This window comes from Dendropsophus ebraccatus, chromosome 9 (genome assembly GCF_027789765.1).
Source record: "Dendropsophus ebraccatus isolate aDenEbr1 chromosome 9, aDenEbr1.pat, whole genome shotgun sequence".
Taxonomy (NCBI): Eukaryota; Metazoa; Chordata; class Amphibia; order Anura; family Hylidae; genus Dendropsophus; species Dendropsophus ebraccatus.
In genome coordinates, this window is record NC_091462.1 from 94,854,385 (window position 1) to 94,976,169 (window position 121,785).

At 44.5% G+C, this 121,785-nt stretch overlaps 3 protein-coding genes across 11 annotated transcripts; 1 reads left to right on the forward strand and 2 right to left on the reverse strand.

Annotated features, from left to right (window-relative positions):
• Positions 1–7,202: 7,202 nt before the first annotated feature.
• On the reverse strand, positions 7,203–18,398 carry LOC138800393 (paired mesoderm homeobox protein 2A-like). Its single transcript, XM_069982038.1, has 4 exons — positions 18,114–18,398; positions 17,023–17,229; positions 11,760–11,917; positions 7,203–8,693 (listed from the first exon to the last, which is right to left on the reverse strand). The coding sequence occupies exons 2-4, from the start codon at positions 17,219–17,221 to the stop codon at positions 8,325–8,327; spliced, it is 726 nt and encodes a 241-aa protein (XP_069838139.1). The 5' UTR covers positions 17,222–17,229; positions 18,114–18,398; the 3' UTR covers positions 7,203–8,324.
• A 19,430-nt stretch (positions 18,399–37,828) lies between these two features.
• INTS1 (integrator complex subunit 1) lies at positions 37,829–84,574 on the reverse strand. 5 transcript variants are annotated; one of them, XM_069983914.1, is made up of 49 exons: positions 84,552–84,574; positions 78,461–78,534; positions 77,486–77,553; positions 76,598–76,888; positions 76,019–76,215; positions 75,348–75,485; positions 74,539–74,698; positions 74,326–74,431; positions 73,861–74,047; positions 72,319–72,464; positions 71,695–71,836; positions 71,433–71,609; positions 70,143–70,251; positions 69,904–70,024; positions 68,578–68,655; positions 67,887–68,044; positions 67,611–67,707; positions 65,868–65,959; positions 65,694–65,754; positions 64,973–65,170; positions 64,747–64,876; positions 62,805–62,984; positions 61,290–61,439; positions 61,001–61,180; positions 60,773–60,877; positions 60,513–60,680; positions 59,497–59,608; positions 59,259–59,417; positions 58,743–58,889; positions 58,497–58,595; positions 58,016–58,140; positions 56,823–57,077; positions 56,446–56,605; positions 55,628–55,768; positions 55,084–55,264; positions 54,743–54,866; positions 54,373–54,503; positions 52,726–52,813; positions 52,415–52,641; positions 52,052–52,175; positions 49,574–49,701; positions 47,713–47,905; positions 47,499–47,626; positions 45,275–45,387; positions 43,812–43,925; positions 42,301–42,371; positions 40,237–40,328; positions 38,910–39,019; positions 37,829–38,042 (listed from the first exon to the last, which is right to left on the reverse strand). In XM_069983914.1, the coding sequence occupies exons 3-49, from the start codon at positions 77,541–77,543 to the stop codon at positions 37,927–37,929; spliced, it is 6,567 nt and encodes a 2,188-aa protein (XP_069840015.1). In that variant the 5' UTR covers positions 77,544–77,553; positions 78,461–78,534; positions 84,552–84,574; the 3' UTR covers positions 37,829–37,926. The 5 variants fall into 5 exon arrangements, with proteins under 5 accessions (XP_069840015.1, XP_069840013.1, XP_069840011.1 ...); XM_069983912.1 differs by lacking the exon at positions 84,552–84,574 and adding an exon at positions 81,462–81,548; XM_069983910.1 differs by lacking the exon at positions 84,552–84,574 and adding an exon at positions 81,453–81,542.
• A 3,233-nt stretch (positions 84,575–87,807) lies between these two features.
• Positions 87,808–120,571, forward strand: MAFK (MAF bZIP transcription factor K). 5 transcript variants are annotated; one of them, XR_011364592.1, is made up of 6 exons: positions 87,808–87,976; positions 110,336–110,415; positions 113,298–113,590; positions 117,043–117,164; positions 117,485–117,558; positions 117,705–120,571. XR_011364592.1 is itself a non-coding variant. In XM_069983918.1 (5 exons), exons 2-5 carry the CDS (start codon positions 110,380–110,382, stop codon positions 117,493–117,495), a joined length of 462 nt encoding a protein of 153 aa, XP_069840019.1. In that variant the 5' UTR covers positions 87,808–87,976; positions 110,336–110,379; the 3' UTR covers positions 117,496–120,571. The 5 variants fall into 5 exon arrangements, 3 of the variants coding, with proteins under 3 accessions (XP_069840019.1, XP_069840017.1, XP_069840018.1); XM_069983918.1 differs by having other exon boundaries at positions 117,485–120,571; XR_011364591.1 differs by having other exon boundaries at positions 87,810–87,976; positions 117,043–117,558.
• The last annotated feature ends 1,214 nt before the right edge of the window (positions 120,572–121,785 follow it).

Here is a 121,785-nt window from a genome sequence, read left to right on the forward strand (position 1 = left end):
ACACCATCACGTTTCTTAATGTCATTGACCTAGCCAGACCTTTTACCGGAAAGGAACAACTAAGCCAAGGAGGGGTTTCCAGTCAAGAAACCAACTTCCAACAAGCCCCAGTCAATGTTGTGAAAAACATGATGGTGTCTCTGTAGTGTTTTGGTTGATCTTCCTTAGGTCAACCATCATTCCTTTGAATGCACTTACAAGACTTTTCTCCCACTAGCCAGAATCCTACTCCACACTGATGAGGGACAAATAACCAGAAACAGCTGTCTGTGGATTGATACCTTGCTTGGATATTTTCCTAGTCCTGTCATTTTTGACTGTGGCTTGTTGGAAAGTGGTTTCCTTGACTGGAGACCCCCCTTGGCGCGGTTGTTTCTTCCCTGTAGAAGGTCTGGCTAGGTCACTGACATTGAGAAACACATGATAAAGTCTCTACAGTATTTTTGCACTACTGTAAGTCCTGCACTGGGAGCCACACTTAGGACCCAGGAAAGGGAACTGCTATCAGTGAAGCCCAGTGCTGCCATCTAGTGACCAGCTGGCACATTTTTTAAATAACTGCATATTTGCAGTGAGGATAAATCTACAGCTATCCCACCTCATGTATGGAACTGGCCTTACAGAAGAAAAAAAGCCTGTAACCACAAAATATACACAGCACAACCCAGAGATGACAAGCCTTTAATAAAGCATCTCCTGTCACTTGAGGAATCGGCAGGATGTAGAGAGGTTATACATGGACAAGGAGGGAAACCACAACATTTATCATATATTAAGCCTGGAAAACAATATGCAGTGTCATTTTTTAGTTTTTTTGGAGGATGAGGAGGTGGAATCTGGTATTTTAATAATCTATATACAACCAGGGTAAAAATGTTTAGTCTGACCGTAAGGAAACAGTCTTTCTTATGACCATATAACTGTTTATCAATTAAACAGATGGTGAGTGAGTCAGCCTGGAAGTCTGTAGTCACCTCAGGCCCAGATGTAATGAGGTTGGATATATGATCCTCGGCCGGTGACAGTCACCAGGCACATTTCAACACTGTTATATTGTTCTCTGTGCCCCATAGACATGATACCATCTTGGCTTGAACCAGGAGTGAAATGGTCAAATAGCTGATAAACATCCACAAAAAAGCTAAAGGCTATATGTTATTTATTTTACAGGAAAGAAACATTTTCATCAGGATGATACTAAATTTCTTTGCTGCATAGAGGAAGCCCACAATGACAGTATGCGGCCACAGTTTGAGGTTCTGCACTAAGGAGGACTGATGAATGTTAATGTGTGTCAAGGAATTTCTTATCACATCTCTGTCTTCCACACTGTAGTTAGGGTCCTTTGTGCCCCCACAATGGTAGTCAAGTTCCCATTTTGTGATCCCATTGTAAATAGCCCCCCCCCATTTGTCCCCCACACTGTAACTAGACCAACTTTTGTACCCCTACAATGTAGTTAGGCCCTCTATATGCCTTCCCACAATGTATTTAGCCCCATTGTGCCCCTACATTGCAGTTAGGCCAATCTATGTTCCCCCCATTGTAATAAAATCTCCTATTTTCCCAAAAGCTATAGTTACAGTTATTATCCCCCCTTATGCTCCTTTGCTCCCCCATACTGTTATTATCTCCCCTTGTGCCCTCACATGGTAGGCTTGCCCCCCATGTGCCCCTGCACTGTAGTTAAGCTAATGAAAAAAACTCATCCTTGTTCCCATACTGGGCAGCAGGTCTTCTCCCATTGCAAACAGAGGTATAGCTAGGATTCATGGGACCACATAGCAAAAAAACTTTATCGGGGGCCCCTCCCCTACTGTGGCTAAAAAATAAAACTTTTGCGGCCAGAGGCAGAATCCTGCCTGCAGCCACAAAAGTGACTGGCAGGACAGAGAGCCAATGGCTGCTTGCTTTGTCAGTCCACTGTATTTAACTATGAGGACCCCTTAGGCCCCTTATAGTTGAATACATGGGAGGAGGAGCAGACTACCCTCTACTTAACCCCTTATGTACTGCAGTGTGTAAGTGACCCAATGTTCTCTTACATGCTGCAACACACAAAAAAAAAAGAGTTAAAAAGGAAGACAAGGAGATCTCTGCTTCACTGCTTGTGCACTGATAACCCCTGACCTCTGCAGGAGCTATGGAGAACAGTTTCAGGGGTTATCAGAGTAGTGATGCAGAGATCTCCTTGTCATGTGCTTATTAACCCTTGTTTTGTGAACACTTTGTTACTTACACACTGCAGTACATAAGGGGTGAAGCAGAAGAACACAGGACGGCTCTTATCTTCCCTGTGCATCCCTGGCCCCCCCTCCCCCATGGGCCCCATAGCAGCTGCCTACCCTGCTTCTATGGTAGCTACGCCACTGATTGCAAGAGTGATGTAGCAGCATCAGAATGCAGAAGTCTTCAGCTGTTCCAATCACTTGTAGGCCGCAGTCCTTAAGTATCCTGTAGCCTACAAGAGAACATGATAGGCCATAGAGCAGGCGGTTCTTTGCCCCTTTATAGTTTTAAACTGTCAGCTTTCTCATTGATCTTGATAGCAAGAACAGCACAGTCGGCAGAGCTATACTTGCTGTCAAAAATACTGGAACTGGCAGAACCCATTAAAGTCAAAGAGATCTATGGGGATATACTGGTATAGCTGTCACAACTCCATTATAAACAGAAACCATGACCCTACAATAAACAGGTTAGATTAGGATTTTTGGGGCTGGGGTTTCTGGCACAATGACCCTTTAGAAATACCTGGCGTATAATGATGCACAACTTCTTTTCCACCAGAGGGCAAAAATTATTGGGCATGCTGATGCGTATAGGAAAGCTGATGCGGCGCATGCCCTAGAGATCAGCCGCGGCCCGCTCCAGCATCTCCTTTTAATGAAGGTGTCATGTAAGGCCTGTCATTGTTTTTGGCTATTAACAGATTTGGTTTTGTGTTGTGGAAGCTATTTGCATGTTCCCCGTTTCTTTCTCCCACATGCATAATGAATGGGATACAAAGACACAGATTAACAAGGGTGATGTCAGAAGGCGGCTCTACTGGGACTTATGATCAGCAATAAGAAACATTGTTACCATGACTGCAAGCAGTGACCTGTGACCCCGCTGACAGCGCCAGGCACAAAGGAAACAAAATGATCTCCTTGTACGGGGACCACGGCGTTGCTTTATAGGAGATCTCGTATATACGATGGCGGTGTGTTTTATATCCCACATTTACAGGAGATACTTCCTGCCAGGCTTGGAGGCGCACTCCAAAAATTACATAAACATTTACGGTTGTAGAATTGCTCTGCAAGTGAAAACTATTGTCCTGTTATTTCCATTCTGGGCTCCCCGGTGGGTTCTTTAATAGGCTTGCTGGCTTGTCTGATCTGCATTGAAAAACGTCTTCCCAGAATCACAGTTTTATTCACACAGTTTTGTTTTTTTTTCTTGTTAATTCAAGTTTTTCAAGTTCTCGCATTCTATATAGAAAATTCTATCTACTTTTATCTAGATACATAGATATATTTTAATAAATTCAGATACTACTCCATATAGATGGCGCAGCGGTGTGTATGGCAGCACAATGAATTCCTTCAGGAATATATTACAGACTGTAAGGCTGCCTTCCGTTAGATAATAGGTAAAGCTTCTAGAGGGCAAACACTTAACGGAGAAGTCCGGCCAGGGGCAACATTTTTCTTTCACCTTCTTTAGACCTGTGTCCTACAAGAGGCAGGTCTCCAAGTGTAGACAAACCTTATGACATCATCATGTGTCCCTCCACAGTTTCACTGTCCACCTGTAGCCTGTACTGCTGAGAGTGACATGGGACCATGGATAGGTGAGTATTTTTTATTTTATTTTTTATTTTTTGCATAAGGTTTAGGCACTCTACCTATAGACCTTGACCTTCTATAGCAGTGTGTCCTACAAGAGGCAGATCTTTACTGCAGTCAGTGTACTCACAGACGGCTTAGGTTACAAACTGGAACAGGCCTGTAGCCTGTACTGCCTGGGAGTGACATGGGACCATGGATAGGTGAGTATTATCTTTTTTTTTTTTTTTTGCATAGAGTTTAGACACTCATTTGCTTATGTTTATGTAGTTATATGGTTATGTCACTATTATGTGGCAGCACAGCAGGTACAGTATTAGGGGTAGCAGCATGATGACACTGTTAGGGCACCAGGTTGGAGAGTTGTGTAGAGAAGGTAGGGTGGGTATTGGAACAGTCAGATAACTATGATATCTGGAAGGAAAAGGTCTTTATGGTGGTTTTAGTCTTGGGGAGGGGTTTGGTACATATATCTCAGGGTTTGCCCCTGATACTACATTTCTCTTTTCAGCTGGATAAACTTAAAGGTACAATACAGATCTATAGTAATACCACTGTGTACATGGGGCTAGCTTTAAAAAAGTAATAAATTAAGGGGAAATGCTTTGTTGAAAAATGACCTATTTAAATATATTATAGGAACGTCAGGTGATTTCCATATACATATATATATATATATATATATATATATATATATATATATTCTTATTTTACTATATATATATAACTAAATAATTCTGCAGTATTCACTCTGGCCACTAGGCCTAAAACTAATCTGATGCCTCCTGTTCTGTATGAATTACTGTTCAGCAGTGTCCACCTTATCATCACAGGCACCAGTGCAGTAAAAGGCTACGATAGGTAACAAAGGCACACAGCCTATCGTGTCTATGTTCATTGGGCTTGCGGTAAAATGCGTCTGTAAATGCTGTTATGTGGACATAATAATGTCCACAAAAAAAAAGCAAAACATTACTATTAGAAAGGTGAGCTGTAATCTGTGCAGGGACCTGGTAACAAGTGTCAAATTTCTCTGCAGTGCCTCCACAGGCGAAAATAAGTATTACACGATTCCCATCTAAACCAAATTTTAATACACAATCATGCTAGGTCCTCCAACCAGAGAGAAGCCCATTTTAGATGTTTTCCAGGGTATTAGGTGAAGGTCCTATACAGGAGACCATAAACCCCCTCTCTAAGTATGTAGCCCAGGATGGATACAGTCATCTTCTCGGCTTCCAGTTCTTAGTGCTGTCATGGTGTAGCACCATCAGGAAAAGTACTCAATGTAATGTTGATTTTTTTTTCTTTTTTTTTTTGCAGGGACACTAGGTCAATGGTTAAAAAACATAAAAATTCCTAAAAGTATTCAAGCAGTGTATATACCAGCAGTGTATATACCAGTCATATACATTTATGGTATTTAATGAGGCGATCTCCATAGGAAAGTGAAATAAAATTAATTAGGACACGTAATGGATTGTAACACATGTCAGATGTATAGAGAAGTGTTTTCACGCCCAATCTTTACATGTATGCGGGTGACACCTGTATAATCCGCACTGCTTTGGATGGGTGTCATTTGCAAACATATAATGACTATGGTATTTATGGGGGGGGGGGGGGGCATGGTGGTTTTCAAGATTCCTGATCGTTTTGTTTTCTGGATAATAAGTCATGGACGGAAGGGCCTGGCATTGGCTGCCCCCCCTTCCCGCCCCCCTCCTTATTCGGAATACATGTAAGATCGGAGTGAGAACCTGTATATGGGGCACAGTAGAGAAAGCTGGCAAAAAGGGAGTTTTCTGAAATCTATGGCCAGCTTTATTCTAATGCCCAGGAACCAAACTCATAGTCCTCCAGCTGTTGCAAAATTACAATTCCCATCATGCCTGGACAGCCAAAGCTTTGGCTGATGGGAATTGTAGTTTTGCAACAGCTGGAGAAGACACCACTAAGGAAACTAACTTCTTACATGTTCACTGGTAATATCACGTGCTGGGTATTCACACAAAGCATTAGCAGAATAAAATAAATCTACAAACCCTTTCTCCATACCAGCTTACCTGCTTGTTGATGGTTTCCACTTAGCAATTTTGTTTGTCTTGGTGGTAGAAACAACAAAGTGTGCAAGGAAGAGGCATTACACAGACGCTGGAGTTTACAGATTTGCTGACTATATATCTTGTGTTACTTGTTACATTTTAATATATTTATTTTCATCACAGTTTAAAAAAAAAAATTAGCATCAGACACCTATGCATTAACTGGGATGGAAACGATGCGCAGGATTAGAGGGATTGAATTTGTTTATCCATAAGGCATTGGCTCCACCTGGTGGACTAAGTGTGTACTGCAGTCACAGAGGAGGTACTGTTTACTGTAATGACTTTATTTGTCATGACTTGTACTGCTTCAGGGGTCAGGGAACCTGTTTTTTTTTTTTTTAATTGTTAGGGACCCCCAGTTATCAGACAGCCCACAATAGGAGTTACAGTAATGTGTCAAATTCATTTATTTGGCCATTGTACCACAGACACGATAATCCACGATAATCCCCATACACAATTGCGGAGAATGGCGTAGGTAGTAAAATAACAAGAAAACACTTGTAAGCATTGTAACGTTACGTCTGTAATATACATGGGGATGGCAGCAATAAGGTATACCGACATATACCACAGTGCTCTCTGTTTTACAGTAAGTATATGGTTTAAAGGGATTGTAGCTGCATCCCCCTCCTGTGTGTCTGGTTTACATTAGATGCATTTTGTAGGAACTGAGGTAGCTTTGGAATAATTGCAGTGACCTGCAGGTAGGGAAAGGGGGGAAACAGCTGGTAGGGAAAAAATATACAAGAAAAAAAAAACATATATTAGAGCCGAATCTTTATACTGATCAATCAAATCATGGCTCACTAGAAGGTTTGCATAGAAATATAAGGATCCAATTTATTTCTTTTGTAATGAAAACTATAATGAAATTGTTTATATTACAAGTAAGGCCTCGTGGGATCAACTGGTTTCAGAAAGTTATATAGATTTGTAATTTAATTCTAATTAAAAATCTCAAGTCTTTCAGTACTTATCAGCTGCTGAATATCCTACAGGAAGTGGTGTATTCTTTCGTCTCTCTGCTGCCACCTCTGTCCATGTCAGGAACTGTCCAGAACAGGAGAGGTTTTCTATGAAGATTTGCTATTGCTTCGGACAGTTCCTGACATGGACAGAGGTGGCAGCAGAGAGCAGTAAGTCAGACTGGAAAGAAAACACCACTTCCTGTAGGACATACAGCATCTGATAAGTACTGGAAGACTTGAGCTTTTTAAATAGAAGTAACACATCTATATAAATTTTTGACACCAGTTGATTTGAATGAAAAAGATTTTCGCCAGAGTACCCCTTTAATTTATTTGCAACTTGTAATGATTTCAGGTCATTTCTTTATAGCGTACCTATCATTCATGAATGTGTCAGAAGTCATCTATTTTACTACTTTTTCCAATCATGTATTGAAGGTCGATGAAGAACATTTCATTGACCATCATCTGACTTGTCAGGCCATGTGTTGGAGGTTCCTCAGGCCATGTGTTGGAGGTTCCTCAGGCCATGTGTTGGAGGTTCCTCAGGCCATGTGTTGGAGGTTCCTCAGGCCATGTGTTGGAGGTTCCTCAGGCCATGTGTTGGAGGTTTTTCAGGCCATGTGTTGGTGGTTCCTCAGGCCATGTTTTTCTCATGCCATGTGTTGGAGGTTTCTCATGCCATGTGTTGGTGGTTCCTCAGGCCATGTGTTGGAGGTTCCTCAGGCCATGTGTTGGAGGTTCCTCAGGCCATGTGTTGGAGGTTCCTCAGGCCATGTTTTGGAGGTTTTTCAGGCGATTTGTTGGTGGTTCCTCAGGCCATGTTTTTCTCATGCCATGTGTTGGTGGTTCCTCAGGCCATGTGTTGGAGGTTCCTCAGACCATGTGTTGGAGGTTTTTCAGGCGATTTGTTGGTGGTTCCTCAGGCCATGTTTTTCTCATGCCATGTGTTGGTGGTTCCTCAGGCCATGTGTTGGTGGTTCCTCAGGCCATGTGTTGGAGGTTCCTCAGGCCATGTGTTGGTGGTTCCTCAGGCCATGTGTTGGTGGTTCCTCAGGCCATGTGTTGGAGGTTCCTCAGACCATGTGTTGGAGGTTCCTCAGGCCATGTGTTGGAGGTTCCTCAGGCCATGTGTTGGAGGTTCCTCGGGCCATGTGTTGGAGGTTCCTCGGGCCATGTGTTGGAGGTTCCTCGGGCCATGTGTTGGTGGTTCCTCAGGCCATGTGTTGGTGGTTCCTCAGGCCATGTGTTGGAGGTTCCTCAGGCCATGTGTTGGTGGTTTGTTGGATGGTGACCAGAACATATTGTGGGCACCTCAGTAACATGGGTTTAGTTTATAGAAGGCACAGATGATGATAGTTCATATTTGGTGCAACCAAACAAGTCCTGATCTCCCACTATCAGTAGAAATGTTAGGACGATTCCACTTCTTTCTGCTCCTGAGCTGCGACTTTTATCCCTACATTTCGATTTACTGTGAAATTTTTAGGTCCCTTAAGTGTTGCTACCAAGCCATGTATCCCCGCCTCATGATCCCGGGCCTTTGTACGTAGTGTAGCGATACTTTGAGTTGCTTTGTCTTCTACTTGGCCTGAATCTTCTTTCATGTGGTTGGAGGGGTCCAGTACTTTGTTGTTAGTACATCTGGTGTCCTCTGATGGCTTCTCCTCTACTCTGTTCTCGCTCTTACAGTCTGATATGCTCTTCTCCTCTAATAGGATCTGATAACTCTGCATCTTTATTTGCCTTCTCATCTTCGCTCGCCTGTTCTGGAACCAAACCTGGAGAAGGAAACAAAGAATTGTGTCACCTATGGAATCTACAATGGAAATAATAGAGTATATTTCTAGCAGTAGGATCCTGTAGATGTTGTCTAAGCTACATCTCTAGTTGAAGATTAAAGGGGTTCTCTGCTTTGGGCAATCACATTTCCTTGATATGTTGATAACAGGGTGTGCTGGGACTGGCCACAGTATATTGTGGGGGAACCCTACAAGAAATGATCAGAGTTCATGTAGCACCATCAGAGGAATATGAAGCATTTCACATTTTCTGTTGATATCAATGAGGTGTCCATGCATTGTACAGACATAATAGGTCCTCCACAGAAAGAGAAAATCTTAGTCAAAGTTTATGAGTACCTCCCAGCAGCCATGTTTGTTTTACTCATTGTCCTGTCTTGGAGATAGGGCAGGGAGAGAGAGGATGGCAGTACTATCTGTGCCTAAATCATATACAGGGAAAGATAGAGAGACAGCCCTATCTGTTAAACTGGCCATATGTATGGGGAGAAACAAGGAGGCAGTACTATCTGTGCCATTTTTATATTCAGGGAGAGAGAAGGAGGCAGTACTATCTGTGCCATTTTCATGTACAGGGAGAGAGAAGGAGGCAGTATTGTCTGTGTCATTATCATTTATTATGCGAGATAAGGAGACAGTACTATCCGAACCTACATTATTCACAGGGAAAAATAGACCGGCAGTACTATCAATATCTACAGAGAGATGGATGCAGTACTATATGTACCTTTATTATATAGAGAGACAGATATGGAGGCAGTATTATGTGTGCCTACATCATTACCAGCTACAGACAGAGAGGAGAGGCAGTACTATCTGTAAAACACGACATGGAGAGAAAGGAATGGCTGCACATCCCATCTATGGCTGATACTAATGCCGCTAGGCCTATTTTAAAAGTCAACACCAGGGTGTCTGTATATAATTTGATCAAACCATAATAGCCCTGTGTACCACGTGCAGGTCCCCTGGTTCACACGGGTCCCTACGCTAACTCCACACCGTGTCGGTCAGTGACCGCCAACCCTACAAACCGTGCACATGCAGAGAAAGGAGGCCATGGAATGGACCTGCAACCCCAATGTCACAGGACCAAACCCAAAATGCCCTACAAGAACCCGACCAGCACCACCGGCGGGGAAGGCTGCCCCCAAACAACACAAGTATGAATATGGTATTACACTCACCACCTCTGCTGCAGACAGAATGGGAAAAACATAAGGTACTGACATGTGAGCACAGGCATATCCTGCTAATTTGCAGGAGCAGCAGTGGTGAGTGTAATACCTTATTCATACTCGTGTTGTTTGGGGGCAGCCTTCCCTGCCGTTGGTGGTGGCCGGGTTCTGGTGGGGCATTTTGGGTTTGTTCCTGTGACATCGGGGTTGCAGGGCCATTCCATGGCCTCCTTTCCCTGCATGTGCACGCTTTGCAGGGTTGGCGGTCACTGACCGACACGGTGTGGAGTTAGCGTAGGGACCCGTGTGAACCAGGGGACCTGCACGTGGTACACGGGGCTATTATGGTTTAATCAAATTATATACAGGCACCCTGGTGTTGAATTTTAAAATAGGCCTAGCGGCATTAGTATCAGCCATGGGATCAGATGGGATGTGCAGCTGTTCCTTTCTCTCCATGTCGTGTTTTACAGTTCTCTCTTTTCTTAACAGCTCGCACTCCTTTATAAGACCCACATGACCAAAATTAGCAGGATATGCCTGTGCTCACAAGTCAGTACCTTATGTCTTCCCCATTTTGTGTGAGCAGCATTGGTGAGTGTAATACCTTATTCATACTCGTGTTGTTTGGGGGCAGCCTTCCCTGCCGGTGGTGATGACCGGTTTCTGGTGGGGCATTTTGGGTTTGGTCCTATGACATTGGGGTTGTGAGGCCATTCCATGGCCCCCCTTCCCTGCATGTGCACGCTTTGCAGGGTTGGCGGTCACTGACCGGCACAGTGTGGAGTTAGCGTAGGAACCCGTGTGAACCAGGGGACCTGCACGTGGTACACGGGGCTATTATGGTTTAATCAAATTATATACAGACACTCTGGTGTTGAATTTTAAAATAGGCCTAGCGGCATTAGTATCAGCCATAGATGGGATGTGCAGCCATTCCTTTCTCTCCATGTCGTGCAGTACTATCTGTACCTACCCTACATACAGGAAGAGACAGGGAGTCAATATTACATCCTCCTCCATGTTAATGTTCAACGTTGGAATAGTGCACAAATCTCCATAGTTAAAATTTTAAGTTGAAGGGGTATTCCCATCTCACTAACATAGGGGTTTTGGGGCCCTATTACACGGAGTGATTATCGCTAAGTGTAATAGAGAAAACGATCAGCCAATGGCAAAGATCATCGGCTGATTGTTGTTTTAGGTTTGGACGTAAAATCGTCCTACGTGTAATAGCAATGTGTGGCCAACGGCTGATGATTGCCCAAACACCTGACACCTTCCCTCTCCCCACTCCTAGTCTTCTCTCCTGTGCTCCCCAGCTTCCCGATGTCGGCGGCTACAGTGTCTGAGCCGCCTATCAGCTGACAGGCCATTCAGCCAATCACAAGCCACAACGGTAAGGTATCAGGTGTTTGGGCAAGGGCTAAATGGACATCGCTAACAATTATTGGGCTGTCTAATAAGTCCAGTAAATGTTTACTAAAATGATTGGCCCGTAGTTGGCCCGTACAATAGTACTCTTAGACTCCCAATGCGAAATGATTACACTTACTAAATAGCTTTCATTTATTAAAATGCTCAATTTTTTAAATATTATTTCTGCCCATTCCTCTTAATTTTCTGCCCATTGCCTAGAGTTATAGCTACCGCTGTAAAAGAAAAAAAAAAAAAAAATATATATATATATATATATATATATACTATTTTATAAGATAATAGTATGACAAATCAGTGAAAGAAAGGGGTAGATGGAAATACCCCTTTAAGTAATGAAAAATTATAATAATCCAATGCAGGTAACTGCGGAAATCCAAGTAGGTGATCTTGAGTATTAAAGGTGGGGGCTGCTGTGCCCACCATATACCTGCACTCTGGTCTCCAACAGGTCCAGCTTTAGCGCCAGCGCCTCCCTCATGAAGATGTCCGGATAATGGTTGGTCTGGAACACCTTTTCCAGTTCTTCCAGTTGCCAGCTACTATAATTAGCTCGTGATCTACGCTGCTTCATCCGATGGCTCCTGTCTAATGAAAGGAAATAGGAAGACGATTGAAGAGGAGGAATCTCACACAATCAACATCAATAGTGTCTATGGGTCATGGCCCTACAGTGTGGGCACTGCTGGTGCGCTCTGCCATTTCTACAATAGGGCCATTTTGCCTATGGCTAGGATAAGACTTAGATGGATAAGGAGAAAGGCAGGGGTAGGAAGACTGACAAAGATGTGCATGCCAAATGCCTGCTGTCTAACGTGGAACAGAAAATCATCTGTATACTCATATAAGAAACAATTATTCTTATTGTTAATGACTATGCAAAATCTATTCAGAGTTTACAGAAGGAGTTTAAAGGAGAAGTCAGAGGGAAATGAAAAAAAATAAATTAAAAAAAAATGTATACTTACCCGTCACTGTGTCTGCGTAGTGGCGCATCACTGTCTCTCTGACCACAGCCAGAACTCATTTGCTTCCTGCTACATCATGACTTGGGTGATGGATGGGTGATGAAATCCATCAGCCGGGACATGACACTGCAGGAACTGAAATAGGCTAGCGGGGGGCCGAGGAGAGGTGATGCAGGGGCACAGGAAAGGGTAAGTATATATTCTTTACTAGCTATCCCCCACCCCCTGCATGCACAGGATTTTTGTTTTTTTTTTTACAGAATTCTCTCGTTAATAAAGGGATACAATGCCAGGACAAACAGTACCAGAACAAAGCTTATCACATCAATACAGTACCAGAACCAAGCTTACAATATAAATTGCACAGTGTGAAGGTGATATCACTTTTTTTCAATGTTAGGCTACAGCTCCCAGTATACCCTAAGAAATAGGTAATGAATGCTGGGAGTTTTTGTTTTAAAAAAGATAATGACAGCGCCAATCATCTTGTTGTCATTTATAGATGCATGCAGCAGCTCAGCCAATTATGAAGAAAAACATGATTTTATAATCTTGTAAACAGCCATCAAGTAAGAGACTGGTATCATATTAGCTCTGAGCATTATATAGACCTGACTAGAGATGAGCGCAGCTGGAGCATGCTAGAATCTGATCATTCACCATTTGAATACTGGTGGCTAGAAAAGTTGAATGCAGCCCTAGGGAGTCCAGGAAAACATGGATACAGCCATAAGCCGTTGGCTGTATCCATGTTTTTCCAGATTCCCTAGCGTTGCATCCAACTTCTCCAGCCACTGGTAATCAAATGCCAAACGATTGGGCTCGAGTATGCTCCAGTTGCCCTCATCTCTAGACCTGACAGATTCCCTTTAAACAGGGGCACCTATAGCATACCTATAATGTATGAAACTGGAAGGTTGTAGCTTTGCCCCCAGAATGACGACACATTATAACCTGGAGCTACACACTCCACCATATGATCCTCTATTCCATGCCATATTACCTATCCAATAAATGTTTTTCTCAAGAACGACTTAACCCTTTATGATGAATGTCATCTCTTTTGGCGTATTTGAAAATAATCCCTCCTCTGCCTTATAATACCTTTTAAACATTCATAGGGCATGAGCCATTCCCTCCATACACCCTCCTAGCCTATACTGCACCAATATAACACTCATTGTAGCATTAAACTATCTCAGCAATTAATATTTAATGCCAATAATCTTGTCTGTGCGGAGCCTGGTAGGAAAAAGTCACACGCAGATTGAAAAACTTGATTTATAGGAGATTTCCTCGGAATATATTTAGGCAGTGGAGTAAGCCTGAATGGTAAAACGTACAGTATATCAATATGGTTAGTGTGCCCGGAGGGAAAGTGCTATAACAGGTCGCAGCGCTAAGGGTTTATATGACAATCCATAGTATATAGACGGCAATCACTCGCAGGATCGGGGTCTGCACTCCAGGGTCTTATTTATTAAAACTTGTGCAGACAAAAAAAAAGCTGGAGTAACCATCATACCTGATGTGCCCCCAGTGGTCTTTGTTGACAGGTTTTACATTTTTCCTTCTTCCATAACTTTATTTAGCCACTGACACAACCATATGAAGGTTTGTTTTTTGTGGGACAAGGTGGACATTGTCAGCCTTTAAATTACAATAAAATGTATTCGAAAACCAAAATGGATTATGACGTGAAGGGGAAAAACAAAAATTCCACAATTTTAGGCTATGTTCACACTACGTAAAATTACGGTCGTATTTACGACCGCAAAAATACGAACGTAAGTTTGAGGTTCACTGATATGAATGTAATGCAATGGAACTACGGCCGGGAAGTGCCAACTACGTACGAACTTACGGTCGGATTTTATACGGCCCCGTGAAAAATGAACAAGGCCATTATTTGCGGCCGCAAATGCTGCACCTACGGCCGTGAGTTTTAATGCGGACGTGAACGTACATCTGATATCTGCCAAAGTAAACTTGATTTTGATATAAAATATATTCTGAGTGGTTTCTCGGGCTGGGCGCTATATTTAAAGTAAACCTGTATCAGCCCGCTTGAAATCATGCTAGGAATCCACATTAAGCAACGTCCATATGTTCACGGCTAGCACTTACGGTCGGAAGTGCGATCAGACATACGACCGTATGTGCGAACGCAAATCCTCAGCCGTAAAAAATTACGACCGTAAGTTTACGTAGTCTGAACATAGCCTTAGCGTGTTTCTTTATACAGATTGTACTGCGGTAAAGGTGAAATGTTAAAGCGGACCTTTCAGCAGCTTTTGGCTGACTAAAGTGAAGGCAGTGTACAATATGGGTTCTAATCCTGAATCATGAGATATAACTCTTATTTCAATCTGCTGCTCCAGCACTGAGATATGAACTTTAGAATTTTATACATATTATGGTAGGATATAAAGTCCACTGGGTGTTCCCTTGGGCTGCAAAAGCCCAGCAATGTTCAGCCTGTGGGCATTTACATTCAGGCATTGGTGTGTTAGAGGAGAAGGGGCAGTGTAGTGTCCCACAGCAGGCGTGCCTCCTCTACTCTATTGTATGGCCCACTCTGGACTGAAGTCTGTATTTTACTACTCAACCACTTGGTGTCTCACTATTCTTGTCTTGTGCACAGCTAAAGGTGATAAAAGGGGTTAACTTGTCATGTCTTGTTGTGTTTATAGTACATTTGTTCGGTTGGGTACCTCACACCACACAGCCTATTACACACTCTTATGCCTTCTTTTCTAGTAATTTCCCCACCAATGGGAGGTTAGTTCCAGCTTCTACTACTTTTGGGTAACCTTGTCTATGCCAGGGATAGTATATCTTAACCAAAGTCAGGATGATATGTCACCTAAACAAAGGCATTTGTCTGCAGCGGAGCAAAGTGCAAGTTAAGCCGACGCACTCTATTGTTTTATGCTCAGCCTATTTGGGAAACCTCGAGGTGCTAGCTTCGTTGGTCATGCAATCCTGGGACACGTACTACCAGACCTGGCACTTGGTGAGCTCTACTAGCAGGAGGCAGTATAAGTCGTCAAAGCCATGAGTATGAGCTTCTTCTAGCAAGTCACACTTATTCAGTTCTGTTACCCCTGGGCGGCCCCTTAGCCTTCCTATAGAAAGCCAGACATATTCCTAAGCCAAGTACCTTCTATCACTACTACACGCCTATACCTCAAGAACCCTTGTTAACTCTTCTGTGTTGTCCATCTGGAGAAAGGACTGTTCTGCTCTGTATTATACCTTATACCTTTATTGCCAAACCAAACTGTATTACACTGAAGATTCCATCAGTAATGTGTTCCTGGTTAAGTGCTGGTAAGTGCTGGTAAGGGCCACCATGGCAAGGGCCTAGTTGGTACACCAAAACCTAGCAACCCCAGGCTACGGCAATGTGCAGCAGCACAACTTTAACATTATTTAGTGGGTCAATACAATTAAAGAAATACCAAATGTATATAGTTTTTGTCATGTTTTACTACTTTTAACTCCCAAACAACCAACAAGAACCTTCATATGATTTGCGGGGAACTAATCAGGTTTTAGAGAGGTCCTTACCCATCTAACCACCTAGATGCTACGGCCATTCTTGGGTTGCTGTACCTGCTGCATAACAGGTGGGCACAGCCTGCACCATATCTATACACTACAAATCTGCTATATATGAATGGCAGATGTTGTTTAAAAGGGTTAAAGGGTTATTCCACTCAAAAATAACTTTTGATATGTGGCTGCCCATGGTGAAACAAACAATTAATTCCATACTTGTTATTATCTAATCAGTCTCCTTCCCCCAGTTCTCAGCTGCTGCTTTCTGCTGAAGACACAAACATATATGTGTGAGCCTCTCTCTTGGTCTCCCCCTCCTCCCCCCTCCCTTCTGAGACAGATGATGTAAACAAGTGCCTGGCAGGCTGTATCTGGAATGTTGTAGCTTCTTTGTAATGCTGGAAGGGTTATTCTGAGGTCAAGTTGCTAATGAACTGAATGTGATTGTCCCTCCTTGCATTAAAAAGAAGATACAATGTTGCAGATACAGCCTGCCACAGACTTGTTTACATCGGCTGTCTCAGAAGGGAGGGGGCGACAGAGAGAAAAGCTCACACACAGATTTTTGGGTTTACTGCAAACAGCAGCAGCTCCAAACTGGAGGAAGGAGACTGAATAGATAATAAGTATGGAATGAATTGTTAGTCTCACCATGGGCAGCAACATATCAAAAGTTATCACCAAAACAGTAGTGTACAGTATATGCGGGCACTCTGGTCACTCCAATGCAAACACGGGCTTAGCACTGAGAACAGATAGTTCATCATATCATAGGAGGTGCTCTGCTATAGTCAAATACGATAAGTCCAAAGATAGATGTCATTAGCGGCACTCACCATCCTGACCAAAAGACGCTCCATTCCACAAGGCAGGCCACAGACAACAGACAGAGCAATCAATTGACTGAGCCCGCTGAAGCACGGTTGGCGTGAAACGATCGTGGCTTTTTTCACTGGATTGCAGTCTGTTGTCTGTGGCCTGCCTAGTGGAATGGAGCGCCTTTTGGTCAGGTTGGTGAGTGCCGCTACTGACATCTATCTTTGGACATATCAAAAGTTATCTTTGAGTGAAATACTCCTTTAAAAGAACAAAGTGATGTTTAGAGGGTAGACAGCATTTTACGGCTGCTTATTTAGTTTTTTTTTTTGTCTATGTACCTACCTGGGAAATGACAAGGCCTAGTCTGATGAGAAAACAGCAAGGCATCCTTATGTGTTCCAGAATGGCTGCAGGGCTGAAACAGTTGAAATCCAAAAATAGGAGATGGGAGGAAGATGCTGGAAAACCTGTTGGGCAAGACATGACTGTAGATGTGGGCTGCCAGTGGGTGAGGAGGAATTTGGTGGCCGGGACCAAACATGTTAGAGCCTAGAGAGAAGAAAGAAAGGATGGCGGGTGTGAATAGATATATATGAATAGATATATGCAGAAACATGAAAAAAGGATTTGATGTCAAGTTTCCAGATATTGTAGAAGGAGAAGGATGGGTCGGTGGTGCTCATGGTGGAGAAACCAGCAATATGTTGAAAAAATCCCAGCACTCACCAATAATTTTTTTTTTTTTCATTTATTCAGTGCAGATGCATCAGTACTTACAATCAGTCCACGTTTCGTCCAGGTATGGCCGTAACACATTGTAACTATTGATGCATCTGCACTGAATAAATGAAAGAAAATTATTGGTGAGTGCCGGGGATTTTCTCTACATGTTTCCACATGTTGTGATACTATAATAAACCTGGATCTGTCAATGGCAGTATAAGCCTTTTCTGCAGCACATAGACCTTGAGAATGCAACCAGTCTAAGGCACAGTGTCACTGAGGCTTCGGGCAGGAGATCTGGGAGGTGTGCGCCTTTTAATAAATCTGGATTTTATTTAATACCGGCGTGTGAGTGCCAGTCTTACTAAAATCACCCAACATTGTTTTAATATGGGTTCCCATGGGCGTGTATTCTATAAAGCATACAGGGGCAACCTGTGGTCCTCCAGCTGTTGCAAAACTACAATTCCCATCATGCCTGGACAGCCAAAGGCTGTCCAGGCATGATGGGAATTGTAGTTTTGCAACAGCTGGAGGACCACAGGTTGCCCTTCCTATGCTATACGCAATAAAGTCTGATCTATAGCTCTCCACAGATAGGCATGCAGCCTTATGATATCTCACCCAGACGTACATAAACAATTATAAGTTAGCCATAATACAATGTTTTGGTCCAGATCAGACCAGTTCAATATGAAAGTTTCACTCACCTTGCTTGCAGTCCTGCAGATCTCCCACCACTTGGCTCAGGATTTCTTCCCGTCAGTCTGCAGTCTGTATCCTCCACAGGTTGTGTGACTCTATGGCTGAGAATTCCCTCCTCATCCTCCCATTCAGTATGAAACCACTTGTAGTCCAGGAGCCAGGATGTCACCGGTCGCCCACCTGATGCAGGTGTGAACTCCAGCAGCAGCAGCTTAATACCTGGACTATTCCTTCCAAGAAACCGTTTCTCCTCAATCATTCGCTGGCAAGCAAGGAGCTATTTCTCAAAAACTTCAAAGAGACTCTTCAGTCAATTAGAGGGAAGTGTGATTGAGAAGCCAGATTAAATTACTAAGTAAATATTCATCCCTAATGCATCTACAGCACTGACCCAGAAACAAGCTGTCACTGGGTAAATGTGCTGGCGGGATGGAACTAGAACGCTAGGTATACTGATAGATATACTACACCGGGCGGAAAGGCTGTGGATCTAGGTGCAGATTTGTAACATATATATATATATATATATATATATATATCTACCTCACTCCTGCTATCACTGCCTTTTTCCTGGAGCCAGTCCCATCATATTGCGCTTCTTCTGTTTGGGTAAGCACATGCACTGATTTATCCCACCATCATGTTAAAGGAGTATTCCGCTCAAACATAACTTTTGATATGTAGCTGCCCATGGTGAGACTAATAATTTATTTCATACTTGTTATTATCTATTCAGTCTCCTTCCCCCAGTTCTGAGCTGCTGCTTTCTGCTGAACACACAAAAATCTGTGTGTGAGATTTTCTCTTCATCTCCCTTCCAAAACAGCAGATGTAAACAAGTCCCTGGCAGGCTTTATCTGCAACTTTGTAGTAACTCTAAAATGCTTGAAGCATAAGAGCCCTATTACACAGAGCGATAATCTGCCAAAGCAGACCTTTTCAGCAGACTATTGCTCCGTGTAATAAAGACATTGATAAGCTGATGAAACGATTATCTGCTGTCCGTTGTTGTTTACTCCAGCCTAAAAATTATTGCCTACCTATTGCGCATCACTACGTGTAATTGCAATGCGCAACCAACGGCTGGCAGAAGGGAGAAGGACACTGGGAGCGTGGAGAGCTTTATTATTTTACACTATGGCAAGGGCTGCACAGACATCGCTAACAATATATATATAAGCTTCCACAACGGAGTGCACTCTGTAAGGGTTAAGTTTGGGTGCTAGCGGCTGGAGACCGAATCCACGTCTCCCCACTAGATAAACCAAGAAATCCGCAGCACAACCTTCTTGTGAAAAAACTTCCAAGTGTTTTATTCCATATCAAGCAGAAAATATATGCAACGTTTCAATCTCATCTCGAGAAAGATCTCGCGATGAGGTTGAAACGTTGCATGTATTTTCTGCTTGATATGGAATAAAACACTTGGAAGTTTTTTCACAAGAAGGTTGTGCTGCGGATTTCTTGGTACATATATATATATATATATATATATATATACACACATATATATACACACACACACACACAGGTCTTACTACACGATTTTCAAGCTGAGTAACAGGCTTAGTAAGTGAGTACTGATCTAGCAGATCTGCACTCGTGTACATTAGGGATCGAGCGGTAAAATACAGCCCTTAATCACAGTGAATTCATCAGCAACTTGAATTCAGATTAATCCTCCCAGCATTACAAAGAAGCTACAAAGTTGCAGATAGGGACTTGTTTACATCAGCCCTCTCGAAAGGGAGGGGAGAGACAGAGAGAAAAGCTCACACAGATTTTTGTGTCTTCAGCAGAAAGCAGCAGCTCAAAATTGGGGGAAGGAGACTGAATACATAATAACAAGTATGGAAGGAATTGTTAGTCTGACCATGGGCAGCAACATAAGAAAAGTTATGTTTGAGCGGAAAAGCCCTTTAATATTGACATATAATGTGTTACACCTTGAGGAACATGGAGGAGCATGACACAGGATTTTGGCTACTAGTTGGATCTCATTGAATCCTGGTCTAGGCTGGAGCTACGTGACATCAGACATTACATAATGCACATATCACATTAGAACAAATGTGCGAGCAACTGAGCCTGCCGTGAACTCCAGTGTGTGTGTATTCCTTAACACCCGTCATCAGTCTACATCAGCCCTCAGTACATAGTGACCATATAAAAGAGATGGGGGGCGGAGGAGCGAGGTACTACTACTACTAACTTCTCTCACCACTTCACAATTTATTTTGACAGACAAAGCTGTTACGGGATTAGATAAACAACATAGCGTATAAACCCAAGCCAGGTCTCCTTATATTGGAAGGATGATTGGAGACTAGAGATGAGTGAATTGAATCTGGCAAATTAAGATTCCCTGCGAACCGTGCTGTCAAATCGCTTCATTAGGTTAAGCAAATTACCTCCGATTCGTTAAGGAAATTTGCAAAAAAACAAAATGGCAGCCGCACATGCTGTCTGGGGCGTCACTGGGCGGGAGAAAGGGATTAACCATAATCCCTGGCACCCGTCCAATCAGCTGCAGGCCCCTCTGTGATGTCAGCTCCTCGATATAGGGACAGAGAGGGGAGGACTGGCGGAATGAGTGACTGGATGATTGACATTTTTTTTTTTTCTTGCGATTTTAACAAATTCTGGAATAGTCCCAGTATTGTAGCTGATATAGTTTTGGCTGTTTTAATGAAATTGGTTAAGATTCGCAAATTGAAAATTCGCAAAGCTTGCTAAACAAATTTCCGGCTGCTTCGCTCATCTCTATTGGAGACATTTAGGCTATGTTCACACATAGGGGGAGATTTATGAAAGGGTGTAAATATACACCTGGTGTAAACTGCCCACAGCAGCCAATCACAGCTCCTCTTATATTCTACCAGAGCTGAAAGCTGAGCTGTGATTGGTTGCTGTGGGCAGTTTACACCAGGTGTATATTTACACCCTTTCATAAATCTCCCCCATAGCGTTTAATTTACATTCAGCTCAAAAGATGCGATCAACAACACACAATTTTTCAATCGTTGCCTGCATTCATATGAAACGATTCTTGTTTAAATTCGAACGGTATAAGGATTTTCCGCACCAATAGTCGCCCCGTCTAAAAGGGCCCTTAGCCTGTATCGAACCCCTACCGTACTTCAGCTGAATTAGCTCTCCTATTTGAGGTTCTTACCACCGCATCCTCCATCTCAGCTTCTTAATGGTGCGTTCACACCTACAGGATCTGCAGCTGATTTTCTGCAGCAGATTTCATTTAAATAACTGAACACAGCATCAAATCTGCTGCAGACCTGCTGCAGATCCTGTAGGTGTGAACGCACCCTAAGGGTGCGTTCACACTTACAGGATCTGCAGCAGATCCGCAGCAGATTTGATGGTGCAGATTTGATGCTGTGTTCAGTTATTTAAATGAAATCTGCTGCGGATCCGCAGAAAATCCGCAGAAAATCAGTGTGAATGTGAATGTACCCTAAAGGGGTATTCCACTCAAACATAACTTTTGATTTGTTACTGCTCCTTCCATACTTGTTATTATCTATTCAGTCTCCTTCCCCCAGTTCTCAGCTGCTGCTTTCTGCCGAAAACACAAAATACTGTGTGTGAGCTTTTCTCTCTGTCTCTCCCTTCTGAGACGGCTCATGTAAACAAGTCCCTAACTGGCTTTAACTGCAACATTGTAGCTTCTTTGTAATGCTGGGAGGGTTATTCTGAGGTCAAGTTGCTGATGAACTTACTCTGATCAACCCTCCCAGCATTACAAAGAAGCAACAATGTTGCAAATAAAGCCAGTAAGGGACTTGTTTACATCAGCTGTCTCAGAGGGAGCGGGGAGGAGGGGGAGACAAAGAGAGAGGCTCACATAACAATTTTTTTGTTTCCAGCAGAAAGCTGCAGCTAAGAACTGGGGGAAGGAGACTGAATAGAATTGTTAGTCTCACCATGAGCAGCAACTTATGAAAAGTTGTATTTGAGTCTCAAACTGAATGACATAGGGAGATTGGTTTAAAATAGTCACAACTAAACTTGTTTGACAGCGTCATTCCTCGTTGTACTATACACCAGGGGTCTTCAACTTGTGGCTTCAACTTATACAAAACTGTTACAAAAGTCCCAGCACACTGGCAGGCCTGGGAGTTGTAGTTTTTATCACCTGGGAGAGCTAAAGGTTGCAGATGATATGTATAAGGAGAACAAGTAAAGGGTATTCCAAGGTAAAGAATAAGGAAAAGGATAGGACCCTCTGCCAAGTGTAAGCTATCCTCAGCAGCTGCATAGACAATGAATGGAGTCAATACTAACAAATACTCGGCCACATTCTAGAGATGGTCTCATAGATACCTTATTTTAACTTAGAATCAAAAAGTTTCCAAAACAGCGCCTCTGTTATCTATAGGCTGTGTCTGGTATTGCACTTCTCATATTTACTTAAATAAGGCTAAACTGTAATAATGGACATAAACTTGGACATGGGTGGCACCATTTAAAGGGGAAAAAAAAGTTTTTCATACTGGATATCTAGCCCTACTAATCTGCAATCCCCTGAGCATAAAGCAATGCAGTTATTCTTTAGGAGTAGATAAATGAATGACTATGTAGAGAATTGTGCTAACACAGGAGAAAAAGGTAGCTGCCTGCGCCAGGATTACCTCCGGAGGAGCTTTGAAGCCAGATCACTTTCTCAAAGAAGAGAAAATTCCTTCTCTCTAGAACCCAGCGGAAAGCATGACAACCCAAATCACTTACAAATAGCAGGTAATTGAATTAGCCGCACTCACCTGCGTGCATTAGATACATCAGCAGCTGTCTAGCGGAGGAATTCACCCAGAACCGCACTGCCCTGCAGCCCCACACATTCATCACACAGCCACCGCTGCGGATTATTGATGGCGGGATAGAAAGTACTGATAGACAGATATTAGCTATTACATTGGCTCATGTGCAAATTCACTCACCTCCAAAAGGAAGAAAACTGAACAGCTATATAGGTGGGAGACTCCTGGAGGAGACTTTGGTTAGGAAAAATATATCATCTAACTATCTATCTATCTATCTAGATCAGGGGTGTCAAACTCAATTACACAGTGGGCCAAAATTAAAAAATCGGAGAAAGTCGCGGGTCAACCTTAATATTTAATGAAGAGTGCATGCAGCGTTTCTGGCACTGTCAGAGCAGCGTGCGGCCTTCCCGGCACTGTCTATCCTAAAGTAAATGTCCCCACATGGTTGTTACCCATTATACCCCTCAATGAGTAGGTAATCCCATAATTGTGCCCCATGTAGAAGCCCCCTCCCATAGTGCCCCACATACAAGCCAGGCCTACTATTAGAGCCCCACATAGTAGCCAGCCCTTATAATAGTGTCTTGTATAGTAGCCTCCCCTTTCAATAGTGCTCAATATAGTAGTGAGCCCTCTAAATAGTCTCTTATATAGTAGCCAGCCCTCCAAATAGTCTCTTATTTAGTAGCCAGCCCTCAAAATAGTGTCTTATATAGTAGCCAGCCCTCCAAATAGTCTCTTATATAGTAGCCAGCCCTCCCCAATAGTCTCTTATATAGAAGTCAGTCCCTAAAATAGTCTCTTATACAATACCACCCTTCCCTCATAGTTTTATATAATAGCCAGCTCTCTCCAATAGTTTTAGAAAGTAGCCAGATCTCCCAATAGTCTCTTATGTAGAAGCCAACCCTCCCCAATAGTGTCTTATATAGAAGCCAGTCCTCCAAATGGTCTCTTATATAGTAGTCAGTGTCCCAATAGTCTTTTATACAGAAGCCAGTCCCTAAAATAGTCTCTTATATAGTAGCCAGCCCTCCCTTATAGTTTTACATAATAGCCAGCTCTCTCCAATAGTCTTATAAAGAAGCCAGCTCTCCCCAACAGTCTCTTATGTAAAAGCCAGCTCTCCAAATAGTCTTTTTTATAGTAGCCAGTCTGAGCAGCTGTCCGTACCACCCATATTATAATTAGCTGCAACGTCAGTCGGGCCAGATTTAATACAGCAATGAAAAAGCTCAGCAGGCCAAAAATAATGGCACTGTGGGCCAGATTTGGCCCGCGGGCCAGAGTTTGACATGACTGATCTAGATGATAGATAGATAGAGTCCCAGCACAGGGTGCTGTCTATGGCACCCGAGTTACTCCCTCAGGTTCACACAAGTGGGAAATGGTGTGTTGTTGTTTTCCCCACTAGGTGTCACTACTGTCTTTATTCTGTACTATGCACAGCTGAAGGTGTAGAAAGGTTAACTGTTTTGTGTCACATGTTATGTATTGGCCAGTCACAGGTGCTTTTGCTGTCCTATCCTGTCTTCTCTCTCTCATACACGCTCAGCTCCACCACTCACAGGAGGGTTAACATTAGTTAGTTCTTGGTGGAAGTTAGTAAGTGGCTAAAGGTCCAAGTGAGTGGATGTGTGAGGATCAGCTCAGCTACAAAGTTCTCCTTATGAACCCTAAAACAACTATGCAGTGCTAAGCTCTACAAAGGGGAGAGAAGCCAAATAGGGAACACCTTGCCCATGCCAGAAACCTCTCTAAAATGTCCAGTTACCTGAAGCAATAGGAACTGACTCCAGTGGGACAAAGCTACAGTACGTCTACGTATCCCACTGCTCAGTGCAGGACGACTGGGCAATCTTGGGAGTCTGCTTCATCCAGATAACAGATGACTGAGGCTTGTATTACCCTAGAATGGGTAGCCCGCAACTAGGGGGCATAAGGCAGTTGAAGACTAGAACAGTCATCCGTGAGTATGAGAAGTTAACATTCTGTATGTTAATGTGTTTTCCCTAAGTCCCATCAGCGGCACAAATGGGGTTTATTGCCCCTGTGTACTGGGCAGGACAAAAAGGAATCTTTAATAGACCAATCAAAAGAGAAGAAGAGACTCCTCCCCTCCAGGAGTATAAATGAAGCCTTACCCCGGTACTCACTCAGTTTTATTATAAAGACAACTATAATACATAACCATACACTAATATTTCCAATGGGAGGGAAGATTGTGCCGCTGATGGGACTTAGGGAAAACACATTAACATACAGAATGTTAACTTCCCTGACATCCCACAGCGGCACAAATGGGGATTTAGCTAGTACTAACCCCAGCAGGGAGAGGAACCTGCATAGCAGCCTGTATGACGGAAGACGAAAAGACTGGAGAAGATAAGGAACTGATCCTATAATACTTGAAGGTGGTCTTGGGAGAAGACCAAGATGCTGATAGGCAAATCTGATTAAGCGGAATTAGAGCTTTTTCTGCCCAAGAGGAGGCCACTGATCGAGTGGAATGTGCCTTGGCGAATTCCGGAGGTTCACAGCCAGAGAGGGAATAACACATATTAATACACTCTGTGATCCACCTTGAAAGTGTGGGTTTTGAAACCTTCTTTCCCTTATTGTTCCCCATAAAGGAGATGAATAGATTCTCTGTTTCTCTGAATTCTTCTGTGCGCTGTAGATACACCTTCAGACATCTTACTATATCCAATTTTCCCAATATTTGGTCCTCCGCAATGGCCTCTTGGGACAGAATAGGAATAGAAATCAGTTGGTTTAGGTTTGAAAAGGTAGGTACCTTTGGAGCGAAGGTAGGTAAGTATCGGAAGAGCACCCTATCCGGAAGAAATGTTGTATAAGGCTCAGCTGAAGATAGGGCCTGTAATTCTCCAATCCTTTTAGCTGAGGTGATGGCTAACAGAAAAACCGTCTTTAAGGTTAGTAATTTGAGGGGAATCTCCGCAATAGGCTCGAAGGGCTGGTCAGCCAGTACCTTTAAGACTAAAGATAAATCCCATTGACACACCGGTCTGGAGATTCTTGGGCGCAGACGAGATACCGCCCTAATGAAACTCTTCACCTCAGGAATCAGCAAGAGTCTTCTCTGTAGGAAAACCGACATAGCAGCCAACTGAACTTTAAGGGTACTTGGAGAGAGGCCCTTATCAAATCCATCCTGTAAAAACTCAAGTATATCCGGCGTAGAAGGATCAGAGTGGTCTTTCTGTCTAGAAGAGCACCAAGTCTGGAAAACTTTTCTGACTCTAGAGTAAGACCTGTTGGTAGCATCACTTCTCGTATGAGACAGTGTTTCCAACACTCTATTGGAAAACCCTTTGCCGCTTAGTAGGGTCCTTTCAATCTCCAAGCTGTGAGGTGGAGAGCCCCTAGATCCTGACACAAGTGAGTGCCCTGAGACACCAGGTTGTGTACCAATGGTAGTTTCCAATAGTCTCCCTTGCTCATTGATATGAGTTGGGCAAACCAGGATCTCTTTGGCCAAAAGGGTATGACCACTATCACTGAGGCCTGATCCTGTCTGATCTTTTTCAGTACTCTGGAGATCATGGCCGTGGGCGGAAAAACATAGGCTAGGTTGAAGTTCCACTCTATTGACATCGCATCTGTGAACTCTGGGCGATCTGCTTGGTATAGAGAGCAAAATCTTGGAACCTTCGCATTCTTTCTTGTCGCCATTAAGTCTATCTCTGGTCGTCCCCATCTTTCGACTATCTGATTGAAGATGGTCCTGCTCAAGGACCACTCTCCTGGGATCGTCATCTGCCTGCTCAGACGATCTGCTAAGACATTGTGAGTTCCTCTGATGTGAATCGCCATGAGGCGAGGTATGTTTTTCTCCGCCCAATTCAAGATCCTTCCTACCTCTGTTAGAAGAGGTTTCGATCGAGTGCCGCCCTGCTTGTTGATATAAAAGACTGACGCCATGTTGTCCGTCTTCACTTTCACCGCCATACCTTGAAGGTGAGGAGAGAAGTGTCGCAGGGCTTTGTAAATGGCTTTCAGCTCTCTTTCGTTTGAAGAGAGGGTTCTTTCTAAGGGTGACCAGGTGCCTTGAATGTTTAGGTCTCCTAGGTGCGCTCCCCAGCCTGAGCCTGAAGCGTCCGTCGTCAGAATCTCCCAAATAGGTTCTTCTAGGCTGCATCCATCTTTTACTCGAGACCACCAGTGGAGCGAGGTTCTTGCTTCCGAGGATAATCTTATCTTCTTTTCTAAGCCTGACGGTCTCCTGTTCCATGCCTGAAGAACTTCTGACTGAAGAGTTCTCATATGCCACAAGGCCCAAGGGACTGCTTCCGCTGAGGAGGAAAGGAGACCTAGAAACCACATCAGAGTTCTGAGGGTAACTCATGAGGGAGTCAGATCTGACTTCTCCCAATTGACTATCCATCCTAAAGAGGATAGGAGATCTAACGTTCTTAAAACATTGTGATTCAGACGTTCGGCTGAATCTGCAAGGAGAAGCCAATCGTCTAGGTAGGGCTGGGCGATTAATCGAATTAATTCGATTAATCGTCCAGAACGTTGAAATCGATTAGATTTTTTGTGAAAATCGTAAATTCGATTTTCACAAAAAATCATTTCGGGCTGCGGTGCCGGGGAGGAGCTGAGAGAAGGGGGGTTGCGGTGCAGGCCGGCGGGAGAGCCGTAGAGGGACGGTGTGGGTGAGCGGGGAGAAGATGCTGGAGAGGGGCGGTGCAGTGCCGGCGGCCTCCAGCCACTGACAGCGCCGCCGCTGACCTGCCCCCGCCCCTTCCACTGAGCGTCCCACTCCCCTCCCGGCCAGACATGGAGGTCCCGGGTCTGTGGAGGAGGAGGCCGCAGGGACTACAGTAGGTGGTGATCGCGGCGCTGCTCGTCCTGGAGCTATACAGCGGGATTGGGGGGCTCGGTGCAGACCCCCGTTCCCGCTGTATAGCTCCGTGACCCGCAGCTATGCGATCACCACCTACTGTAGTCCCTGCGGCCTCCTCCTCCACAGACCCGGGACCTCCATATCTGGCCGGGAGGGGAGCGTGTGTGTGGAGGTGAGAGGAGGAGGAGATGTATGTGCCCTCCTGCTCCAATCACCTCCAGCTGCACCAGTCACCCCCCAGTCCCCTCAGTGTCCCCCCAATCCCCTTATTGTTCCCTCAGTGTCCCCCCCCAGTCCCCTTCAGTGTCCCCCCCCAGTCCCCTTCAGTGTCCCCCCAGTCCCCTCAGTGTCCCCCCCAGTCCCCTCATTGTTCCTTCAGTGTCCCCCCCCAGTCCCCTTCAGTGTCCCCTCAGTGTCCCCCCAATCCCCTCATTGTTCCCTCAGTGTCCCCCCCCAGTCCCCTTCAGTGTCCCCCCCAGTCCCCTTCAGTGTCCCCCCAGTCCCCTTCAGTGTCCCCCCCAGTCCCCTTCAGTGTCCCCCCCCAGTGTCCTTCAGTGTCCCCCCCCAGTGTCCTTCAGTGTCCCCCCCGTCCCCTCATTGTTCCCTCAGTGTCCCCCCCGTCCCCTTCAGTGTGTCCCCCCGTCCCCTCATTGTTCCCTCAGTGTCCCCCCCCAATCCCCTCAGTGTTCCCTCAGTGTCCCCCGTGTCCCCCCAGTCCCCTCAGTGTCCCCCCAGTCCCCTCAGTGTCCCCCCAGTCCCCTCAGTGTCCCCCAGTCCCCTCAGTGTCCCCCAGTCCCCTCAGTGTCCCCCCAGTCCCCTTTAGTGTCCCCCATTGTCCCTCCAGTCCCCTTTAGTGTCACCCCAGTCCCCTTTAGTGTCACCCCAGTCCCCTTTAGTGTCCCCCAGTGTCCCTCCAGTCCCCCAGTGTCACCCCAGTCCCCTTTAGTGTCACCCCAGTCCCCTTTAGTGTCACCCCAGTCCCCTTTAGTGTCACCCCAGTCCCCTTTAGTGTCCCCCAGTGTCCCCCAGTCCCCTTTAGTGTCCCCCATTGTCCCTCCAGTCCCCTTTAGTGTCCCCCATTGTCCCTCCAGTCCCCTTTAGTGTCCCCCATTGTCCCTCCAGTCCCCTTTAGTGTCCCCCATTGTCCCTCCAGTCCCCTTTAGTGTCACCCCAGTCCCCTTTAGTGTCACCCCAGTCCCCTTTAGTGTCCCCCCAGTCCCCTTTAGTGTCCCCCCAGTCCCCTTTAGTGTCCCCCATTGTCCCTCCAGTCCCCTTTAGTGTCACCCCAGTCCCCTTTAGTGTCACCCCAGTCCCCTTTAGTGTCCCCCAGTGTCACCCCAGTCCCCTTCAGTTTTACCCCAGTCACCCCTCATCTATACCTGTACTACTACACCCCTTATCCACTATACCTCCACTCCTACACCCCCTATCCACTATACCTCCACTCCTACACCCCCTATCCACTATACCTCCACTACTACACCCTACGTAGATGGAGGCACAAACATGATTTCCTATACTATATGGGGCCTCTGTTACACTGGAAATCAATACAGTTGTTGTCTAAAATATTAAAATAGTATCTGATGCTGCAGGGAGAAAATGTTCTGTTTATTTGGCAAAAAAGGAAAAAAATCGAGATTTAAATCGAGAATCGTCAAAAAATTTTAAAAAAATCGAGATTTTATTTTTTGCCCATATCGCCCAGCCCTACGTCTAGGTATGGGATGACAGAGATCCCTTGTAACCTGAGAGGAGCAACGACAGCAGCTACTACCTTCGTAAAAACAAAGGGGGCAGATGTAATCCCGAAGGGAAGTACCCTAAACTGAAAATTATGCAACCGACCTTTGATGTACACGGCTATCCTCAGGAACTTTCTGTGGTTCTCGAATATGGGAATGTGGAAATATGCGTCCCTGAGATCCAGCGACGCCATGTAGTCTCCTTTGTTCAGAAGTGACTTTACAGATTTTATCGTCTCCATCCTGAACTTGTTCTTTGTCATAAATTGATTCAAATATCTCAGATCTATAATCAATCTCCATTTCCCTGAGGGTTTTGGGACCAGAAATACTGGGGAATAAACTCCCGATCTTCTTTCCGCAATCGGGACCTCTTCCAAGGCTCTGATCTTGAGTAACTGTAGGATAGAATCTTCTAGAACGATCTGTCTCTGCGGAGAAAGACGGGAGGATACAAGAAAGCGTTCTGGAGGCAGGGGGTGAAGTGGTAACACATAGCCTCTTTTTATTATGTTTATCACCCAAACATCTGACACAACTTTCTCCCAGGCTGGAAGAAACTGTGCAATTCGGCCCCCTACCTCTAATGTAGCGTCAGAATTCTTTCTTTCTATTCGGTGACTTGGCTCCCTTGTTCTGACCTCCTTTCCTGTAATTACCGTAACCTCTGCCTTTACCTCTGTAGCGATACTGTCTGTTCCTGGGGGGGGGGGGGAACGAGCTTGTCTCCTCCGAAAGGAACTCCGAGCACTAGGTAAGGATTTACCCTTCTTGTCTGATAGCTCCTCCATGAGTGTGTCCAGTTCTGCTCCAAAAAGCTTACCTGGAGTATATTCTAAATTACATACATTATATTTAGACTGGTTGTCACTCGCCCAAGGACGTAACCACAAGGCTCTGCGAGATGCTGAAGACAAAGCCATGGCTCTAGCTCCCAACCTTACATGATGGGATGCAGAATCATACAAATAATCTACAGCCAATGAAAGATTTTTAAAAGAATCTAGAATAGAATCTCTACTGATACCAGAATCAATATCATTCTGAATTTTAGACACCCACTTCTTTAGAGTTTTTGAGACCTCATGATTAGAAACAGCAATAGCTCTTTGACCTGCAGCAGTGTTCTAGGCTTTTTTGAGCGTGGCTTCAATCCTACGGTCCATAGGGTCTTTTAGACTCGAGCCATCCTCAGAGGGTACCATAATATTTCTATTTAACTTAGAAATGGCTCTATCAACCTTTGGGGGATTGGTCCAAGTTTTGGACTGCTGCTCGTTCAGAGGAAATAAGGCCCAAAATCTCTTACTAATAGGGGGAGCCTTATCTAACCTATCCCATTCAGACTGAATTAAGTCCGACACAAATTCATCAACACAAAAACCTTTAGGCCCCTTAGAGGAGCCTGGCATATCAGCATAATCATCAGGATTATCAGTTTGAACAGCCTTTAAAAGTCTAGAAATCTTGTCAGGATTAAATATAAATTTATCCTCCTTTTCATCCACATCTTTGCGGGAGGGATAGGAATGAACCTCATCCAAAATGGTATAATCTTCACCAAATGCAGACGGAGAGGAAGTATAACCTCTTCTGGATCTCTTTTTAGGAATCATGGCAGCCATATCCTCCTTAATAGTCTAATATCTACTTAAATTTTCCAACCTTATTCCAGAAGTCTTACTGCACGAGATCCTTGACCCAGACAACCACATCATGGATATTAGGCTCATTCTTGATAATTGAGCAGGAAGGTGACTATTGCTGCAAACACGCGGAAGATATCCAGAGCAGCCAACTGACATACAGCCAGGTTACCTGCAATTGAAATGGCGTTCCAGGCGCTGTATAAGCCCGAGCGGGGGCCTACATCCGGCCGGAGCTTGATGACGCAGATCGCGTCCTCTCCGGCGAACCGCGCATGCACTAGTCACCAGAAACGACGCGATACGCGTCACTTCCGGTGCGGTGTAGCGCAATGGAACGCAAAAGTGCGTTCCACAGCGCCGGCCGCAAATCTAAGGATAGAAACAAGGAAAAAAACGGGGGGAGGGGAGAACAGACAGTCCTGCCCTACACCAGGACAAAAAGTACCGGGATAAGGCTTCATTTATACTCCTGGAGGGGATGAGTCTCTTCCTCTCTTTTGATTAGTCTATTAAAGATTCCTTTTTGTCCTGCCCAGTACACAGGGGCAATAAACCCCATTTGTGCCGCTGTGGGACGTCAGGGAATTCTCTTTCACATCTTCTGTTACTTCACCTGTTGCGGCAGCGCACACTTACTACATTGGGCAGGGCCCCTCTGGCAACTCCTCTTCTCTCCCTCTACTGCAAAGCACCGGTTCTACCTCAACTGTCAGCACCTAAGTTTTCCATAAAGATTTGTACTGTTCCACTGCACTGTCATCACGTGTACTGTTTGCACCAAGTTATTCTCCAGTAAAGAATTCTATTTTTGCCAAACACATTGGACTCTGGTTTACTCTTTAAGCACCTGCACCTACACAACTCTGTATACTTGGGCTATGCTCTCGCTCTGTGCTGTGGCGGTGCCAAGAGCCCGGGGTGGGTCTAACTCCAGGGTTATGCCCAAGTGACCCTAAACTTCCCTGAGATGCCAGCTACTGGGCCACCACAGATAGATGATAGATAGGTGATTGATATAGATAGATAGAGATATGTAGTGACCCACTACGGGCCCATAAAACTTATTGCACCTGAGTAAGGTAACTCCCTCGGGTTCACACAAGTAGGATGAGGTGTCCACTACAGTTAGTATTTTTCCCACTAGGTGTCACTATTGTGTTTGTATGTAGCTTATTCTATGCACAGCTGAAGTATGCACAGGGCTAACTATTGTATGTCACATGTTGCCTTTTGTCCACTCACAGATTCAGGTGCTTTCCCTCCTTTCCTCAGCCTGTCCTCTCCTTTCTTTCTCTCTGCACACACAGAGCCCACCAATCACAGGCAGGCTAGACAGACCCCGGTGGGAGAGAGAGGGAGCACAGCAGACAGGTCTTTGGCCAGGTTCTTTGACAGGGAAACAACTAGACAAGCCAGTTTTTTTCCTATGAGCACCAGAATCGCTATGCAGTGCTAGAACTGTACAGGGGGAGAGAAGCCAAACAGGAATCACCTTTTTCATGCCCAGGAACCTCTCTACAAAGTGCCAAGAGGGATTTGATAGATGTTCATGTAATCCTTACTAATGTGGTTTATATTTTAGAACTTTCTATTAAAAAATGAGAAGGTAATAGAATTAAAGGGGTGGTCCAGAATTAGAAAAACAGACCTGATTTCTTCCAAAAACAGCACCACACCTGACGTCAGCATGTGTGGTTTACAACTTGGTTCCATTCACTTTAATGATACAGAGCTGCAATACCACACACAACCTGGGGACGGATGTGGTGCTCTTTTTAGAAGAAATTTGGTCAGTTTCTTTCTTATTGTCTATAAATACTCAGCTGACCCAGAGAATTATGGTCTTCAAGGAGTAGTGTGGAAATTGAGGTCTAGAGTCTCAAGTAGAGTTAGGGCCCTATTCCACGGGCCGAGCAACGATGTAAACGAAAGCCGATCTGCTAGATCGGCACTCGTTTACTGGGCCTATTCCATGGCCCCGATGATCGTGAAACAAGGGCTGCAAGGACATTGTTACCGATGCCCTTGCTTCATACATTACCTGTCCGGGCTCAGGTCTTCTTCTCCCGGTCCCACGTGGCAGCATCGGCTTCGGAGCGGGGCTGTCTGAACTGGCAGACCGCTCAGCCAATCACTGGCCGCGGCATCTCCGGCCAGTGTTTGGCTGAGCGGTCTGTAAGTTCAGACAGCCCCGCTCCGAAGCCGATGCTGCCGCGTGGGACTGGGAGAAGAAGACCTGCGCCCAAACAGGTAATGTATGGTTCTGCTGAAATTGTCGGTCGCCGCCGCGCACCGCTATTCAACCATAGCGTTGCGTGGGTGGCGAACAATGATTTTAGGTCTGAACCTTAATGAACGATCAGCCGATGACACGATCATCGGCTGATCGTTCTCTCTGTTCCACCGAGCGAAAATCGTCCGAATCGGGCCGATTCGACCGATTATCGCTCCTGTGGAATGGGGCCCTTAGTTGTCAAGGCTTGAGGGATGAATGGAACTAAGCTTTGGTCACCACATGGAGTGACTACAGACCTTAGCTTCTTCTCACTAGTATGAGGTTATAATGATTAAATGCATTTTTATCATGAGAAAGCAGTTTGAACCTCTCCTCCCGTCTTCATTGTTCTCTATGGAGAGGGGAGGGGTAGAGGGAGATGAGGCACCAAAACAGGACAACACAGAGTTAATTTACAGCTACATGTAAATTAGTCAGCACTGACCTCTCTGACCTCTGAATAGAGGCTTTTACATAGCTCCCGCTATGTAATCCTGTGTTCTCTGCTCTCTGCTGCTGACTAATATCCCTCCTTCCCTCTCCCCTCTCCATAGAACAGACAGGGCACGTCTGATGCAACAAGACATGCTTTCCTGATAATGAGCAGTGAATGAGAGATGAGAGAGGAGGGAGGAGGAAGGGGGGGCCTGGGAAAAGTCTTTTTTTGAATGCAGATAATGGCATATTTGCCTAGTAAATCCAATTACAAAGCTTTTTTTAATCGCCTGTACTATTGATTTGAAAAATAAATAAATAAATACAACAGTGACACTTTAAGGGAGGCAGCATTCCATTGAGTGAAACAAAGAATATCTGCATGCAAAAATACTCTGCCGCTTTTGGAATTACCATAATGGGGAGTTTGCATTCTAAGTGCCTAGAAGAGCACCAGCTGTGAATACGGCCCTAGGTACTGACCACCATTTTATCACCGGGAGGCAACTAGTGTGTTTCCTTCATCATCTCAAGGACTTCAATGCGTCTATGTTTTCCAGGACTCCCTAGGTCATCCAACTTCTTCACCCATCGGAAATCAAAAATCCCAACGTTGGACCTTGAGCATGCAGGAGTAACGCTCACCTCTAGCCATAAAGGTCTATAGAGAGGAAAATCCTTATAACTAAAGCCATCCTTTGCGTCTGCACCCCCATTTAATCCAGAAAGCCCATTCAGTGGTTTGGCTTCAGCTGGCCACATCCCCAGTGGCCATTTTACCTTCTGCACATTTTATAAATTTTGGGCAAAACATAAGAAAAGCCAAACCCCAACCAGACAAAGAACATTGGCTGCCATTGTTCTATAGAGGAGGAATCACCAGGGTATTCCCATGGTATCATAACCTGCAACTGTATCTCATCTCCTGCCAGGTGGAGGGCTTAGTTCTGGGTCGCTGGCAGAGGGTAGGAAGCGAGAACTAAAACTTCTCTTCATGGTAAAAAGCCACAAACTAACAAAATACTCCCTGTCTGGAAGAAAGCATTCACCTCTCAGACTTCAAAGCCACACATATTGGTTCACATGCGAGGAGTTCTAGGGGGGGGGGGAGACGGCTGAAGGTAAGAGGAGCGCGGCAACAAAAACACCTTTACACAACGCTGCAGAATTGTTGATTAAACACACAAGGAAACTTCAAAGCTGCGATCACATTACACCCACTCTCCAGGATAGATCAGGAGGAATTGTCTCATCTCGACAATTAGGGAATATAGATGACACAGCATAGGGCAAAAGTAGAGAGACGAACCTAACCAGCAGCAAAGCCATTTATTGGACACATGTAATACCACATCTCTCCTATAGTGGCCACTGCAAGGGAAAGGAGCAGCTGATGGCAACTTCCCAAACAGATGGTTACGTCAGGGGTCTCAGACGCATGAATCAGCACATGGCCAATTCTTCTCTCATATTTTCGATGCTATAACCCATTTTTTAACCAACCTCGCATTCAGCTATCTTGGACGGTCCCATAGAGCAGTGCTTCTCAAACTGTGTGGCGTCCCCTAGTTGTTGGTGAGGCCCAGCTGAACATTATTAATTTATTTTGTACTTGTTTTATTAGTATATAGAGCTTGGGAGACGGGTGAAATGGTAGCCCTAGTATAATTTTCAGTAGCGATGAGCGAACCTGGAGCTTGCTCAAGTCGATCCGAACCCGAACGTTCGGCATTTGATTAGCGGTGGCTGCTGAAGTTGGATAAAGCCCTAAGGCTATGTGGAAAACATGGATATAGTCATTGGCTGTATCCATGTTTTCCAGACAACCTTAGAGCTTTATCCAAGTTCAGCAGCCCCAGCTAATCAAATACCGAATGTTCGGGTTCGGATCGACTCGAACCCGGTTCGCTGATCTCTATTTTTCAGCTTTTAAATTGACTTTCACCACAGATCGTGAGGCCCAGGCATTGCGTTGGTCTGTTGGGTGAGGCTCCAGTAGAAAATGTTTGAGAACTACTGCCATAGAGAATAAGTGGAGAAGCAGTGCACATAGGAATCACATTTGAGCTTACTGGGGCAGAAAATTTGCTAGTACTGAATTTCTCCACCGATACCAGCTAATCTAAATCCAGTGAGGATTAACTATATTCAAGAGATCCTTCTAAACATTGAAGACTGAAAAATGAAGAGAATCCCTGTAAGGACACATCAGGCTTCATTGTTATAGCTGGGGCTTCTTTAGAAAGAATTGACGGCCTGTAACGCCCTTCACACCAGGGCTACAGTGACACAAATTTTGTTCCACCAAAGACCTTTCTGCCTATAAGATCCACCAAAGGTCCGTCTGCCTATAAGATATGCCAGCTGTGAGACTGCGACATCTAATGTGTATAAACAGAAACCAAACAAGAGAAAATCTAGAGCATAGGAGAAATGGGTGCACACCAGACATATGGACATGAAATATCCATAAATGTAATATTGGGGAGAGCAATACAATACTATAATAAAATTTTTTGCCAGACTTCCCCTTTAAGTTTCATGTCTCAGGCAAACTCACCAGTTTAGAGGGACCATCTAATGTGTCTGGATACTCCAGGAAGAACTTCACAGAAATGAGTTATCATGGCTTCTCTAACCCAAGAAAAGGTGGAGGCTATGCTGGAGAGGCAGTGGAACAACCATTTTTTCCAACTGAACTTCAAGGTTTTTTTGGTGTAACGTAAACAGCACAGACAAAGTGGCTCAAATCCTGTGCAAGTCCAATGTGTGTATCACAAGCATCAGCTCCGAGATAAACTAGACAAAACATTTTTCACTCCAGATATTGACTGATGGATCCATCAGGCAAATCAATACAATTTCATCAAAAATGCAGCTCGACCAATGCATCCTATGAGTGAAAGAGTCATTTGCTCCTAATTTATAGAGAGAAGGAACAGCAACCTGTGAACCTACCTGCTTTACATCCTCACTAGAACAATATCCGGAGAGGAGACAGATTCCTTCGGACCTGCACAAGTCTTCTTTTGTAGGGAGTTTCTCCCATTTACAGATTTGCCCCTAGAAGAATTTGGTGGAATAACCCTCTGAACAAAACGTATGTTTGCTTGGAAATGTTTCCTTTAAGTCTGCATAAGACTTCATAGGCTTTATACCTTCATATTCTCAGCTGGTGAGATTGGACTACTGTCAATTGGAAAACGTGTGGGTCTTAGGTGACACCATTCCAGCAGCTGAGGGTCACCATGTTCTATGCATGTTTGTTATATAGCAGAAAGTGTGTCCTACCATAAGGATTAATCCACCCGACTTATACAATGCACATTTTGAAAGCTAGCAGAGCTCATAGACTTTGGAAAGCAATGCTCCCCTCCTGCTTTTGTAAATGTAAGAAACCTACAGTGTCAACTGGAAATTATTAGGCGTAAAATCATTATAGTCCTGTTCGGGTGACGGGAAATAAAGCAGGGTCAATATCTCGGCTATTCTAACCTGTTTTATATGGAATCTCAATATAATATCTCAATCAGTGTGTAGGACGAGGTCATCCTCTTTAATCAAAGATCAACCTAAATGCTAGCTGGCTAAATTCCCCGACCTGATAAGTCCTTCATTGCCCATCTTTGTGCGAACACCTTCAGGCGAGTGGCCTTTCCATTCTGAACTTCAATTTCCACCACTTTCCCCTTTTCGAGGAACTTCATTGTGCTAAACATTTCTAGTCCCCTTTTTTATAATCTATAAGACTGGGTTCCCGGGATGCAGCCTAACAATGGCATTGTTGGGAAGTGTGTTTCTTTGGTGCCAGCTGGCACCAAAAAAACCAAACAACACCAAAGGGCTGGCACCAAAGAAACACACTTCCCAACAATGCAATGCAACTGAGACAGGGCTTTCATACTGTTGTCCTCTTTGTGGGTCATGACTGGTTGTATCACTACTATATAAAACGCCAATAGTTTCTATTGATCCACTTTTAATATAAAAAAAAAATATTCCATATTAATACGCTGCTATCACTGTTCTCATCCACTTTCAAAAAGTCCTAGTTGTATTTTTACACCATGGCCTCCATGTGAAGGAGCTTCAATGCTTCGGAAATCTGTGGGCTGGTGTCCATCTGTCCGTACATTCCCACCAGGAAGGCTCTGTGCAGCAGTATGGCCGCATGCTCTGTGGAGACACAATTATTCATGTATACACATCAGGTTACTACTATTTTCTACCAAATATAAATGGGTGTTTATTAACACTTATAACTATCAGAAAAGCTGAAGTGCTGGGTAATAATCTACTCTAGCATGGCTCTTCCCATACAGTTGGGTTCCTGACCAAATGACTGTGCATAGAGCTAAAGCCGGCTCCATTCACTTTAACAGAACTGTTTTAAAGCTCCCTGCACAGCGGGTGGCTGGGAAATAACAATGAAGGAGCCACGGTGGTAGCCCCTTCATTCTCAGCATTGGTGGGGATCCCAGAGATCAAACCCCCACTGATAGAGTGATGGAATATCCTAGCAATATGACTTAGGACCCTATTACAAGGAGCGATAATCGGCCGAATCGGGCCAATTATTGCTCAGTGTTATCATTGCTTTAGGCTCAAACCTAAAATCATTGGCCACTGACTGCGCATCACTACGATTCTGCAAACAGTATACATTACCTATCCAAGCTCCAGGGCTCCTCCTGTGGTCTGCATCTTCCCAGGTCCCACGTGCTGCAGCTGGCGGTCCAGGCTAGTGATTGGCTGCGTGGTTTGTCAGCTCAGACAGGCCACTCTGAAGCTGCAGTGTGCAGGACCGGGGAGGAAGCAAAGCGCAGGAGCCCTGGAGCGTGGATAGGTAATGTATACTCTTTACCGATGTCCTTGCAGCCCTTGCTTAAAAAGGTCTGTGCAGTCGTTGTCAAACGATTATTGGGCAGTGTAATAGGCCCAGTAAACAAGCGACGATCTAACAGATCGGTGCTTGTTTGCAGTATTGATCGGGATGCCATCGTCCCGTGTCATAGGACCCTTATCCCTGTAAGCAGAACTCACCCTGGCAGAGCAATGTGTATTCAGGAAGATTCCTCAGCGCTGTCTGGACTACTTCAAAATCTCGGCTTCCCAGGCAATACATGAAGGTAGGCAGGAAGTCTACAGCAATACTGCATGCACAAAAGAGAGTCATATTAGTTAGAATATAGACACATAGACCTAATGCAATGGAGTGAACACTAACCTAGTGGTTACCAGTGCATACGCTCCATGTACAGCACAGATATTAAGGGACCACATGACCAGGACAAAGTAACTGATGGGGACACAGACACCATGAGACAGTACTCACACTGTTTCCTCCAGAAACATGAAGACGTCGGAGAAAAATCTGTACTAAGGCCTAACCCTATATGTAATGCAGCCCTGTATATCATGTGTAGGATCTATGTACATTATTAAAGTAATGCCACGCTAAGAGAAAGCATATATTAAAGGTTCTGTAGTGCAAGATGCATCCTAGGGGTGATTGTGGGGAGATGGTTGCTTCAGGCATCGTCTTAGATATGGTACATACACCTTAGGGGGAGTGTACTAATAGTGAGGATACGGTATGTGATCTGTTCTATTCCTTCTGATAACAAACCACTTGCCAAAAGCCCTGCTGAGAAGTAGAAGTGTCTATATCCTAAGGCTTAGCTTATTCTCTGCAGGAGAAGTACTGTATATACTGGTAAAAGTAGCTAACACTTTTATTTTATGTGGTTAGTGTCGCCTCCTACCCATTGTGCCCTGTGTCTCCTAATAACAAGAAAAAAAAAGTTGTATTCTTGCTCAAACAATTTGTCAACTAGATAAGTGCTGAATAATAGATCAGTAGGGGTCCTTTGCTACTTTACCAAGGAGCGGCAGTCAAGCATATGAGCTGCTGTTCCATACAATTCTATAGGGTTAGGAACACAGCTGAGTGAGAGCCCTCCGACCCCATTGATCAGCCGAACAACCCTTTGCTGCACTTTGGTGCTCGGCCTGGCTGAAAAGCTTAAAATGCAGGAATTAACATGCTCCTACGTGTGATTCTTTTTGCATGTTACCTGTAGCCGGGAGGGCTTAATATTGTCACACGTGTCAAGACATACACTGCATAGGGTTATCTATGGGACTAGATTCTAATGCATGCTACATTTTTTAGAGACTGCAGCATTTGTTATCAACATAACTTGTGTTTCCGATAGTAAAGCTTCTGTTTTAGCCCTTTGGGGATTAACATGCCGACCACAAATGTGACTGCAGCTGAAGGCTCCTGTACACCCCAGAGCTAAATAAAAAGAGTAAGAGCAAAACAGCAAGCAAAAGCCACCTCCAAACAGAAAGCTGCGACTCTCACCTGGGATTACACTGAATGGCACGTAAAGCCAGGGTGAAGGCCTGATTGCGACACGATTCCTCCGCGGAGCTCATAAGCCTCTGAAAATCACTCTGCAAAAAGGAGAAAGAAAAGGCATGCGACTCTCGCTAGATCCTCAATAAAGAAAGCGCACTGGAAACGGCATTGATTCTCCCCCATACGGAGTTGAGAAGATCACAGACGAGCCGACCCATGTGCTGCTGCCTTGTTACACTGTATTGGCATAGAACAAGATGGCAGCATTCCCTGCTGTGTGAATATGAAGAAACAGCCCCACCAGGAATACTGGAAGGTTTAGGAAATGACATGCTGCTCACTTCACAGGTCAGCACCATTGTATTCCTGTTACCGACACAAAGGCTTCTGCTCACCGACTGCAGATGGTAAATCAATGACATGTACTCCATCTGGACTTCACTTAAAAACAATTTACTGCTTTAACTGTTAAGGAAACATGAAGGGGGCCACCGCTTATAAATACAAGTCTCCTGCCTTTGTATTTAGCCTACAGAGAAAAAGTAGAATCATACATGCCAGCCATTCTAATGAGTGAGGAACCATGGTCTGCCACCCATAGACAGGGATCAGCCCGATCTATGATATCCATGTGACCTAACTGGGTATATGAATGGATGTCCTCATGAGATAACCCATTTAGAGGAGTTGTACTGTTATAGAGAACCGATCACCTCCCTGGAGGGAGAGTGAGTTGAATGCAGTACCTTAGGTTCCTATTCCACGGGCCGATGGGGGCCGATCAATAATGTAAACGAGCGCCGATCAGCTAGATCTGTGCTCGTTCACAGGGCCTATTCCACGGCCCAATAATCGTTTAGCGAGGGCTGCAGAGACATCGTTACCGATGTCCTTGCAGCCCTTGTTTAAACACCATACATTACCTAAATATGTTGCAGGGCTCCTCCTGCGCTCCTTCTTCCTCCTGGTCCTGCACGGAGCAGCAGCTTCGGTGCGGCCTGTCTGAGCTGACAGACTGCTCCGCCAATCACTGGCTGCAGCGGTCCTGGCCATTGGTTGAGTGGTCTGTCTGCGAAGACAGGCCGCACCGAAGCTGCTGCGCGTGGGACTGGGAGGAAGAAGAAGCGCAGAAGGAGCCCTGCAACATGCTTAGGTAAGCTTGGTGCTTGTGAAATCGTCGGTCGCCTGCCGCGCATCGCTATTCCAGGCAGTGATGTGCGGTGTGTGCGCAATGATTTTAGGTTTGAACCTAAATAAACCATCAACCGATGACACAATCATCAGCTGATCGTTGTCTCTATTCCACGGAGGCCCCTTACAGCTGCGGGACACAGCTTTCTGACACAGTGCCCGGCAGTCAAATCTTCATCTTTAATCATCCATCACGGCACCCGGTAAGTAGGCATCAGTGGCAGGTAGTCACGCTGTCTCCACCCTCGTCCTAGCCACTCACTTGATTGGCAGCCTGAGCACTGGCCTTTGCATTAGGTTCTCAGTGCTCAAGCTGTCAATCAAGGATGAGGGGCTGGGAAAGCAGTGGGCGCTGGGCAGAGGCAGTGTGACTACATGCTGCTACGGCTCCGACCCTCATACCTAGTTACCAAGTGATAGTACAGACTATTTAAGAAAATTTTGAATTTGCCGTCACGCCAGAGACTGCCAGGCACAGTGTCTCTATAAGACAGCTTCCTTTATACAACTTACTGTGGCATCTGACGGCAATAACGAAAAGAGGGTATCCTTTGTATTATTTTCCCCCACCATCTTCTGTGTAGTACTGTCAGCTCAAAACCTCTGACAGACTCCCAATAATCTGGTTGGGCTGGTTATGTTTTTAGCAGTCATAAGACATTTGTTGGGACTGCTTTGCTGCAAGGGTATGGTAATACAGCATGCAATAAGGGTAATCTACGTTATTTCATATAAAACTGCATTCACCTCACATGCAGATAACATTGGATATAGTCTTTAATACTGAAAGGATGCGTCGTGTCAGATAAATAGGCGGAAAGAGCTAAATTATAGTGTAAAGCTGCACATCTATCTAGAGAGCCTGGACATACTCACAGCAAAGAAGGAGAGGATTTCAGGCCTACGCATGGACATTTCATCTATGTCGCTCAGGACCTGCAGGATGTCTGGAAGAAAAAGGAAACAAAGTCCAAAAGACATCAAGTTAAATCCATCACAAGCCCACGCCGGGGAGAAGCTGGGTCAGCAGGACACAATCGGAGGCTGGGACAGAACACAGTCTTTCAATCAAGCAATTCATTTTGCAGAAAGAATGAAGTGTGATGACAGATCGGCATGGATCCTGGGAGAAGGGGCCCAGCTGCCAGCTCTGCACGCCTCTCGCTGCCTCGGGCAATGCTTTGGCTTTTAGAAACTAATCAGATTGCAGGCGGACTCGGCCGTGGACATAGAATTACCAGCAGTGGAACCGAGGTGCATTAAATAAATAAGGGAAGAAATCAAAACTCAATGGATCTAAGATGTGTTTTATCTGCCGCTTGTGGGATTTCTTTAATTATATTTGGCTCTTTCTAAACTTCCCTCTAATAAATTCAGACCGCGGCGTTCTTCCAAAGGTTCTGGAATATCAGCAGTGTTTCTAGCCTGCGGGTGACAAGACGCAGCAACGTATTACCGAATACATCTTCAAGCCAATCTGTGTCCATGTGAAGTATAAAAGGCAACAAGTGCCGGATGTACGGGCTAGATCAATCTCCGGGCCGCTAAATCTTATGGTACAGGTTCACCTCTAGCACCACAGAAGCTCTAATACATGGAGGAGGTGTAAAGGAAAGGCTTATGCTCCAAAAGGAAAAAAAATCCTGTAGAGTAGCAACAAAATCTTAAAGGAGAAATCCGGGGCCGGCCTTTTTTAATTTTTCAAAAGAGCCAGGAAGCAGGTGGCTAAACATAACGTGCACCTACCTTCCCAGCTCCAGCACAGGGGTCCACTGTCATCCGCTCCAGTTCCCGGTCCCCCAGCCGCATCATGGTCTGAGCCGCAACCCGGGTTATGACATATCAGGCCCGCTCTACCAGTCAGCGGCTGAGGTGGGGTCCCAGAGAAACTGGAGCAGAAGACAGTAGACCCCCGCACTGGAGCCGGGGAGGTAGGTGCATGTTGTTGTGTTCAGCCACCCCTTTCCTGGCTCTTTTGAAAGAAAAAAAAAAGGCCAACCCTGGACTTCTGCTTTAAGCTTATCATAATGGTGATTTTGGTGGTACTGCCCAATGACCATGTGTATGGGGGCCTACAGGTAGATGTTAGAGTTTACAGGGGTTATAGGTTAAAATCTGGGTGCTTCAATATTGGATCATTGAAGGTCCAAATCCCGACACTAACGATGATCAGCTGTTTGAAGGGGTCACAGCGTTGGTACGATCGCAAGCACGGGCCAATGTGAACACTGAAGAGATTTTAGAGCTCACATAAGCACCACAACCCCTGGCATCTGACCCCCTAGTATGTCCCAATAATATTGGAATGGCACATTTCCTCTTTTTAATAAAGCAATATGATTCACCATCTTCTTTAACACTGTTAAAAATCAAAAACAAATGCTTACCCTCTACTGTGTGGCTCCGCGAGATTCTTTTGAGGTACGGAGCCATTTCGGCAGCTGTTAAAGGCGTGAACATGGACACACTGACTAGGGGAAGGGAACCGGCAGCAGGTTCATCTGAGCCAAAGCAAAGGACAGAAATATCAGCTTATAACCTGCAATAATTTTACTTTAAGTCAGGCTGTCATACTAAGCCACATGAAACGAAACCTCTGAAGGAGTTGCCTCCATTTTATATAGGGATCTACAAGTAGACAGGGTATTCCCCCTTTAATCCATTGTACATATCAATGCTGCAGTATGTGCAGAGCCCACAAGAATCATATACAGCAATACATTATAGTAAAAAAAAAACACCAATATGTCATTGATTGAGGTTCCCTTGTAATTGGGCTGTCCCAAATCCTTAAAGGGAATGTGTCATCAAAAAATTACCTAAATATTTAATATTTACGTTTTTATGTTAAAGGGGAATTCCCATCACCTAAACTTTTGTTAGGTGATTGGAAATGCAAAAGACAGCAATTTTCCAAATACGCCGCATTAACTAAATTACTTTCTTTTGGCCCTTCTGTCTTGCTGTTGTGTTAAGACGGCAGTTGCCTAGGATCCTGACCGTTATGATATTGGTGGCCAGGCATGTGATGGGACCCGTAGTCAGGGACTGGTAAGTCTCCCTCTCACATGTCTTCAGGGCTTAGATTGTCCCTAAAGGCATGTGTAATGTCACAGGGAGACACAACAGAGCCGACCTCATTCAGCTCAGCACTGCTGCGTCGCATCCTTGCTGCATCCTCCCACCCCCCAACCTGTGAGTGAGTGCGGGACCCAAGTCGGAAATGGGATCTTTACAGCATTACTGTGAAAGGTGACACCATTAAGTAGATAGCACCGGTATAAGACAATAGCAGCTACCTGTTAAATTACCTCTTCAAAGGTCACAAAGTACGCTCAGTAATGTTTCACATTCATCTCAAGGGGTCAGGGCCTGTTGATTGTCATCTATGTCCATGAGTATTGCTGTAAAGCAGTGTTTCTTAACTCCAGTCCTCAAGACCCACCAACAGGTCATGTTTTGCGGATATCCCATACAACGAACAGCTGTGGCAGCAACTGGTGCGCTGACTAATTAATTATATTACTTGTGAAATCCTCAAAACATGACCTGTTGGCGGGTCTTGAGGACTGGAGTTAAAAAACACTGCTGTAAAGCAAGTCACTAAAAGCTGTTAAAAACAGCTCATGGAAGACGGCAACCCCCATAACAATGTACAAAAAGGGAAATTACACAGGCCCTTTGAGGACAGCCCCAAAGGTGTCAAGTGACTTTTGTGTCAATTAGATATGCCATCACTTTATGACCGACAAGAGTCTGATCTCTGACACCCCCCACTGATATACACTGCCGTTATGCTGTATGGCAGACATCTGAGTGAATAGTGAAGCATGAAAGTTACTGTACATACCTTCTTTCTCTTCATCCGCACTCTTCTCCAAAGTCCCACCTCTACTGGGCAAGCTCAGACCAGCCAGGAGAGACTTGAGGGTAGTAAGGTCATTGTTCTCCGATGACAAACCACTGTAATGAAATATACGGAGAGCTCAGAAATAGTGCAAAGCTGACATACCTGTCTCTAACAACTCTGTCAGCAGTCACTTTGGAGAAGGAAGCGGGAGACAACAGAAATCATGAAATATAATACATTTTGGCTGTTCTCGCTTCCTCAGGGGGGCTGTTTCCACCTATTTGGGATGGTTACCTTTATCTTGCTTAACAGCTGCTTTTGGGGTTTGGGATACACACCAAGGGCCCTATTCCACGGGACGATTAACGTTCAGATTATCGTTAAATCGTTCGAATCTAAACGATAATCGTTCGGTTGAATAGCAGTAAATGACTAACGACCGAACGAGAAATCGTTGATCGTTTAATAAGACCTGGACCTATTTTTATCGTTACTCGTTCGCAAATCGTTCGCATTGAATAAGACGTCGTTCGGTCGTTCACAGTAGTGAAGAATGCAATAGCGAAGACAAGACGACCGCAAGAGCGATCATAAGTAACGATTATCGTTCCATGTAAATGGGTGAACGATTTCTGGTCTTTTGCAATAGCGGTCGTTTGGATCGTTTATCGTTAACGATTATGTCAACAATAATCGTCCCGTGGAATAGGGCCCTGAGGGTATGTTCACACTGCTTCTCTATGGGAGTGCGTGCGCTCCTCCGCTGTCTGCTCAAAGAAGTGACATGTCATTTCTCTGAGCAGAGAGTGGCGCCAGCAGACGGGCTATGGGACACTGAGGTGTAAGGCAATGATCCCCAACCTTTGGCTCTCCAGCTGTTGCAAAACTACATCACCTACTTAAATAAAGCACCAGGATTGCAATGAAGACACTGCCTTAGGGCTCAGCCACACTAGCGTTTTTCTTTGTTTCTAATGGATCCGTCCCTGTTAATTAAACGGATGAGCATAAACTGATGAGCAGACTGATGCAAACGGATTGCAAAATGTTCATCTTTTTTTAATGGTCCGTTTGTATTTTGCCTTAAAAAAACTGACTTTTGTACATCAGTTTGCATCCGTTTGCATAAGTCAGCATCCGTTTTTCTATCCGTTTATTTTTCTTCTTTGGTTTCTTGCTGCTTCTGCGCATGCTCAGTGCAAAAACGGATGAAAAAAAAGGATGTGAACGGAAATACCTTCCGTTTTAGATCCGTCCTCATTGACTACAATGTAAAAAAAAACGGAAGTGCTTTCCGTTCGTGATCCGTTTTTTTAAGCGGAAAGAAAAATATTCCAGCTATTAAAGTAAAACATATTCAAACTTCCCTTACAAGGAAGAAAAAAATTGTCACTATAGCACCTGGGAAATTTCTGACGCATTTCAGACACTACCTGTATCCCAAGATGATGATGTTACTGAGTCCTTACTTGCAGTCAACACATTTCAGATCCTATCCTACAACCTATCCACAGGATGCATGTGTTTCAGGCGCTGCATGCATCTTTACTGACTACGGGCACAAGTAGCGCCTTGTCAATAAAGTTTTGATGCGTTTAAATGATGCTTGAAATTTTAAATTTATTTCTATTAAATCTTCAGTCTTACAGTACTTATCAGCTGCTGTATGTCCTGCAAAAAGTTGTGTATTCTTTCCAGTCTGGAGAGCAGGAGAGGTTTTCTATGAGGATTTGCTATTGCTCTGGACAGTTTCTAACATGGACAGAGGTGGCAGCAGAGAGCACTGTGTCAGACTGGAGAGCACACACCACTTCCCGCAGGACATACACCAGCTGATAAGTACTGGAAGACAGGAGATTTTTTTAACAGATATAAATGACAAATCTCTGGCATTTTCTGTCACCAGTTGATTTGAATCAGCTGCCAGATTTTGTTGTTCCGTAACCTGTGGTTCTCCAACCATGCCCTGACAGCCAGGAGGTTTTGCAGCAGCAGGGGGGGCAGCAGCCCAAGGATTGATAAGTGGAGGATAATGTTTTGTACTTGTAGCCCTAAACAGAAACATAAAGTACACTATATCTGAATAAAATAAATCCACATTCACTGTATGCTTCAAGGATCCAGTGACATTGCAGAATATCTGACAGAACCAGTACACAATCTGACAGAAATAGGATGTGATGTTAATATATACAGAGAGAACACCAGGGGGAGAATCACTTACTGAAGGGGATCGGCGTGCTTCTGCAGGAATGACACAGCTGCCTGGGCGTCACATGTGATGTACTTGTGGATGAACTGTACAAACTTACTGATAAAGCCGCCCAGCTGGCGCGAGTACTTCCTATAATTCTGAATACAAGATGGAATAGCATCTTATTAGCTGATGACTTCCTTTACAGTGACAGGACAGCACACCTATATACTGTGTCACATACCTGTAAAAGTTTGATGAAGGAGAGAAGACAGTCCCATAAGGCTTCTTGATATTCACTGTGAAAAACTTGGGGCTGAAGAAGCTCCAGAATACCCAGGATGTGAGTAAAGAAGGGGAGATGGTTCTGCTGACGAAACTCATGGAAGTTGAGGTGCACGCGGCCATGTAGCAGAACTGCAATCATGGGCAAATGTCTAAAAAGGACAAAGGTCATCAGACTCGTATACAAGTAGGCCTTTCTACGACACATACTGACAAGTAATGGGGGTTATTCAGGGAGCAGCAAAGGTCCTACTTGTTCTGCTCCCCTGTTCTTCACTTCTTTTCTCTGGATGTCTCAGAGAGGGGTCCGGGTGCATGTCAGGAACATGTCATTGTGTGCAGGCATTGATTTACCAGCATGCAATGCTCCTGACATGCAACCGCCTCCCTATGATCTCAGAAAGAATACTTCCGAGATGGCCTAAGAAATGAAGTGAAGCGCCTTGGAGCAGAACAGGAAGGACCTTTTCTGCTTCCCAGTTAACCCCTTTAACATTAAGAATAAAACAACTTTGGGAGTTATTTTCCATCCTATAAGGTGATAGCAAAGCCCCTAGAATATGCCATCACTCTATGATACCTTAGAGTCCAGACTATGGGACCTTACCAATGCAGAGAATATAGGGTTGTAGTGTGTATCCATGCAGAGTGGCACTCCCAGCCAGCTGTTGGGAACCACAGCTTGACTCTTCTATTAATGCACAGTGGGTGGCCGGAGCATTACTCCGCAGGGATCCAGCACTGCTCTGCTATCCACAGCGTACCTCAACAGTCACTGATCAGTGGGGCCCTGACACCTGCACAGTTAATGAAGCTGGAAGCTATTTGTCTACAGTCACTGTGTAGAGATAGTGACCTCTAACTGCATCACAGGTGCCATTCACTTAAATGGGAGCTGAGCTGCAGTTACAGGTCATTGCTACACAATGAAGGGAGTCAAGGCCCATTCACTGTGTAGAGCGGGCACCAAACAACTGATCGGTGGGGGTACCTGCACCCTGCTGATCTGTGACTGATGAGCCGTCATGCAGAAAAAAAATTGAAAATTTAAAAATATTAGAAGCATAAGAACATGTTTCAGTACCTATCAAGGTGATAAATTCCCTTTATGCACCCTTATGCCTCCTGAAATAATTCCAAGGGTAGCTTCACACGTACCGGATCCGCAGCGGGTTTCACGGTGCGAGTTTGCAGCTAAATCTGCTGTGGATCCTGGTAGTGTGAAGTTGAATGGGTCACATACCCACAGCAGAATTTTCATTCCGCTGCCAGTATGTGACCCGGCCCCTTTAACCCCCCGCATCCTGCAGCCCCCGGGCTCCGCGCCGCAGCTGTGTGTGAGGCTCCGGCTTCCTACCAGCCAATCAGTGCTGCCGTATACTGATTGGGACCAATGGGAGCCGGGAGTCACACACATGATCGCGGTGCCGAGCAGGTAATGTATGCTTCGGGCCGGGTCACATACTGACAGCTGAAGGAAAATTCTGCTGTGGGTATGTGACCCATTCAACTTCACACTACCAGGATCCACAGTGGATTTCGCTGCAAACTCGCACTATGAAACCTGCTGCGGATCCGGTACGTGTGAAGCTACCCCAAAGCAGGATGCACCAAATTTTCCATATATTGTGCCCCACTTTGAAACATTTGGCACATTTCCTGCCTCTCCCATCTACTTCCATGCTGTCTTACTTCAACACTGTATTAATAAATCTTCCCCCAATGTGGTGTTTATGTATTTTTACTTGTCTTCAAGTAATCCTGCATGATGCAGAAAGAAGGAAATGAATGGTCACGGTTAAGCTCGGAAGTCTGTGTACCTTAGCAGCAGGATGGGATGTGCAACAGCAAGCTTACGGCAAGCCATATTGGCATCTGACATTCGACTCTCCTTGCAGTCGCTGGTGTTGGCCAGAAGGGTAATGAAGCGGTGTATAAGGCCGTCCATCTGACAGGAACAGGGATGGAAGAGCAAGAGCGTTAATCAGCTATAACCTCTCAGATCAGCAGAAAAGCACAGAGAACGTGAACAGTACACACTCCGAGGGGAGAACGCAAGAGAACAGTCCGTGGATTATCTGTTCACCTGTACAACAGCGAGGTCAAAGGATCCAAATGTAAGTGTTTTATGTTTGGCAGAGATTCACTAGGAAATGACGCTGGCCTGTCTGCCCTTATGATATGGGAATTATGCAAGCCTTCAGGATTAACACCAATGCTGCATGTAGGTTTCCTGATGAAATTCATATATCTGCCATACATCGTGGATAAATGACAGTTCATTATGCCTTATGTTACAGCTATGGATGTGCGTGTGCTTCTATAATAACATGCTGAACAAACAGTATTTGTTTACCGGTGGCTGAAGAAGTTGGATGCAGCCCTAGGGAGCCCTGAAAAACATGGATATAGCCGAAGGCCATAGGCTCTACCCATATTTTCTAGGACTCCCAAGGGCTGCATCCAACTTCTGTAACTGGTAATCAAATGCCAGCCAACATGCTGGCGGTTCGCTCATCTCTAGTAATTAACCTATCACCTGCGAGCAGCACCTCCTATTGGGAGCCAATTGGAAGGTTTTCTGCCCCATTGTAGTACAGTGGTCCCTCAACTTACGATGGCCACAAGATCCAATATTATCAACATACAATGTTCCTTTTTCGACCAACGTAACTTGAGACCTGACGTAACATATAATATACAATGCTACAGTCAGTCAGGATCTGCGGCAAATGTAAAAAAAAAAAAAAAAAAAAACTAGATGATCGACCAATGAAAATGGCCATTTTACTGGTAAAATCCCAGTATTACTGAAGTGGATGCAGTGACTGGGTATCCCCTCCCTACAGTACAGTGTGATACTACATGTCCTGCACTGCTGCTTTACCTGCGCCAGGATGAGTTGCTCCTGTGGGCACCAGGTGAGGGCGGCTTTATTTTATTTTTGGGATGACATTTCGGGGGTTCAGAACCAATTACCAGTTTTCCATAGAGTTTTGGTCTCAACATACAATGGTTCCAACATACAATGGTCGACCCAGAACCAATAATTTTGGTCAAGCTGCTTCTATAGCTCTACTCTGCCCACTTCAGGAGGCTAAAGCAGGTAGTATAAGTATATATATATATATACTGGCATTTTCATAGACTTGCATTATAATTCCATATATCACTTGCTTTAGCTTCCCAAAGTGCACAGAGCAGAGATGAACGACGGGCACAGTGTGGGCAGCCAAGCTCTTTTGCCCCGTCATTCTAGTGATCGTTGTATCAGCATCCAGATCACCGCTGATGCAAACATCGGACAGATCACTTTGACATATCAGAATTTTGTTGAAATTATACGTCCTTTTGAAGGGGTTTCTCTGATTTTTTTTTAAATAATTGTCGCTGCAGCACTGCATGTAACTACTGAGGTCAATGATTAGCTATAGCATTACATGAGCAATGAATCTGATGCCATTGCAGCAGAAGAGGCAGGGAACACTGGAGCAACAGTGATGGAATTATGGATGAGTGTTTTCCTTTGTTACGCAGAAAAATCCCTTTAAGGGTCTGTCCACACGTACAGACTTGCAGCGTAAATCTCGCTGCGAGTCTGTCAGGTCCTGGCAGGTCCCTATCACTAAATAGCGGTCTGAATGACCACTGCGTGTATGTAATGTAATTCTGCTGGCCCCTAAACTCCTTCGGCTCCCGCCCTGCTGTGTCTGTATATACATTACCTGTCTTCGCTGCACGGGGTCCCGCTGTCCTGCTCTCCCGCCCAGCCAATCAGTGGCTGCGGCTGGGCAACACACTGATTGGCCGGGCGGGAGAGCAGGACGCCAGGACCCCAGGCAGCGAGGACAGGTAATGTATATACAGACACAGCGGGGCGGGAGCCGAAGGGGTTAAGGGGCCGGCAGAATTATATACATGCAGCGGTCGTTCAGACCGCTGCGAGTATGTAGTGAAAGGGACCTGCCAGACTCGCTGCGAGATTTACGCTGCGAGTCTGTACGTGTGGACAGACCCTAATCTGGGATTGGACATCTGGGTGAGAAATAAAGTACTTAATGGAGCTGTGCTGCATTTGGCTAGTAGAGGTGCTCTGCAGGAGAAGTGCCTCAGTCCATCTCTAAAGATCAGTGGGGGTCCCAAAGATCAGGTCTGTGCTGATCATAACTAGAGATGAGCGCAGCTCAAGCATGCTCGACTCCTTTTATTACCGGTGGGTGAACAAGTTGGATGCAGCCCTAGGGAGTCCGGAAAAAAATTCCTCACCTGTCCAATGTAATAGGAACACGTTCCCTTACCTTACAGGTACTGCTGTCGGCGGTGCCCTCACTGGTCAGTAAGATCTCCGGCACTGGAGTTATCATCTCTGGCAGCTGCAGATAAAGCTGCAGAAGAAAGTCCCGGCAATGCTTCCCTAAAGAACTGCAGAGATAAACACTGCATTAGAGGATTTATACTGACCTTTAAGATCACGCTTGTAATAACAGAGAATCTATTGAGAGGATCAGGTAACAAATGTGTCTGCTTAACTCTACAATCCAAAGAAAATCTTACAGGGCTTTGGTGAAGTAGACCGATAAGACTCTGAGAAGGAGGACGGGCATGGCGATAATGCTCAGGTTTACAGAGGGTGATGCACCATAAAGGCTTCAGCTCCTCACCTGTTTCCCCACCGTTTTATACAGTTTGCTAAATGCTCCATAACCCTTCTGATGCTCTCCTGGTTCCCATGACAACAGTTAATAAGCAGCGGCAGACGAGACTGGATCAGCGGGCAGGAGGTTTCCTCGGATCCCTGGTTCTTGGTTTCCGACTCTGTTATAATAAGGTCCACAAGGCAAATAAGCTCAGACGCCTTCAGCTGCAACACATACTCCTCACGGCCCTTCTGTAAGAAGAAAACAAGAAAGAAAGTGAAGAAAAAAGAAACACACACAACATAGCACTTGCAGAAAGTTTTGCGATGTTATACCTGTGGGGTACGCTGGTCTCTACCTTGCCAGATACGTGGAATATGAACACAAGCCCATAAGAAGTCGAGAGACGCTGATGGGTCAAACCTGAGAATACAGAATCAACAATTTAGAACCGTAGACCTTTGTAATGGTAAAGGGGTCTTAAAGGGGAAATCCTGTTAGGGAAAACTTTTTATATATCGTTGCAAGTATATAGAAAATAATAAAGAGCCTCTGCTTACCTTGCCAGGCTCCCCCAGTGTCCTCCTATGGGTTTCCGGGTCCCACGCTGAATGCTTCGCTTCTGAGACAAACTTGTTTTGGCAGTGACAGCCCGCTCAGCCAATCACAGGCCATGAAGCTGTCCCATCTCAATCAGTGATTGGCTGAGCGGACTGTCACTTCTGAGACAAGTCAGTCTTGGAAGTAAAGGCTGGAGCATTCAGCAGAGGACCCAGAGACTTAAAGGAAAACACTAGAGGAGGGTGGCAAGGTAAGCATAGCTCCTTTATTATTCTCTATATACTTGCAGCAATACATTCAAAGTTTTCCGTAACTGTATAACTTCTTTAAGAAGCACTGCCTTTTTACAATAAAGAGCTCATGGTGACATTAATTCCATCTAAATAAGTATTTCCATTTTACTAAGTTAAAGGGGTAGTGCGACACTAAACAATTATTTCACTAAATAACACAAATTACAAAGTTATACAACTTTGTAATGTATGTTATGTTAGTGAATGGCACCCTTCACCGTGTTTCCCCCCACCCACGCTAGACCCTGAAGTGTACTGCTCTATACTTACCCGATTCGTGTCGACCCCGGCAGCCATCTTGGAGACAATGATGTCATCTTCGGGAGGCCGGCCGAACCGCTCCGACCGTCCCCCCTCTGCCGTGTCATCAGCTGCTCAGCCATGATTGGCTGAGCATAACTGTGCTAAGCTAATCGCGGCTGAGCAGCTGATGACGCCACAGAGGCGGAATGAAAGAGGGCTGGTGCGGACTGGCCGGCCTCCCAAAGGCGACGTCATTGTCCCCGAGATGGCGGCCGGGGTCGGCACGAATCGGGTGAGTATAGAGCACTACATTTCTAGGTCTAGCGTGGGGGGGGGGGGGGAACACGGAGAAGGAGGCCATTCACTAACATAACATACATTACAAAGTTGTATAACTTTGTAATGTGTGTTATTTAGTGAATAATTGTTTAGCGCCGCACTACCCCTTTAACATGATGATCAATTGGGCTCCTACTGCTAGGACCCCTCCCACTGATCTCCAGAACATGGACATGTCGCTAGAATGAAAGGTGTGCACCATGCCTAAGTGCCCACTGCTCTATTCATTCCCTATAGGACAAGTCAGCCAGGCAATGACATTAGAAATGTCTACAGAGAGTGAATGGAATGGTGGTAATGCGCTATTCAATCCGATGACAAGTATGTCCCCATTCTTAGGCTTGGCAGAGGCCCCTAGTGATCACTCCCCCCACTAACCTGCAGGTTATTTCCTATCCTGTGGATATGGGATCACTTAGTGAGATGGGAATTCACCTTTAAGCACTTTTAAATAAGATTAAATATTCTAACAAAACACATAACATGAAGCTTCATTTATAAGAGAGATACCAGCAAAGATCCATACATAAGCAGATGAACTCTTACCTCTGTTCTCGGTGTTTGCTCAGCAGGATGCTAATGCACTGGTGTAACGTGCTCCAGTTGGACTGATGGGTGAGAAGAGCCAGGAGGTAGGGTCTGAAGGTAGGAGACTGTGACCCTGAAGGGGACTTTACCTGGAAGGCACCATATAGATGATGAAACTGACAGTATAACACCACTATACATCTGTAACAAATGCACAGGGCTATATGACACTTTGCCTTACAATCTGGTCTGAAGTTAAAGAGATTTAGGGGCATTTTTCATTATATTAAGTTACAGTAAAAAAAAAAAAAAAAAGTAGCAAAAAGCCCACAGTAAATTTCCCCCACTGCTGTCTAATTTACTGATGATGGTGACTGTGAAGACATGCCTTGTTCCATGAAAATAAGAGGCGCTGCTGCAGGTCAGGACAACTGCTGATAACTTCAGGATCAAGAAGATCCAGCCAGTCAATGAGAAGACCAGACGAGGGTTTGGCTCGAGAAGCTTCAGCGCTGAAAAACAGAAGAAAAGAGCATTCAGCTACCTCAATAATGCCAACGATATATTTCTCCTAATATGTTATAAAACAGCCCTATGAATCATGTAAACCCCCATAGAGCCCAATAAAGTTAGTTCCAATAACACCAATGTGTTTGGCCTTTAAGGTTCATTATGGGGTTAAAAAGGCAGAAGAAGCATAACATTGAGAAACAATGAAGGAGGACCTACCTGCAGCTTTCACCCCCCTTCTTCCCCGGTGTATCTTCCTGGTCTTGCAGTAGTAAGGAGCTCACCACAGCGACAGGGCCTGTGGCGGTAAACCGGGATGTGGTTTCTATAGTTACTGACAGCAGGACGGTCAGAAACTCTTCCAAATAGGGAGATTTTGCTTCTATCAGTCCTTGGAGAACTAAGAAACGAGATAAAATGTGATGATAGAAAAAAGAAATATTATCTCTGGAGACAATCCCATTCCCGAACAATGAAATCATCACTTGTGCAGAGTAGATTATGTGCCTCATGTAAAAGACTGGCTAAGGGGGGAAAAGAACTTTAAAGGGATAGATACAGGTGGTGTATTGCCAGAATATTTCATGAACACTTTTAAAGGGGGAACTAACTACAGAACAGAGGCAACAGAGTGAGGAAAGTGCAGCTATCTGCTCTGCTTGTCGATCTTCACTGCCCTATGCTGGTATCCAGGCGCTCAGAATACATTACCCAGTGGCACATAACACAACCTTTCATACCGGGGAGATAAGATAGGTCTCACCTTTGCCGATCAGTTCAGGTTCCACATTGCATTTATCCCCAGATTTCAGTGTAGTGATGATCGCGCATAGCGTGGAATTGATCACATCTGGTTCCCGGCAAAATGCCAACGCTTCTGCCAAATGCAAAAATCCACCGCGCACTGCCAGAGATCAACAAATAGACTTATGTAAAGAATAGTTCTGAAAGTAGGTCACACTATTATGGTGAATCAGGTCTAGGTGCAAATACAATGTAATGCATATAAAAGTCACTACAGACAATACATCCTAAGTGTTATCGCATGGCGAGAACCCCTATATAGGATATAGAGGTCCGTCATTGTGATCTTTGACTACAGTATAGCTCCAGTGTCTGCAGGGGGGCTGCGGTAGTTATACCTCCTTTCTCCTCATTAGTTAGGACCGCTGTTCTCTCCCTCTGCCTCCTCAGATTAAAGGGTATGTGCAGAAGCAGAGGGCCGGTCAAGCCATTTCTCCCCAGCGCTAACCTCCTGTCTTTTGACATCTCAGAACAATACCTTCTTAAACAGAAGGAGGCAGCAGTAAGTTCACCTTATCAATTCAGGCGAACCTATGCCCACATGTGACCTCCAATATCCGTGGCAACATCTTTCAGCTATTGGTTAAAGCGTGCGGATATGGTTTATTTACAGGCTTGGCAAGAGGCCGGTGCATCCCTATAGCCGATCTCTATTACAGCAATGACAGAATGATTATAAAGAGCACAAAGAGATCATGTCTAATAAGAAATGAATACAATGACTTCATGCAGTGTCCAAATAATGGAATGGTCATAAAGTAGAACAAAGTGTCGTACCATCACTAATCCGGTGCTTTGATGAATACTGGGTAGCAAAAGACTTGAGCTGGGCTTTGAGGGGCCCGTCCTCCACACCAGGACTGTCCAGCCATTGTAACATCTGCATTAGCACTTTAAAGAATAGCGAAGAGAAGGCAGTGTCTTGTGGCACACAACGCTGGAAGAAGAATTGTAAAAACTCAGCCATGTTTCATATGACCTATTTAATAACACACTATTTTAGACATCAGTATCCAGACAATCACTCATCACACATTTTACTACTTTTGGTCCCTTTTCCTCACCGTACACATGGATAGCATCAGTCTGAGGCTTCAGTTGAGCTATGTAGAATACAGTCACACTGCATATGGTGGAGGCAAATATTGGCTCACCTGATACTGATAAAGTTGCCTCATAAGAGGAGAAGAGATGAAATGATTTCTGTGCATGGCCAAGACCAGGGCACCGCTGTGAGGGGAGCTGAGCAGGGCAGCCACAGCCTGCAGTAAGCGGACAGCAATGCCGGTCACCTGTGTGTTTCCCTGCCGAATACGAGCCAGCTCCTGACCCAGTGCCTGCTGTAGGGCAAGGGATATGGGTCTGGGATTGGAGTTTTGCCATCTGGGGTCTGGATTAAGAGGGAAAAGCTGAAAGGAGACAAAGAGAATTAGGCACATCCTGCTGATCACGTATTGTGTGGAAAAAACAAGATAATAAAGAGTAATATTTAAGAAAATAATAATTCCATGCACCGATCGCTGGCTTATATACTGAAGAACAACCATTACGAACCCACCCAAAAAACAATATTTCTAGGGCAGAATATACCAGTCATACAGCATCTGCTCCAAAAGAGGGGACAAACTTTATAAAAAAAATCAGGTACTCATTTAAGACTATTAATGAAACCAGATAAGCAACCTGTTCTAATGAGGGATATCTCATTAGAAACACAACAGACCACTCCTGCTTGTAGTGCAGGGCCCCACATGCTGACCTCCTCCACTGCCTATGGGCATGCTCTTTCATAGAGGGTTTTTGGGAAATGATTGCTACCTTTGTTACATAACATGGTTAAAATTTCTCTCCCTCATCCTGCTATGTGTGAGAGACAAAATTAAGCAATGTTTTCGCAATACAACCTAGACCTGGTACCTGGAACAAAACACATCAGTGATAGGGACAAATTTGATTTTGACTGACGCTAAACCTTGTCATTGCCAAAAGCCCCTCATACCTCTCCCCCCCCCCCCCCCCCCCCCCCCCCCCCACAACCTCTGGATGTCACCCCTCTCTCCTTCTTCAGCCCAGAACCCAGCCCAGAGTCCCCCTCAACCAACCAATGTTTACGCTCGAGCAAGCACTGATCTGACAGGTCTGCGCTCGCTTGCTCCTAAATATCAGGCCATGTAATACAGCCCTAAATGTCTAGATATTCCTGAGCCATCAGCTGACAACTGGAAAGACATTACAGATTACTTCCTCTCTTCAGTCTTCACACCAAACAGCATCTGGGGTTGTGCCCTCTTTAACCAGAAAACAATGTCCAAAGTACAAGACATGTAAGCAGTTCCATATCAATTACCTGCAGAAACATTCCAGCTAAGTCATCTTCTGGTCCCAGTACTGGGATCTGGGTCAGACCTCTGGGACGCACCTGTCCCTGTGGTGCTTCTGTGCTGGGTTTCCGTTTTACTACATCAGCACTGTCTGAAGAATCAAGGAGATAAAAGGTGACAAGGTAAACACACCTATTAGACTAATTGTTAACATATTATATAGACTTAAAACTTATATAGACTTATAGAGCACCTGTCAGCTATCCTGACACATCTCAGTGCATACTCTACATTGTAACGCTCCTCTGCTATTCTTCCTGGAAATGTATAAACCGACACGGCCACTGTGCGGCCTGTGCTAACAGAATAACATTGTATACGGATGCAACCTGCTGTTTATCTATTTCCAAGAGGGATAACACAGGAACAGCACAATGCAAAGTTACTACACATTGATCTACATAGTTGTTTTATTAAAGGAGACGTGGCAGGAGAAGTGATTTTTACCTCTTCTTGGTGGTATTGAAGCAGTCAGCAGACTGTGAAAGGTTTGGCCCCCAGTGGCACCTCTCTCATGCTGAACCTCCACCAGATGAGCCATGTAATCTAGAAAAAAAAAATAGAAAAAAGGGGGGGAACAGATATTTTTTTTCCTGAATTTTTGAATTTCATACAACATAGATATCTCTTCTGTCAAAATGCAAAGAACATTTGCTTGGAATAATACCAAGCTGTGCAGACAGCAGTACTCACTCTTATCCATGATGTTTTGCTCCAGTGCCTGAGGTTCATGGGACACGGCTTGGTCCAGATATTGCAGGAGTTTGCTCATACTGGATACTGGAATGCCAAAAGACTGGACGAAAAGTAACAGCTGCTGCGGCTCCAAATCTTGTAAAGCTACAAGCATACATAAAAAAAGTATAAAAGAACTGACATTTGATGTTACCATTCACCTTGCCAATGGAGTATAAAGTCTTCATGTGTCCTTATAGAGAACCAAGCAGCACAATTGTGCCAATATGGTTCCCTGCAGCACAGTATAGAGCTTCTGTGCAGCTCGCAGAGCACACCAGCCGCGGCGGCAGCAGTAAGCTTCATAGAGGTGAAAAAGAAGAGTCCAGGAGAGGGGCGGCAACTAGTCAGCTGAGTGGCGAGCTGCCTATGACTAGGCACGGCTCTCTACCTGTCAGCACGCAGTGCGAGGATGATAGCACTCATCTCTAGTAATAGTTTATAAACTACACTGTAACTTTGCTGTTTACCTACCAGCATCAACAAGACGAGGAACCTCTGAGCGAATCATCCTGAGTTTTAGCCAGTCAGGAAGCAATAACGCCTCTTCTGAGGTGTCTACTAAGAACGCTGTGGGGAGAGGCTTCTTCTCAGGAAACCAAATGTCCAGCAGCAGATAGAAGTCACTAGAGCCTATCACAGAAAGCAAGGTGAATATTCATGTAAGGTGAACCTAAGGTTTTACAAGAAACTGAATTGACTTAAATCTTACCACGAGGAGGTCCCAGGGTCAGCAGAATGACCATGGCGTGCACAACCAGAATATGCATTGTAGCCGTTTCCCCAGTGATCCAACGTAGGAAAACCTGATCCTGTGATTCAGACTGAACAAAACACACAGAAAATATATATGCAATTTATATAATAAAATAACCTTGAGAATTTAAGGTGTGATCCCACCAATCCTCTCAGTATGCAAAGTATGCAAAATCATTAACCAGATTAGGCCAGGATTTTGAATCACAATGAAAATCAAAGTTAAAAAAAAAAAGTGGGTTTGGTAGTATGTATGACCCCCCACCCCCCAATATGCATGTATGCACTCCATACAACAGCTGGGCAGTTCCCTGATCAGACAACGGATGTGGACAAGAGACCAATGAGCTTCTGAAATGTCTATCAAAACACTTAGCAGCACTAAATGTACTAAAACATAATGTACCAGGGGTTTTTAATCACACTCAGAGCTAGAACATAAAGACAAGCTTCCCCCGGACCATTGCTAACTAGCCGCCATGGTGGATAATGTAGCAAGCAGCAAAACATTTACCAACACATATCCGTGACAAGTGCTCAGTGTGAACCTCTGAATGTCAACCGAGTTGTGAGCAAAGGTCCCACTAGAGGGCGCCAGGTTCTCATGCTGCTTATATGGATAGCTAAATAGAGGCACGTACATAGCAGACCTGGGTATCTTCATACAGCCCCCGGGTGAGCACTCATTGCCAGTGAGCCCATGGGCTGGAAGATGCCCCAAAACTACTACATGGCGTGGTCTCAATTGGACAGTGGCATTTTAAAGATTATGCTAGCAAGATCTGATGTTTGTCTGTTCTCAATACTTAGAGCAGGAGCTCGGCCGTAATGCAACAGCTGAGTTCCCGTTAAACCTGGTCAGAATAAGACCCCTTAAGGACCACCAGGAAAAAAAAAGCATACTGGTGGTCAACAAGGTGTATAATAATTTTTTTTTTTTTTTAAAAGCACAATAAATAGAACTATACACACCCAGCTATAGACCTCATCTCCTTCCTTGGTTTTTCGCATGCGTTTGACATAGCGTGAGAATATGGAAAGGAGGGCGGACAGGACAGCATTGGACTCCGAGCAGTAAGACAGTCTGGAGAACAGGTGACCCATTATTGTGGAGCGTTCCACTGTCAGGCGAGCCACGTCCTGCATGAGAGGGAGAACAAACACAATAGATTCCACAACTCTGACTTCCTTACTCATAGGCGAATCAACCAGTAAAGACCATTGTCCCTCACCAGTGCAAGTTCATTGTGTTGTCCTTGGTCTTCAACTGGTGCATGCTGGGACAGGTACACTAGATAGGCACTTATGGTTCTTAAGTCAGTCTCCATATGAATAGCCTGAGAAGAACAAAACAAAATGAGTGAAACTTCACAACAGGAAAAAAAGATCATAGAGCCAACACAGGAACTATGCCCATTGTTATTTTTAATGTACGGTGCCCTTAACATATGTGTAAGTACCTGCTGTAACGCCACAGCGGTGGTTCCCTTAACACTGTCAAATAGCGGGAGTTTGGGCAAGTCCTTAAGCAGCCACTGATATCCAGGAATCAGCTCAGAGTCCGAAGAATCATCATCCATTGACTGATCCTTCTCATCTCCATCCTGCAGACCTCTCGATGTTAGCACCATGGACAGACCCTGGAAAACCATGAAAAACCATCAGAATCTGGGCCGTTCTTGTCAATAGCTTAACTTTTAAAATTCTGGATTGTCAAACATAAATCCCACAACAGAATCTTGATGGTACCTTCATAGCAAGGACCCTGGAGGAGACCTGAGGGGAGCTGAGCCGTCGCAGGAAATAATCGAGAACTTCACATGTTGTCTGCTCATCAGCTTTTGGTCCTAGAAGCAAATCCTGAAGACGGCTGAGAAGCTGCCTCTGTTTCTGCTGTCTCTGAAATAAGAAAAACATACAAAAAGATTGTAAATGAAAATACCATGGCTTTCATGCAGAACTGGTCAGACCATACTATAGTATAAGCATATGGAAACCACAATTTTCTGTGTTAAAAGGGAAACAAACACGGGTTAGACTTCCAGAGGGCAGGAAATGCTGAGGAATAGGGGAGCTTTCAGCACACTGTTTGCATTACTACAGCCCTTGGTGCACCGATCTGCCCCTTCTCATAAATATTGAGGCGTCACTCCAGAGTGCAGAATGAATATTCATGAAGAGGAGTGGGACAGCGGGCGGATCGCTGCAACAAAGACTCTAGTCCAGGCATGTCCAAACTTTTTTCGAAGAGTGCCAAATTTGATGAAGTGAACATGTGCGAGGGCCGACCATTTTACATGCTACATGCCATATGCTTTATAACACAGGCAGATAATAGCAAGCTGGATACCTGGGGGGCCGTAAAAGTTCGGAACGCGGGCCGCAAATGGCCCTCCGGACGGACTTTGGACATGCCTGCTCTAGTCCTATGCAATGAACCACCTAATTAATAAAGTTATAAAAGGTAGGATTTCAAGAAAAGAGGTGGTAAAGAAACGAAAAACTACCTTCTAGCTCACCATCTCCTGCTCAATGGAAATGTTTTTCTATCCTGCTGTTAGTTTCCCTTTAATTTCCTTAGATTAAAAAGGAGATATCTCCTATCCAGAGAATAGAGAATAAGGGCCCTATTACACAAAACGAATATATCAGCCATACTTGGCAGTCCCGATAATCGTTTGGTGTACTACAGCCTGTGAAAAAAAGACCATGATCAGCTGACATGCACAATGTCAGCTGATCATGGTCTTAAAATGGGTTGAATAATCACGATTATGATAGCAACATTGTACTGCACATCCCTCCGTTTAATAGGAGCAGTGGCAGCAGACCAACCGATGTCTGTGTGTGTAATGGCACAGACAGCGAGTGGGGAATGAGGAGGAAGCAAGTGCTGACAGGTTGGTGCTGACCTCCTCTACATCGCTACGTGTAATACCTAATACCTGTAGCCCTAAGTGTCAGATCTCTCGCACAAAATAATGAATGGTTCCCCTTCAATTGTTAATTTATTCCTACTTTACCAGGAAGAATAATGAAATACATTGCTCTTAAAAAATGAGGAATTCAAATTGTTTCACTGGAACATGCACATCAGGAACAAAGGATAAGAGGAGGGACTGCAGGAAGGATTCCCTTCCAACACAACAAGATTTCCAGTACGCCTTAAATATTTACACCAGTTACTTCTACAACACTGTATATAAATAACACACACAAAAAAACCTGTGGAAAAACTACTGTGTGTACAGTGCCACAGCCAACCTGGTGTTTCTTAGCTCTCTGTTCTTTGCTCTCATTCTCCTCATCGTCTTCCCCTGTTCCAGACTCATCGGCAGCATCATGTAGGAGGAACTCACAGAGGCATTGTACAGGAAGGACATCCAAGGATCCTTCACTAGACTGCACCAGATCCGCCAACCAGGGCATAGACTGGGACGATGCCTGAAATCAGAAGCAACTTATGATTGTTAGAACAGATCCACAACCCGAACAATACAACACATAATACTAATTGTATGGTAAAGCTGGTTGCATACACAACATTTGTGTTGCCAGACTGTGACAATGAATCCACGGACAATCTAATATTTATAGCAGTGGTTCTTATCCTGTTGTAAGACTACAGCTGGAAGGCTCCAGGTTAGGAAACACACGACCGTCCCATCAGTGAAAACGGGGGCGGGTGTATTTCTAACTGAATGATTGCTTGTTTCCCTACACAAGGATTAGAGGTGGGCAGTCACTTATCTCCACGATCCACAGAAATAGCATGACTGGTGTTATCCAGCGCTACAAAAACATGGCCACTTCTGCCCCACTCTTGTCTTCAGACTGGGTGGGGTTTGAAATTCAGTTCCATTAAAGAAAATGGAGCTCAATTGCAAACCCCACCCAGTCTGAAGACAAGAGTGGGGCAAAAGTGGCCATGTTAAAACGGAACATTTCTGTCTTGGCCTGAGACCCAGGTAAAATACGACCTGCCCTCAGACCAACTTAGAAATTACACCCGGATACGAAAATTCATTCTAAATCGCGTTTCCTCTATTGCATCCGCCGAAAAACCTGGACAATTCCATAGCCTTAGTATTTCCCTACCTGCACCCTTACCCCTATCACACATCTACCACCTCCTCTGCTCGGTTTCCATTAATAAGTCTTCTCCTCCTTTTCTGAAGAAATGGTCGTCTGTCCTGACCTCAGACGATTTAGAAACTAAACTGCTTAAAGGGATTCTTTCCGTCCGTGCAGCCACTCCCAATGTAAAGTATAGAGAACTTCATTTCCGACTCCTCCATAAAGCGATATACGCCTTTGACCGTTCCTTTACCTACTCTCTGGAACATTATCTCAAAAAATGTCCCAAATGTGATGAGCCGCAGGCAGAGCTCTTCCATTGTTTGTGGCTTTGTGACTCAGTGCAATCCTATTGGCTCCTAGTAAAATCCTTTATACGTGACGTGTGGTCGCTTACGGTTCCTTTAGATCCAATAACTTATATATTTCATGGTGACACTGGACCTGTGGCTGATCCCACGTCGCACCATCCTATCCCCCCTGGGGTACATCTTACCCTATTACTAGCCCTTCAATGTTTATTACACCATTGGCTACAGCCTAGCCTACCGACTATTTCGGAACTGACCTCTATTCTAAAGGAAACCTTGCATTGGGAGATGCTGGACACTGTACGCAATAAGGAGGCCTTTACAGCTTCCTTCTTTAAGAAATGGAAACCATTCCTAAACCACGGCTTCTCACAGGCTGAAAGACGTCCCATCATGTCTCACTTTACCTCAACCACCTGGTATTATAAGATGTCGGCTGCCGGCACCCTAGATCCATTCTTGTAGGATTTGCTCTGTATTTGTACACTATATTCTTGTGATAAATAGCACCATATATCTACTATCTACATTCTATGTATAAGTGGAGTAAGATTTAGTTATTGTTATCGGCCATGTTTTATTGGATATGTATATTCGTGAATTTGTACGGCTACTAATACTTTTCTTCAGTACCAATATTATATTATGTGAAAACTCAATAAAATATTTAAACTAAAAAAAAAAAAAAAAGTGGCCATGTTTTTGTAGCACTGGATAACCCCTTTAACTGAATATGACCAGGTTTGGTCATCTAGCACTTTTACTTCTATAGTCAGGCACCATCTCACACTAAAAACTGAACTGAAAGTCCAACAAACCTGTCTTTGAATGATATTTAAAAGGAAGTCAGGATTGCGGCTACGACAAAGGAGGTGACCGAGACGTAATGACTGGTTCAAGGATTTCACTTGCTCTATGGCGTTAGGGGGTGGGCGACGAGGGGGTCCTCTGAAAAAAGGATGGGGGAAAAAATAATGTAGTAGAGACCAAGAAGAAAAAACAAGGCAAGGTACACTGGGAGAAAATTCTGTAAAATCAACGTACTGTGGATCCAAGCTGGTTAGCTGTGAAAGGAGCAGGCTGTTACTCTCGGTTATAGTTTGCTTGGTGGAAGCCGCAGCTAAGTGGCTCTCGAAGGCTAGAATCTCCTGCTTTTCCCTTTGAGAAATCTGCAGTTCTCGGTTGATGATCTCCGTCCTTGTCTCTTCATCGGTGACGGTGCACGGTGGGAAAGAGTAATTGCTGCAAAAACACAACCAAATATACATATGGAATAGACCATACACAGAAGACAAAGGAATAATCATATACTATGGTCATCACATTGTGCACAGGTGGCCAAGTAAGGACGTGAGACTTTCAAAATGTAACCTTACCTAGGAAAATACAAGACTCCTATTAACTATTCAAAACCAAAAATTAGAGATGGAGTCTAGTTGGGGTAAAACTGCAGGTGAACATCATGTGGGTGACACTGTAGTCTCAGTAATACTATCTATAGGTTAGGAAAACTAAGTCAGATTGGAAGGGGGACAACTCCCAGCAGCTCCACCAATCACCTGACTGAAGCGGGCCGATTGGTGGAGCTGCTCCAAAGAGCACTGTAGTCCCTTCCTTGTTTACATGGCACATCTGGTAGTGACCATACCTAGGATTGATTTAGTGTTATCATTTCCCAGTGTGCCCCAAAATGCCCTGTAACCACCTCAAAGACCACACAACAAATGCACTACATCAGTACCGTCTCATACCATCCCATACCTACTTTGTCATAACCATCTCCATAAGCATCTTTAATGTTGGATATTCATCCCAAGCGGCCAAGCCTACAGTAAATCAGTTAAAAAAGAAAAATAAATTATTCATCAAGAATGACTAAATAGTCAAATGTATATAAAATAAATAAATATAGAGAGAGAACGTTAGTTCTTGTACTTACCAATATTTTCAGGGTTAAAGGCTGCTACAACAAGAAGTAGAGGCCAGGCCTTCCAGTATAGTGTAGAAATGGCTAAATTAGGCGGCTGATACCTAGAATTGGCAGAATTATTTAAAGAACAAAATTACTACTTGATAGTAATCACTATTGTTCTGTATAAGCGACAACTAAAATAAAATCTACTCAAATCACTTTAAAGGAGCAATCTTTCCAACAAATAGTAATATTTTTTGGGCAGGGGAAGGGACATTGATAACATACCCTTAGTAGCGGGACACAATCTGCCACTGTCAAACTGTTTGAAGGGTAAGCACTGTGTCCCCCCCAGGTAGAGGTCTGTAACTCTTATGGTCTGGTATTACAGCCGAATCCTAATCACTTCAATGGGACAAAGATGAAGTCAGCTGTAATACAGGAACAGCCTAACTGGTTGGATCCCCATGATCTACTATCGATGGTCAATCCTAAACAGGCCATCAGTGTTAAACATTTAAATAAAGATTTAAATATTTGCACATGTTAAACATTTGAAACAAAAAACTCATGTCCTCAGATTGGGTGTGGGTTTTGCAGCTCAGTTCCATTGAAGTGAATTAAGCTGAACTGTAATACTAAACACAACCTGAGGACTGGGGTGGAGCTGTTTTATCAAGAAAGTATCTGTGTATTTTCTAATCGTGATGAACCCTTTTAATAAATCTGGTGCATTCCTAGACTGTCTTATCTAAGGGACGTATTAGATGGCCCAAGGCGCAGTCTAAGTGAGCGCCCATCTGTTATGGTCCTTTTACATGGAGCGATAATTCGCCCAATTTTTTAAGTTTTTATGATGATCAGCGTTTAGACAAAGAGATAAATTGTTAGAAAAATTGTGATTGCAATTGTTTCTAAGATTGCTTAAGCCCATCTCACACATGGGTTGAATCTTTGAAAGACTGTTTACACAAAGCGATCAGAGAATTTTTAGTGAACGACCAACAACGATTTGTCATTGAGAAAATGTTGAAAGACCACAATGAACGATTTCCCGCTCGTCTTTCGATCGTTCGCTGTGTTTACACGAGGCGATTATTGCTCAAATGCGATCATTATTGCGAAAATTTTAACGATAATCGTTCCGTGTAGGTGCACCATTAGATCGATGCTTGCTTACAAAACCTGTTAGGAGTCTTGCCCATACCCATCTGCTAGACTGGAGCTTGCTTACAGAGTCTATAAGACAGACGCCACTGCTTTATAAGGGTACTCTGTAAACAGAAAATAATAAAAGTGCTATGATCAGTGTCTCTATGTCCCCCGCCCACCACAGCTGCTGCCAACACTTCCATATCTGTGACTGCAGTGACAGCCCTCTGGTCACAGTGCTGTCCCGTCTCGGTCAGTGAATGGCTGAGCGGGCTGTCACAGTAGAGACGAGTTCGGAAGAGTCTGTGGTGGCTGTGGTTAGCAGGGGACGCAGAGACAAAGCAGGGGGAGACCGGGGGAGCACGGGAAGGTGAGCGCTACTTATTTTCTACATACCAGAGCACCCTTTTAAGTCAGCCATCATCATCGCCTACCAGCCGCGCTTCGATGTGTATAATAGGTGATTATTATCACCGCGGCTGGTGGGCGATATCTGTCTGATTCTGCCTGAATCAGCTTATAGACGCTCCAATATGAAGTGAAAATAAAAAAAGAAATACACACATACAAAAGCTGTACAAATAAGCCAGACTGTAAAATTAAAAAAAAAAATAATACCCTGGAGGAAGCTGAATGTTTTCTGGGTGGTGGTAGGTACACAGGTTTAATACAGCATCAAGAAGCTGAATCCTTTCTATTCTGAGGACTTCCAAGTCTACAAAGAAAAAAAAAAATACTTGTCATGTTTTGTTAATGGATAAGACGAGTACTTGCATAAATCAATGAACAAAAACAATGCAAATCCCAGTGTTACTGATCAAGACAATTGTAATATACAAGAGGCTTCACTAGCATTGTATCCCCCATTACTTCTCAATAATATAGACTGCGTACCGTTGGCCTGCACGGCTGCTGCCCTCTTCACCAGGTGATCAGCAAGCTCCATGGCATCAGCAGGACCAAGAGGGAGCTCACGGGACAGACCAATAACCAAGATACGCATCAAGGTGTCTTCTAAAAGTGGTACTTCAGAGCAGAGGCGAAGGAAGAAGCTTAATAGGACAATACAAGGTAAAAAGGCAAGCGGGTGAGTAAAGCAATAAAGAAAACACAAAGATTTTTTGCACAGTTTTTTTTTTTTCAAGGTGAAAAAAGTAAAGTTTGAGTATTTATCAATTGATAGAATATTTCTAGAAGCCTATAGGCCAATTATATTTGTAACATAAAAAAAATGAGCCTGTAGTATTGCTGAGTCTGTCCTATAGAGTACAGACGCAATAGGGAGATTAAGCAATATCACAGCAGGACACGAGAAATTACCAAAATCTCATAGTGGCATAATATATTTAGTGAAAGTATCTACGCATTATCAATGTTTCTTTCCTTATGTCACCACATAGCACATACGCTAATACCAATCAACTAAAAGGAGCACAATCTAAAGTTAGGGATGTGTCTGCACAAACATTTACAGTATATTATGCAACGACCAGTCCCGTCCTGGTAATACATCAATGCCTGAGCCAAGAAGACCGCAGCTTTACTGGACTGTCTTTAATCTAGAATGCAATACGCCATGACATACTTGCGGTCACTTTCTGGTGGCCAGTTGTCCCACTTGTAGTACGTTTCTGGCTGTTCAGTGAAGAGAACTTTGTGTAAGCTGCACAAAAAGTGGGAAAAATACAATAAAGTCATTCAAGTGGTGAGGATGGGGCAGCAGATCACCCGATATCAACTCTTCAAATATTGTTGGTCCAAGTGAAATAAGTTAAAAACACACTCAGAAATAGCCAGAACTAAAATGGTAGAAATAAATGGCCACTGGCACTTTAAAAAAAACTTTTGGCATGTCCTAGAGGAGGGATGAGGAACTTTCAGTGCTCCAGCTGTTGCAAAACTATCATTCCCATCATGCCTGGAAAACTAAAGCTTCGGCAGTCCAGGCATGATGGAAACTGTAGTTTTGGAACAGCTGGAGAGCGGAAGGTTTCCCACCCCTGTTCTAAAGCGTTTATACCCCCACCAATCATTACAATGAGCCAGGAGAAAACTCGGTTTACCGATATATTCCTCAGCTCTATTCCACCTAGCTGCAGGAGACAGTCTCCATTGTAAGCCTATAGACTGCAGAGAGATGGAGATCGCAACAATGTTTAACTGGTGGGGCTCTGAACTCTGACACCCCAGCTGAGTATCCCAATGATAGCGATGTACCTACCCCTTCCTTTTTTCATACGCACAGCAGCAGGTTCATACGAGATGCTGTGCCTTGTATCATATAGCTTGTCCCATGAATAGTCTCAGAGGTCATACCTCCACTAAGCCAACACTGATAGCCTATCCTAAGGATGAACAGTCACAAAGATAACAATATTCCTACAACAATGGTGAACCTCATCTTTAGCCCATGTAAGGTTTGTCTTTATAACATGAGCTAATGGTGGTAGGTGTCACTCCCACAGAACACCGGTGGACCAGGGGACCAAGATTTCAATCACTGCGCTAGGATTTATTTCTCCTGTGGTGGCGCTGTAGGACAGCTAAACGTTAGAGATGAGCGAACCTCAAGCATGCGCAGGTTCATGCAAACCCGAATGTTTGGCATTTTAATACTGGTGGCTGAAGAAGTTGGATGCAGCCCTAGGGAGTCTGGGAAAACATGGAAAGAGCCATAGGGCTACAACCAACTTCTTATGCCTCTGGTAATCAAATGCCAAGCGTTCCCGAGCATACTTGAGGTTGCTCATCTCTACTAAACACGTGTCCCCATGATCAATTACAATCAATTACTGGGACTCCCAGCACCTAAATACCTCCTAATATATTTATAGTCAGAAAACCCTTCTAAAAAAAAAAAAATCTTTAGAGTGGACAGCGCCTTGAAATCACAGTATGATAAAGACAATACCAGTGCACGTAGTCTTTAGGAGAGAGCTTGCTGATGGACGGCACCACCGTGTGAAGCCACCACACTGCATCCCGCTGAATTGCCGCAATCTGGTTCTGGAACGATCGCAGCCCCTCCAAACCTATTAATAAAGGAAATCACTAAACAAATGAGAATATACAGAACAAAAGGATGAACACTATGCGAGATTAGAAGACATTGGCTCTAGACTTAATACACTAATGTATTTGGGGATTTACTCTTTTTCTCTCCTTTGTCCCATGCAATGCCGGCTTCTTTGACCTGAACAGTAATCCCCAGCATCATGGACACAGCAAGCAGATCAGTTATATGGATCACAAAGCGTTCCTTTAAAAAGAAAGTGAAAGTTAATATATTGTATATCTATGTCACCTGAATTACATTCTCTATTTTGTAGTATTCTGCTGCAAAATAGATAATAGATAGCCTTCACAGCAGAGTATGCATGAAATTTACAGTCAAAGCCAATATGCTGCAGATTTGACCTCACCAGGTATATAGAATTCTGTGCTATGTCATGTGTGTTTGCATCAAAGTATCCATATTGGGAAGGGAATCCTCTGGATTTGCTTTAAATAAAAATGAGCTTATTTTCTTTTCATTTATGCCAGATCCAATACAACACTCAATGCATACATTATCTACCTATGTTACATATATGATATTTAAAGGGTTTTTAGGGCAATACATACTGATGAGCTATCCACAGGATAAGTCACCAGTCCCAGATCGGTGGCCACACTACACAGTGAATGGGACTGGAAGCAGTTTGTCTCCGTTCAATGTGTAGTGGTGGTGACCGGTAACTGCAGCTCAGCTCCTGTTGAAGTGAATGGCAGCTAAGTGAAGGTTACAGGTCACCACCACTACACAGCTAAACGGAGACAAACTGCTTCCAGCTCTGTTCACTGTGTGGTTCAGCGCCAAACAGGCTATCAAACCATTGGTATGGTGTCAGCACCCATCTGATTTGAGCTATCCTCATCAGTCCATTTGAATGGAAAATCCCTTTAACAAATATCCCTCCTGTCTTCAAGTTTTATTAAAAAAAAATGCTGTAAACAGAAGTCAGGAATTATAGGACAGTGATATATCAGTCTATGCCCAGATTCAGTGCTGTGTCTGATATCGAACTACAGGAAAAATCTTGTTCTCTGTATGGTAATGAGGTGTATTATATTTTTTGTAGTCAAGACAGAGGAAATGCAGATGTTTTGCCGATTTAACCCACTATGGTCTGCCTGTGAACTCTGGTAACGTACTACTAGCAGCAATTGCCAACTGTACTGGCGTTTCATGTCAGATCCTTTGCCAAATGGGTCTCCCTGGGTACCATCAATGGTGCTGCAAGACTCAGCTCAGATGTTGGCCCAGACATATGCAAACCTGGACTATTGGACAACCCACATATAATGCATGGCACTGCAAAATCATACATGAGTGGATATACTCTTCTTCTGTATGGGGTGCAGAAAGTATTAATACTATAAATCTAACCGATGGATTACCTTGAACTCCATGTCAGTGTACTGAGCCTCCTTCCTCTCCTGCATTAGTCCCAAGCAAAATGCCTGAAAATTGATCTCGTGTTTTGTCTGTTTGATGATTTCTCGAAGCAGAGCGCGAGAAGCCCGGAGATAATCCTCCTTGTTGATAAGCAAGTCTTGGAAAACCATAGCCAGAAACTAAAAGAAAAAGTAAGTAGATATTTGGGTTGAGCAGGTTATACATTGAATTTTTTATTTTTTTTGTACACTTTTACAATGTTACCTTTGGCGCCTGTTCGGAGCTGTGCTGCAGCACAGTGTACAAGACTTGCATGTTGTTTGGGTTTCTGGCATTGGACAGTTCATTAAATATGACAAACTTCACCATTGTGCCGAGGTTATCTCTGTGTGCATTCAGAAGCTCCCTGTGTATACAGCAAAGCAAATCACTGTTAGTAATGCTTCACAGAAACTGCTGGATACAAGGCGACAGCATATGCCAACAATATAAGAGATCATTTTATTATTTGGGCTGTTTATAATATCTTAAATTAATAACTTAATAAAGCCACAAGAAATAACCACAAGGTTTAGCAGTAAAATCATAGGCAACCTCAATATTCTAACGGGAAAAAAGTAACTTTGGTACGGTATACATCTTCTTTCCCATAGGGACACACTGAAGTTATGAGAGCGCGCTGGTAACGCTGGGCTTATACTGTAATAGGGTGCAGCATTACTAAGTTTCATGGAACATTTATAAAGAAAAAAAAAAAATGAACATTAGGTAAACAAATGCAACCTTTCCTCACATTCACAAGGCGGCAAATACAGACGGGTATTACCAGCACACAAGCCTCTCATTCAGCACTTGCAGACGGCGAGATGCATTCTGGATCTGACTTACCGCACAGACAGCATGTAATGGTTGAGGAGAACTTTGGGCTTAAGCCGGATTTTAATCAGGTTGGAAATAACCTCCATGTCCTCAGAGCCGTGTGTGTTAGAGTTCATGCAGACGGACATAAGCAGGTCCTGGGCAGGCCGGGTCAGCTGGTTATTTGTAACAGAACAAGAGAGGGACAGGTTACCAGTGATGCAAAGAGAACCACAAGTAAAGATAAACCAACACTTATTTGTTTGTATAGGAATTAAATTATTCCTCTAGACACAGAACCACTATCTGCAGGTCCTGGCTACAGAGCTCAATGTCTCACTCCAATCTCTTTTCTTTTTTTTCTTTTTTTTTTTAACTATACAGGAAAGTTCAGAAAGAAAGACTGTGCCTCTCCACTGCAGTGAGTGTATTCGATTAACTGGCTTACTACACTGGAGCTTTCCATCACAAGTTACCATTGGGAAATCAAATTTAGGTTAGTAGTTTGCAATCTAGTATTTGGCCACCATTGCTGTAGTTATTACAGAGGTACCGTATTTTCCAGCGTATAAGACGACCCCTGACCTTTGAGAAGATTGTCAGAGATTCGCCTTATATGCTGAAAGATGTTTACCCCCACCTGACCGCAGCCCTGCTGCGGTCAGGCAGGGGGTTAACTACAGCTAAATTAATAATAAAAAATGAATAAAGGATAAAAGGAGGCACTCACCAGCAGTGTATTCAGACCATCCGGCTTTTATTGCTGTGCGCAGGGGGAGCGGGGGAGACAAGGTGGGTGACCGCAGTTTCGCGGCCTGGGTTCGTCAAAGCGGCACTAAGCCACGAAACTGCGGTCACCCACCTTGTCTCCCCCGCTCCCCCTGCGCACAGCAATAAAAGCCGGATGGTCTGAATACACTGCTGGTGAGTGCCTCCTTTTATCCTTTATTCATTGTTCATACAGCATGTTTATTTCGGATTGAGCACCACCACATACCGGACCCAGCCTGAGATAGTGCCATCTAGTGGAGAGCCAGGCAGTGCCATCACTTTTTTCTTTCTTGTTGGATTAATAATAAAAAAACACTACACTACCTGCGCCGGAGATCGCCGAACCTCTTCCGGGCAGCTGGGCGTTTCATCGGAGACGCTCGGCTGTTGGGAGAGCTTTAGGAGAATGAGAGAGGCTTTGGGAACTTCTGGCACCTCTCTCATTCTCCCGAAGCTCTCCCGGCAGCCGAGCGTCTCCGAGCCTCCCCGATGAGACGCTCAGCTGCCCGAGAGAGGTTCGGCGATCTCCGTCTCCGGGCAGGTAGTGTACGTCACACTGCCTGCGCCGGGAACGGTAAGGGAGGCGCACGGAGGCCTAGGTGAGTTAATTTTTTTTTTTTTTATAGTGGTGGCCCCATGCGGTGGGGATGGGGGCATTTTTTAGCCCCCCCCACCATATGGGGCGACCATACCAGGCATTTAAGATGACCCCCGACTTCTAAGAAGATAAGACTTCTAAAAAGTCGTCTTATACGCCGGTAAATGGTTCTACTCAACTATGATACAATAAAGAGGACATACCTTTGGGTTCTGCAGCCACATCTCCAGCCTCTGCACAGCCATGAGTCGCACTTCTTTATACCCACAGGTAGCAGTAAGCAACCGCAGGAGATTTCTGGAGACATTGTCCATGGGTTGCCGCCGATTGAGCTGATCTCTCAGCATATCTAGGACATACTCCTCCACACCTTCTGCCAGCTCTTCATACCTAGGGATCAATCAGAAGTGCAAAAAAAAAAAAATCAGCAGTCAACTAAAAAAATGATTAGATAAGGATATCTGCAACAAGAATCTTTCTTGCCATCACCAATAATTTTCATACTTTTATATACAGGGAAAAAAAACACACAAAAGTTTACTTTGGACAATGTAAGTTCTGCAGCTAAATCCTACAGGTCAAAATGCAAACAATAAGCTTTGCCTGGACTCCATGCGCTGCCTCATTGGGTATTTTGGAGTGTTGCTTGGGACAGGGGGATCACATACCGCGGCATTAGTTGGCCTTCCTGCTCGGGGCTCATTTTTTCTTCAGCAATGAGCAGTTCTGTTTGACTGTCCTCCTCCTCCGCCATAGACGGGTGAGGACTGTTGCCTGAAAGTGCAAGATTCAGCTTTTATTGATCCGTAGCTTTTTACACCTTTTGAATTTATCATAGAAAGGAAAGATGTCAGATAGTGAATGAATTATACAATCCTTACCAGCACTCAGGTCCCCGGCTATTCGACCAGCTTCTCCTTGTAATGCCATGTTCTTTGGGGGCATTTTTGTACAGAACGCAGTCTGGATGTTGTCCACAAAGGTTTTACAGTGAGGGCTGTCAACCCAAATCCTCTCTCCCAAAGAGTCTTCTATATAAACCTGAAAAATGTAAAGGGGCCATGAGATGCACTGAACACACAAGGTGGCAATATGTGGCGCACCATGGATATTCAGTGTTGGAAGTATTAACTGCATAAAACAGTCCATGCTTCTAATCCTGGCCAATGCAACCAGGCTGGACAGGGTCAGGGGGGATTAATTTTACAGATCGGTAGGACCCCCATCTATCAGACGTTTATGGCAATGTTAGCAATACCCCTTTCAGAGAACTGGTCACATCAAAGCTTTTTACTCTCAGTTTTCCTCCACCAGCACATAACTTGCCGCATTACAAGGTATCAATTATTCTCAGGATAGGGGATAACTATGTGATCGCAGGGGCTGTGACTGCTGGGATCCTCAGCAATGTTGAGAGCAGGGACCCAAAGCTCCCATAAGACTGGAGCAGTGGAACACACATGTGCGCTGTCGCTCCATATATTCTCTATGGGAGCTGCAAAGATAGCCAAGCATAGCATTTGGTTATCTCCCAGCTCTCATAATCAATGAATAGACTGGCAACGTCCGCCTGCTTGAGGTAGGAGGATGGGGAATAACCCTGGACAACTGTTGTCACATATGCAGCTATTTCTGTTCACAGTCCTACATGAATGAATAACCTCCGTATTGTAAAGTGTAGCACTCTTACCTTCACAAAAATCTCTGGCCAGTTTTCATCTTCTTCATAGGCCGCCATAAGGAGGTTGCAGGCTAGCACAGACACCAGGCTGTTTCCTTTGGCTTTAAAATTTATTGAGGCATCTCTCCGCAGCAGACTACACAAGGCCTGGAAGTTATGATTACAGGAATCATTTCAAGTATAAAGACAGCTTATCGAAAATCCATAACAATCACCCCTATATACAGCTACTATTCCCTTCACTATTGTGATCAGTGGAATGACAGGAAACTTGCTTAAAGAGGTAGTTCACCAAAAAGAAAAAAAAAAATCTTTCAAATCAACTGGTGGCAGAAAGTGCAAGAGATTAGTAATCTACTTCTATTAAACCATCTGAAGTCTTCCAGTACTTACCAGCTGCTGTATGTCCTGCAGGAAGTGATAATTTTCATTTCCAGAGCAGGAGAGGTTTTCTAGGGGGTTTGCTACTGCGTTGGACAGTTCCTGACATGGACAGAGGTGGCAGCAGAGAGCACTGTGTCAGACTGGAGAGAATATACCACTTCCTGCAGGACATACAGAAGCTGATATGTACTGGAAGACTGGCGATTTTGGAATAGAAGTAAATTACAAATATCTGCCACCAGTTGATTTGAAGGAAAACCCTTTAACAAACAAAAAGGACACACAAAAATTCTTACCTCAATGACACCTTCAGTTGCAAATATGTTTGGTTTTATTTTTGCCAAGAACATCAGACTCAGGTACAATGTTGGGTCGGGCTTGGCACGGTTCATCTTTAACTGCTTTACCGCTCCGCAGAGCACCCCTTCAATTCTGTCATCATTGCCGTCCTGCTCTGAAGCTTCAATGTCATCCAGCAATGATGCTGGAGCAACTAAAAAAAAAAAAAAACAATGATACTTTACTATTAACACCTAAGAACCTCCAGGTTTCCTACGTAGATTACCAGCAAATCTACATAGGGGGCTGTTAAAAATATAATGGTGTTTATCAAGACTTGAATGCCAGTTTGCACCTCCTCCGCCAAAGATGCTTCTCTTCACTATAAGAGGCATGTGGTTTATGTACATTCGGTTTTTTAGCCTCATTTCTTATATGCAACCTTTTTATAAAAATCTCGCACAACGCAAGTTTAATCAATAGTTGCCACAAAACATGGGTGTGTCAAAAAATGGGTAAATTTATCATACAGTGCAAATAATAAGCTGCCTGTTGTCCTGCACCATGCACCTTCTACAGTAAATGGGGATAACCACCTTCAATAGGGATGACGGACGGCTCTTTGATGGATGGGGAGATGGCCCTCTTCTCAGCGACTGCAGCTTCAGCCAATCGTCCCAATGCACTCAAAGGGGGAGTGGAGGAGAGTTTAGGGCGTTTTGTGAGTCCGGTCAGCGCTGAAGTACTGGCTAGAGCAGAGGGGGCCTCGCGCTTCCTTTCCGAGGTCAATCCAGAAGCAGCTGGCTTTAGAAGATTGGTGGGGGCTTTGGATTCAGTGGCTTGCCCCTTGGAGCCTAGAGCAATGAAATCCCCCGGAGGTGGATGACCTGCAAATAAACCAATGCAAACATTTATGCTTTCAAATTTACTATCTGAAACCCCATCTGTATAAAGATTGCTTTAAATAAAACTCAGTCAGATTTACTAAGAGGTGCATGCCTCTTAGTAAAGCCAGTAGGACCTACACCTGCTCTGGAGCCATGCCCTCTCCCCACCTTGCCACACACCCTCAACCCTATCGACTGCCCGCCCATCAGGGGATTCTGCCTGGAGTATACCCTGGAAAAGGGCATATGCCAGAGGCCCATAATGATACATGTGTCAGGGGTGAAACTAGGGCCTATATAAGTGGGGGTCTCAAGACCACCATGAAGCAGGGAGAATGTTATTTCTAAGCAGTCATGGAGTAGAGGGGTCTGATTCTTTTAGCACTTGCCACTTCCTTACTGCTTTGTCTTTGTGACGGACTCCTTTTCAATGCACAGTATACTTGGCAATAATTCATACTACAAATGAGCTACACAAGCCTATGAAAGAAAAAAAACTGTGGGAAGTAAACCTCTAGCCTGGCTCCATATCTAAAAGTAAAATACAGAATCCTGACACTCTTGACAAGCTCTTTTATAAAAAGCACACTGAAATACCTGAGGATTTCCCGGCAGCACTGGGCCGACGCACAGCAGTTGCCTTGGGGCGATTCATCTTGTTTACACTATGGAGAGATAAGCAGAATGAATACAAATGCATATGAAGCTTTCACTAGGGAATGATGAAACTTTTTCCACAATATATGACATGGCCTTCAGCTGTTGCAATACTACATTTCCCATCATGCCTAGACAGCCAAATCCAAAGCTTTAGCTGCATGATGGGAATTGTAGTTTTGCAACAGCTGGAGGACCGAAGTTTGGAGACCCAGGATGTATGATCTAACCAGAGAGGCACCAGCATTAAAGATTGTATTGCTAATAACTCTGCACGTAATTTGCACACTTAATGTAAACTCTCAACTAGTTATCCCATATTAGCAGATGGTATTCATCACCTCGTCATAGGATAAAGGAGTATATGCTGGTGGTCCAACTGATCAAACTCTGACAGCAGGACTGTACTCATCTATCTCCATCAGTTCCATAGACTTTAAATGGAGTGTCCTAGCCTATGAAGGCCAGACTGAGCAAATACATAGACCAGGGCATCCATGGTTGTGTGCATTGGCTCACAGCCTTTAAAAGTGAATCTGTCAGCTGCAATTCACGTTCCAAATTGCTGACACTATTAGATCAGGGAGACACACTAATAAATATATATATATATATATATATATATATATATATATATATATATATATATATATATATATATATAGTAGAAAACTGCTTTTACCCGGTGTTTCCTTGTCCTAACAGCTATCTAACACTGTCAGAAGTTTGGAACATGAACTGCAGCTGAAGGATTCCATTTAGGACTCCGTATACTGCCCATAACTGAAGACCAAAAGTAACGGACCTCCCAACATGCAGTACAAGGTCCCCTTTACCTAAAGTGTGTAACATAAAGACCACAATTGTCACACTATACAGATACAGGCTAGATCTAGAAAATGGACGTAACCATACCTCAAAATATCTTCAATCAAAAGGTAGCCAAACCATGAGCATGAGGCGCTGAAAGACGTCTACATTTCATCAGCCTGCGGGAGAAAATATACACAGCATATTATTACCACGCACGCTACAAATCAATAAACTCGTCACACGGCTGTCCAGCTACTGCACTGACATGTTGGGAGTTGTAGTCTTACAACAGCTGGAGAGTTACAGGCCGGGGAATACAGGTATAAATATATGTAGAAGGCAACTACATCAAGATTTACCTATTATAGATGGACAATTAATCAACTGACAATAGACCAAGGGTGCGTTCACACAGACAGATTTATCTGACAGATTATTCAGGCCAAAGCCAGGAACAGACTAAAAACAGAGAACAGGTCATAAAGGAAAGACTGAGATCTCTCCTACTGTCAAATCCATTTCTGGCTTTGGTTTTAATAATCAGTTGGCGCAAAAACACCATAAAACTCTCATTTTACGTTTCCATTGTGTTTTAGTCATAGTGAATGCCAGAAAGAGAACCTGTCTGCTTGCAGCATTGGCATGGGTTGGTAACATGGTATACAATCAAGGTGACAGCTCTCCATCACTTCTGTGTGTATAGGGAGAGATGTGGCAGCGACTCCCAGTCAAACCAATGTTCTGAGACAATCAATACTATCTACAAGAGGATCCGGAACCCTGAGCATTATACATTCCCATGAAGATCTTGTACATTATAATATTCTCCTCTGGTCAGGACACTACTGTATTCCTATTCCTGTGCACTGCAGGAGCGGAGATGACAGCTACAAGGTTGGAAACATTGCTGTCTACATTGCAAATGTGAGAACACAACCTGTTGGTACCCGGGTAAAGTTACTAGTGATAAGGATGCTGTTAGCTCTTAGGGTCCTATTACACCAAATGGTGTGCGATAGGTCATAGAGCCGGCATGCACAATGTTGGCTGGTTATAGATTTTACGGTGTATTTACACACACAGATTTATCTGACAGGTTTTTGAAGCCAAAGCCAGGAACAGACTATAAACAGAGAACAGGTCATAAAGGAAAGACTGAGATTTTTCCTCTTCTCAGATCCATTCCTGACTTTGGTTAAAAAAAATCTGTCGGATAAATCTCTGTGTAAACGCATCCTAAAGCATGACCTATAATCACGATATCGATAGGGACGGTCTGCTGGCCGTCACCTCGTGTAATAGGAGCAGTGGCTGCAGACTGCCACTGTCTTCTATGGGTCATCTAAAGATCATCTGGGCCACCCCCCCCCCCCTCCCCCGCCTGATGTCGGCGTGTGTAAGGGTCCTATTACACTGAGTGATGATTAACGATAAACGATCATAAATTAGATTGTTTATCGTTAACCTGAAATCGTTCACGATTTTACACAGAGTTACTAAGATCGTTTATCCCTTCTGATCCCAGGAAAACAATGAACAATGTCAAATTAGGGCCAGTTCACACTGAGTAAACGTGGCGGAATTCTGTGGCGGACCTCTCTGCCACAGAATCCCACCGTGCTCAGTGTGCTGCTGTATGTGAATGAGAGGGCGCGCTCCTCCGCTCCGTCTCCTCCCCTCTTAAAGAAGTAACATGTTAGTTCTCTGAGCGGAGAGCGGCGGCAGCAGAGGAGCGCTCCCTCTCATTCACTTACAGCAGCACACTGAGCACGGCAGGATTCCGTGGCAGAGAGGTCCGCCACGGAATTACGCCGTGTTTACTCAGTGTGAACTGGCCCTTATGCTGCGTTTACATGGAACGATAATTCGCCCGATCGTACAATTAACGATTTCGAAGTAACAATTTTTTTATAACAATCGTTCGCTGCGTTTACACGTATGATTATCGTTCGAACTCGATCGTTATCGTGCAAATTCGCAAGATAATCGTTCCGTGTGAACGCAGCATTACACTGAACAGTTAGTGAACAAATGCGGAACCTGAGCGAACGAATGTGGGATTACAGCGAACAATTGGCGATAATTTTAGGTTCAGATCTAAATCAACGATCAACGACACATGAACGATTTTTCGATCGTTGCCTGCAACTAATTAAACTTAAATTCGAACCATTTAACGATTTTTCGCACGATAATCGTCCTGTGTAATGGGGCCCTTATGGTGGTTTTACACGGAACGATTTATCGTTCGAATTTGCGCGATAACGGTCAAATTCGAACGATAATCGTACGTGTAAACGAAGCGAACGATCAAGCGACGAGCGAGAAATCGTTCATTTTGATCTTTCAACAACTTCTCAAATCCTCGTTGATCGTTCGCAAAAAATTCACAGATCGTTCCATGTAAACAGTCTTTCACCGATTTCCCCTATGTGTGAGATAGGCTTAAGCGATGGCAAAACGATTTTTCCGTACGATGTATCGTTCCGTGTAAATGCTGATCAATATGAAAAAAACATCGTTCATCGTTAATCGTGCGAATTATCGCTCCGTGTAAAACCACCATTAGGCTCTATTTACACGGAGTAAAACTGTCTGGTTCATTCTTCAGCGCGGAGCGGAGGCGCGCGAGCTCCCATAGACTGTCATTATGACACGCAGGCCGGTGGGATTCTCCGCCGAGAAATTCCGCCAGATTTACTCCATGTGAACGGAGCCTAATAGCAGAAGCAGCGGGGAATTAGGCGCAGACAGGACGGCGCTCTCTTGCTCCTGGAATCTACAAGGCTGACCCTGAGGAGGCGTCATGTGATGTTACAGATCCTATCCTATATAATGGAGCTCTATGAAGACTCTAACACCTACCCCAATAGAAACATACACATCACCCTGATTTCTCTCTACCTACAGCACAGCACATACACATAGCCTCATGTACTGGTGACAGATAGGTCTCCAAGCATATGTCGCACGTCTGAGACAAACCTGCGCCCTCTCTAGGACTTTTTCATACAAAATGACAAATAGGCAACTAGTATGGGAACTGTACACACCACAATGCGGCACTGGGAAAAGACGCAGACAACGTTCACACCTGCATCACCTGCTGCACGAGGGGAACGTAAACACCGGCGCTTCACGGCACAACGGCGCAGACTCCTCTCTCTCCACTTCCGGGTGCTGCGTCCTGATGACGTCATTGGAACGTGGGAACGTACGACACGCCCCTGCCCCGCCTCCCGGAGAGGGAACGGCACGTCATTGGTTGTGTGGTGGGAAAGAGGGCGGGGCTATTAATTCTGTGGCGTTTCAACTGTGACGCTACTGTGATACCCATATTCCAGCTGTCAGGGCATTCTGGGAGTTGTAGTAGTGCCATTGCACTTGCTAGAGCAGGGGTAGGGAACCTTGGCTCTCCAGCTGTTGCAAAACTACAACTCCCATCATGCTTGGACAGCCAAAGCTAAAGCTTTTATCATTCAAGCATGATGGGAGTTGTAGTTTTGGAGAGCCAAGGTTCTCTGCCCCTGTGCTAGGGCATTCTGGGTTTAGCAGCTGTCAGGACATTCTGGGAGTTATAGTTCTGCAGCTGGTAGGATATGCTGAGAGTAGTAGTTGTGTAGCAGCTGGATAGCCACAGATATAGGACCACTGCTCTGCTATGTAAGTATTCACACTGTTACCACTATCAGTACTGAACACTTATAGCACGCCGTCAGCCACAGCGGTTTAAAGGGGTAGTTCACCACAAAAAAAAAAAAAAAATTCTTTCAAATCAACTAGTCCCAGCAAGTAGCAGAGATTTGTTATTTACTTCTATTTAAAAAAAAAACTCTCCAGTCTTCCAGTACTTATCAGCTGCTGTATGTCCTGCAGGAAGTGGTGTCTTCTTTCCAGTCTGACATTCCAGTCACTGCTCTCTGCTGCCACCTGGGATCATGTCAGGAACTGTCCAGAGCAGTAGCAAATCCCCATAGAAAATCTCTCCTGTTCTTCAGACTGGAAAGAATACACCACTTGCTGTACGGCATACAGCAGCTGATAAGTACTGGAAGACTGGAGTTTTTTTTTTTATAAAAGTAAATTACACATCTCTGGCATCAGTTGATTTGAAAAAAAAAAAAAAGAAAAATTTTTAAAAAATTGCTGAACCACTCCGGCCCGGCTGTATTTTTCAGATATGGGCGGGAAGGGGGTGGTTATGGACGGCAGAGGTCACTAACCTTCCCGGTTCCAGCGCCGGGTTGCGGCGCCCCGTATTCCAGTCCCGCGGCCGCTTCTTGGTCTGAGCTGCCGCACGAGACGTGACGTCCCCAGGCAGCTCGTCCGCTGAATGGTTGAGCTGCCTGGAGATGTCACATCTCGTCCAGCTCTGACCAGGAAGCAGGCGCGGAACCGGTGTACGGGGCGCCGCGATCTGGGACCCGGCGCTGGAACCGGGGAGGTTAGTGACCTCCGCCGTTCATAACCACCCCCGGCCATATCTGAAAAATACGGCTGGGCCGGAGTACCCCTTTAAAACCACCAAGTGGCTGGAAATTAGGTATCTTTTAGCAACGTACATCAAATGTAATAAGAAATAATAATAAGTTAGGGTGTGTTTACACAGACAGATTTTCCATTGCAATTATTGAAGCCAAAGCTAGAAACTGACTATAAATAAAGAATGGGTCATAAAAGAAAAGACTGAGTTTTCTCCTCTTTTTAGATCCAATCCTGGCTTTATATACACCAATTGCAACCAAATATCTGTACATGGTACATGTCAGCACACCAACAGCTACTAAATGGTAACAGTTAAGGGTGCGTTTACACAGACAGATTTTGGAAGCCAAAGCCAGGAATGGATTTGAGAAGAGGCGAAATCTCAGTCTTGTGACGTCATCGAGAGGCGTGCCATAGCGCACATCGGCATGTCGACGTTCTCATCATGCTATCTACAGCACAGAACGGCCTCCCTGTACTGCACATGTGCAGCGTGATGTGAATGTCGGCGTGCCGCTCTGCGCTATGGCACGCCTCTGGATGACATCACAGCTTCACTGGAGTTTGAATAATGCCCCTCCCGCCCAGAGGGGCGTGATTACATTGCCGAACCACCCAGGGGAGGGTGACTACCCACCAACAGCCCTACACCCAGATGACTACTTGGGGTCATTAACATACAGCACACAAATTTGTAAAAGTGAGTTGACAAGTTTTACTTTGCAGGGACGAAGGATATAGGGACATGTATGGGAAGTGTGCTGAGTGATTTATCAGCACATTTCCCAAGCTTAATAGCCATATTTAACGTGATTGGTTCCCTTTAAAGGGAAACCATCGGCAGGCTAGATTAGTCCTTTTTGTGCAGGGAGCGCAGAGGAGGAAGGTATGTCTCTTACCTTCATCCCCGGCGCCGTTCCTGTGCAGATTGTAGAGTAATTCTGCGTCTAGCATGGCTGTTTGGAGCAATGGGGGGCAGGGCTACCACCCCCAGAGGACTGATCCACCCCCCTAGTGAAAATCAAAGGAGGGGGGGGGGGGAGTGGATTGGTGCTCTGGGGGTGGTAGCCAAACAACCTTACTAGACACAATATTAAAATACAAAGTGCACAGGACCAGTGCCAAAGATGAAAGTAAGAGACATACCTTCTCTTAGCAAACTTGCCTCCTTCTCCTGATATGCTGGTCTTTACCAACCACCACTCTGCTCTAAAAGCAGTGGTCTGGCTGATGTATATATAGCTATAATGTAGATGTATAGTGATAAAGGGAGGAATAGTTATACTACAAAAGACATACGTGAAGGGATGATATATTCCCCCCATAGTGTATGTACAATGTATACTATATGTAAATATGCATACTATAGCTATAGCCAGACCACTGCTTTTAGAGCAGAGTATTGGTCGGTAACCTAGACAATGAGCTGTCAACAATGGGAGGGAAATAGCAGGATATCAGGAGAAGGAGGAAAGTTTGCTAAATGCTAAATCATTGATAAATGAAAATGTGCAAAATCTTTAACCTGATAAATCCTACAAGTTTATCTATGTTAGGGTCCATTAGTTGGAATGGGAGTACCCAATCAGTGTTATTCACTAAACCTGTCAATTGTTGTGAGTAATACTACAGGGGAACTAGATTTGTCTAACCTGCTCCTATCCCCCTATAGTGCCCAGGACACTGAGGATGAGGATACGTTTCTTACCTTCATCTTCGGTGCTGTTCCCGTGCAGTTTGCAGAGTAATCCTGTGTCCGGTAAAGCCGTTAGGAGGACTTTCCCGCCCTTCTAGCAACGATCCAGGAAATGAGGAAGCATGCAGAACGCAGTAGGAGACCGGAAACGTGGATTGGCTGAGCACAGTTATGTACAGTTATGCTCAGCCAATCGCGGCTGAGCAGCCGATGACGCGGCAGAGGGCGGCCGGCACGAGGGATGGTCGGAGCGGTTCGGCCGCCCGCACGAAGATGACATCATTGTCACAAGATGGAGGACGGGGTCGACAAGGATCAGGTGAGTATAGAGCACTACACTTCCAGGTCTAGCGTGGGTGGGGGAGGGAACACGGGGAAGGGGGCCATTCACTAACATAACATACATTACAAAGTTGTATAACTTCGTAATGTGTGTTATTTAGTGACTAATTGTTTAGCGCCGCACTACCCCTTTAGGGTACAAACACACACAGCAGATACGCAGCAGATTTGATACTGTGTTCAGTTATTTAGATCTAATCTGCTGCGTATCGTAGCAGTAAATACGCAGCGTGTATGCCGTGTGTGTTTGTACCCTTAATGAAGTCAATAGAGATAGTTGTTTGAGTATACTCGAAAGTACTTAATGCTGTAGGTACCGTGTAGAATTCAGCAGGGGGTACAGTTCAGCGGGGGGTAATTCACTTTTGGTTAGTAAAATCAAGGCTCACCTGATTGGGCCACTATTATAGAGCAATACATGAAAGATACAGACTTGCTTTCACTAGATCTGTACTGAGAGTTGCTGAAGTGCTGAGGTGGAACAGTAGTGCTAGTTTGGTTGAGTAGAGCAGACAGTTCAGAAGAGTAGAGAGGAGTTTGTCTGGAGAGTCTCAACCCAATTTAGTAGTGTGCTTTGCCGGAACTTAAGTAGAAGAGATACTTGAAGAAGAAATACTTGAAAGAAGAAGAATACTTGTGCCCGTGTTTCGACCTTTGTCGATATAACCACCTTATGCCCTGTAGTGTCGGGGTACCTGTCCTACATGGGTGATACAAGCCCCAGTCTTGGTTACCTGAGTTGCGCAAAGTGTCCGAGCATGTCCCGGTGTCACCTGCGCTGCGATATAGAGTACAAAGGCCTTGACTATGGCTGCTTTGCTCTAACCAGATCAGTTCCTTAATCTAGAATACTTTCCTGCAATGTGTAGATATGTTCATGGCGTGGGTTGAGGTATTCTCTGACTTTTCCTCCTTTTAGTGTTTAGCACTGCATCTTGGGTATAAGAGTCACTTTAGGAAAGAAAGTCTCTGCTTTCTCCATATGTGTGTCCTTACACCACAGATGGTCTGTCTCAGACAGGGAACCTGGCAGAGCCAGGCTCCTGGCTAAGTTCAGCAGGGATGCCTGATTGTTGCATGTTGCATGTGAGGCTCCTGTCGAGATTCCGTCGCTCGTAACTGCTCGCCGTGGTGCGCCTCTCCACCGGCTCCATACACACCATTCTATGGTCGGGCTGACTCCGATTCCGCTGTCCGCTGAAAGAATTGATGTGGAGGCACACCACCGCGAACTGGAACGAGCAATGGAATCCGTTGGAGCTTATCCGCACGGATTCCGTAGTGTGAACCCACCCTTATAGCAGAGATAAAGGGACAGTGTGCTGAGCATGTCCACCCCTTCAATCTATCACCCAGACTGACCCCAACTGAACTTCTGACATGTTGCTATGACATATCAAAGGTTTTTTAAAATGATAGTTACACTTTAAAGCCATGACCACACAACGTCCTTTTTTGGCCATTTGTTGGACGTCCGCCATTTCGCGCCCAAATAACATTATTCGTTATTTCAAAACATTGTCCGTTATTTGTGAAATTGTGGAAAAAATGACGGACGTCCGAAGAAAGACCCGTCAAGTGGCCATAAAAAGATGTTGGTCGTGGCCAAGAGCAGGAGAATAAATCGGAAGAAAGTGGCCATGTTTTTGTAGCGCTGGATAACCCCTTTAATATCAGGGGGGGGACGCCACAGGTGGGATATGAGATTTGGGCCTATTGGATGCTAATAAGTGATGCTCAGCAGGGTTATTTGCTCTGATGTACAGGGATGAAAATATTTTAATACGGGTTCTTCAACGTTGGACTTGGTTCATTTGATGATCCAACCATGAAATTCATTCATGGATAATAGATCTATGAAAGGTTATGAATAAATGCAGAATATATATGGGGTATGTAATAATTATTGGTTTTATTATTATTATACTCTTATTATGGATAAATTTTGCACAAGATGAGGTGGTATGGTATTATAATACGTTTTGGTTAGGATGTTGCACTAGCACTTTGAGTGACCATGTGTTGCTTGGTATATATATATATATATATATATATATATATATATGTCCTTTAGGTCTTCACCAGGGAACAGGCATGTATACATGGTCAGCAGGCTGGGCCATCAGCTCCAGAGACAGCGCATTCCCAGGGATAAGTCAGGAATCGTAGTCGGACAGGTGAAGGATCAGGGTAAGCGCCTTCAAGACAGGCCAGACATTCTGAGCCAGCAATGTGAGAGACAGGGAATACAGACAGGGGTCAGGCAGGAAGAGTAATCCAAAAAACAGGTCAGGATAAACGGGAATAGCAGAAACACACCTTTGCTACTTATGCAAGAATACAACAATGCTCAGGCAAGCAAGAATGGGCAGAAAGACTTTATAGTGTACCATCTTACATCAATAGTCTGGCGTCAGCACAAGGATGACGGTGCCACGGTCCTTTTTGACAGCGCTGGTCTATTTCCAGGGCACCGTCCCGGCCTTCAGCACTGGAGTCGGGCCCGCTGATCCCTAGTGTGACAAAATCCCGTACAATTTATAAATAAATTTTATTAATAGTAATTTTATTGGCAGAAGGCACCAGCAGGTGGAGACAGGTGGGTTATAGATATAAGGTAGGGCAGTTGTCTATGGCAACCAATCAGGCCACGGCTTTCATCTTCCAAAGAGCCAGAAACACATGAAAGGTGGATCCTGATTGGTTGAAGATACTCTATTGGCTCTGTTGCCCATGACAACCAATCAGCTTCTTGTGTACAAAATGTAATCAGTCGTGTAGTAGGTAACAATGATATCATCCGGGGACTGTAGAGACCAGTGAGGTGAAGCCGCTTTTTTGCTGAGCGCTTCTGTTCTGGCACCAACACGTGACCCTTCCCGCTCCATGACGTCACAGCTGGCTTTCGAATGAATGGATAACGCAAGGGGGCGGGGCCTGGTGACGTAGCAGTGACGTCGGCGGTGACGGCGAGTTCCCGGAAGTGGAGTGCGTTCGGCGGAGCTGGCCGTTGTTGTTGTTGTGGTGGCGGTGAGAAGTCGCAGGCGCGCCCCCGGCATCGCGTCTAACCCGAGCAGCCCACGGAGGCGTAGCAGGTAAGCGGCCGCTGGAGCCGGGGGGGAGGGCAGAGCACGGACGTGGCCGGGCTGTAGCTCGTGTAGTCGCGGCGTATGGCAGCGTGTGTGACCGGTGTAAGCGCTCAGTAGCCGGGGTTTCCCAGGCCGCAGATGTGACAGGAACAGGGTAGGCCGCGGCGTGCACGGCAGTGACTCCGGTAGTGGCACGTGTGCGGTGACGTGACTGAGTGCGGACCGCAGAGGGGACTGCGCTGCCACCGGCAGCTGCTCTCCAGCCACTGAGGTGCTGACTGTCACCACGGCCGCAGGAGACCTGTCACTGCTCCGCACTACAACTCCCAGCGTGCCCTGTGCCTATTACCCAGCGTTATAGAGAATTCCATGTTTTTTGTCTATTTTTAAATATTTTTCCTCCTATTTCACAAGACCCCGTCATCACGTGACCTTATAACCCAATGGGGAAACTTTCTACAAAGGAGGCTCGGCTGTGTTGCCCCTAGCAACCAATCAGAGAGCGGCTTTCATTTATGAAGAGCAGGAGCTGAAGTGAAAGCTGTGATGTGATTGGTTGCCGGGGGCAACAAGGGCGTGGCTACTTACAGTATTTTTTTTTTTTTGTACTTTTTAAAGGGTGATTAAACTTTTTAAGGGTACAAACACACACACCGTACATGCAGCAGGTCTGCAGCAGATTTGATGCTGTGTTCAGTTATTTAGATCTAATCTGCTGCGTATACGTCGTGTGTGTTTGTACCCTAAGGGTACGTTCACACTTACCGGATCCACAGCAGATTTCTTTTAAATTACTGAACCCTAATAAAAGTTTTTTTTTTTTTTTTGGTTGATAAACACTGACCACTCACCAGTCTCAGCGTTGCAAAACTACAACTCCCATCATGCCTGGCCATGAAGGCTGGGATATCTGAGTTAAAGTGATGGGAGTTGTAGTTTAGCCTCCTAGCTAGAGATGGGGCTGCTCCTCCACGCTTATCATGACTCAGCAGTTCATTGAGGTACTACCATAACACATGTGGACATTGGCTCTGTTACCCCTTTCAGTGAGGGGAAAGCTGCACCGATCACACACACAGTGTGTGAGGCTTCTGTTGGTCCAATCAGCCAATCGGCGCAGCACTTTCCACATTTCAATACTCCGTATATACGGTCCGTGCATGAGCTGTATGGTATGGACCAATCTCACTGCATTATAATTCATTACGAAGCAGTGAGCTCAGACACAGTTAAAGCTCTGTGCTACTGTACTGACACAGCAGTGTCTACAGTGCCACTGACCTTTTCCTGAATGGCACCTTTATCTTTGGAGGTGGTGGCTATCAGTAGTGGTGGTGGCTATCAGTAGTGGCTCTCTGGCAGTTAATAGTTTATAACTCCTAAAAGAAGCTTTATATTTTGCATTATAGTAATGAGTAATGTAGGCTTTCATAGCTCTGGTCATTTCAAGAAAAATCTGAGTAATACCAAAGCTTAAAGGGGGTTTTCCAGGCCGGCCTGCATGATGACATGTTGCCACAAAACTGAGCTGGTTGGTATGATTGTTGGCAGGTAGTACGTTCCAAATAACCGGCCTATTTCAGATTAGGAGTATCTGTATATTTACACATTATAGGTTTGATGCAGAAATCCACATCCTTGCTGCAGAACAACCCCAGTCGCATGTATGATGATGATCAGACACAGATACTTTAAAGAGTTTATCCAGCGCTACAAAAACATGGCCACTTTTCCCCCTACTGTTGTCTCCAGTTTAGGTGCGGTTTGCAATTAAGCTCCATTTACTTCAATGGAACGGAATTTCAAACCCCATCCAATCTGGAGACAAGAGTAGGGGGAAAGTGGCCATGTTCTTGTAGCACTGGATAACCCCTTTGGGGTTCAAACCCACTTGCCGGATCTGCAGCGAGTCTCCTTGCTGTGTTTTTGCAGCGAGACTCGCTGCAGATCCCGGCCCTATACTTTCATTAGCAGAGAAACTCGCAGCAGGGATGTACATCCCTGCTGCGATTTTGTCTGCAGCCCTCCCCATTAACCCCCCGGCCGCCGGACATTATACATTACCAGGTCCCCGTTCCCGCTTGCTTCGGGACTCCCGGTGTCTTCGGGGCTCCCGGCAGGGCAGCGCACTGATTGGCCGGGCAGAACGTGCCGGGAGCCGCCGAAGCAAGCAGGAGCGGTAACCTGGTAATGTATATCCTGCCCGCCTCCCCTGCAGCCCCCATCTCCCCGGCCGCATGATCGCCCCCCGCACCCCCCGGCCGTGGGATCGCACACCCCGGCCGCGGGATCGCCCACCGCACCCCCCCGGCCGCGGGATCGCACCCCCCGGCCGCGGGATGCCCCCCGCACCCCCCGGTCCCCCCGGGGGGTGCGGGGGGCGATCGTGCGGCCGGGGGTTGTGGGGGGCGATCATGCGGCCGGGGGCGATCGGGGCTGCAGGGGGGGTGCGGGGGGCGATCCCGCGGCCGGGGGGTGCGATCCCACGGCCGGGGGGTGCGGGGGGCGATCATGCGGCCGGGGCGATCGGGGCTGCAGGGGAGGCGGGCAGGATATACATTACCAGGTCCCCGTTCCTGTTTGCTTCAGCGGCTCCCGGCACGTTCTGCCCGGCCAATCAGTGCGCTGCCCTGCCGCAGCGCACTGATTGGCCGGGCGGGCCGTGAAGACACCGGGAGCCCCGAAGCAAGCGGGAACAGGGACCCGGTAATGTATAATGTCTGGCGGCTAGGGGGTTAATGGGGAGGGCTGCAGACAAAATCGCAGCAGGGATGTACATCCCTGCTGCGAGTTTCTCTGCTAATGAAAGTATAGGGCCGGGATCTGCAGCGAGTCTCCCTGCAAAAACGCAGCATGGAGACTCGCTGCAGATCCGGCAAGTGGGTTTGTACCCTAAGGGTACAAACACACACAGCAGATACGCAGCAGATATGCAGCAGATTCGGTGGTGCAGATTTTATGCTGTGTTCAGTTATTTAGATCTAATCTGCTGCGTATCTGCTGCGTATCGCAGCAGTAAATACGCAGCGTATATGCCGTGTGTGTTTGTACCCTAAAGGGGTTATCCAGTGCTACAAAAACATGGCCACTTTCTTCCAGAGACAGTCCCCCTCTTGTCTCCAGGTTGCGTGTAGGTTTTGCTGCTTAGTTCCATTGAAGTGAATGGAGCCTAATTGCAAACCGCACCTGAACTGGAGACACGAGTCATGTTGTCTCTGAAAGAAAGTGGCCATGTTTTTGGAGCACTGGATAACCCCTTTAACTACAGGCCTGTGGTTTGGCAGGAGTATAACCACATCTTTCAGTCTCCTTCTGCAGAGATTGGTTTAGGTGGAAGACCTCTTTAACATTTGGGTGTACTTCACATTGGTTACACTGAGGGTGAATGGGCTGCTATAACCTCAGAAGCATAAATGTGACTTGTGAAAGGATCATCGGAGTCATTACTGACCATTGTGTTTATCTACATATTTGTATACATAGAGGCTATTACAGTATATGCCGTACACTAAGCTACATAGCTATTATATCCTATATACTATATAGAAATATATCCATACACAAGTAAAATATATTAGCCAAGCATCCAGGCTGTTTAGTTAGAGGATTGCCTACAAGTCTGTGAGTTTAAATTCTGTTACACTGTCACTGTCATCAGAAAAAAACTTGATGCGATACCTCAGAGATGTGTCAGTCTGGGTCTGAGCCGATCCTGAGAACGAGTCAGTGATATCACTCAGGCTCCATACACTTACATACAATATAAGTTGGAGCCTTACTGATCATGTGACACAGAGCTGGGAGAGGATTGCTCTCCCGCCCACACTGTGGACATGATGGGAGTTGTAGTTTTGTGAAAGCTGTACAGCATTAGGTTGGGGGATGATGCATTGTATCTTACGTTGTATGCTGCATTGCTTCAAGCATCTGGTATAAATACGACTTGTTATACTAGGTTGGCACCCCATCCAGTTGAGGTCATGCTTGAGTTGAAAGTGCCATCACCTCAGATTACACAAGAGATGCTGGATAAAGTAATGCAGCACTGGTGTCGGCTGTGATGGATCCAACAACGCTGTTTTCATTATTGACAGAGCAGGAAAAATGGGGATGCCGGCATAGAATTGAACAAAACTGTCATGAAAAATAACTTTTCATGTGTCATCAGGAATGCCAAAAGTTATTGATCTCATTACAGTGATCAGGAGATATAGCGGGGGAGAGTGGTAGCAGCCCCATCCACTCCCCGGCCATATCTTCCTGACAGCCAACGCAACTCTGAGGCTACATTGTAGGAATTAGTGGCCGGCCAGGGAATGGAGGGCATTGGTGTCACGCTCTTTCCCCCGCTATCTCCTGGTCACAGCAGTGTGACCTGCTGCCATCAATAAGCTGTGACTTGTCTGACACACATGTCTGCGCCATGGGCAGAATGCGGTTGGTTATTCCACTTTGGGACCTTCCATGTCCAGGTTTTCCTTGGTTAGAACTGATCATGTTCTGATCAAAGCAAATGGGCAATGTTCGCACACAGTTTTGGGGGTATAAAAAGCCTGAAAAGACATCTGTTGTCTAATTTATTTCCCCAGCTATAGATGTAAAAAGGACCATATTTTGGATGTAATAAGACCAGAATGATTGCACACCACCTCCTGATTTCCCTAATATGTCAGTAAATGCACCGCAAAGCTCCAAAGCCATCCTGTAAGCCAAAAACCATGCATAAAAACAATCCAAATACATTTAACATGGTGGAAAATCCAAGGCTCATTTACAAACACATTTCTGAGCTGCAGAATACACAGTGTGTACATAGCCCTATAGACCAGAATTGGGCCCTATTGGAGGCAAGCTCTGGGATTTCTGCCAGCCTCATATCACAGGGACAGTTCCAAAAATATTTCCTGCCACTTGTGAATATCCTCTTAGGAATACAGAGGGCCGTGTCCCCAGTGTTATGGCCAGCCCCACACCCCTCCCCATCATTGTTACCGCCACTATTTTTAGGCTCGGCATGCCGGACATTCTACTAATGTTAAGATGCCGTCACTGCAATAACCAGAGCGAGCTCCCTGTGCAATCCTCATTCACACCCCAGCCTCTGAGGGGTTAATATGTGCACATTTAATATTAACCGTCCCACTCCGAGGAGAACAGATCAGCATTTCCTTGTATAAAGGTCAGCCGGTGTGCGGAGACATTGTGCGAGGTGTGGACACAGACTAGTGAGTCAGTCCTCTACATAGAAAGCTTAGTCACATATTTTTGCACCACGCCCATGCTTTTCTTCTTGGGGCTCACAAGTTGGCACCTTGTAGGTGAACTTAAAGGTCACATCATCTTTTCCTTCGCCGCTACTTTTTTTTCTTTCTCTCTCTCTCTTTGTAAGCAGCTAAAAATTCTTCCGTGGTGACATTGAGCATTAATGGATGTATGGATGTGACAGCGATGTCCTGTTTCCATGACAACCGGAACTTTACTATGATTGATTATATACAAAAATAAAAAGCGTTAATCCGCCAGCAACAGGTCAGCCCTTGTTTGTTACATCCCCGCTGACTCAAGTGCTCCTGCGTGTGTAGTACACGATGATCCGCCACCTATGTCACCGCCTGTGCCTGATGGTTACCGGAGCAGAAAAGGATATTACATTAGGGGTTATTGATTCCTGTCACATAGAAGTGCATGTGAGAGGATACATAATGGACGCTTTATCAGGTGCCGTAAATGTAAGCAGAGCCATGCCTGGTAATACTATGCAAACTGCAGAGCATCCAGATGTTACAGCAATGTATGGGGGATGTGGGGAAAATAATATAATACTGCAGCATCGGGCAAGAATGAGCACTAGTACTGCAATTGCATAGAAGAAGAATAGAAATGGATTAACGCGTGGTTCTGGCATAGACTTCAATGCAATGTCTAAACCCAAACTAGAACAATAGAAAGGTGATATCCCTTGCAGCAAGTCTCTGGTAAAATGGTATGTGTCCGACTACTTACAGGATTCTTCTTGAGATAATAGACCATTGCCCTAGCGCAGGGTTAGGGAACCCAGGCCCTCCAGCTATTGCAAAACTATAACTCCTATCATGCCTGGACAGCCAAAGCTTTAGTTCTGGCTGTCCAGGCATGATGGGAGTTGTAGTTTTGCAACAGCTGGAGAGCCAAGGTTCCCTACCCCTGCCCTAGGGGCTTTTAAGTGTCACTGGTGTGTGTGTGTGTGTGTGTGTGTATATGTATATATATATATATATATATATATATATATATATAATTATAATTATAATTTATATTATATACAAAGAAGGGGTCCGTGGTGCCTCAGAGTTGCGAGTCTCAAAACACGGGAATAGGTATTCTTCTCTCCAGAGAAGGAAGCCTGTTGCCAAGGGGTGCCTCCCAGTGGGGAGAGCACCAAACCACCCTGATACGTAGTCCCTCAGGTCCTCACTATTGCGAGCTTTGGGACCTAAATAGGGAAACACCAGGGTGGCCCCTGGAAGTCAAAGTCTAACTCTGTGGCGAGTATAACGACATAAGACAAGGGTTACCAAGGCAGGCATCCATCCACAGACTGCAGTTTCAGGGTATTTGCCCCTCATCAGTGTGGAGCAGGATTCTGGCTACTGGGGAAATGATAGACCAACAAAACACAACAATCACTGAACTCAGGGAGAACAGTGAAAAAATCCAATGGAGTACTCATTTAGCCCCTTAACGACATCGGGCGTAAACTTACGCCCTGGCGCCCTGGTACTTAGCGCATCAGGGCGTAAATGTACGCCCGATGTTTCCCCGATCGCTGCGTGTTCACACACAGCGGTCGGGGAAGATGGCCTGCTATAAATCATAGCAGGCCATCATAGCTTCTCGGCACGGGGGGTGGTTAACACCCCCCGTGCTTACGATCGCTGCTATAGGCTGATCAATTCAGATCAGCCAATAGCGGCGATCGGAACCTTTCCGGGTCATCGATGACCCGGAAAAAAATGGTGGTCGGTGCTGTCCGAGGACGGCACCGACCGCCATTACTGTAAAAAGTAATGTTGATCGCCGTGCCACCGGCCCGATCGCCGTGAACGGCCGGCCGGCCGTTCACGGCGATCGGGCCGGTGGCACGGCGATCAGAGTCCCACAAAATAGTAAATACCTGCCCTGGACCCCTCAGCTAGGTAGCGGAGGGGTCCAGAGCAGGTATTTGTACATTACTCACCTGTCCCGGGCTCCTGATCGGCGGCTTCTGGGTTCGCGGCGTCCTCCGTCATTCCGTTCGGTCTTCGGGTCTTTCCGGCGGTCCTCGTCGTCTTCTTTCGGCTATTTTCGGCTCCAGCCTCGTCATTTTCCGGATTTTGCGCTCTGCTGCCCCCTAGCGGCTGATAAGTGTAATACACTTATCAGCAGCTACAGGGATATTCAGAATATAAAATTTTTTTTTTTTTTTTTTCCCAAATTTTTTTTTTTTCTATTTTCCGCACCCTATCGCCGCTGAGTGTTGATCAGCATCGCACGAAAGTGCGCTGCTAATCAGCAACTCCTCCTTTTTGGCGTAGGGTGTTTTTTTTCTATATTCTACTGCCACGGTCTGCTTATAAGTGCCGCACATAAGTGCGGCATTTATCAGCAACTCCTTTGTTGGCGTAGGTTTTTTTTATACTTACTGTAAAAAAAACACGTAAAAAACACTACATTACACCACACTACATTGAATAAAGTTTGACACTACACCACTACATACCCCATATACTAGTCCCCGTATAAAGATGGCCCCCAGGGTGTTTTCGGCGACAGAGGGATACGTTATTATTGCCTCCGACACCGAAACAGCCAGTGAGGATGAATGGGGGGGTCCTTCTTTCCTCCATTCATCCTCATCATCCAGTGACATGTCTGGGGGGTAGCGTAGCGTACGCTGCCCCCCAGACACGTCTTTTCCGCCAGTACCGTCCCAATAAGAGATCACGGTATGGTGTGAAATTCTACAAACTGTGTGAGCGTACCTCAGGGTTCACTTACAGATTTAGGGTACATGCACACTGCGGAATGGCGAAGGATAACCCTTTGTGCATTCCGCAGCTGGCACCCGCCGGCGGACTGATGCAGGGGCGCGTCTCCGCCCGTGTCATAGACTCCATGTTATGCACGGGCGGATTCCGTCGTCCATCCAAAGAATGAACACGTTGGACGGAGAGCGGAATCCGCCTGTGCATAGAATGGAGTCTATGACACGGACGGAGACGTGCGCCTGCATCAGTCCGCCGGCGGGTGCCAACTGCGGAATGCACGAAGGGTTATCTGTCGCGATTCCGCAGTGTGCATGTACCCTTAGAGTGTATGTAGGAAGGGACACCCGAATGCAGCCCCCAGATGCCCCCTCCCCCTCCCATCCTCGGAACAAGTGGGAAGATCGTCCGGGAACTGATCTTCCCACTGCTGGATAAAGGTCACCACCTGTACGGGGATAACTTTTATACCAGCACCCCCTCTTCCAGTCCCTCGCTGCCCTGTAGCTTGCGGCACGATCCGAACATATCAGAAGTAGTAATAGCGCCCTAATATTTAGCAGCCATGGAGCGGACCCAGCGCTTCTGGATATGAAGGACCCCGTATCGCACCAGGACAACATTTTCCAGGTGACGTCCCCCACACTGGAGAACGGGAGACCCCAGAAGAAGTGCAGAGTGTGGCGTAACAGGGGGATCAGGAAGGACGCCATTTTCCAGTGTGACGCCTGTCCTGATCCCCCCGGCCTCTGCATACTGGATCGCTTCAAGGCGTACCACACGTCATTGGGGTTCTACATTATCTAAATTCTGTCCCTTATTCCTATTTCAGGGGTCACGTTGGTCCGGGGATTATTCTGATCGCCATTATGGAGTCGGGAAGGAATTTTTCCCTGTGATGAGGCTACTGTCGTCTGCCTCACGAGGGTTTTTTGCCTTCCTCTGGATCAACACAGGTTGAATTTGATGGACACCTGTCATTTCCAACCTTATAAACTAATAATTGGCCTAATACCCCCAAATAAATTAGAATTGTCCCTTTTTCCCAGCTAAATAGGTATGGCCGCCATTCCCATTAGAGGATGTCATGATGCAATTATAAAGCCTCTGTGCGGCCAGGACAGTAGAAACCCCCCACAAGTGACCCCATTCTGGAAACTACACCCCATAAGGAATCTAACAAGGGGGGCAGCGGGGATATGGCCCCCTGGTGACGGCCACATTTGGGACGTGAAAATGAAAAAAATGGTATTTTTTATTTTCTCGGCACATGTTCTACGTAAGTGCCTGTCACCAGTGGGGTCCATATGCTCACTGCACCCCTTGTTAGATTCCTTATGGGGTGTAGTTTCCAGAATGGGGTCACTTGTCGGGGGTTTCTACTGTCCTGGCAGCATAGGAGCTTTGTAATTGCGACATGGCCTCCATCCTCCATTCCAGCCTCTAAATGGCGCTCTATCCCTTTGGTGGCTTGCCCTGTGCCCATATGGCAAATTATGCCCACATATGGGGTATTTTCGTAATCAGGGGAAACTACCCTACACGTTTTGTGTTAATTTTCTTTTTTAACCCCTTGTGGAAATGGAAAAAATCAAGGCTAGACCAACATTTAGTGTAATTTTTGTAAAATTTTTACTCTAAATCATTAATCTTGTCATGATTTTTTCATTTTCACAAGGGGCTAAAAGATAAAAAAAAAACACTAAATGTGTAGAGCAATTTCCCCTGAGTACGGAAATACCCCACTTGTGTACATAAAGCGCCATTCGGGTGCAGGGTAAGCCTCCGAAGGGAAGGAGCGCCATTTCGTTTTTGAAGGCTGGATTTGGATGGAATGGATTTCGAGGGGCCATGTTGCATTCAAAAGGCCTCTGTGTTGCCAAGACAGTTGAACCCCCCCACAAGTGACCCCATTATGGAAACTACACCCCTCAAGGAATGTAACAAGGGGTGTAGTGAGCATATGGACCCCACTGGTGACGGGCATAAATGTGGAACAATGTGGCGTGAAAATGAAATATTACATTTTTTACACTATAATGTTGGTTTAGCCTTGAATTTATCATTTTCACAAGGGGTTAAAAGAGAAAAAAACACACAATATGTGTAGAGCAATTTCCCCCGAGTCCGTAAATACCCCACATGTGGACATAAAGCGCCATGTGGGCGCAGGGCAAGCCTCCAAAGGGAAGGAGCGCCATTTGGATTTTGGAGGTTGGATTTGGCTAGAATGGATGATGAACGCCATGTCGCATTTACAGAGCCCTCGTGCTGCCAAAACACTGGAAACCCCCCACAAGTGACCCCATTCTGGGAACTGCACCCCTCATGGAATCTAACAAGGGGTGCAGTGAGGATATGGACCCCTTGATGACGGGCACATTTGTGCCATGAAAGTGAAAAAATGAAATTTTTTACTTTTACGTCACATTGTTCCACATTTGTGCCCGTCACCAGTGGGGTCCATATGCTCACTGTGCCCCTTGTTAGATTCCTTGAGGGGTGTAGTTTCCAGAATGGGGTCACTTGTGGGGGGTTTCCAGTGTCTTGGCAGCACAAGGGCTCTGTAAATGCGACATGGCCCTTGAAATCCTTTCCAGTGAAATTCAGCTTCCAAAAGCCAATTGGCGCTCCTTCCCTTTGGAGGCTCGTCCTGCGCCCCCTTGGCACTTTATCGCCACATGTGGGGTATTTCCGTACTCGGGAGAAACTGCGCTACACATTTTGTGTCTTTTTTTTCCTCTTATCCCTTTAAGAAAATGAAAAATTGAAGGCTAGAACAACGTTTTAGTGTAAAAAATACATTTTTCTTTTTTCACGCCATATTGTTCGGAAAATCTGTGAAGCACCTGTGGGGTCCAAATGCTCACCGCACCCCTTGTTACATTCCTTGAGGGGTGTAGTTTTCTAAATGGTGTCCCTTTAGGGGTGTTTTTTAGGTTTTGGCACCCCAGAGCCTCTGCCAACCTGAAGTGGTACAGTCAGAAATGACCAAATATAACGGAGGCGTTGAAATTCACTAGGCGCTCCTTTGTATCTGAGGCTTGTGGTTGCGTCAAATAGCGCAATAGGGCCACATATGGGGTATTTCTATAAACTGCAGAAACGGGGCAATAATTATTGGGGTGCATTTCTCTGGTAATAGGTTTATAATTATGAAAAATATTGGATTACAATAAAATCTCTGCACAGAAAATTAAAATTTTCAAATTTCTTACACACTTAGCTTTTATTTCTGTGACTCCCCTAAAGGGTTAAAACACTTTATGGATATGCTTTTGCAGAGTGTGGGGGGTGCAGTTTCTGAAATGGGGTGCTTTGTGGGGCTTTCTAACATACAGGCCCCTCAAATACACTTTAAACCTGAACAGGTCCCTAAAAATATCTGATTTTGAAATTTTACTGAAAATTTGGAAATTTGCTGCTAATGTTTTAAGCTTCCTATTGTCTAAAAAAAATTAAAGATCGTTTAATAAATGCCGCCAACATAAAGTAGACATGTTGCTAATGCTATTTAATATATAATTTATGTGGTATAACCACTTTCTGTATACGCAAAGAAGTTTCAAAGTTGGAAAAATGCAGTTTTTCACATTTTTTCACATTATTTGGGTTTTTTTCATAAAGATTTGTTATGATTATCGACTCCAATTTACCAGAAATGTAAAGTACAATATGTCACGAGAAAACAATCTCAGAATCAGCCGGATAGGTAAAAGCATCCCGAAGTTATTAATGAATAAAGTGACACTGGTCATATTCATAAAATTTGTCTCTGTCATTAAGGCCATTTCAGGCTCTGTCCTTAAGGGGTTAAGGGTCTACATTGAGTGTCCCCTACAAAATTTGAATATGCAAAGAAGGGGTCCGTAGAGCCTCAGTTACGAGTCTCAATACACGGGAATAGCCAGCTATCCTTTTTTTTTTTTTTTTTGCAGAAATCAATTGTCCAGGCGATTTTAGGAAACTTTGTAATTGGGTTTATTAGGCAAATATGCCGTTATCTGCATTCAAAAAGATTTTCCCCGGGTCCCCCCCCCTCTCCCTCCTCTCTCTCATCCACTGTTTATTATCAGGAAATCTCGACTCTTTTTACATCAGTCGGGCCCTGTCTGTTCTATGGAGAGGGGAGGGGGGGAGGAGGGAGATTAGTCGCCAGCAGAGAACAAAGGATTACACAGCGGGACCTGGGTGAAAGCCAGTATTCAGAGGTCGGAGAGGTCAGTGCTGACCTCAGAGGAGATAGCCCGGTAATGTAGCTGTAAATTAACTCTTTGTTGTCCTGTTTTGATGCCTCAACTCCCTCAACCCCTACCCTCTCAATAGAGAACCATGAAGACAAGGGGGAGAGCTTCAAACGGCTTTTTCATGATAAAAATGCATTTTTCGGCTAATAGACCCAATTACAAAGTTTCTTAAAATCTGAAAAAAAAATTTAAACGACAGTGACACTTTAAGGGGTTATCATATTGGAGACGGGCCCTTTCAGAATATCTAGCACCCCCAGCAGACAGCTGACTTTGCCAGGGGAAGCCACGGAAAGCCAGGCTTTCTTTAGCAGTTACTGTCCTTGTAGTGCAAGTCCACCAAAACATAAGCCGCTCTCTTTTCTGGGTTATAAAGGGTCTCCCATACAAAGGACCCCCGTCTCTGACATCGGTATACCCCACTAGGACATATTTACTGGGGTTGTCTTTATTAATCAACCACTTCAAAGAGGGCATCCCAGATTAGAAAAACATGGCCACTTTCTTCCAGAAACGACACCACTCTTGCCCTCAGTTTGTGTGTGGTAATGGAACAGAGTTGCACTATCACACACAACCTGAGGATAGGGGTGGTGCTGTTTTCTGGCACAAAAGGAATGCCTGGAACGGAAAACCCCTGAGGGATTCTGGGAATTGAGATCTACACTGATGACAAGGAAGGAAAAGCACTTGGATGCAGCTCCTTGTCTCTGCGTGTAGCCTAGAGGCCATACGTATTTCTGAGGAGCGTGTCCACATGCCTCAGGGGCACAGTTTCTGCCTCTTACTAGTAGGGTCTTGGCATTCAGACCCTCGCTGATATAAGCTTTTGGCATGGGAAATGTTTTATGTCATTATGGCCAAAATAGCTTTAGTCATCAAACAAAAAGTTAGACGTCAGTAGTTGAAGAACGTCTGGAATCTGTCCAGGAGAGACGTCTTTATGGATTGTTTTACTTGTGCTTACAGGGAATGCGGCAGCGGCAGGGATGACCTTTATTCTGTCTGAGCTATTTACAGTGAAAGGTGGTAAAGTTAGAAACATAAGAATAGACATTGATTCAGGTTACATGTCTTGTGGCACTTTCTTTATATCACATGTGTTTGTTCTAAATATCCTACAATAAGTAAGATTTATTCCTTCCCCTAAGTCAGGGATGGGGAACCTTCGGCTCTCCAGCTGTTGCAAAACTACAATTCCCGTCATGCCTGGACAGCCAATGCCAATTCTGTCTGGTTCCCCATCCTTGCCCTAAGGAGTCAGGGCCTTACTAAAGGGATCCTATCATCACTTTTATGCTGCTTAAACCACAATGGGTGGGATGGACAATCCCACAATGGTATAACAATCTTATTGTCCTACTGCAGGGGGGGAGGCTCCTGCTGCAGCCAGTCTGTATATTTTCAATATTTAAAATGTCACTGTCGTATTTTTTTTTTTTTTTTTTTTTTTTTTTTTGCAGAAGTTAATAGTCCAGCCGATTCTAAGAAACTTTGTAATTGGGTTTATTAGGCTCAGTTCCATTGAAGTAAATGAAGCTTAAAGGGGTTATCCAGCGCAACAAAAACATGGCCACTTTCCCCCTACTCTTGTCTCCAGTTTGGGTGGGGTTTTGAAACTCTGTTCCATTGAAGTAAATGGAGCTTAATTGCAAACCGCACCTGAACTGGAGACAACAGTAGGGGGAAAAGTGGCCATGTTTCTGTAGCCCTGGATAACCCATTAACTCTGAGTACAGACAGTGATAGACATGTTGGCTTTAGTGCTCTACTTTATCTATTATATGCTGTTCTGGCATCATAGGAAGTAGTATTCATGAGCTGCCGACTCTCCTTCAGATCTGATCCTGAGTTTCCATATGATGTGACTATCTCTAGTCTGTGTATTGCGTTGTCCCTGGCAGTGGTTAAAGAGTGATTCATATGCGTGGCTTTTTATTAGGTTATTGTTGTTCTGCTGTGTGTATAAGTATGTGTTTTACTGTACAGTCTATAGAGCTTATTAGGTATCAGCAGCCTGATGAATGCCTGCGGATTAACACACAGGCTTGTGGGGTTGTGCAACTTGTCTTTGACCGTCTTGCCAACGCACATGTTTGTCTCTTGATGGCTGCCATGTGATGGGGAAGGAGTGATCTCCTCTACACATGTATCTTGCTAACAACAGCAGATCTCCCGGGATTTGTACATTCCTTGCTGTCACATTGATGTCACATGAATGTGACGCTTTAATAGCAGAGATTCCGTGGTTTTAACATGAATGTCGCCCGAGAAAATTGGATGTAATGGCAAAATGTTTCCTTTTGAATGGTAAGATATTATGCTGGGCGTAAGTGATGCGTACTATTCCAGAGCTCATTCCAGCAGATCATCTGTTCCTTTTGTTATATGTGGAGGTAAGATGCCAATAAATCCTATTACACCGAGCGATTTTTAACGATTAACGATAAACTTTTGCAAGCGAGATTGCTTATCGTTAACCTGAAGTGGTTCACCATATTATGCTACGTTTACATGGAGCGATAATTCGCCCAATCGATCGTTTAACGATTTTGAAGCAAAGATTTGATTTTTATAACTATCAGCGTTTAGATGAATAAATCGTTTGAAAAATCGTTATTGCGATCGTTTTACATAGGGTAAATCGGTGAAAGACTGTTTACACAAGGCGATCTGCGAATTTTCAGCGAACGACTATTTAAGAACATGTTGAAAGATCGAAATGAACGATTTCTTGCTCGTCGTTTGTTTGCTGTGTTTACACGGTACGTTTATCGCTCAAATGCGATCGTTTATGCGAAAATTCGAACAGTAATCGTTCCATGTAAACGCAGCATAACAGAGCGATGGCCGTTGGTTACGATCGTTACTACAATTGTTACTATGATCGTTTATTCCTTCTGATCTCAGCATAATGCTGCGCTTACACGGAACGATGATCGTTCGAATTTTTGCTATAACGATTGCATTTGAGCGATAATCATTCCGTGTAAACACAGCAAACGATGAAGCGACGATCGAGAAATCACTTTGTGTAAACAGTCTTTCAAAGATTCACCCTATGTGAAAGATGCGCTTAAGCGATCTTAAAAAGGATCGCAATAACTATTTTTCTTGCGACTTTTCTAACTATTTCTCTAAACGCTGATCGTTAAAAAAACAATTCATTGCTTCAAAATCATTTAAACGATCGATTTGTGTAAACGCAGCATTACAATGAACAATGTGCAATTACACTGAGCGATTAGTGAACAAATGCGGAACTTGAGCGAACGAATGTGGAATTACAGCGAACGAGTAACGATAATTTTAGGTTCAGATCTAAATCAACGATCAACAACATACGAACGATTTTTCGATTGTTGCCTGCAGTTATACAGAACGATTTTCGTTTAAATAGGAGCGATATAATGATTTTTCGCACGATAATTGTCCCGTGTAATAGGGCCCTTAGGGCTGTATTACATGGGACTATTATCGTTAAAAAAATCGGTAGAGCGTTTGGATTTAAACGATAATCATTTCATGTAATAGCAGACAACGATTTAACGACCAATGAGAAATCAGTCGGTTGATAGAATTCGGACCTATTTTTATCGTTTGATCGTTCGCATATCGTTCGGTGTAATAAGTTATAGCTGAAACGTACGCAATAGCAACGTCAAAACGACCAAGAATGGTTATCGTTCCATGTAATTTTTTTTCTTTTTTTTATCGTTCCATGTAATTGGGCGAACGATCTCAAGTCGATTTAGAATGTTAATCGTTGGTGTAATAGTACCTTTACTCTGCATCATTTGCATAATACAGTGATCACCAACCTGGCTGTTACAAAACTACTAAGTCCCAGCATGCCCTGACAACGAAAGTTGAAGCTTGAGAACCGCAGGTTGGTGCAGTGCTTTGTGTATGCCCAGTACTCACGTGATAATTCCGTATATACTTCAGCAAAACACACAGCGGACTGTATGTGCTTATGTCAGATAGAAAGGCAAGGACCTAAATGACCTCTCCCTATGTCACTTTCTCTCCTACCGTGTGACCTTGTGTAGGAAATGCAAACATAAGCCGCCCAGAAGCGAGCATGAGTCTTGCAGATAAGCTGACACATCATGCATCTATTCATACGTTTTGCTTGTGTTTGCTTTTTTAACTCCTGCATGTAATGCTTTTAAGGTTTTCTTAGCGTTCATTCAGAAAATCTTTCATAAGACCATATGTGTACAGGCGAGGTGGTGAGTATATGATCACTGGGACCCCCAAGTTCTGAGCATCCGAGGCGGGACCCCGCTACGACCGCTGACAGGCTGAGCTGCCTTGAGACGTCACGTCTCAAGCAGCAGCTCAAACCAGGAAGTGGCTGCAGGACGGGAAAACGTGGCGGCGCTATCCGTAACCCGGCGCTGGAACCGGGGAGGTAAGTGAACGGCGCCCTCTATCCACCCCTTCCCCGGCCATACAATAAAAATAACCCCAGCCCGGAGTACCTCTTTAAAGGTAGAGTGGGCTATACCCATGAGTAGTGTTAAGCAGAGTTGCCGAACTATTTGGGTTCAGCAACGTTCTCCTAACCCGCACGCTCTGCATTTGACTCCAGATGTCTGGAAAAGTTAGATGCCTGGAGTCAAATACAGAGCGTTCGGGTTCTGAGAACATAGCTGAACAGTTTAACAACTCCACTCAATAGTTCCCAGGAGCTCATCGTGGCAGGTATATGCATTACAGTGTGCACACGCTCATAACTGAACTGCCCATCATCTGTTAGGGGAATAATTTACTTAAAGGGGTACTCCAGCGCTGATAATTAAAAAAACAAAAAAAACAAACAAACAATCAATCAAACATAGTTTTTCTGTCTCCGTTAGAATTTCCCGCTGTTTGCAGGTCCCTGAAACTCCAGTTGGTGGCTTCATTTTCTCTTTACTTCCTGGTTTAAGCTTTGCCATGATGCACTTTGCATTCTGTGATGTCTAACATACTCTGTAAAACTGTTAGATGGCTTACAGCTTGTTCAGCCAATCAGAGCTGAGTAACCTGAGTCATCTGACAAAGGGAGGCTGGCCTAAGAGGGCTTTGACCCGCCTCCTTCTTGATGATGTCATTGTCACAAAATGGCTGCCAGAGAGCAGCCTGGGGTCAACAGTCATTAGGTAAGAATGAGTTTACGTCACTTCCTGGTGAGGGGCTTAAGGGGGGAAAAGATAGGGAAGGGGGGCAGATAGGTGATTGAAGCATATTAAAGAGTTATATAACTTTGTATTGTGTTTCAATTACTGGGGAAAAGCTTTTCGCTGGAGTACCCCTTTAATATTTAAGTTCTGTAAGGCCTTGTATACACTGTGTTGTTGATGTCCATCAGAGGTATATACGTAACTTCTACATTCAATGGAGTCTGTGGTGGATGCCAGTGGGTGGTGCCTAAGGAGAAGAGCCCGCTTCCTGGACTCCTCCGAGGCAATTCTCAGTACATTTATACATTATTTGGTCACACAAGGTATGGTTGGCCTCCCCTCCCCGACCTCTGTATGGGGCAGTCAGCGGTTTTAATGGCTGAAAACTGCTGACAGTGCCCCTTTTAATCTTTTCCTCCTTGTTTTGTTCAGTTTGTCACTTTGCATACTTTCTGTACTTTGGTTGATCTGGTTGGTTTCCCCCCCTAAAGTCTTTGAGTATTATATCATCTCTGTTTCCACATAATGTCTTTTCATTAGATTCCAGTGTTTTCCCTTCTATGCCTCTTTACTGCGGCAGGCTTGTAATTATTGGCCAAGTCAGGCATGAGTCAGATGAGAAGTATGTCACAGTGTTTCCTCTGGAGCTGTCAGAATTCCTCTGCCCAAATAAGCTTCCCCCCTCTTATTTTAATTATTAATTTCATCATTTAGCAGGATTTCGAGGGGCCTTTGCTCCCACCAAGAATCTGATGTATACGTCTGAAAAGGTTAAAGGGTATTAAATAAAATTACTAGAAGTCCTTGATTTGTCCTCTTGTGTTAAGTATTAAGAGGATTGTCTGGAACCTGTGAAAAGGCTCTACTTCTCTTACCACATAAACTACGCCACTCTTGTCCATGGGTCATGTCTGGTATTGCAGCTCAGGTTCTTTCCTATGAATGCGCACAAGCTGCACTACCAAACATAGGCAGTTGACAAGAGGGGTGCAACAACCCATCCCTCTGATCCCGGACAACACCTGTAACTCTGTTTGGTGGTTTTGTATTTCTTCTGTCTCTGCATTTCAGGATTGACAACCAGTATGGTCGCCAGTTCTGCATCCTCTGGTGTTAGCATATTTTCTATTCTGAATATGTCTGATTCCTTCCGCTCCCTCTCTTTTTATGCTTCGATCACCATCCCCACAATGTGTCCACTCGCTGCACATTGTCGCTACGATACTGTGCAGCTTATTGGTTATTGCACGCATGTGTGGTTTCATCCATACATGATGATCAGGACTTATTATCCTTTATACCCCCCCCCCCCCCCCCCCCCCCCCTTACTACAATATCCAGCAGAACATGGCAAAGTTTTTTTTTTCAGTCATTGTATGCCTCAATATGTCACAGGCTCTGTTTGGCCTCTATTGTGCGTCTTCTTGTGTACATTATACAGCCATGTGTATGCTCTTTAATCAGGAGGAGGTAACATCCTGAGTATCTTGACATTTTCCCATTAAATTGATGCTCAGATGGGTGCTAAAGAAATATATACTCTCCTTCCTTGCCTCCCCTGTTGCTGCTCTTCAGTCCCTCTGCAACAGTGCTTATGGGTTTCTGTTTAGCGCTTTATGTCTGCTCAGCTAATCAGTTACTGATGTTTGACACTGCTCTGGCTGCTGATTGGCTGAGCAGGCAAGGCCGTGTGGTGACTCTGAATCCCAAAGTGCCACTGGAGCTTTGTGATAGAGGCGATGGTGGGGCAGCAAGATAGGCAAGTATAGGTTTATTTATCTTTTCCCAAGATTTGTGAGAAAAATCACCGGCACTACCCCCTAGTTGGCTTACGTTCAGTCAGTTAGACATTTAATATGAGCTATGCAGAGTTGCAACGGAGGTGATCCTCACAACAGAGTCTCTTGTCCAAACAGTCAAATAGATAGAAAGCTGAGGGCACTCACCAATTAGTTGCAAAATATTATATTCCAGAATGCAGTTAAAATCTCCATGATGCATATCACTCTTGAGCAGACGCCATAACACTTCACAGCATAGACGTCAACATGATGGCCATTTCACGCATATGCGCGCTTCATCTGATGAAGCACGCATGCGCGTGAAATGGCCATCATGTTGATGTCTATGCTGTAAAATCGTATGGCGTCTGCTCAAGAGTGATATGCATCATGGAGATTTTGACCGCATTGTGGAATAAAGTATTTTGCAACTAATTGGTGAGTGTCCTCAGCTTTCTATCTATTTGACTGTTTATTTCTCTTTTGTTTTTAGCACCTGCCTGGGCATCTTTAATTTATTTCATTGACCAGTCCACTGTCAAATAAGCAAAAAAAAAATCGCCAAAACACAGTTGAGTTCACGTGCAGCAGATTTGTTGTAGAAATTTCACTTCTGTTAATCTTAATATAAGTATTCAAGGTGAGTACGAGAGTTGCAGAAATTCCTACTGTGTGTGAACTCTTCCTTTAGAAAAAGGTTTGCCCAGAAACACCAAGTAAGCGTTGAGCAGCATGACTGGCAGATCTTGTGAAAGTTGTTTACTGTGCGTCTTTCCTTTCGGTGTAAGTTTCCCTCTAAGCCGCTGTAGACACCCGTGGAGTCTATTACCTCTTTTATAAAATTCCTTTAAAACCTCACTGGTACAGAGCCTGAAACCATAGGATCTCTCCAGAATCGCCCCCTTTTTCATCTTCCCTGACCGCATTGTGTAAAGCCCTTCCAACTTTTTCGTTTGTTTGTTTTTGTTGTGCCCTTCGGAAAACTTTATCCTCTGGGTCTAGGAAGGGGGTCGGATACTTCTTTCTATAGTATAGTTTATATGGCGTTTGTAACTTTTATAAAAGCCGACACGATTTTCTAAAGCCGAAGCTTGTGGCCATGTGCAGAAGGCAGAGTTATAAATACGGAGTTTGTGGAGGGGGAGAGAGAGGAACTTCCTGATGCACTACTCTAGTTTTCAGCCACAAGCACGTGGGAGCCGGGGGAGTGTTGGTCTGGTCTGTGGGAATGCGAGCTCTGCAAAGCCTGTAAACAGCCGATGAGTCACGGCATCGCTATGTCACACAGTGAGGAGGGCCTCCCTCAGTGTGGCTTCCTTCTGTGTAAGCCAGTGGGTGTACTCCTGCAATGTCTTTACAGGGAACAGGGCCTCCTCCAGCATATTTACACTTTAAGCGCCGCACTAGGTCACCATCGCTGTACCAGGTGAGAATGCCGAGTCCCGTAAGGCTGGGGTTGGATTATTTTGTCATTTTTAAGTGCAAGAAAAAGCATTTGGGGGAGGCATTGGTGTTACTATAAAAAAACTGATGCTCACATGTACAACCAGAAAATGTGTATTTTTGCTTTGCCATTGCAGTTTCTCTTTCAAAACTACAACTCCCATCATGCCTCCTGTCGGTGCACAATGGCAGTTGTAGTTTTGCAACAGCTGCTTTAAAGTCTGGGTCCTAGATAACTTAGATTGGGGTTACAAGGTGCATGACCTGGCCCCATGGATGTTCCTCTTTTTGTATAGGCAGCGACACATTGTACTCGTGACTACCCCAATCTTACTTTTTACACGACTTTGTGCTCACGATAGTAATTTAGACCGATCGATACAGTCGTTTTGTTGTTGGCAGAAGGGAGCACCTCACAAAGGAGGACGATGAGCCGTAGCTCCTGTTTGAAGCTCAGTTCGCAGGTGGCATTGTTGTGTTGCGAGCGCAGACAGATCACAGAGCGCCAAATTTGGAAAACAGTCATTAGAGCGTCGGTGCTCCGCCACATCCGACCGGCGTCCCGGCAAATCTTAGAGATTGTTTGGATGAAGTGTATCTTCCCTCGCATGATAATCTGCTTGTTGTTAGAAGAGAGCGCTGTTTGCTGTGATCTCGCTTGTGGCACTTTTTCTTTCATTACGAGAGATCGCCGGGCGGCCAACTGCGAGCGTCCTGTGTAGTTAGTAATGACTTTCTTCATCTTATTATTTATTTTTTATGGTTTCTTTGATGAATTTCTAATGCCTAGCATTGCAAAGTGAAGTAAACAAGCTGTATCCTTGGCCGGGATAATCCTTCTTTTTTTTTCTTTTTTTTTCATTGCTTTAACTAGTTGGGGGGGGGAAGAAAATTTAACAACCATGTTGGGGGCAAAAGAGCTTTTTTTTTTTTTTCTTCTTGTAGTTTTTGAGCCATCGCCGTCCCCTCCTGACCCTCTGCCATCTAATTCCCACATCACAAGCGCCCGGGACGCGTCCTTTCATCTTTGGAGTGGCTCTCTTCTTCCCAACGCTCCCTCCTCCGCGCCATCAATGAGATTGTTTGCTCTTTTTCTTCTGCCTTCTTTGTTGGACTTGCCCTCCAGTCATCTGCACACTTGGACCCTTTTTTTTTTTTTCTTCCTCTTCTTCTTCGTCGTCGTCTTTTGTCTCCATGGTTACAGTCTCCAAGTTGGCTGGTTTTTGATGGTTTCCATGACAACCATCCTTGGGAAATCTGTAGTGTCTAAGCTACATTTTTTTCTTTTCATCAATGATTTAAATGCCGGGGTTTGTAATAAGCCGTGTGTGATTTTTGTCATATTGTTGGGGGGGGGGCATGAATCCGGTTCCGGTGCCGTTCGTGTGATTGCCAGGAGGGAGGTTCCCAACCTCTGATACTGCAACTCCGTGCTCTCGCCGAACGGCATCTGTGCCGAGCAGCTGCAGGTTGTGATCCCAGAAACGCTTACTGGTCAGGGTCACTTCATCTCTATCTGCCATTTACGGTTGACTTTAGGTTGACTGCCATTTGCCAAAACTTACTTTAGGTGATCGGTTTTATTGTATATCTCCATGGTAAGTCCAATTGTAAAGGATCTGGGTTTTTTTTTGTTTTTTTCTTTTGCTATATATGGAAAATGACATCATGATTGAAGAGCATAATGGTAATTGTAACTATTCTGTGTTTTTCGTTGCAGTTGCTTTTTCTGCACCGTTCTGTCCTGGTGATTGTTTACAGGTTATGACGACTAATCTTAAACCAAACAAGGCATTAAAGGTAAGAAACGCCGTGTTTTCTTAAATTTGTGAACTAAATGTGCATTAAAGGCGCAACTATCAGCACCGCAACCCTGGTGGACCTTCTGCGGCCATCTTGGAATAGATGCATCAGTGTAGTTTTTAGGGTGGTCTATATTTACAGCTGGATATCTATCCAGGTGGAATTAAAAAAAAAATCACACATGTTTCACCAGTGTTCTAAACATCTCAACCTTTTGATGGATTTACCCTGTTTTGCCACTTGTGAAAAAGTGAGGCATAAGAGAAGCGTAGCCTATCATTGATGCCAGAAAACTGGTGTAAATCATAGCTGAAATCTTTGCCAGCTCAGAGCTGGTGTAGATTTCACTGTGTGGCGCACGGCCTACTACTGCACGGTGGCAGGCTTATTAAAGGGGTTATCCAGTGCTACAAAAACATGGCCACTTTCAGAGACAATACTACTCTTCTCTCCAGTTCAGGTGCGGTTTGCAATTAAGCTTCATTCACTTCAATGGAACTGAGCGAAAAAAAACCAACCAAGCTGGAGGTCAGGGTCAGCGCCTATTAAGTAAACTCCTGTTGTTTTTCAGCTGATTTATCAATCTAAGAATCTAATTGCTGATATCTCTCTAGAGCTCATGGGACACTAAGTGAGTCAACTGGGGGCAGAATGGTACACTAGGGGTGGTAGCCCTGCCCACAGTGCACCAAACGCCTAATTAAAATGCTAATAGCATAGAATCAGCACAGAGGATGAAGGTTAAAAAAAAACTTGCCTTCATCCTCGGCGCCCTGTGCAGATTACATTTTTCTAACCTGCTGATTTCAAAATTTGAAAACATTCCGTGCTGATCGGATAAGAGATGCAAACAGGGCCATCCTTCTGTCTACTTTGCCTTCAATATGCTGTTCGCTGTGTGTTAGGCTCAGTCTCTCGCTAGTAACAGGTAGATCAGGACAGAACACAGGAATTGTGGCAGGGCTTGCTATGAGCTTTGTGCTCTAGAGAGCCAGGGCAGTGGTCCTGCAAGCTAAGCCAGTCTGCCTGCTCAACATGGCCCACACTGTTCCTGAAAGGTAAATCAAGACTTCCCTCATTTTTTTTATTGATCATAAAGCTCAAGGCAGCTATTCCTTGTGATAACACCAGCTATCTTCTTACTGTATGTACACAGTGCTACAAGTGTGCTCTCCCCCTTTCTTTGAGCTTATCTTCATCACCAACAGTTCACTACTTAGTGTAACCCCTTCCTTGCTGTGATGCTGCTGTTTCATTCATGTCTGTGCACTAGTACATTGGAAAGCCAGTGCATCAATAACCCCTTCTGCTTCCAGGTGCCGTCTATAGTAGCATGCTGTGTGATTCATCAGATCAGCACAGTACAGCTTGTTCAGTGCACTTTCACCAGCACTATGTCAAAGCATAGCAGAGAGGAGTATGACCAGAGAAGTAAGGGAAAAGAATCTGTAATAATGGCAAACGGCCCAGTCACTCACAGAAATCGGCAATATGCAAGTGTTCTCTAAAGTGAAGCTATTCTTAGAATTTGGCGCTCACTTCTCACACAAGTGTTCAGTTCTGGATCCAGTTTGAGTATAACGGGAAATTCCAGAGTTAAGTGGGATTTTTTTTTTAATAAAATTTTATGTATTACCTTGTCAGCTAAGGTTGGGGGCTATAGAGAGTCCGGTTATAATATGTCATTTTCAGTTCATATTTTGTTTCCCTTGATATGAAAACAGCCTAAACTGTACATGCCCTTCATGCCGATACACACAACCTATGCTGCGAACCTCTCCTGAACCTTGCCTTTTACATGTCGCTCTTGGAGTAATCCGCATTGTTAATCATTACGGACGTCCCGTCTCACTGCATATTTTTTGGTCTGATTCATTAACGTCTTTAGTATTAAAAGGGAAATTCTTTTTAATATTTCCCCTTGTGATATTTGCTGAGGATTTGCTTCTTAGTCCCCCCTGCCATCATCTCTGAGGGAGTGCTGTTTCTGGTACTGCAGATTATTGACTTATACCCCAGACTCAACTAATGGGGCACAACGTATTTACTTTATAGCCACCTTAGCTTGTAAAAGCTCTGTACATTCTCTAGAGCTCTTATGCAGAGTGTTTCCATGGTTACAGACTACAAACAAACACAGTGTAGTCTGATCCTGCATCTGTTAGAGAAGTAAGAAGTAGAAGACAGATGTCGTCGATATGACTGCAGGGTTTCTTTGTAGCCTGTTACCATGGAAACTTTTTGCTTAGAAGCGGTAGACTTAAAAGCATTTCAACATTTTATTTTAAGTATTTGCAAAGTTTTTTTTTATCGCATACATTGCTGCAATAAAAGAAAAACTGGTTGCAAAGAGATACTTATTCTTCAGAGAGTCACTGTCATTTTGACAGGTCATTGGGCATGTCAGAAGTTATTTGAGGTGGTGGGTCTTGCTGCTGTGATCAGGAGATATAGCCGGGGAGTGAGCGCGGCAACAACGCACTCCACTCCCCAGCTATATCTCCTAATTCCGACAATGTAAGTCTATGAGACTACGTGTTCTGAATCGGTGAGCGGACAGGGACTGGATTGCACTGCTGCCTTGCTCTCTCTCCCCGGCTATATCTCCTGATCACAGCAGGTCTCAGCAGTAAGAGCGGGTGCCATCAATAATTTTTGACATGTCTGATAACATGTCAAAAGATATATTTTACGAGAGTGGCTCTTTAAGCAATGATCTGTTGTCCTGGTCGAGTGCTCAGTATGCAGTTGTAGCTCTCCATGCCCATTCCATCTCCATGATATTCCAGGAGAGTGTGCTGTGACAACCTCATGAAGTGTGTGACATGATCTCATGTGTTCTGCAGGCCAGTGTAGTAATTTATCCCATTTTCTTTCAGGTAAAGAAGGAGGCGGGAGAGAACGCCCCAGTATTAAGCGACGATGAGCTCGTGTCAATGTCTGTGCGGGAGCTAAACCAGCACCTCCGAGGTCTCTCAAAAGAGGATATTATTCGCCTAAAGCAGCGTAGGCGTACATTGAAGAACCGCGGCTACGCTGCCAGCTGCCGAGTAAAGCGCGTCACACAAAAAGAGGAGCTAGAGAGACAGCGCGTGGAGTTGCAGCAAGAAGTGGATAAGCTGGCGCGAGAGAACTCCAGCATGAAGCTTGAGTTGGATGCTCTACGGTCCAAGTACGAAGCCCTCCAAACCTTCGCCCGCACAGTCGCCAGGGGCCCTATCACCCCGACCAAGGTTGCCACCACCAGTGTCATCACCATTGTGAAGTCTGCTGACTTATCATCGGCGTCCATACCATTCTCTGCAGCATCCTAGTATCTAGAAAAGAGAAAGCGGAGAGAGAACTAGCTGCCTGTTCTAAGAGGGACATTATGGGATTCACTTAATATTGTTTCTCAGTTCCTTTCCTGCCTATTGAGATGTTAGGCATTGCCTTTTATTCCATAGCCCACCCCGACATGACGCATAGAGGTTACACACAGGTTCAGAACACTATGGCCTTGTTGTAATTGTACCAGGGAATATGTCTCGTTGCGTTGGATGAGGTAATTCTTCTTATTTTATTATTCGCTAGGATTTTATATTAAGTTATGGATCTCCTCGGACCCTTCACAAACCATCACTTTAAGAAAGTGACAGAGGCTTAACCTGCATCTTATTTATTTCATTTTCTTTTTTTTATTAAACTAGACGTCTGCTTCATTTTCTGTGTGACGGGAAATGACAGCGGAATAAGGATATGTAATAATTTATGTGTCGTCGCCAATGTCCCGTCCTTGTGAGGATTGTGGTCCGCACCTGTGGAGTTGTTTGGTTGAGAGGTGTTTGTTGCATGTTGTTCTCTGGTTGGATTTTTTTTTTTTTTTTAACATGGCCTTTGTAACGAAACTCAGGATTTCCTTAAAATATTTCAGTGTACTGAGGTGACATCCATGTCCTATAGTAGTAGTGCCCATCATCATAGATGTGATAACACCAGACTGATCTAGAGGGCAACTTTTCTATTCAGTTGTGTGTATTTTTTTTTCTGTTCATCCGGATGGGAGTCAACCTTCCAGTAGAGCTCTGATCTGCCTGTATAAATGTGTAGAATTCCTAGTGGCCCGTTGTACTGTAATGGCTGGCAGATCAATTCACCCATTTCCAGTCAATGGAAATTGGAAACATCTGAGTTGTTTGTGGTTGTTGGCTTAAAGGAACAGTCCAGGTAAAACTAAAGCCGGTCATACACATACGATGGCATTCGGTCAAACGTGTATTTGGCCAATAGCCATCTCTGCCAATTCTCCCTATACACATACATATGTCCTGAATGGAGAGAGGTCAGATACCTCTTATCTTCCTAAAAGCATAAGGACCAGGCAGTTGAAATTGAGCATGCCTGGTCCTTTACAGGGAGAGTTGGGAGGCCACACAAGACAGTTGTGCGTCCCCACCAGAATTGGCGGTTTGGGCTGGTACACGTGTAATATGTATAACCAGCTTAATAGACTGTGTTATGCCGGATACGTGGCCTGAGGAGGCACGGTATAATTTAGTGTCTTGCTTTACCCTTCAGGCCCTGCACCAAGCATAACACAATAGGTCTACTTTCCCAGAGTGTTCCTCTAACAGTGGTGATGTTGCAGTGGTTGGAAGTTACAGCTGGTAATGGCATTGTGCTAAGAAGGTGTTATAGAGTGTTATTGGACAAGGTTACCCGATGGGGTAAAGACTGCATTTAGAGGGAGACGTATCGATGGACCTGGTAAGTGTTATGTATACGATAAGCTGATGTTATACCTTTTTGAAAGACCTCTGTATTGTGACGTGGGTTATTTTTTTAAAACTTTATTTTACACTTAACACATGTATCGTATGGTATTAGAGTGCTACCATAATCCTTTGTGCTTACCCTGAAAGTATTGGACAAAGTTACTGACAAATCTTCTCGACCATTTTATCGATGAGGCTATCACGAAATAAAAGATTTTAGTGTTTTTTTTTTTTGTTTGGCACTTAGTAGGTGTTTTGTAGGAAACTTTAATTTATGTACCTGGCTTGAATTGACCACTGCTGCATCGGCAGGGATGGGACTGGATGGTATTTTTATAAAGTGAATCAGTCACACATTGGTAATAGATTATAGACCGGACACGTATATGGAATGTAATTGGCGGTATATTGGACTCTACCTTTTTGTCCTTTTAATTTTATTAGGCAGAATTGGTCATCGGCAAGTTTTTGGAAATAGTTACCCTATGCCCAGTGCAGAGGATAAGCGACATCGCTCAGCGATGAATAAAAAATTCCAAAAACATCTGCTGGCCGATGTGGAATTGTTGTTGTGATGTTCTTACAAGGAGGTAAAGGGCTCGCTGTCTGTGACCAAAGAGGATTTTATTTCTCAAATGGGTGAGGGGTTAATGGACGTAGGTTTGTATAGGAGACGACTGAAGGATAGGTCCGGGGGGATCCGTGGTTTTGTGAGTAAGATTGCATAGGTGCATTTTATGTTATATGTTGTATTGTAAGTTGCCATCAGATCCACTTCAGAACTTGATCCTGTTCACTTTGCTGCTCATTTACTATTCATTCAACTCCTGTGAAGTTTTTGTATCGTGCTTTGCAGGTACGCCGGCCAAAAAACTTTCTTTTTCACTTTTCATCTTGTTGCGATTACAATGACTAGATTCATAGCTGCTATTTTTTTTTTTTTGTACGAAATATGTGAAATGGGCTATTACATAGTATATTCCTTGCCTTCACTATTACAGTATGGCGTCTATTTATTGCAGCAGCCACGGGCTGTTATCTGAGTGACACATTATTTCCTACAAGCCGTGTCACCCTCCTCCTGACTAGACGTGTCATCTGGAAGGTGAAAACTAATCTCCACCCATGGTGGAAGGATTTGTGAGATAACACAGGCCAGCGATGACACAGTATGAGTAATATGTGGCCGCTTCATAATTCAGCGAAAACTTTTTTTTTTTTCATGCGACCACCCAAAATTTGCATTGAAATGCCGGCTTCTTAAAGGAAAAAGAGAAGAGGTTGTGTTTAAAGAGGTTTTCTTTCTGACGTAACACTATGGGGGAGATTTATCAAAGGGTGTCAAATTTAGACTGGTGCAAACTGCCCACAGCAACCAATCACAGCTCCTCTTTCCTTTCAGCAGAGCCTAAAGCTGAGCTGTGATTGGTTGCTGTGGGCAGTTTGCACCAGTCTAAATTTTACACCCTTTGATAAATCTCCCCCAATGTGATAGCCGGACGTTTCCATTTATTGTTATCTCTATTCACGTGTCGCAGTCAATGTCTGATGTTTTTTTTTTCTGCCACATATCATAGTTGCCATGGTATGGACGCCTTACTATGCAATTCATGAATGCGGCCAAACCTGTTAAAGGGTTTATCACAAGATTTTAACTTAGGGGGGTAGATACGACTACAGGGACTCCAGCTGCAAGAATGGTGGTCTGGGGTGCTCTACTCTATCTTCAGATCCCATAGAGAGTGAATGAAGCAGCAGCTGGGTATGCTTACTACTGCTACATTCACTTAGGAGATCCCTGATCTCATGATCGGTTCCTTTAAATCTTGGGATAACCCCTTTTAAACTTTTTTTTTTTTTTTTTTTAAAGCTTCAAGAACACTTGTTTTTTTGAAGGTGTCCGAGTGATATCCATTACCTATACAGGCAAATTCCCTGCGTCATACGACAAGGCTTGTAGTTTCCGAATCGGACGATGGGGTTTCAAAGACAGTAAGTTATGTTATGCTTATAACAAATCCTACATTCACATGTCTGCCAAGTCCCATGCGTTCAGGAACACGCGTATGTAGCCGAGCATGTCCACCCTAGTGGTGGGGTATATGACCACACAAGGTCCTCACATAGGCGTAATAGTGATATATTACAGAAAGGAACATAGATATGGCAGCCGCTTGCTGCACCGAGGAGGTTTTCTATTATGTTTTCAGATTTTATCTATTTATTTTGACGTGTGCCAAATTTATTTTTTGGCTACGAAGTTGCTAGCCCGAAAAAAATAAAAAAGTGACTCCTCTCCTCCTGTCCTATAGGAGGCGGATAAGCTAAATGAGAAAAGGGAGAACAGGGACCTGGGCGTCATTATGCTGTTGATACCATGAAAATGGTAGGTAATCCATATTGGATATCCATAAGGAACATATGGAAATATTTAAAGAGATTAAAAAAAAAAAGTTTTATCATAAAGATTTTTTTTTTTCTAAATGCAGAAAAAAAATTCTAATTTTTTTTTGTTCACGTTTAATAATGCAGTTCTTTATTGGAAGACGATGCAAACATATGGGTTACTGTGAAAATAATATTTTAAGGTAAGAGAAAAAACAAAAAAATAATAATCCTCCCTCTCGATCTCTATCAGCCAGCCAGAATTGACGTCAAGATGACAAAAATTATAAAATAAAAATTGTAACCCTTTGCATCCTACAATAGCCTAAAAGTGAACACTGGTGTTAGGCTCTTGTGGTGCACAAGGGGTTAATCCTCCTGATTTTTTTTTTTTTATTTATTTTTTTTCCTCCTTTCTTTCTTTCTGCACAGCCGTCTTTTATCTATGGGTTAATGTTTTATATGTGATTCTGTTTGACATATTTTATTTTTATTTTTCTTGTGTGTGTTCTTAATAGAATTCTTCCCATGTCCCCCCCCCCCCCCCTCATACACTCCTGTCGTCCAGGAAACAATGGTGTTCTTTCCATGAACTTATTGCAGAGTTTGGACCCCCTTCCCAAATTCAAGTTTGTGTTTTTATATCTAAATTATTAATACCGTCTCATAACAAACTTACATCTGTATGAACACGTAGCTCCTGCTATTGAGCTGCTAGTTCAGGTTTAGAAAGGGCTTGTCCAGAATTGAAAAACAGGACTGTTTTGTTACATAAACAGCGCCACCCCTGTCCATAGGTTGTGTGCGGTATTGCAGCACAGTTCACTTTAATAGAAGCAACGCATGGACAGGCATGGTGCGTTTTGTGAGGGAATGCTGCCATGTTCTTTTAAATATTGTACAAGCCCAGTTGTTGGACACTTGGGTCAACCTCCTTGAATATTGATCATTGTTAATACCAGCTACTCAAAAAAGTTGGTTGACTGCAAATCTTTTATACTAGCTCTGAATTATAAAGTGCAATGACATCCATAACTGCCCTAAAGATCCAACTGGGAGAAGAAGAGAGTCCAGCACCTTGTACACCACAATCCCTGGCTCTTAGGACCCAGGGGCTGCTAGTCAGTGTCATGTGACTACCGCTGACTCTCCTGAATGGTTGGAAAGGCTCACAGAGGGGGAGGAGTTTGTATGACCAGCTATTTGTTAACCCCTGGTGTGCATTTTGTGGGGCCGTTTAGTGAGCAGGCTTGTGCACTAGTTTAGCTTCCCTGGAACGTCCCACTGATGTCCTACGAGAAGGAATTGCACTTGCAGTATTAACCTACATCCATGGTTGCCTTACTATTCATGTACTTTACTCACCCGTTTCATGTACTTTACTCACCCGTTTTATTAAGTTTAACTTGGTGAATGACTATAGCGATGCCGACTGTTAGGGGTGCATTAGAAGAAGACTTACCGACCTCCTCAACAACCCGAATTTATTACCCTCCGTATTTCCAGACTCTGCTGTCTCATGTAGTCCGTATATATGCTGCTGTCGAGCACCTTGAAGACCGAGGGCCACACTTCTCTTCGCCGTCCCCTGTTAATCTCAATGGTCCAGGGGGCAACATGCTGCATCTTCTTCCAGATTTAAGTTCAGATGTCGTCACGTGATTATATCTACTTGTTCTCATCATGGCCACTATAGGTCGTCGCAGTGTATACCTTCCATACGCACTGTGTTCGCACCGTACCAGTTAGTTAGCTTTGGTGTTTCCTTCTAGTATGTGTATTTCAATGAAAGATTGTCAAAACTGAAAAAAAAAAACAATCCTCTCCATGAGTCGCAAAGTCACTAAACAGCTGGTACTCTGTATAATGTCATGGACTCATATATATCCCCCCACCCCTCCAACTATTAAATGGTGCATTTGCCTTAATCTCCAAGCATCTATTTAAACCAACATAACCCAATCGCTGTTTCAGTCAGTGTAGTAGCTGTTACCAGTCAAAGCTAAGACGCCGCTGTGAGTGGTTTTTTTTTTTTTTTTTTTTAATGGGGTTTATCTGGTTACGTGAACAGAGACGTCTCTATATGGCGCGGCGTCTCCATAATCGGAAAAAAAAAAATGCCACTATGTGTATTGCACCTGTCTGTGCTGCGTGTCTGTGATTCAGTAACATGCTCACAAGTCATGACCAGAGAACTCGATGTGTAGAACATAACAGAAATTTTTGAATTTTTTTTTTTTTTAAATAGAGAGAAAAAAAATTATTCCCTGAACAAATGTTATAAAGTATGTACTTTTTTGAAGTGAACAGTGATTGTATGGTGAAAGAGCATTTACAATGTTATATTGCACATGTTTGTAAGAGTGAAAGCACCCGTCTTATCGCTTCCCTCACCCTTCACGACAATGTAAGAAAAAAAAAAAAAGTTATCCTCCATTTTTATATCCGGAGCTGTAAACTTCTGGAACCTCAGCTGGATGTAAGCGTAATTTCACAGTCCATTATTATACCCATACCTCTTATATATTTTTATTTTTATGCTGTTTTCGAAATGTGATTTTATTTCTTTTATCTTTCATATCTTTTCTTTTGTTTGTTTGTCCGTTGTTTTTTATAATATTCTGCGTCTTTAAGTTAAAGACACAACCACAAGGGCAGTCAAATTTCTTTCCCGTCAATAAGAATAGAGATCATTTGTAGAGTTCATCGCCTCCTGATTCGTCTCTGTGGTTTTATTCAGTAGGCCTAATTTCAATATTTATTTTTATTTTATTATTTTTTTTCCTGTGCTGCTTTTTTTATACATATTATAAATATAAAAAAAATTAAAAAATAAATTATTGGGATATATCCAAGTAATTGTGGATTTATGTTTGTATGTCAAGACCGTAATCCTGTGTACTGTACGTGTGCACCAATTTCTCCTTATCTGACAGCCACAAAGTAATTTATTGCTGTATATAATACTGCTGTGACTGGTTTTGTACCTTTCCAATAAAGAGTTCTCATTGAAAGATCTGTGAATCTATCTGAGTTGCTTAAAAAAAAAAAATCTTATAGGGTACTTATTTTGCTAGTGCTGGAAGAGCCATAGACTTGCATTGTAATAGACTTGCAATGCAGGCTATGGTGCCACCAGCAGTTCTTTGTACCACTGGTTTAAGGAGCTGACTGAACCTGCCGGGTTTTGAAAGGATATCCTGCCACACAAGCGAAGTGATGGGTGTGGTTTCAACTAACTTTCAACTCACTGAGGGATCTGGTTATATGCCAACCATACAATGCTATCAAGATTGGGAGGAAGGTGAAGCAACCAGTAGCAAACGAAGACACTACAGAGAATGCTTACAGTGAGTGTTATAGCTCATCCCAAAGCGTGATTCACAGCTTGCGCTGCTCTATAATGTTCTCCATTCTGCTGCGCCTTCTGGAGGTGTGCTATAGGAACATCATAGCAACTAATCTCCACTCACTAGCTCAGGGACCATTGAAAGTATGTCATGAAGCCTGTAAATGGCTTTGTTAGGCTCAGCGGTCTTCCATGCAGTAAAAAAAAAAAACCTTAAAGGGGTTATCCAGCGCTACAAAAACATGGCCACTTTTCCCCCTCTCTTGTCTCCAGATTGAGTGGGGTTTGGCATTCAGTTCCATCGAAGTAAATGGAGCTTAATTGCAAACCACACCTGAACTGAAGACAAGAGAGGGGGAAAAGTGGCCATGTTTTTGAAGCGCTGGATAACCCCTTTAAGAAGCAATGAGTAACCTTATACAGCATGACTTCTTGTGATAGGAAAAAACCCTTTCACACTTATAAAGTAGCCTCTTACACACAGTAAAATCTCAGTTTAGTGTTTTTATACAGTGTGTAAGATTATGAAGGTCTAGTAACTGTTGCCGTTGTTTCAGGGTGACCACAGTTTCAGTACTGCAAGAGTATCTTGATATGCATAAGACACCAAGGCTGTATACAGCACCATTTTTCAGCAAATTTCACCACCGCTTCACAGAGGGATATAGTCACAGGGTAGGTATGTTGTGGGTTTTCTGCAGAAGATTTGCATACAGCATCACCCCTCTTCTCAGGTTGTGTGTGGTATTACAATTCAGCTCTATCTATTCACTTCAGTGGAACGGAGATGCAAAACCCAAACAGGACAGGAGAGGTGTTTCTAGAAGAAAGCGACCATGTTAAGTCTGGATAAACCCTTCAAGTGTCACAGGTGGTGTG

Coding starts and splice junctions, on each gene's coding strand:
- LOC138800393 (XM_069982038.1), bottom strand. CDS start 17,221: ATGTTTGGTCCCGGCCACCAAATTCCTCCTCACCCACTGGCAGCCCAC. Junction 11,918..17,022: donor TAGGCCTTGTCATTTCCCAG/GTAGGTACATAG, acceptor TCCTTTCATTAG/ACAGGAGCCATCGGATGAAG. Junction 8,694..11,759: donor TGTTGGAGACCAGAGTGCAG/GTATATGGTGGG, acceptor TTCCTTCTCCAG/GTTTGGTTCCAGAACAGGCG.
- MAFK (XM_069983916.1), top strand. CDS start 110,380: ATGACGACTAATCTTAAACCAAACAAGGCATTAAAG. Junction 110,416..113,297: donor AACCAAACAAGGCATTAAAG/GTAAGAAACGCC, acceptor ATTTTCTTTCAG/GTAAAGAAGGAGGCGGGAGA. Junction 113,591..117,042: donor TTGGATGCTCTACGGTCCAA/GTACGAAGCCCT, acceptor TTTTTTTTAAAG/CTTCAAGAACACTTGTTTTT.
- INTS1 (XM_069983914.1), bottom strand. CDS start 77,543: ATGAATCGCCCCAAGGCAACTGCTGTGCGTCGGCCCAGTGCTGCCGGG. Junction 58,596..58,742: donor GCAAAACATCATGGATAAGA/GTGAGTACTGCT, acceptor TTTTTTTTCTAG/ATTACATGGCTCATCTGGTG. Junction 55,265..55,627: donor ACCTGAACTGATCGGCAAAG/GTGAGACCTATC, acceptor CTCGTTTCTTAG/TTCTCCAAGGACTGATAGAA.